Here is a 144,179-nt window from a genome sequence, read left to right on the forward strand (position 1 = left end):
TGTGCAGAAGACACTCAATTCGTAGGGCACATGCTGATAAGAACTCTGCACCACTTACTAGGTAAGCAATTGGTAAGAAACACTTCTGTGTTAATAATACATTTGTGTTTCATTTTATATTCCCTTTCTTCCCTCATTTCTACTGTTTTGAAAGTTAATTATCTTCAGAGGGCCACATTTTTTAACACTTTACCTGTGATCTGTAGTGTGCAAAGGGCAAGCACTGAACTAAAGGGCAGCTTGTTTCACAGTACTCCAAATAAGAAAACTGGCCGTAGTACAAGCAAAATTAAATAAACTGAAATATAAAAAGACAGCAGAAGTTAGATTCATCCAGAAATATAATATAATGTCTGTGAGTGGGGGAAACTTGAGATTAGCTACAAAACAGAAATAATGAAATGACCAACAAATATTGATTAGGCGAAAGAGGAAAAGTTTCATTGCATGCTGTACATTAAAATTAAATGCAAAATTCACATGTTGGAGCATCAAGACAGAATGAAGAATGTCACAAGCCATGGGAAGACAGCAAACACATGAACAAAACCAGTAACTGAGCAGCTTCAAAAGGAAAAGAAGTGACCATATCTCAAATGAGAAAAAGCAGCACCGAAGCAGCAAACAAGTGTATGGTCAAGACATCACAGGTAACACTGACTGCACAAAACACTTTGGATATTTTGAAAGAATGAGGCCTATTTGTAGATCTATGCAAAATATATACAGAAATCCATATGTATATATGTACACATAGGCACTACTGTACATATGTATATGCAATCGTTAACACAACTGCCCTTTGACAAGTTTCAGTATCTGACTCTGGGTGCAAGCAAGAATATTGGAGTTGTGCAAAAATACACTTTTGTGTTTGATTACCAAGAAGTAACAGTAGAAAGATCCAAAGGAATTCCCAAATTGCTTAGACCCAGATGCAGTTTCATCAACATCACCATGCGAGCACAACCTCTGAACATTTCCAGCTCATTTGTAGGAATTAAATATTCATGGATTGTATCAGTACAATTTATAGCTGTTTCCAACCCTGCTCATCTGAAGAGGTGGCCAGAAATCTCTCCTGACAGTGGTTTAGCATGAGGCCATCCCACCCAAAATACCAATTTGAGAACACTGGATGAACGGGAAATGGAATTCAAAGGCCAGAATGGGGCTGTCGCTCTGTAAAAGAAGGGTCAGTTGCTGTCCTTATAGTGTTCTGAAAGAAAAGGATGTGGTGCATTAAAAAAGAAAGAGATTCCCCCCACCCCTCAAACAAGGGAACACATGACAACTCTGAGAACGCATGCTCCAACCCTTTGGACACGCTTATCTTTGGGGTTTCCAGTTTTGGGATGTGGAAAGTAGCATTTTCCATAAAGCTCGCCTGCCTCACAGCTCCAAAGAGCTTCGGCCTCTCAAGTCCAAGGCTGTTTTGGTCTGACACCTCAACGCTCAAGTGGTCTTGGATGTGTGCGCATTGCCAATGCCATAGTAGAGCAGAAAGAAAGTGGTGAAAGAAAGATCTGCAGATAGATTGTTCTACGCCTCGGCAAAGCCGCCTTCCCACTCCGAAAGAGCCGCCCTCGCTGCTCCGTGTGCGGAGGACCCCGTTTAATACTCTGCATCCATAGCATCCAAGTACTTGGCCTCAATGATCCTAGGGAGCAGGTTATACCTGAAATTGAAGAGGGAGAGCATTAGTACTTGTTTTTATTCATAAAACCTTTTGTATGTCCAGAGACCCCCAGTTGAGTTTGTCCATGTGTGTAACAGATCTGTCCAGCTGAAGGGCAGATGAAATGGGGGAAAGTAAAACCAACCAATCCTGCAAGTAAATGCAGCATTTGTAGAAATAATAATAGAAATAATAATGCAGGGCTCATCCTGGAATAAGCCTCCTCGTTTCAGTTGAAGGGGAAAGAGAACATCCTCATCCTCACAGGAGAAAAGCCACTTACCTAGAGCACTGTGTCACCACAATGCCTTAAAAGCACCTGACCCACACATATGGTCCTGGTTTGTGCTGGGGAGGCAGGCAAGAGCTTCCTGCTGCCTCCGGTTTGTTAGCGGATGGGTTACTTTGCCAAGAATCACTTTAATTTCTGCCTTCTTCACCACTTTCCCAACACTTGAACCCCACCTGATACAGCCTTATGCTCATTACAACACTGTCAACACCAGGCATTGAGAGCCCACTGGAGAAACCGGGCTCTAAATTCACAGTACTCAAAGTCCTGCACTTGAGGGTTATTTGCCTTGCGCTTCAGTTCTCCAAGTACCACAGGTCACTTCTTTCAGCTCTCACCACAAAGAAGTTTTAATAGACAAGCCAGATGTTTTGGTCTTTAGAGAAGCAGCAAATATATCAGCTGTTGGTAAGACTTTATCCCCACCTGGTGTCTGAATTCTCCGCTGGATCGTGAAGACAGTGATTCCCTTATTTTAATTTCCTTTTTCTATTACTGTTTGCTTGTTTGCAAGAAAATCCTCATGAATTAACATATTTGGGCGAGAAAGGCACGGCACTGTAATATGCTATGAAGTTTCTCCTGTTAAATCCTATTGCATAGTAAGTTTGACACTTTGCTTAACAAAGGAAACTATTCTTCAGCTGTTAAAATAAGACACAAAGCACTAGAAAGCCAGTTTAAGACTTGGAAGGGCCTTTTCAATAGCTATGCAAGAGAACTGAAACAGCTCTTACTACTGAGAAGTACCAGAATCTACTTAAATAGACCTGTCATGAAATAAAATGCTTGAGAGCTGTGGGAGCACAGATAAACATCACAGAAAACTTGGAAAGAGGATCCTTCCTTTGAGCAACAAAATAAACTAGTCATCCTAAAGTTTTGAATCAAAGCCAAGAGCTGGGGATACCCAAAGAGATCACATCTGCTCCCAACAGGCTGTTCTTCAGTGCAATCATGAGAAGACATTTAAATCCATTATCTTTCACATTAACGCTACACCAGTGAAAAAAGACTGTCCCTCACGACTGACAATGCAAATCATGCATCTAATGCAGTCAGACAGATGGAAATGTGGCTGGGAGACAGACAAGTAACATGGCTGGTTTTCTGGATGGGATACTGAGCCATGACTCACTCATCTGGGTTTGATTCTTGAGTTTGACCCCTGGCTACTCTCCCATCTCCTCTTCCTCCCTTCACTTCACTTCACAAAAAAGATATTTCATTTCTTCTACTCTGTCTCATCTATTCAGAGTGCCAAACCCTGTGAAAAAGTCATTGTTAACTCCAGAGCTCATGCATCATGGTGCTGCCTCCTCAGCTGGACCCCCCGAAACGACACAAAAGCAAAAGATGTCAGAGAAAGGAAAACCAAGAGCAAACTTCTACATTGTGCCAGGTAGCACCATGTTCCCCTTCACAGCAGGGTTGGTTATCCAGCTACTAGAAAAGTCTGCTCTCAAATGAGTTAGCAGAGCTAGTATAAGATGACAACATCTTATTTACTCAAAAGAAGATATTTGCAGCGCTAAATTAGCTCTTATTACAAAATCAGGTTCTTTGACATCACTCTCTCCACGTTAATTTTGCTTATTCCACTCTGCCCGATATTTGAATGTTTGGCACAGGGTCCCACATTTTCTTTTCTGTACTGAGCTGCTCAATGTGGGGACTTGCAATTCCCACAGGAGTCGATCAGCCAGCACTGCACACAGTTGGAGTATTTACCAGCCACTTAACCAGTCACCCAAGTGACGCCCATGTGAAGGGTGGGTGAGAGACTCTCACCGTAGGAACAATAATCCCAGTGTCTTCCAAGATTTTGTTTATCTTTAAAAATCCAGTCCAAATAGCTCTAACCTGATCCTGTTGAAATCCATGGCAGTTTTGACATTTGCTTTTGTTTTAGAAAGAACTGGGCCCGCCTTTATCATCCAAGGAAAACACCACAACAGCTGCCTTGGCAAATTATCACCTTGATAGCCCTGAACTTTGAGATCAGACAGAAAATCTCTGAGACTGCAAACTCAAAGGCAACCAGATATCACTGGATACCATGCTGACCTAAAAATAATCAAATGGACTGGAAACAGATCTGTTCCTTCCACAATCTTATTATGACTTCTCATTATAACCAAAGGATGGAGAGCATGAATGATTTAACTGGAGAAAGATGGGCAGTCACTGGTAATGAACATTAAGGAATGAATTAGTTAAATTTCTCAATGGTTCTCTCTCAAGACTGCAAGATATTGTGGGGTTCTTCTGTTTTTGAAGATAAATTTTAAGACTAAATGTGGTCAGTTTGACCCAAAGGATCATTTGCAACAGGATCCCACAGTGCAGGTCTGTAAGGTAAGAGATAAAGATTCCTCTTTGGGAAAGTTTCTAGCTCTGCTCTAAGCACAGCCCTTCAGAAATCAAGTTTCATAGCAATAAGGATCATCAAATGCCTCAGGCATCTCAAACTGCAAGAGGAGACTTATTTACCTCTCTGCTAGCTGTAAGAAAAGCACCTGCCAGCCCAGAACCCTTTGTGCAATATCCAGCATCAGTGAAATGACAGATTTCCTGCGCTATTCCTCCTCCAGCCTGAGCAGCTGGTGAAGAAGAGGTTCCACCATCACCCATTTCCAAGATCTGGCTACTCAGGAAAGTACTAGATGCCCTTTTGGACCATTGAGACTTCCTGCAGCCCAAGAGTCAAGGCAAAAGGCATCGGAGACAGAGATAAAAAAGGTAGACACACTTCATACCTGATGGGGATCATTCCTATCATGATGAGCGGGAAGATCATCTTCATGTAGGGCAACGGTGACATGCCAAAACCACAGAGGATGAGGAGCTGCAGGACCTGCAGGCCTGTGAAATAGTGGATCTTCCTCTGGGGCACTCTGCGGATGTAATGTGTTGGAGGATAGGCGGTCTGGGAAGAGAAGAGTTACATGTTAGATATGCAGTGACCCGGACTTGCGACTGCAGAATGTATCCTGGGCTTTTGAACATGAGGGTTTTTAGGAAGTCAACGTGCACAAAAAGTCCATCATCATTAGAGTCCTTAGTAGGTCCAACAGCTGAACGCAGGTCTTGCAGGGTTAAAACAAGTGCCTTAAACCACAGCGTTGGCACCAACACTCAGCAGATGACTGGGCACTAGAAACATGGGGAAGAAAAGACACACCACCCAGCTGAGATCACCTTCGGGAGCATCTGGAGTGCAAGGAAAACATCTTGATAAGTACAGTAATAAGATTCCCCTGAGCAGGATTATCAGGGCTTTGCAGCAACACGTGAAGCGCCTGTGGGGGTGCGCAGGGCGGGTGAGAGTGAGCAGATGCATTTGGGGGCTCTAACTGCTGGATGGTTTTTCCACCTGCAACCCATCTCCTCATTATTTTACAGCCTCCTGTCCACTGCTGGTCCCAGTTCTTGGCTGAACCCCAATAGGGGAAGACCATGATCTGAGATTGCGGAGGTATGGAAAGAGGCTGTACTCCATTTTTGCAAAAATCATAAAATAAAGAGAGGAAAAAGGTGACATTAATAGGCTAAATATCACTCGTGGTTTCTTTTGACAGTTACTTGCTCATGTCTGTGCACAGACTTTGACTCACTGTCTATACATCAATGAAGACTATGAGCGACTGTCTGCTGGCACCAATATAGACTCACTCAATGGATTTCAAATCCTGCCATGACTCATTAAAAGGTTTCCAGAAAAGGGAGATCTCCGTATTTGAAAACACTTTCTTAATTTCCCAAACTGAAGCCTGGAAAATTCCACACATAATTGGTACTAAAACCAGTAATATTCCACATACATCAGTAACTATTCAATCCTTCTTCAAAAATTGACATGACAAATGTAATCTTTACCGAGATTTCACACTTTTAATCTCTGGGATGTAATATCAAAGATCAAGATAGATTAGCAGAGATGTAGAGCCAAATTTGAGCCTTATTAAGCCCCTGAACCTCATTTTATAAGGGGTGAGCTGGACACCTCTTATTGCTCCCAGGTACCATATACACTGCAAATCAACACCTCCTCAGCACTCGTAACAGAGATGGCTTGAAAACAGATCTTCCAGGTTCGTTTTCATCCCGCATCAGTCGGGTTTCAATAATGCAAATAACTTAGAGTTTAAAATCCCATCCCGTGATATTCCACACGAGTCAAAATGAAAGCGTAAAATACAGCAAAAAAAAGTTACCTGTTCTGAAGCTTTGTTGGTGAAATCAGGGATCACCATTTACTGACATTATGCACGTGCTTTTATTACTTTTATTTTTAATTTTAGAATGTGTCTACCCTGCAGCTCACAGACATCACAGTGGGGTTTTAAAACTTACAAACACCCTACATTCAGTGAGCAGCAGTTTCTTTGAATATATTTTTGTATTCTACACAGTTTAGGGGGTGTTTTGACTGGTAGCAGGAATCCTGGCTCCATCCACGCACTCATTTTTACCTTCTGGAAATAGGGGCTCCAGAGCAATTCTTAGATTGAAAAGAGAATGACTACATTACTCTGAGCAAGAAAACTCAAATGCTTTCGTAGCAGTGAAAAGCAGAATTTAAAGGACAGATGAGACACCGTGCAATTCTACAAATTCAGCTACCACCTCTTTTTAACCCAACAATAACCATACCACTTTCGTTGTCGCACACTGTGTTATTCTCCCACTCATTTGTCTGCTGTAATGGAAAGATTTCTCTTTTTCATGGCTCGGTGGCAGCCAGGCTCACATAGAGAACAAGTTTCCCTCCGTCTTTGCAGAGAAAGTGAAATGGATATGAAGTGCAGGTTGGAGCTGGAAATCAGCCTCTCGAGAACATGAATTTTGTGGGTAACACTGTTCCCAACACCAGCAGCTTTCCTGGCACGTTTTGCTTCCAAGGCTGTAAATCAAATTTCATTTTCTGCTCCAGCAGGCTGGCGTCCTGGTCCACGTACCTGTTCTTTGAGCAGGAGAGCCACCCTTTCAAAGAGCTGGTTCCCATCTATGGAGGTCAACGCGATGTAGAGGAAGAGGCCGTAGAGAACGGGCTTTGGGATCCACTGGAGAGGTAAAGGGAGGAGCAGGAGCGAGAGGCCAACCAAGAAATTTGCCACGAGACTCGTCAGCCGCGTCTCCTTCACACTCACAATCCTGAAAGCGAGAAAACAAGGATTAAAGGAGCAGGATGATATCCCAGCATCCACGTAAAGCTTATGGCTGGGGCTCCCTGCTCCGTGTAGCTGCAGGACACGTGCTGCGGGGGAAAGGGAAACTCGTCCCCGCGGCACTGAGATCAGCAGTTCTGGCCCGAGAAGGCAGAGCGAGCTCCGCTGGACCCGGGCCAGGCGCTTAATCCACAGCTCAAACCCAGCAGCTGGAAAAAGGCCAAATTCCCCTTCTGCAGAGCTCCACAGATCCCATCCTGAACTAAATTGCCCTCTAAACTAATTCTGTTTAGCACATCGAACGAAAAAAAGGCCAGGCAAGACTCCTCTTTCTGGGCAGTAATCCTTTCCTCAATTTACCCAGCTGGCTTTGATCCAAAAGAAAACTCATCAACTTCTACAGGAACTAATGAGCCTCTTGAACAAAATAAGTCTGCAGGCTCTCAAGTGCGAGTCAGCATTTTTGATGTATATGAGGATCTCCTTGTTTACATGGGAGGGAAAGCTGAGAGCACTACTTGGGGAGCTCAAAAATTTAATTCTGCTGTGTATAATAGCAGTTGCACTGCAAATTGCCTATTAACATGCAAAACATGTAATTAATTGATGCAAATTTTCCAGAGATGACAGACCACAGATTGATTTTTTTTCACAATGGAGGAAAAAAGCCTGACAAGAAAACATGCAGCAATTTCAGTGGGGGGTGAGGGAAGGTTGCTTTGTTTTTCCTTCATTTCATTTCAACTAAACCTGTGAGCACCTCCTAGTTTAAAACAAAATACCAGAAACAATAGGAGGAAAGAAAACTCATCTTTCAAAACTATTTATAATGGAGAAAAGTGTGATTCTTACATAACTTTGAGAAGATAAATTCAATTCAGTGGATAAGTTAGTGAGTAAATCCCACTATAATCAAGACAAATTCTTGTCCATAGGCTGTTTTGGCATCATCCAGTGGCCTCGTTCCCTGGCCGTGAGACCTCATATTCCAAATTAACCCTGTGCACAAAATATGCTGACAATTAACACAACAAACAGCCATGAGAGCCACTCAAACACATTTCCACATTTGCATGTGCTCTGTTGGGACTTCAGAATCCCTTCTGTTCTAAAAAGGACTGCTTCCCAGCAAATTCTTTCAATATTAAGTTTTTGGGAGTCTGGCTTACAAGTAACATCAGGCTAAATTTCAAATCTGTTCATACATTCAAGAGCACAATGAAGCTGTGGGGATGAAGGAGCCTTGAACTATTTATTTAGAGGGCATTAGAACTATTATTTAGAGGGCAAGGGTAACAGCCTAAGGCTTGCTCTCAAGGTTTGGATCACGAAAAGCCATCAGACCTAAGCAACAACAGAGATCACAAACAGAACCCAAAATCCTGAGGACACTTGAATTCCTTTGTGTATAATGGGGCAGATCAAACATATCTAGGATTATCAAAAAAGGATGCATAGAAGAGCCACAGGAGATGTTAACCTCTAAGTAACTCATCCCCTCAAACTCAGATAGGTTTAAAGAACAGAAACCACATCTTTCCTCCTTCCAAATATGTATTATTTTCAGATCCTCTTGCAAGTCTCCTGTATCAAGAGGTCCCTGCCAATGCCTAGAGAAGCTGAAGGAAAGCAGGATCCCAGAATCCCAGCCTCGTTGGGGTTGAAGGGACTGCTAGAGATCATCCAGTCCAACCCACCTGCTCATGCAGGGTCACCAGAGCAGATCACACAGGGTCGTGTCCAGGTGGGTTTGAATGTCTCAGAGAAGGAGACTCCACAGCCTCTCTGGGCAGCCTGGGCCAGGGCTCTGGTACCTCAAAGTGAAGAAGTTTCTCCTCATATTCAGATGGAACCTCCTGTGTTTCAGTCTGTGCCCATTGCCCCTCATCCTGTCATTGGGCACCACTGAACAGAGTCTGGTCCATCCTCTTGACACGCACTCTGAGATATTTATCACCATTGATGAGATCCTCTCTCAGCTTCTCTTCTCCAGGCTGAACAGCCCCAGCTCTCTCAGTCTCTCCTCATAAGAAAGATGCTCCAGACCCCCCAGCATCTTTGTAGCCGCTGCTGGACTCACTCCAGTAATTCCTTGTCCTTCTTAAAACTTGGAAGCCCAGAACTGGACACAGAACTCCAGATGTGGCCCCATCAGGGCAGAGCAGAGCGGGAGGAACAACCTCCCTTGACCTGCTGGCCACACTTTTCCTAATGCACTTCACTCTTCAGACTGTCCTTGCCAGATCCAGAAGAACTGGGACATCACCTGGATGGATATAGTTCAGCACCCTTTTCACCACCTTCAGGTCTGTTTCACCACAAAACAGAAGTCTTGGAGATGACAGAGCCAAGCAGCTTAAAGCACAACTGCGAGTGCTAATTCAGAGTAATTTGACAGTCCAACAAGGACTGGTCAGGTCTCTACCAAAACCACTACAAGCCTCTCAAGTGGCCCAGTAACACAGGAGCGAAATGATGCACTAATTGGTTTAGCCTCATCCAGGTACATCAAGAGCTCCCCTGGCTTCATCATCATGCAAGGTATAGAAGCAGCATTTCAGGCAAAAACCAAACCCACTGGATCAAATCAAAGCCTGCAAGCATCAGTCTGAGCTTGCAAAAGCCTGCCAGGTTCCTGGAAAGCAAAGTCAGGATCAAAATCAGATATACAGCCACCTCATTTCTACCAGATGCAAGTGTGCAAGTACAACAAAAGCCCAGAGTAGCAGCCCTTTGGTAATAGATTTTTGAAGTTCATGCAATTTTCTGCCTGTCATCTCTTGGGGATGCAGCAATCGCAGAACTAGTGTTTGATCATAGACAAGATCCACTGCAACTAACTACTGCCAGCTCCTGCTAACACCACTTATTAAAGTAGTGTGGAATTTCTTAGTAGAACATAGTTTAAATTGCTCATAATTGACCCAACTTGTGATCCTTAAAGCTGAAGTTCCCAGCCCCAGCTGGTCTCAGAAGACCAGCCTCAGTCTTCTGCCAGTTCTAGCACCTTCCTTGTTTCCAAAGTAAGGATATCAAGAGCAGTTACATGAAGCCAATAGAAGACACCTTGTAATTTGTATGTGTTCAGAAACTGGTTTGGCCCTTGAGGAAGCAGTGCCAGAAAGCATGTGCTGCAATGAAGTAGTTAATGGAGATTAAAGAGCATGATCCAGGCTCGTTTCCCCAGGATCCTTTAAATACAGCTAGCACAGGATTAGCCATTCATTCCCAGCCTCCTCCATATGAGTAATGAGGGCATGTTTGCAGATTGCCACATGAAACTCAAGTGGTTACTCTACAGGGGAGAAGAAAGTTTTACTCTCGTTGTGACAGATCTTTATTCTTGTTTACATCATCATCCTCACTTAGCGCTTTGATTCGAGTGCAGGAGAGGAGGCTGCCAAGGGAGCCAGTGCTGAAAGAGCTCCTGATTTTCTATAATAATTGAGCTTCAGGACGTTTTTCAGCAGAGCTGGCTAAGAGAAAAAAAAGACAACATCGCTCAGAGCCTCCTGTTTATAGCTCTATGTTTTGCAGAGAACACAAAGCTTCGGTCTCAGAGGGAGTTCAAATAATGAAGCAAATCCTCGTTGCCCTCTTCGCCCCAATATCAGGTTCACAGCACTCACTGACATACCCATTTGCCTCCAGCAGAGGAAGAGCTGTGCCGCAAGGGAAGACACTTAGTGAGATTGGGGCATCCCACAGCTCTTTCAGGATAATATCCAGAGCCTTATCTAGGTGAGCATCACTAAATGCTCTTTTAGGGGAGCTGGGTGAAGGAACAGAGGACAAGGGCAGAAAGTAGCCCTTAATTCAGGCAGGGAACCAGACTTTGTCAAGGAGAAGCCAGAGAGCAGAATAAAGACGGTGGCAAAACAGGAAAAAAGCCACCAGGTATTAAAATTGACAACAGAAGACACAGGGGGAGGTTTGGCACATGAGTTTCAAAGTGTAAATTATACATCTCACAAAGAAATGGAGAGCAGAGATATCCCAGAGCAGATCATGGACACCAAGAGCAAGGGCATGGATTAAAACCCTACAGAACTCAAACTACAAAGTTTCCTCTTTTGTTTTAAATAGGGTTTAGCATTGACTTAAGACAAAGATATAATTGTGGCAGCAACTAACACCAACACATACTAATGGGAATATGAGCCCAAGAGACTGATCTTCCAGGAAAGATTTGGAAAAGCATCACAGGGAACAGCAGGACTTGGCTATTTCCAGATGTAGAAGGTGAAATCTGTCCATCACAGACCCAAAAAAGCAGCTGTGCCAGCTGGCAACAAGAAATGCATGAAGGCAAGACCAAAATTAAAAGACAGATACACTTCATCCCCCAAAGTAAATGACCGCTTAGCCTCACTTTTGATAAGTGGCAACTCTGAAAATGGAAAGTAAGACAGGATAATAGGACTAATGGCATGTGAGTGGAAATTACCACTTCTGAGGTGAAAACACTCAGTTGTAACACACTGAGATCAAACAGACCAGATAATCTCTATTTTGGAGCAGGTTTCATGAGAATTTTTTTTTTAATCTTTATTTTTTAAATAGGCATCTGGTAGGAGCATGCTGGACAACTCAGAACAGAAAAACAAGTTGGTCTTAAATAGAATGCCATGACCCAAGCACAGCTCCACAGTCGCTTTTGCTTAAGAAACAAGATAATTTAATAAGCATCTCGCCTTCCTGAAATGTGGTGGCAGATGCTATGGGAGCTCTGAAATAATGCTGCATTTTTCCTGCCCTTTGTAATAACCACCAGACAGGTTTCAGGCAATGAATCAGGCTGGATTTTTTCTGGTGAAGACATCTGGAAAGATCTGGCCAAAGCATCTCCTCAGCTTTCCACAAGGTTAAACCCTAAAAAAGGCCCTGGCTGATCCCTCCAGAGGACAATCTACATCAGAGTGGGCTGAACCCCTGCAGGTTGACACCAGCCACTGATCAGAGAATCATTTTGGTTGGAAGAAACCCTCAAGATTGAATCCAAACATAACTTAACTCTAGCGCTAAACCATATTCCTGAGAACCTCATCTAAATGCCTTTTAGACCCCTCCAGGGATGGTGACTCCAGCACTGCCCGGGGCAGCCTGTTCCAATGCCCAACAGCCCTTTGGGGAAGAAATTGTTCCCAAGATCCAACCTCAACCTCCCCTGATGCAACTTGAGGCCATTTCCTCTTGTCCTATCACTTGCTACTCATGAGAGGAGACCAAACCCCTCATTTCAGGTAGTTGTAGACAGAAATCTGTGTCAATCTTAAAATAAGCGCTTTGGTGAGGGAGATGAAGCAAGGTGTTGCCACCTGAGGTGGCTTCATTTCACACATCTCCCTTCATATCTTGCAGGCCTTCAAGACGACAGCTAACTCCCCAACCACATAACCCACCGTACCCAAGGGATTAGGAAACCACAAGTCAAACCAAAGAGATCCAAGACAATTCCTACTTACGTCTCGTAGATATGTCCATTTTCTACCCTCTCCTCCACATAGGCCAGGGCGCGGACGTGCATTGGGGAGTGAGGGAAGGCAGCGTGGATCCACGGGAGGCCGAAGAGTGACAGCCCTGTGTTGATCAGCGCAACGAGCAGGAGGTCCCAGTGATAAGCTGTTCCCTTCACCAACCTGAAATGAGGTGTTTGTTGACAGCAGTTACACCCGCTGCAAACAATAGCAGGCTGCCCTTGCTGAACCTGAGCTCGAATGCTGAACACCGAAGTGCACTTCTGAGCACAGAGCAATTTCACACTCCTCCTGCTTCACAGCCTGTGTTACACGAACATGAAAGGTAATGAAACTTGATAGTTTGCTCCCAAAGCAGTCATCTCCTGGAAAGAACAAGGCTGAGCAGAAAAGGCAACCCACTAAAATAACAGTCCATTAAAATTTCACCAGCATTTTACTGCTACGTTTATTGCAGAGTCCACTCAAAATATACATGCAGACTTGCTCAGACAGTCCATAGAATCACAGAATAGTTTGGGCTGGAAAAGACCTTCCCAGCTCCCCCAGTGCCCCCCCGCCATGACAGGGACATCTTCACCAGCTCAGGTTGCTCAGAGCCCCGTCCAGCCTGGCCTGGGATGTCTCCAGGGATGGCTCATCCACCACCTCTCTGGCCAACCTGGGCCAGGCTCTCACAATCCTCACTGTAAAACTTCTCCTCATATCTATCCATTCCATGCAGGGAGTGGTTAGAAACCTGAGCACACATTGCCAAACTACTGATACTGAAGTTTCCCCCTCATCTCATTTTAACCCCAATTTCTCTCTTTCCTCACAAGCAGAACATGTGCTCAGTATGCTGCAGTAATCCCCTAATTATGTAATTGCTACTGCACGATGAGAAAATAGGACATGAATTCATTAGACTTCAGCTCCTCCTTGGTTGAGAACCAAGGAGATAAGCTCCTAACTTTGGTGCATACAGCGTAGCCTCTACATTTTCTTTCTTGGGGTACAGGGAAACTGTCAGCATTCACCAAGGAAGATGACAGTTTCACAAGGATGACACATAGTAGCTGGTAACAAACTCACATCTAGTTCAACCTTGCCATGTTTTTGCAAAGTCTGCCCCTCTCCTGAATACATTCATCTGGTGCCAGCCACTCAGATGCAATAAGTTTAGAAAAAGGCTGTGGAAGGATTCAGCACTCAGAGGTTGATACTTAAAGGTCTATAACTGTGTTTCTGCCTGGCACTTTCAAACTGGCAAGAAACACCATTTAGGTGTCTTAATGCCACCCAAGCAAACTCCATTCAGAGACTTGGAGCCAGAGATGCTGCAGGATGAGAGGTGCATGGAGCTATTAGACATGACCCTGTAGACATGTTCTACAATGAAACATCTGTGTCAAAGAACAGCAGATGTCATTGTTCAGGCAGCAGAAATCTTGGGTGGGGTTTGGTTTTGGAAGAAGACGACTCGTCTCACTTGGAAGCACTCAACTCCATTGAGTGAGGAGGTGGCCACAGGGTGACCAGGTCAGGTAGATGTCTACACTGCAAAGCTTCTGAAGCTGGAAGGTGCTGGCAGGAAGGGTGGGATTGTAAACACGCTTCCTGCATTGGCTCACACTTCGAAAGCACAGCCCCTGCTCACATGCTGCTTTCTCAGAGCAAAAGCATCTCCAGCATCCCCAGGGTTATCTTTTGATTGTCCCATCTGCCCTTTTTAGAGGGCATTCTATGTACAAAGGTCATACATGTAACAGCAGCATCATTTTAGCCCCCTTGGGACACTGTTTGGTCTCAGCAGGCTTGCAGCACTGGATGTAGTCCACACCTGCTTTGACCAGCAGACAGGCTCCATTGAGCTTGTCTAGCTCAACACACAGATATCTACGTACCTTATCCTAAATTACCTTCACACTCCCCAACCAGCACAGTATTCCTTGCACTATCCCATAAGCCTCCTCTGTTTATTCTTTACCAAGGCACATCAGTGTTCTTTCAGGCAAACATCTTTTCCCCCCCTTTCTTTTTCCTACAGGAGGATATCACTACATTTGGTAAGACACCAAACAGCACGTTCTCCATGTAGCTCATCTGGATGATGGTATTTTTATTCTGTGATGGTATCACAAACAGAAGATGTCAAGTTGTAGTTTTCCTGTCTCTAAAAGCCCATGTCCTAATACCTGATCAGCATAAGCTCAGCCCTGTAACAAGGCATTATGAAAAACACTACGAAGAGCTCCAAATAATATTTTACATTCCTTAAAGACATCCTAGTGGAAAACACCAACTTGTATTAGGAAAGAGATGACCCACTTACATTACAGATTTATGCAACGCTTCACTTAAAGGGATATAATAAAGATAAGAGGAAAAATCATGTGGTCAAAGGAAACCAAATTAGCGTAACTGGATTTGAGCTTGTCTTTTCTCCGTGTCACTCCAGCTACACCAGGGAGAATGCTAATGTATTTTATGCAAGGAGAGAAACCTCCCACGCATTACATTAGCAAAAAATCCTCTGAGACATTGTGGTTTCCCTGGAAAAAGAGTCATATGCATTCATTCTTGATATCATATCTGATTGCAGCTAGCATAAAAACAGAGGGAATATTTTAATAGTGCAACATCTCAACACAAGTTTGCACGTAAATCAGACATATGAGATATTAGACATACTGTTTTACTTCCACCTTTTCAGTTGGAGACTAACAGCTCCAAACTCTTATTTTCTGATGCTGAACTGCAGCGTATCGTGCTATGACATTCGTGCAGGTCATTGGCTTTCCATTTTCAATAACTCCTCTGTACTGTAAGCGCAGTGCAAGTGTCCACATGGGTCAGACACACCCTAAATACCTGGAGGTACACCCACAGACCTCAAATCATACAAAATATCTATATAACATTCATACATTGGTAAAGAAGAAACAGATTGAGGTGATGAGCTAATTGATGCTTTGTATTTTTGGCTCCCTGCCACAATGTTGGGTTTTTGGGATGGTCAGGAGTTAAGCAGTAGAGTTACTTTCATCTGTGACAACAGTAGTTCTCCAGAACATGTTACAAATACCCTGATATTCAAGACAAACTTTGGACAAGCAGTGCTGGGAAAGAGACTCAAGGACATCCCTCCACAAAGGATGAGGGGTACCGAAAGCATTACCTGTTCTCCGGTGCATTTGTGAGCGACGCCACGATGTTCTGCTCTATGAAGAAGAGCATGGACAGAAGGAACCCCAGCCCCATGGCGCTCATCACTGACCCGATGGACAGGGACTGGACCGGGGCCAGCATGAACAAGCTCTCAGAGGTGTTGTAGTTAAATTTTGACACTGGAAAGATGAGGAGAATGATGTTAGGAGGCACCTTCTTGTCCAGCTATCACATGGACTCTGTTTCATGCACACCACAAACTATGGGGAAGCAACATGGCAAGCCAGGCGTGATGCTCTGGCACGTGGGAGCCAGAAGGCCATAGAAGATGGGCTCATCTGGCTGGTTTAGTTTATATTGTTTTCCTCCATCCCCTTAGAACTTGGCTGCCATCCTGATTTGACAGATTACTGCTCGTTCTAGCAGGACATTACATATATTTGAGCAAAACAAAAGAGGGAAACTTGTTTTCCCACAGATGCGAGGTGTTTTTAGATTAGAAAACCTTATTTCTAACTAGCAGCATACTCCTGCTCAGTTAATCAACTGACAGTGGCATTTAAAAACTTCCTCACATCCAACAAGCTGCGCAAGGCATTTTAGTCTAAAATGCCCCTACTTTCCTGCCATTGGAAGAAATCCACGACTAGGGATAAATCACACATGGCCACACATTATACAATCCAACTGGATGGAATGGCCATCACAGAAAAAAAAGCCATTTCTTATTTGTTTCCATACATTTCCTCGCCATCATCCACTCACGTCACCACAGGACAATGCAATTCCTGTCCCCATTAACGCTTCCTGATATGGAAAAGTTGATCTATTTGGCCAATGAATGGCGCCTCATTTTTAGATTTCTTTGTGTAACTTAAACTGCCCAGACGCTCTGCACCATTTCACCTAAATGAGGAAAACGTAAGCTGGAGACAAAGAGGACAGGCTGGGATCATCATCTCTATGTCTGTATGGCTGGCAACAACCCTTCCTGCCTGCTAATTACTCTGCCCTTTGTTCTTTGCTAGAAATTGTGGCTCCCCTTATTGTAAGGGATATATACTTTAAATTACATTGAAATGAAAAGACACACTGGAATAATCTGTCTAGAAAAAAAACTTCACTCAGCCTCGTTTGATTAAGGTTTTCCATGAATTCAATCTAACATTGAGGAAATCTGAGCTCTTGGTGTGGTGGGAGGTACACATAGTATTTGTGAAATTATACAGAACTTGGCTATTTTTTTAGCAAAATTATCCTTGGATTTCATTTTTCATCCACTAAATAGTCCAGAGAATAAAAACTTAACTTACTTTCGATTTCCTTGAAGATATAGGAGCCCACAACAGAGAAAGTCAGAACTGAAATCGGTAAGGCACAGTCAGACAGAATTTCGCGTACTCTTGCATGCAAATATGGGCTGCAATTTAAAGACAGAAAATCCCCATCAGCACCACACTGCAGGGACAACAGCTCAATCCAGATTGCATTAATGCTTTAACAAGTGAAAACTCAGCCCAATCTTGCAATTCTAAACAAATACTTGGAGTGAAGAATTAGTCTTTAATTCAGCCCTGAATCCTCTGGAATCTGTAGCCTTTGAAAGTTGATAAATGCATAAGCAAAACCCATGAAGAAACAAACCAAGATGCAAGCTAGAAAAACATCCTCCAAGCACCAATTTGTGTCTTATTTCCACTTTAGTTTAATTGCTTATGAAGAGTTCTAAGGGCAATGGGAGTAAAATCCAAATCAGGGCTGGGCATTTGACTCCTAAGAGCATAGTGAAGGTCAGTTCCCCTTAGACCTTCCAGCACCCACCGGGGATTTTGCCCACTGAGATGGTTCAATGCCTGTTTGGGGAAGAATTACATGAGTTTCAACACAAAAGACGTAGTTCACCCAAAGCTTTCTAAAAAGTCACTTGCGATGCCAAAACAAATACAGAAGGGCAACGTCCAGTGACCGAACGTTTTGTTCTGCTGCTCACATTTTCCAGGTGGCCAGCCAAGTTCATCTCTGGCTTTGGTTTCCACTGCCGCTAATGGAAGAGTTACACCTGATTTTACTAGGTTACAAAACTAAGATCTGAACCGTTAGCCATTCCTCACAGGTAACATGAAATAATCAGTAGTCTGAGCTCTAAGACTGAAGTAACTCACCTTTTCTTAAACTGATAGAGCGTATGGCCAAGCCAAAGGGTACCCAACATCAACATGAGACTAAGGACGGCAGTTTCACGTCCATAATGCACATCATGCGTGCCTGTTTGATTCTCTAGGGATATGGATCTGCTCACTGATGAATTCATCAAGAAGGTGGTATTGATGCCGAGGCTTGGAATAGCATCAGTTCGTGCTTTTTCCAAGTAACTGTCTCCTGTGCGCCCATGGCAGTAATATTTCTTAAAAACTGTACAAACAACCAACAGGCAAGCATTAGGATAGGTTTGTGACAATCAAAGCAAGCAATATAAAGTACTTCTTTCTTGCTTGATCATGCAGTATTAACATTACGCTTCAGCAGGTTTATAGCTCTACCCCTCAAAGCAGTGAACAGAAACCAGGAGAGCTGCTTCTCTTATAAAGCCAGCGCTTCGCAAATTCTATTCTTTACTTATTTTAACAGGTCAAAATTAAATTCATCTAAAGCAACAACGATTGAAGGACTTCCAGTGCCAGTTATTTACATTATTTTGTTCCTAGCACTGGAATCGCTGCTCTTAAATAAATTATATATTAAAAATATGTATAACAACATAAACCTACTTTGATCAGCCTGGTAAACAAATTCCATCAGGAACTCTGATAAAATTAAGAGCAGCCAGGCTGCACAGATCCTTAAGCGGACTATAAAACGTACAGTAATTACTTTTCCTCCAAGGTTGGTCCAGATTTTAAAGGTAAGTGTTTTGATATGCAAAACCTGGCAGAAGATTTAAACGTACATTGCAAATGAAAATACAGTTACAAGAGCACGTGAGGTAAACCTGTACAAGTGAAACACCCAGTAATGCCTCTGGAACTGTCCATAAGTGTATTAGGTTCACTAAGAGGCATTTACATAAGTAATTAACAGCTGTAAATACACCCTTGATCTTGCTCATTTAGACAGCTGTGTTCCCATTTCTGTGGCACTAGCTCGCTCCAAGCTTATCAACATGTTTGGATGATTTTGGGAACAAGAGCCTGAGGTGATAGAAGGAGAAAGTAAAACCAGAAGATGGATGTTGGGCTTTGCAGCCTTGATGCGCCCACATTTCACTATCAGATAGCAGCACCGCTCACCCCATCGCCATGGGGAGATACAGGAGGATGAAACCACCTCCGAGCTTTGCAGCCTCTGCCTTTCTTTGCTTTAGTCCAAAATATCCCTTCAAACTTTGCATTGGGAAACTTGAAAAGTTTAGCGTAAGACCATCATCTTCAGGTGAAAATGCAACAAAATAATAATCAATCACCAAATAATAATCAAGTTTCTGAAAACCCCCAGCACCTCAGCTTTTCCATCTCCAACAGGGAAAGCAGGCAAACTGTGATTCTAAATATTCAAAACCAAGCAAAACTAAACATTCTTGCAAAGCAGAATTGGTATTTGCAATCACCCTGGATTTGGCCAAAGCACAGTTTGTGTTACTGCTGCTTTGGAGCTCACCCCAGTGTAAAACACCATGTTTTATCATTTTAGCAGGGGTAACAACCCTTCTTGTACCACCTTTGTGTTTTAACAGATGTCTAGGCATTGGACAAGTGGATGGGCTAAACAGGGCACGAAGGTCACAAGAGTAAAGATTATTTCACATTCAGTACTTCAGTATATAAATTTAAAGATCATAGTTTACAGCTCCAGGTTCAACCTTTCCATTTGCTCTCAGCAGCAGCCAGAAATGAGGAGAGCATCGTGCTTTTAAAGCACGAGAAAGGTTCCTGAAGCAAGGAGCAATCTCACTATGACCTCCATTAGCACGGTGTATTTCTGCGTCGCGCTCTACGGAAGAGGCTCTGCTCTCATTTCCTCCCTCCGTCCTCGCAGCTGCATCCAGCCCAGGCCGGACACCCACACCTGCTCTGCACACAGGTAAACTGAGGCACAGAGCACTGCCGTGACCTGCACAACAGTACAGAACGGGTTGTTGGAGGATTTGTGCTTTCCGGTTTTGAACGTTTAAAGGACACTTTTGTCATAACACAAATGATTATGGCTGTATTTCCTGAGGATTAGCAGCTGGCCAGGGCTAAGAGCCTGTTCACCATCTCCTCTGACCCTACGTGTTACCAAGTCCTAGAGACACGCACCATTACTGAGCATATGATAAACCAACAGCACTTACAGCTCAGCAACTATGCAGAACGCAATAGCATGCCTCTGTATTTAGATTTGAACTTAAATAAGAAACAAGTTACTTTTTGGGGTGGGTCCTGGGGATTTTCTCAATTTCCCCACACTTGGCTCCGCTGCAATAATACATTTATGGCCGAGCACATCTTTGGTGCCCTGTGTTCTATATTCTACATACACTACCTCTCAGGCTGCAATTCAGTTTGCACCCACCTCCAAACCAGATAGGATTGCTCCACTCTGTCCTGGATGTAGGAAAATAAACTTGGACTTCAGTCTTTTATTTAAATTAGAGCAATGAGAACGTGCCAAGACTACTACCAAAGGCCTTCATCCTGCACCACAGACTTGCTGTAAAGTATTAAGAATCCTACAAGTTTTGTGTTTGTTTTTATAACAGATCTAAGTGACTCCTGTTGCCCACATTCAGAGAGAGCAGCAAAGCAGGTGGTGCCCTCGCTGCAACGGAGCTTTTCTCAAACCCAGGGTGCGCTCAAGTTCCCTCCAACAACATTAACTCACTTTGTTTGCTTCGGCCGGTTCAGCACTGCTTCCTGCAGAGTGCAGATGTCAAGATCAAACAAACACAGCTTCGGTGGCTGGGCCACACGGCAAAAACAAAGTGTCACCGGGATGGTGTGAACGCACATGCCTTGATTCCTCTGTACAGGATTGCATCCTCCCCCTCCTTCTTTCCTGCACATCTATGAGTGGCTTGCAAATAAAGATCAAGGCTAGGAACAGAATGAGGAAAACATAGGCAAGAGCAGCATGTCCACTGGCACTCAGGAAGCCACAAAGTCCCTGTGAGCTGGCTCACTGTCACCAGGACACATCTAACAGCCTGTTACCAGCTTTCTTTTCCCACTTAACTACCCAACTGAAGTTCTGATGGGGAGATGGCAGCTGCAACCGTCACCTCCTGCTACCAAACAGGAGCAGGAGAAGATGAGCACGTGGCTGTGAGCTGCACTGGTGCCATGTGTTTAATTATGAGGGTTAAGGATGATTTCTGTGCCTGCCAGCATCAGTGCCCTTCTGCATCTGGGAATGTGTCTGATTTGATGTCCCACCTCCTGTTGCACTGAAGACTCCAGATGCAGCTCAAGCCAACATGAGCTGGCAAATAAGTGAAGTGTTGGTTTGATTTTATTGTTCCTGTAAGCTCAGCCCTTCCCAAGTACAAGGGAGAATTACACTAATTATACTAATTAACTTCCATGATCCTCTCCCCACCCCCACTACAATACTCTGAGGTATTACTCACGTATTCCTGGAATTCTGGCAGCTGAGACCAATGGGTGCTTTCTGCACCTTTAACCCACGCCCAACCCCTTGCTATGGGAAATCATCTACTATGGAAGCACTGAATATTTGCATTTGCTAATTTTTACAGAGCAGTTGAATATTCTGTTGAAGAACACTGGGTGCCACAGGGAGACTGTCCCACACCTCCAGAACAGGGCACGAGAAGCACACTAAGCAAAGCTCACAACTACATATTGAGCAAGGAGGAAGCAAAGCATCCCAGAATACCTTCTCTTTCACCAAGCTTTGTCTAAAGCAGGATATTTGAAAGATGCAGGTGTCATGCAAAGGAAAAAACCCTTCGATTGCACCAAAGTACACACCCAAGGAGCCAAATCAAAGATTCCCAATGAAGCAAGGAAGAATCTCGCTTCAAATTGCTTTGCAGTGTCAAACTTGCCCTTTGAAGGTGTTTTCTGTGCATGCAAAGATACCATAATGAGCCAAGCCTGAGAATCTTGAAAACACGGGACATGCTCAGTGTGCTGAGTGATGTCCTGAAGGATTTCAAAGGACAACCCAGATTTGGGGCTGTTGGACAATGGGTCATAACAAACAAGGAGTGCAGACTTGGCCAACTCCTCACCAGGATAACAGAAAGATTGCCATTCACATGGCATTTTCTGCTAACATTTTTACAAATACCTCCCGCCAACCCTGATCAGGAAGAAGAGAAGAAATTTGTTAAACCATAAGGCTGCTCATGGATACCCACCTAGAGCTTAACCCAGAAATAGGGACCAAGTGGTTGGAAAGGGCAGAATAGCTTTAGGAGCACACTGGAAGGGTCTCAAGTGCTCACATAAAAATGGGCAACCTCAACACATCTTTCACTTCCCTTCCGTGTAGCTGTAATCATGTAGCAAGGAAAGAGGTCTAGATGCACTGCATTTAAATTGAATGGTCTTGGCAAAAAATATCCAAGAAGAGATTGGTATCAGGAAAAGGCTTTCACAGCACCATTATTATGGTTTCTCCATTTGGTTAAAGTTAAGATACTAATCCTATCTCAGCTACCTGAAATTAGAACAGATAGAAATTCTACACATCCAGGCAAACTGCTGACAAAGGGCTGCTTCAGTCTCTCACAGGTTTTTCCTGAAGACCATGAATGAGCACAGAACAAGCAAACATCATGCATATTTACAGCCCTATACTTCCCTTTGACAAGGAAGCGGCACTGAAAAACACTAGCAAGACTTACCTTTAATAATGCCTTTGATAGCATCAAGCACAAAGGTGATGGATATAAAAAGTGCAATTATTTCTTCTGTCGACCTGCGGAAAAACCCCAGGAATTGAAACAGCCATTAGCAGTGTCTGCATTCAACTCCATTATTCAAAGGAAAATCAGCATATTCACGCATTCACATGAAAATATACCAATTTTAGTTAGACTTCAACTCAGGAAACAAAATCTAGTGAATCTTTAAAAGCTTCTTTCAAGCTGGAACAATAAGCTGAAATGATACTAGCCTCATCGCACAAAATACATTTAACAGCAAGTTTGCAATTAAGGAGCTTGTGGAATGTATAATTTTTCCATTTGCTGAATAATCGGATCAAAATATGACTTCTTGAAAATAGCTACCTTTTAAAGAGCTTCATCAGAAGACTGAAATTAAAGAGGGAGTACATCACAAGGAAAAAGCTGTTCCACAGGCCAGTCCAGGCATAGAAAGCATTGAAATCCAAGTTGTAGTCATCACAGATGCCTCTGATGACTGCAAAAAAATGAAGCATTCGCATGTCAGATGAAATGTTTGTTGTTAGCACCCTGTGATTTCCCTCTGCTTGGTGGCAAAATGAACCCATTTCAAGACTTCACTGCAAGGCACTTACAGCAGAGAGCGTCAAAACCCTTTTCTCATACTCCCCTATGACCACTGGTGGCCCAAATCATTCTCCCTGCCCTTTTCTCCGCTAGAAACAAAGAAGCACTTGGAAAATTTTCTCCCAACACATCTCAAAGTATCTCAAGGACACAAAAAAACAGCCCTTGGAATTTGCTCTCGCTAATGTTTTGTGATGCTGTTGAGCAAGGGATCTCATACATGGTTTTGTACCATATTTACTCAGTCAAATTGTGGGTAAAACGTCATGTCTTAAAACTTTTCAAGCTAGTCATAGCTCATCTGATTGTTCCTGTAGATACTGAGTTTGCTCCTCTACACCTCTGGCTCAGCGATATGAGCTTGCAGCCATAACTGGGAAGCCAGTGATCACACCTTCAACAGTTAAAAATACCCCAGCAACACCACCAAAAACCAGCCAAAAAGGCCACCAACAAAACAAAGGCAATAAACTTTGTCTCAGGTTCTTATCCTCAAATGGGTTAACTGTCACCACATGGGGAAACCATGAGACAAAACAGATTTCCTCCTTTGAGCAGAAATAATCATTATTCTCACCAAGTGGGTTTTTTTAATGCAAAATGATTCCTTTGTAAACCAGCTTTAACCAAACCTGAGTCAAATCCCTCCCCTTTCCCTTAGCACCATAAGCAACCCTTTAGTATTGATTTATTAAACCAATGCAACTGAAGCTGTTAACAGGGTCGCAAGGCTCTTGTATAAAGTCACATTCCACCGATTGCAATCGCATCGGTTCCCCTCGTGTGCAAGTTTAAATGACTTACCATTAATGTAGAGTGCTAAAGGAGCTGTGGTAAGGAGTACAACTAGAGGCTGCCCCGAGAAGAGTGCGTACAGCAGCCCTCCAATGCTCTGCCCGATTATTGTCTTCTTCACATCTATGGGTGATTGGGAAGAATGGAAGCAAAAGGGTTTTTAACCAACATCTCCCCAACCAAGAAGAATTCACAAGGCATATGAACCAACTGCTAATGAACAAGAGCAATACTTAAGATGGTATAGAGGTAAGACACTGAGAAATCAAGGAGCGGCCATTCGCCAGCAACGTGTCCTGGTAATTTAAGATGCTGTCACATTTCTAGATGTTCAGCTATGAAACTTGGGAGTGGGGGGGTTGTTTGGTTTGGGTTAGATTTATTTATTTGAAATAGGTATAAAAACATGACCAGTTTCTGTGGAAGCCTTTAGGACAAGATTTCAGCTGAGACCCCTGTGAACTGAACTGTAATAGCAGTACGAACTGCTTCAAAGGCTACAATGGGGACAGAGAAAAGTATCACACACTACACACCAGTGGTTTGGATACTGGTAATCAAATTCAGATTAAAAAGGAATAAATCGCAGTAGCTTGTACTAGGAAAATCATATGGATAATTACATAGTTGTAAAGTGAGCATCATTTAAAAATACAGTAGCATTTATCTGTATCAGTCCAAGTCAGATGATACTATCTAAACTAGTGCTCAATTTTTCTGGTCTTCTGAGGAAAATATCATGAATGTAAGTTACAAAATCTTTCAGTGGCGTCCTATTCATCAAATAAAAACTATCAAGATTTCCTGTGACAAGAGCTACTCAGTTCAAATACACGGAATCTTAAAACAGATGCACAAAATTAGTAAACTTACCAATAACTCCTCGGGTATTTTCATCATTGAGTGACCCAAATGCAATGGATGGAAGGAGGCAGGCAAAATACAGAAAGATCATAGTCGTGATGTATTTCCCTATAGCTTTGTTGTTTCCAATAATACCTAGTGTAAACCACAACAACAAAAAAATCACGTTATTACTGCCCATTTGCAAAGCATTTAAACCCTCCTTGCATCAGCCATATGCAGCTTTAGTTCTTTTAATGCTGAAAGGCAGAAGTAGAAATTCAGTCCACACTTCAGTCTTAAATGTATATATAGGTCTTTAACGTTTGGCTTTTGCACAATCGTGCTCTTTTGTTCATCCGGGACCAACATGCCACTGCATTTCTGCCACCATCAAAACAGGAGAGACTGGAAGCCTTTGGTTCAGCTTTGCCAGCCCCAAAAATTCAGAAGAGAATCAAAGCAGAAAATCTAAGTTTAGGGCTTATAAGCCTCCCACTCCCCGTGTTTTTAATACCAACATAATAGGTGTTCTGGACTGTGCCCCTAATGAGCTTCATGATGATCACTCATCTTCTCAACTCATGATGCCTTGGGCAGGAAAACTTGAACAATTTCATTTTTCCCTAGGCAGAAATCTGAGGTTATAAGCTTGAATCAATAATATGCAATGCTGAGCCAATTAGCGCCAGCAGACTTAGAAAAGCAAATAGCACAAGAGGTCAGGAATGCGTACATTAGGAGTTTTGCTTCAAAAAAAAGCCCTTCTGAAAGAATGGCTTCTTTCTTTTCCATCTACTCACCCCCTCTCGTCTCTGTCGGAAAAAACACAGCGGGCCAAAACAAAAGCAGCCAGAAAATAGAATTAAAGTGTCATAATATGAATTTAAGGGCCACTGAAGTAGCTTCCCTTTCCTGTTTTCAGCCTGATGTCCATCCCCAGTGAGCTCAGATCACACCAGACAAAGGATGAGAGTTGAAAACAGCTGATATTGCTCGAGGAAAGCGTAAGTTATTCCTCTTTCTGAGAGGACACACCAGAGAGGGCCTTTCCAAACACCTCAAAACAGCCTTCAACCTGTGTCACCACCTTTGATAACTCTCCTGTTGCAAGACACTTGGACAAGCATGGAATCATCCATTTCTCCCTTCTGGAAGCCTCCTGAGTAGTAAAATCCAACGCAGGCATCATCCCTTTATGTCCCAAACATCCATCTAAGCCTCTGGTGGCATCAGTGTCTTGCTGGGGGAGCTACAAACCCATGAGTTGAATCTGAGAAGGGAGGGCTTTGTATTAGGGACTACTGGGGCAACGTTGAGAAAAATCAGGACATTGCCACAATGGCTCGATGACTTTGAGACCTTATCTAACATCTGTTTTCTGCATCATTTGTAGTGCAGAGATAAGGACAGAAGGAGAATGCAAAAAACCAAACAAATCAAAGACGGTGTGTAATGAACAGGCATGAGCAAAGGACACCTTGTGATGGTTCCTATTCACAGATATGAGAGGAGCAGACAAATAGGACTTCTGATGGTCAGCATCCTCAACAGTAAAAGGGCAGGGGCTAAAAATTGACAGCAGATATCTCAAGCATGCAAAAACGAGCCCAACCTTCCAGGAGTTGGAGGACCAGCTGTTTCGAGGCAGATTCCTTTCAATTTACTGTGAACATTCAGAAACCACAGACCACATTCCCAACCGCTCTTGGCAACCAAAGGGCCTAAAATTTACTTCTCGGGCATGAAGCTTCTTCATGTGATCTGGAGTCCAAGAGCTGTGGGCTCCTACCTCACACTCCAAGTGTCCAAGACCTTTAGAGAAAAGGACAGACTTGGCAGCTCAAACAGCGGAACGAGTGGTAGTTTTATTAGTAGACAGTCACGTCCTTGTTCACAGGAATCTGCGTTGCTCCAGAATAGCATTTTTTGGACAAAGGAGTCTTTCCAATGTGAAAGGTCAGAGGCAACAATGCCTGAAAGCTTTGAAATCGTTCATAAAGCGACAAGCAACCAGAACCAGAGAAGCAAATAGTATTAAACAAAAAAGCTCATTTGCTGAGCAGACAAAACTACATAAGTGATGAAGTGCTTTCTAGAAAACTTTCAGTTCAATAAACCATCAGAAGGAAGGAAGAAGCCTTGAAGAATATCACAAAAGCTCATGGATGGCTTTTAGTTTCAGCTCCAACCCTTGTAAAGCAAGTTCTTGGTGATCGTGGAGGCCCTTGTGCCACATCACACCTGGGCCCAAGACTTTAGGTACAAAGCCACACTTTACTCAGTCCATCATCAGCCACACAAGATGCAAGGAACAAATAATCCTTTCTGGTGGGCAGCAAAATTCTCTTTGTAATTGAGACAATAACCACAGCAGATTAAACATACCTTTCCACAAACATGATTAATCATGCTTTAATTGCTCAAATTACGAGCAAATACTGCCTCCCTGTACAAGTTCACCTGAGACAAGCTCTAAAATCTCGTGCTAACCACAATTTACCTTTTGCCTTTTTAAATTCAACACCTGGTTAAATATTTTCAGGGCCTATTTGCAACCCAGGGACTGACATTATTTCATTTAAGAGGAGGTGGGCTGTGTTATGATGGCATTTCATCTGCGGAGGCTCATAAAGCCGTTGAAATATGTGTCACTCCAACCGCACAATGTAAATTTGTCACAGAAAAATCCAACCCTCAGTCCAGCTGTGAAATTTGAGTAGCTGACTATTACAGAAGCAATCCCTCAAAATTAAGGTACATCTACGCATTGAAACGGGAAGCAATTACGTTCATCAACATGACAGTTCTATTTTACTTGCTTGAATTTCTGAAATGTCATTTTTTAAAAGGCAAGTCTAGAGTTTCAGAGAAAACTGCATCATTGTTGACCTCACTTTGCTTGGTATTGTGCATCAATAAGTTTATGACCAAGAGACCTAGAGACTGGGGTAGAGCTCCTTAAGTCTAGTAATTATACATTTACTGAATCAAAACTGAGACAGATGGACATTCTATGAAATGGACGACAATTCATGTTCTTTCCCAATTCTCTGAAATACCCAATGCAAACCAAATTTAATTACAGCACAGCAGTGTCTATTAAAACCCTGATTAAAACAGAAAAATTAAAAATCATCTTTCAATGGTAAAAACACACAGTAAGGATATGTGTTCATAGGTTTTGAGCTTTAAAAACTCAAATCATTACACACTTCTGCTAATGGTCTCAAGCTGGGCTTTCACTTATGTAAGTAGCTGCTGGACTCTGCCCAATCTTCTGAAGATGAACAGAGGATGAATCTTCCCTAAAGTCCTGTGAAGAGTAAATCTCAGTGCAAGTGAGACCAAGAACGTAGCTGGAAAAGGAAATCCGCTCTGATTTTGGAGCGGAGAAGCCACACAGATGCTCAGACCAGGGGAGTATGAAGAAGGAAATCAAGGCTCAGACCAGGCGAGTATAAAGAAGGAAATCAAGGGTTCAGAGCTTTCCCGTTTCTTGCTTCTTTCAGCCCATTTCCCATGAAGTGCTCATCTCTTGGAAGGAAACACTTACAGGCAAAACAAGATGCTTTTATGCGTCTTTAATGCATTCCCATCCACCACTGACACAACGAAACTTCAAAAGCATCGTAGATGTGAACTCAGGTCATGATGCCCCAAAGGATCCAACAAATCAGTCTTCAAATTGAACTTTTACACCCGGGTGATATTTAGGAATAAAGGGCTGCAGAATGATGCAGGAGCTACTCCATCGATGAACGTGGGGCAGCAAAGGCACTAAAGAGACATGAAAAGCCTATCTGCAACTCCTTTAATTCTTCCTCCTCTCTCAAGAATGCAATTCTGCCAAACAAGGTGTCCAGCACAGCCAGGTGGTAGAGTGGATGATTTGGCACATGTCACAGCTAATCCACAGTCAACATTTTAGGTTTAATCTCTGTTCTATTTTAGACAACCAGCAACACAGAACTTCCCTTTCGAATCCCATTTTTCCAGTGCCTTCAAGCTTTCCTTCTAAGCACATCTGCATTACTGGGAGCTTTGGGGATCTTCCACCTGCAAACCATCATCACCAAACGCCAAAGATGTTGTCAGCAGATGTGCACATCTGTCAGGAGCTGGTTATGGATCCTCTGCAGGACCAAGGACAGGGAGGAAAATCCACATCTCCAGCTGAACTATCCACACACCGCGGCCACAAGCCAAGGACACAGGTCCAGGAAAACAGGGAGAAGCAGAATAAATTTCAGCCTTCTCATCTCCCCTTCACCCTTCCTCCCCAAGAGGTGAAGAGACACAGAAGAACACAGCAAAGCTCACCATAAAAGTCACAGACACCTCAAATTCCCCTCCTGAGCACTCCAGGCACAACATTCATAAGTGTTTATTCCTCCGTGTTGTACCAAAAAATACACATTAAAGAATGAGGGTAGCAAATTCAAGGGATTTCAGGATAAAACTTGCAGCTGAGCCCAGGCAGAATTCCCTCCTTCACTCCAACCAGCCTCAGCAACAAAATATTCAGGAAGCTCCTATGGTTCAAGTGAGTCTTAAATAGCAATAATACTGATACACGTATTTTGAGGCTACTCAACAAGATCAGGATGAAGTTCTGCACAAACTTGTTTTAAAAAGAAGGCAGAGCCCCATAAACAAAGTTTGTCATCATTAAGAGGAGACTACATGCCAAATTGCGTTAATCCTAACTTAAAGGGAAAATTACAGGTGCTCTTAGGCTCAGCATAATTCATTTGTTCATCTTGAGATGCTCCTGCTGGAAGACACCTATTACAAGTCATCCATATCACCAAAGTCCCTGACTAAAAGTTTAGGAAATGTTTCCTTGATCCTCCTGTGTTCAGTGAGATGCACAAGATTCCACAATTTTAAGCAGACCTAAAGCTGACAAATTCCTAATCTGGTGGAGAAGAAAAAGCAGAGAACAATGTCTTCTTTCTTTCCTCTCCAAAATCATAATGGTTAAGGTTAACTTAATTGGCAGCTTTGTGCAGCGTGAAGACAAATTCCAACGTCCAACTGACAAAATATTTGCTGGCCCTACAAAAGCCTTGTTATTTATCACTTTGCCCTTAATCAGTTTATCTGTCTAAACCAAATCCTCAGGATGCTCCTCAGATTGAGGATTTGGAGGCTCCAACCACTCAAAAAAAATAAGAAATAAAAAAAGAGAGGCATCTTTGTAACTCAGAGCTCTCTGATGATGCACGTGTGGTTGTGTGGGGTGCAGAGCCTTGGATAGCCCAAATCCCCAATGCTCTGGTACACTGCTGCTTTGAAATGGTCCAGGAATTTCACATTCCTGATCACCTCTGGTCTTGGTGGTTTATGGCAGATGCTTTATGCTCCATCTGGTTTTCATTCCATGCAGATCTTTAAACAATCCATCCTAATTTCTGGTTTCTGGGAAGAAATAGCACATACTAATATATATCTAAAAAATCCTCATTTTCCCCCATATCCTATTTGAACCAGCACAGCTGCTCCTACGGTGAGTACTTCACATCTGAGCTGCAGTCGTTCTTGAGTTTCACTTGGCTCATTTCTGCATCTTCCACTCTCCAGAAGTTCTATAACAACGCACTGACACTTTTAAACATACACTTCATACTAAAACATACATTTTCTATCAAAACCATTTTACTTGAATATTCGTAATGCTGTATTCTCACTATGACAGTGTTTCATCATTCAGGACAGATGTAACCAAGGGAATAATTATTTTAAGCTAGTCAGTCCCAGTATCTTGTTTAGGCTGAGTCTAATCTGCCATGTACATTGGTTCATGCAAAGCTTGTGGACTTGGCTGTAGCTCTGAGCCCCATAGGCAGCATACACAGGTTAATTTGGATACATGTAGAGACAGAAAATGGACCCAGAAATGGATTTCCAAATCTGCTGACAGCCAAAGTTGGCTGCAGGACCATCATATGATGCCTGTGACCCTGCTGTGCTCAGGACATGGACAGCCATAGCAGATACTGCTCTGTCTTGAGATGCACACAGGTCCTCACAAGGTGCTTCTGCAGCACTTGCCTTCTGAAGTGCTTCAATATCCCTTTATAATGAAAAGTTAGATTTTGACAGTCCTACAATGCAACAGCCATGGAGATGAAGTGTCCTGAACCCACTCCGGAGGTGTCCAGATAAGGAGCTTTAGTCCCCACCAGATCTAGTGCCAGGGATACGCATGCCAAGAAATAATTTTTGTGTTTTATTAGACTCCTTCCTGCTACTCTGAAAATAATTTCTTGTCCACCTTCCTCAGCATACCCTAAATCCCTGAAGAATATAGCATTTGCTTGTCTCCAAACAGAGTCTGCCCTGGTTTCACCCCAAGTCTCCTAAAAACAGTTGCATCCCAGCAGTTATAAAGCACCTGAAGAAAGCATCTGGAACTCAACCACTCTGCCAAGCCAGCACTTCGTATTATTCCCAACAGAGTGAACACCACAAACTTCAGAACCCATCGTGGTGGGTAAAGCAACGCCAGAAGACAAAGCTGGATCTTTGTGGTAAGGAACCACTTGGCAGCTCCCCCAGAGAGACACACGGTATCTCCTGCAGCCAACAGCCCATTGCTACGTTCAACCCTTGTGGAAATGGAGGAGAAGACACACATCTGTACCCCAGCCACACTTAATCTCAGCTTAAGCTGCTGTAGAAGGTGGTTTTGCACTAGAATACTTGTCTACAAAACAGGGCTCAGGTGCACATCTTATTTTCTTATGGCAACTCCAAGGGAAATAGCCCCCAGCACAGGTGCAGGGGGGAAGGTTGGGACACTGTGGCTTGAGCAGAGGAGGATTTAGCAGCAGGAAGGTGTCCAATAAAGTTCTAAGATCCCCCGCTTTAGATCTTAATTTCATGCAAACTTATCTGGTTTGACAGTTGAATATATTAATCAACTCTCTAATAAGCTGTAAGAACCTGAACATGTTTTGATGTCAGGCTAAGGCTGGGTAATTACGGTTTGCCCTGAAGACTTCTCACAGCCTATAAGATCCTCTGAAAGTGAAAGTTTGAAAGTGAAAAGGGAGAAAGTGACTCTTGAAACCAACAAAGGCTTTGTGGAAGCTATATAAAGCCTGACACCTGAGGCTCAATATATAAGCATTGTATTGCTGCTCCTGTGATCCGGCTTTGGCAGACAAGCTATATCCTGTTTTTAAAAGCACCGAGCTGAAGTTACTACAGCTCAGATTTGGTTTAAACCTTCTCAGCTCCTACAGCAAGACCATAATTGCAATTGACACTAGCTTGCAAAGACAGCAGAAAGGATCCATTAGGCCAGTGCTGACTAATTAGGTTGCAATGAGTTGATCTGTGCCTACACACGACTACAATCAATCCATTTAATTGCCTCATTGGTTAATAAAAATTAAAGTCCTCATTTGCATACAGCTAGCATTTTCATTAATGGAGCGCTGCAAGATTCTCATCTATGGTGTGCCACGCTGCCTCTTCACAGGCTTTTGTCAAAATATCCTTTCAAACGAGAAATAAGAGAGCTATTACACGTATCAAAGGACACATTCAATGTGCACTGTAAACAGGACATCGCATCACAAAAATTCAAAAATCAGGCCAATGTTTTCATAAACATTGGCCAACGTACCGTCAGTGAAGTCCAAAGCGTACACTGGAAGTCTTCGTGCAATGTCATCAGAAATCCCCTTGCCAACATTGAGAAACTCATGCAACTAAAGAAAGGAAGGAAGTACTGTGTCAGTTTAAAGGCTCATGCATTGTTAAAGAGATTAACCTCCTTATTCAATACTGATAGGAGCAAAACTAGTCATTTTGAATAGGGTATTCAAATCAGATTTTGTAACGATAATAAAAATAAACTCTTCCCACTTCAATTTATATCCTCAAAAGCATTGTAAAAGGCAAAAAATCCCCCAGACCACCCTGCTTTCCTCCCTTCCTTCCCTTTTCCCCCTCCCATTCATATCTGCGTCCCTGCAGGTGAGGGAGCTGATGCACAGTGTGACCTGCTGAAAACACCCAGGTCAAGAGCAGGATTAGACCCTGGGGTGCTGGGTAAAGATCAGGTCAGAGATGTCTTTCCCAGCCGATTTCTTTTCCTTTAGACGCCACTGGAAAAACCTCTTCCTCCAAGTCTATGTTGAAGCCTTCAAAAGGGGATCCCCAGCAAGAACTTGGCATTGCCACGGGACAGGGAGACCTCAAATCAGTGTAGGGGAACTAAAACTGTCAGCAAAAGGGAACAAGCTTAAATAACTCGACATAACCAAGCCATAATTTCTGCCCATTAAAGGATAGTATGGTCATTGTAAAAGGGTTCAAAAAACCCAATGCGTTCCCCTTTTATTTCTGGTTTGGGTGCCTGCAAGGTGCAGTACGATTGTTTATACAACCTGATGCACACTACAGGCAATAAGGAGCTTTTTAGAAATATGCGACAGCTGCTATTGACTTACAGCCTCCCAATTCTCACAACTACATCCTTACAGAAAGCACATGGAAAGCATCAAAGAGTAGGCAACACTTGCAAATGAGGCACCTGTCAGATTTTCTCCCCTCAGCCTCATCTCAGAGAACACATACTACTCTGAAAATCAAATGCACCTTCATATGGTGCTAATAATTACCCCAGCTGTCTCATGTAAAGTATTTAATATGTTTGCTGCAGAACAGACACACAGGACATAACCTCTGTTAGGAAGGATAGGGGGAAGAAAAAGCACAGCTCCAAAATTCACACCAACAGATCATCTCAAAACCACATGGGCATCTTCCTAACTCTTTGGCTGGTTTACATCAAAACTGATAAAATGTACTGCTTTAGAAAGAACTTGGCACTACAGTGCTCTGCTAACAGATTACACGCAGCTTTGCCTCTTTTCATGGGTCTCACCTTGCCTTGCAGTGCCTGGAAGATAAATAAATAAAGCACATAAATAAAGCACAGCAAGGAAACCTTTCCTTTAGAAGAAATACACTGGGTACAAACAACACCACAGTCTGCAAAAGATTGCTCAGAGGACCAGCTCCTTCACCAGCAATTGTCACATCTTGTATTTTACTTGCTTAAGTCAATTCTGTTGCACTTTACATTTTGCCAATACACCTGTATTACTTCAGGACAGTTTCAACTCTCCGCCCTGAACAACTAGGATGAAAAGACAAACACCAGCACAACATCTGCAATTTAAGAATTATAAAAAAGCCCAACTATGAGTTTAAACCGTATTTGGAGGCATATTTAGACATCAAAGCCATCTGAATTTGAAAAGCAATTTAAGTTTTTTGCCCTCAGAAAGACATTCCTGAAGGCACGAGTCACCCTGAGAATCACAATAGCTTTAATGACTAATATGTTTACTTGTCTCACTGCAGTGAGTATGGGGAAAAATGATGCTCAGGGTAGCTCATCTTCCGGGAAAGAGGCCACACACTCACTGCTGCCCAGGGTTGAGAGGGAAGGGGCACTCACATATTGCCATAGCCAGAAATAAGAGTCCAGAAAAGAAAGGCATTGCCTAACTTCTTGTCCCACAAGGTGCATTGAAGCAAATTTGAGAGAAGGGGAGGCCATGGGTTATGTTTGAGACCCCTCCAATTCCTTCACAGATTTATTTCTTGCATGTGTGCAAGTTTAGCCTGGGATGGGGAGTGGGGATGTCAAGCTAAACCTCACCAGGGTTGTTTCTGTAGATATCACCAACATCAAATCTGGGGCTAAATAAGGGGAAGGCAGTTTCTTTTGGATGGCTAAACATCTTCTCGCTGCTCTATTAACCTCATACTCAACTTCGGTTTCACTGAGGAGAGAAAAGACCAAGTTTACTGATCTCTGAAGTCACTGCCCTTTTGATTTTAACTTTATCTCCCAACCCAACCACCATACATTTGCCTTGTCTAACTCTACTCCAGATATGTTCCAGCCTGGTTTTTGCCTCCTGCTATCTTCTGAGCTTGCGCCTTGTGAGGTTTCCAAAAATCTGCAGAAGGACAACGCTAACACTTGATTCTTGTGTGTTTTCACTTGTTTCCTCACATACTCCAGTGCTGGGAATTTCTTGGACTGCCATTCCACTTGTGTCTCCTTCAGTGGGTCACGTTGGGCTTTCCACTCCTGCTTATGGTGTCACTTATCTCATGGTCCTGTCATCTTATTCATTTAACATCCCAGTACTAAGTGACCTTATCCTGAAAGCTTTTCTTTCCCAGAGCTGCATCCTCCACCAAGCTCAAGGCTTATTAACCTTTAAGAACCGCAGCTCAGGTACCCAGCACCAAGTCTTCTTCCTGGCTCCTTCCATCCTCCTCTTCAAGTCTAACCAGTGCTTTGCTCCACGTTGCAGCAAAAAAGAAGCACATAAAAAAAATCCCAGATGCAGGGTCATGAATTTTCTACTTTATTCTGCAAATCCCTCCAAGTCTCTTGCCATAAACAAGCGTTGTTTGGATTAGAGGCTAAATCAGCACTATGAGCTACACAGCCAAATAGGAAATATCTGCTCCAACAACATCGACCCTTTCTCGGTCCCCTAAAATACTGAGTGGCTGCACAATCATTTTACACAGACATGTTATCCCCCCATCCTGCTGATGCTGAGCCAACATTGCCCAGCCCTCTCTGCAAATCCACACAGGTATCAGAGACCAAAAACACCCCAGACATCACAGCCAAAAATCATCACAACTGCTAGGGACTCCTCTATGAACAAAATCACAATTAGATGCCTCAGTAAACAAGATTATTTCAGGCTGACTTAATTATGACTGAGTATACAGCATTGCCTAAATAACCCCCCGAGATGAGCCAAAGCAAACTCACTGTGCTGCAGGCACAGCGTGGTACGCAACTGCCGTGTCCCCTTCGGTATTTTAGCAGAGGTAAAGATTGAGCACTTGCAAAAATCACACTCACAGGGCATTCAAGGCCCATTTCTTCCCCATCGCTGCAGGATCAAGGGAAGAAGAGAAGCAGAAAGTTGGTTTTTATGCTACCAAGAGACTGTATCCTGGTCCCTCCTGAGGGTTCAGCTGCAATCACACAGTGGCTCTGGATTAGGGTATTTGTTTCACTGGGGGTGGTTCATAGTTGAAATGACACCCTGGTCTCATTAGTTCTCATGTTAAATGCTTCCTTTCTTTCTAGAAAGGGAGGAGATGCTGCTGGAGATGGTTCTCGTAGGAACTGAGGAGTGCAGGTTATGATCTAAAAATCAACCTCACTTCTCCAGGCAAACTTTGCTTGTCAGAAAAGGAAATATCCACCCCTTCTCTTAAGGTCTATGCTGGCAAGGCAAGGTCAGGAGCAGCTTCTTCCAACAGACATGAGAAGGCAGAGTTACCAATACACAAGCTGCATCTCCCGAGAGTGGAAGGATGAATTATTTTTAAAACTATTTACCAAATCCAGACCAAGGATGGTCAATGGAACAAGTGCTAAATTAAACTAGTGTCACTACTACAGTTCTGGCTCAGGGCTGTCAAAGGTTTGCCTGGCCAAGTCTACTTGCTCAGCAAGGCAGGTAGGAATCACCATATCTCAGGACCAACATCATAAGCTCAGCCTCGCACCCAGCCCTCCTGCTCACCAAACCACCTCTTCAGCTGTTTATAAAGGGCTGGTTTTAGCATAAGACAGAGCCAGACATGTCAACTTCTCCACAAAAAACAACTCTTTTGAAAAAGCAAGGGCAAAGGGGTTAAACATACTTTACCTCAATTACATTGCTGCACCTACTCTGAATAGCATCACTCTAAATCACCGAGGTTTGAAGAGGGTTTTCAGGACTTGTTCTGAAAACTTAAGAGCAGGTATGGGGTCCAGCCAAGTTCAAAGCACTACCTATATAAGCAAGGGGATTCTGCAGGAAAACAACACGAGCTTTGCTCATTTCCAGATGTGCAGCTTGAAACCTCAAGTCTATTCCAGGAAAAAAGTGATAAGTTAACCAGCTTCTGCACTGCAGGCAACCCAAAGCTTTAAGGTTATTTGTAATTCAGAGACAGGAGCAGAGAGCTAGAGATGGCAGAGTTTGTTTGTCAGGTATGCTGTCTGGTTAAAGAATGAATTTCTGAACGGAAAAGCAAAGCAATGACCAATACACAGGAAATTCCAAAAGAGAAAGCTGAGTTACAGCATTTCCCTTGGACTTTAGAGTACAAAGCAAGTAACGTTTTACAGAGCTAAAGATCAAACAGCGAGAAGTCAAGCCAAATACTGACAGGCAACTTTTAAGTGAAATTACCATGCAGGGATGGCCAAGAAGCCTTTTGGCTGCGGGAAAGACAAGCAGCAGCTTCTTCAGAGACTTCTGATTGTAAGGATTAAGTACCTTGGACTGATAACGTACAGTGATCCATTAATCCCATCATTAACTGAGCACATGGAAATCAAAGTCCTGTAACCATTTCAACCCCCTGCTGCTTTGCATCCCTTCAGCACCTGCCTCTTTGAAGTGCTTTCTTTAAGATTTACAGTGGGAGCTGAAGAAGATGGACATACACACAGCAGCTATTTGTAGAAACCTCGGTGCTGAGAGCTTGCTAGGAGATGCCAATGGATGCAAACAGCACAAATGTTTCTTCTCCCTGCCCAAAACCCCTCACATTTACACATTTGGACACCACTGGAGCAGGGGCATGGGCAGATGTTGGCCAACCTTACCTTGAGTGGTTTAGGACTGTGCGACTTGTGCCCATCGCTCATTGTTGAGGGTCTCTGATTCACCACCGTCAACAAGTGGCGTTGGTGGACTAAGGCTTCCTTGAACTCCTCCTCCGTTTTGGTTTCGAGAAGCTTCTGCCGAAAGGTTATATCCGAAAACATTGTGGCAAAGGTCCTTCCCACTTCTGTGGCCGTTTTGGTACTTTTCTGAGCAGGGAAAAGACAACAGAAGAAACCTTGTAAAACTATTTTATTTCACTTCCAAAGATACCACTGATTTTCCCTATTTGGCACCATCTAAAGACCAAGTTCTTCAGCTTCCAGGACCCCAGAGACATCCCATGGAAAAAGGCACATGTGGAAGCTATTGCAGATGAAGACACCAACCACAGCAGGGTCCTGTGAAGGCATCAACATATAGGCCCTGACCAGAAGCACTGATTAGTCTTAATCACCTTCCCAGGACTTGAGCCAAAGCTGAATCATGCTAAGCATACATTTTATCCCCAGTCTCCTTTCAAAGCTGCCAATACCGAACAAGAAAGTGTCTTTGCTGTCCTAGGGCATCTCAGCATTACTGCCACCGTGGTGGAAAGACACTGTAGCCAAGGTTCCTGCAGGCAGAAGTGTCCTGATGTCTTTTCTGGAAGACTTGAGATTATTGTGCACATCTGCTTCATCAGCTTCCTATTTTCTGGGCATTAAAACTCAATTCAGTCGGCCTCTTCGGGGCAATTCTGGCAGCACAAATGGAGATTTAGAGCTCTCAGCTAAAGCTGCTACTGGCACAGAGGAAAGCATAGGAAATAAGCAGCTGAGCATGTACACAAGCATCACTATCCTCACCAAATACTTGGAAGGGACAGGAGACTTGCAAACAGGAAAAAGGAACAAGTGCCTATTTGTAGGCTTTAACATTTCTGTGAGCCACAGGCCTGATCTTTGAGGGTCTGGCTTTAACAGTATCCAAGCCCACTTTCCTACTGCTCCAGGCAACTTGGAAATGAGATGTAAAGGGAACAGTAAAGGAGATCAAGCTCCCCATCCCTGCACAAACCCACCAAATCCACGCTCTGCAAACCCTGACCTGACCAGCTGCTCATACGCTTTGTTCAGAACAGATAAGATACTTGCCAAGGCAAAGTCATGCAGAATCACGGCTCAGTAAGAGCTCCTTTTGACGCAAAGTTTTAACCTCCCTGCCTTAGCTACACCCCACACTCATCATGCAGCAACTGCTAGAGACACTCAAACAACCACCCTCCCTTGGACAGCCTCCAGCCTCCTTGCAGTACTGTCAAATGTCGTAGTGAGCAACTGTGATTGACCTGAATTAGTTTTCATGACTCATAACAAAGCAGATGAACAATTTCTTCATGAGCACAGCCAGCGTCGCTTGTCACAGAGACATGGACATGTGGGTGGCACCAAACTAATCCCAAAATCATCACTAACCTGCTCCATCACTCACACTGCCCTGCCTCCATCTCTCTCCCTCCATCAGCAGAGATGGTTGCTGGGACACATTCAACATAAGTTTCTAGGGAAGGGTTTGGATTTAAGTGAAGATAACCTGCTTTGAAAGTTGCTTTTACAGTTTGTACGCTTGGTCCTTTTGGACTGAACCAGCTCGGATTTGCCATCACAGGGGAGGCTTCTCCTTTCACCTCTAAGAAGCAGTGGTCCTTGGGCTGGATGCTGCAAGGGGTTACTGCATGTTGCTCAATGACCTTCCCTTTCTTGGCTGTCCCAAAGAACGGGATGAAACTTTTTTGAGGAACAGCACCGACACTCACAAGAGAACTCAAGTATTTTCCACCACACAAAGCTGGGTGGTGCAGTTGGCTTGCTGGAGGGAATGGATCCCATCCAGAGGGATCTTGACAGGCTGAAGAGATGAGCTCATGTCAACCTCATGAAGTTCAGCGAGGCCAAGTACAAGGTCCTGCATCTGGGTTGGGGGGAGAATGGATTGAGAGGAGGACTTGGGGGTGTTGGTTGTTAAGAAGCTCAACATGACACAGAAACATGCACTTGCAGCCCAGAAACCAAATCATATCTTGGGCTACATCCCCAGCCCCATGGGCAGCAGATGGAGGGAGGGGATTCTGCCCCTCTGCTCTGCTCTGCTGAGACCCCCCAACAGTGCTGGTTCAGCTCTGGGACTCCCAACATGGGACCTGTTGAAAGAAGTCCAGAGGAGACCACATAGATGATCCGAGGCTGGAACAGCTCTGCCATGAGGACAGGCTGAGAGAGCTGGGGTGTTCAGCCTGGAGAAGGCTCCAAGGAGACCTTAGAGCAGCCTTCCAGTACCTAAAAGCAACCTATCAGAATGTTGGAGAGGGCCTTTTCACAAGGGCATGTGGCAACAGAACAAGGGGTGATGACTTTAAACTAAAAGAGGGGAGATTTGGGTTAGATATAAAGAAAAAAATTCTTCCCCATGAGGGCATTGAGGTGCTGGCACAGGCTGCAGAGAGAAGCTGTGGATGCTCCATCCTTGGAAGTGATCAAGGCCAGGTTGGACATGGCTTTGAATAACCTGGCCTAGCAAAAAGTGTCCCTGCCCATAGCAAGGGGGTTGGAACTAGGTGGTCTTAAAGATCCCTTCCAATCCAAACCATGATTCTATGATCTGAGAAGGCCAAGAAACTAGATTCACCACCACAGATGCCCATTTTATGGGCTTTTTCCACCCTCCCAAGCAAGGCTCATTTAATCTCTTACTGCCAGCAGGTTAATTATTTTAACTGCTGTACCAGAAATGCGTACGTAGAGCTGGCTAGATAAATTAATTTAACATAAAAAGCATATTGGCAACTGCAGCTCTGCTTGGCTTCCACTCCTTTTCCTTAATTTGATGCTGTTCATTGGAATTGCAAGCTTTCAGGACACAAGCGGATGCAGAGCTGTTCGCTGGGTGCTTTGCACGTAGCCACCCGGAGATAAGCCAACTGCCATACAATGAAAGACAGATCAATGCAATTGCATGCAGGTTCACTTGTTTGCCTGCTGCTTTTCACAAGGAACATCAATATGTTTTCATCCTGTTGGGTTCAAGATCTATGCCAAAAGCGCTGAACTGCTCAGTTGGGAAAGATCTGCCAGAAAATCCTGGGAAATAAGGAAACACCAGTATTTCCATTTAAACAAGGGTGGTGGTGGAGAGGGGAGGAGACAGACAGACCAGACTAGAAGGTCTCAAGGTCACACAGATAGCATTAGAGAGCAGGAAATTGAATCAGGATATGTCCTGTTCCAGACAAAGTCCACAACCTCTCCAGCATCTCCTAGACACACAGACCTAGTAGTCCCAAGGTATAAACAGCCAGCTGAAGTGTGAAAAGGTCTTGAGCTTTGAACCAATCCACCATTAGCTAGAAGAACACACCATCTTCATCAAGCCAGTGCTTTCTAGGAAGACAGGATGGTGATCCCCAATTGACCTTGATGCCCCTTGTGATATCTCAGTAAATGTGTTCTATTGGGTCATTTGTTGGCCTTGTCTACGCCAAAGAACTACTAAATACACTTGAGCAAGCTTTAACCTTGCAGGTTTGAGTGCCAATAGCTATGAAAACACATCCCAAAGGACCTCAGCACAGTCTGACCTTACAAGCACCCCAGCTCCCAAACAGCCTTGCCCATACTGCCATACAGGTCACAAAACTACATCTTCCTCTTGGTTCCATCAGTCCATCTACAACCACAGGAACCACAGCTCTAGTGCAACTGTCAGTCCCATCAAGAGAGTTTGCTGGGAAGCTACTGAGACTCTTGCAGTGGGGTATCAGCTGCAGACTTGCAAGAGACCTTCACAAACATGGATTTAACCAGGAACAACATTACTTACCTCTAAAAACAGCAGCTAAACTGATAAAGCTGGAGGGAGTACTCACAGTATCACAGTATGTTTGGGATTGGAAGGGACCTCAAAAGATCATCTAGTCCCATCCCCTTGCTGGAGCAGGAACGCCTGGGTGAGGTCGCACAGGAACATATCCAGGCGGGTTTTGAATGTCTCCAGAGAAGGTACTGAAGAGAAAGTACTACACACATCACAGCCATAGCTCTAACAAAAAGTGTATGGGGACTACGGACATACTTGATCTGCAGTGTTCTCCTCCCAGTCAGGCTAGAAGCCATTCTAGCCTGCCAGAAAATCCTGGGAAATAAGGAAACACCAGTATTTCCATTTAAACAAGGGTGGTGGCAGAGAGAGGAGACGACAGACAGACCAGACTAGAAGGTCCCAAGGTCCCATGAGGACACAGCTGACTAATCTAACCCTCACAAACACTTAGTATAAACCATCTTGACAATTGTGGAGAAGATCTCAGGCCTTTTCACACCCCCTTGTGTTTTGAAAATGATACGTTGTCATTAACCCTAGAAGGAGACCAAAGAAAAGCAATCTTGGGAGAACCCTCTGAAGCACCAGAAAGAAAACCAAAAGCACGATACTCACCATTTTAGGAGGAGCCAAGACTAATATCACAAATCTCACTTCGCAGGAGTTTTCACCCCAATTCTGAGGCCTCTCCAGGCGGCTGATGCAAACGTGACGTCGCTGAAGGGACCTTATAGTGCAACTGTCAAAGAAGATGGTATTGTTATACTTGGCACTATGACACATGGAATCACAGAAGGGTTTGGGTTGAAGGGACCTTCCCAGCTCCCCCAGTGCCCCCCCTGCCATGAGCAGGGACATCTTCACCAGCTCAGGTTGCTCAGAGCCCCGTCCAGCCTGGCCTGGGATGTCTCCAGGGATGGTTCATCCACCACCTCTCTGGCCAACCTGGGCCAGGCTCTCACCACCTGCACCATAAAAACTGCTCTCTTCTGGTGCGCAAGGTCTATTAACACATATTTCAACTTTGAGAAACACAAAACATTGCTTGTGAAAAGCTCACTTCAGAAGTATTAAGCAGTGACTTTAAGCTACTGTTAGCCCAATTCTGCTAGCTCTCTTGCAGAATTTGAACAGTTATTATTTTACAGGACATAACTTTGAAGATGTATTATCTCTCTTCCTCATCCGCTTTTTAATAGCCAAGAAATCAAAAGACAATATAACACATGTAGTACTTGTGGTATTATAGCAGTTTCTGAAAAAAAAAAATGCTCTTAGAAGAAAAAAAAACCAACACCTACATTACTGGAAAGCAGTTTACAATTAATTTAATTTCACCTGATCTCCAAAAGTGCTTTTAGAAACATTAAGGCAAGATGCCAAGCCAACACATTTCCACTGCTGTTGCCTTGGGCAGATCTTCCTCTCTGTTTGAATGGCTTTGAATGGCTTTCCCTATTTGCTCGCAGCTGTTATTTTTCCCCGTTCTGGTCCAGGTGTGTTACAGAAACCAAGCTGACCTGCTCGCTCAAGATCTGCAGAGGCTGTCACAGGCAGGATTAGTGCTCGGAGGGAAATCCTTGGCTGCAATCCTGCAGCGCTGGGCACACGAGGGCTGTTTGACTCCCATTACAAAGAGCAGCAACAAGTTGTTTGAAATAAACACAGAGATCATCTTTGGAGGCTGTAAAAGACCAGGTCTGTCTCCCCCCGGGATATTTAAACAGAGCTGTGATCTGAATAACCATCATATTTTCCTGCTTGGAAACTCGAAGAACAGCAAAGTGGGTCAGTGCAATTGCAGGAGGAGGTTAACGCCAGCCTGGACTGCAGATCTTCTGCTCCTATTAAAGCCACCTATTACTTCAACTCTTCTGAAAAGCACTGACAAGATACATACACAAATTTTGCCTACCTGAAAGAGGTATAGAAGTGTGTTTTCCTACCTCAGAGTGATTTCTTTCAGCTGCTTCCAAGTCACTTGGACTACTTGCTCCCTTTTATTCATTTAGCAAGCACCTATCAGTCCTTAAATCATCTCTCCTCCAACATCTCTTCCATAATCCTCACCCATCTCTTTCCTTTTAAGATGTGTTCCCGCACCCATGCACCCTGAGGGTTGTTCCACTGCAGAAGACCTTTGGCTGGAGATGTTTTAGTCAGGAGCACATCACATTTTCTATCAAGTTCTTAAAAACATGCACACAAAATCCCACCATGGTTTTCTCTCACTGAGTTTGACTTGCTGATCACAGATTGGAAGCAGCCGACTTGTGCAAATTAATCTGACAAAGGCACTTGTCTGAGAGCAACCAAACAGCTTAATTAGAACAACGTAGGTCATTAATAAGATGAGAGTATTTCATTTATTTCCTAACTTCCCTCCACCACAGCCCCTTTTCCTTTTTCAACTCTAATCATTTGTATCAGCCTTGAAGGGAGGGGAAAAAATACATATATAGGACCTGCCTTGATTATTATATATAATGTTAGGAGTGAATCTCTTCTGAAGAAACTGGAAATAGAGAGCAAGCTCTTCTCTCTTCTAGAGTTGTATTTTGGATATGCAACAATCCTTGTCCTTCTCTCCCAAGGGATCAAATGAGCACAGACTACGCTGGTTTTTACAGACAGATCAAAGCCCTTATTAGCAACCCTGCTGTGGCTGGGCAGAATCTCCTTGTGTTATAGCTCAACTAGTTAATGGGGAAAACAGGTGCACTCTGGGCTTCAGACTAACAAGAGAACTTCAAAGTGGTCCAACACCTCCAGTTCTCTCACCTCCATCCACCTGAACTGGTCAACAACAGTGAACGGTTAATGCACCATTGGCAAAAGTGGCCCTTATTTTATGGCTCAGTTCTCAGCATTTTCATACCTCAGTTGTTGAGCTCACCGATTAATCAATTTTGAAAAGGAAAGCATCATTTCTATTCCAGAGATGGCCAGCAGCAGGTATCAGATACCTACTGCTCAGAGCTGTACTAACGCTTTCCAGACATCACCCCTTTCCTGATCACACCAGCACATGCCCCGGAGCCTAAAGTTGGGCAGGATACCAAGTCACACACGTGCAATTAAATTTGTACATGCTATGGAGGTCCAAGTTCCCAGTGAGCTCTCTTGCTTGCCTGCTCCTACTCCATTTGAGCGAAATGAACTGAAACCTCACACAATCCCCCCAATTTCAGCTTAATTTTACTCAAGGGAGAAGAGCCAACAGGCAGGAGCCCTGCTCCTCTTGCTACAACATGTGAAGTCATGTAGCAATATAGCAAGTTATTTGGAAAAAATCTATTATATAGTGCAATTATTAAGCAAGTCACATGTTCTTCTGCAGTTAGTTTTCTCCCCTAAATGACAGGGTTGTGTTTCAGCTCCAGTAATTTCTATCTAAGCCCAACAGCGCCAGTCCACAGGGCTACACCACCACTTCAGCTCAAGAGTGTCTTGGGTACAAATGGGAAATCTTGACTATTTAAAAGGCTGCTCTTTGTCACTGAATCACAAAGCTCATTCTTCAGAGGTATTCTGAATTTTCCTAGCAGCCACCCCAAAAATCTTGGGTTTTTCTAAGCCAGGATCCACTGTTTCCTTACCTTGAGGGACTGGGAGAGTGTGCAACAAGAGGATCTTATGGAGCTTAGGCCATAATGAAAGATTTAGCAACACCGAGCATATTCTCAAGAAACCCAACGTCATCATTACCCATTTTTTTCTGGAATAGCTTTATGCACAGAGCTGGAATTTGAGACTTCTCACACCTATAAGAGTTTTTTCCAACTCTCCTGTTAAGAGCTCTCTTGGCAACAACACATGCACCCAAATCCCAATATCACTTACATCAGTAAAACTGAGTGAAGAATTTCCAGCCTAATTTAGGTCAATGTATGGATGTGATTTAAGTCAATAACAGCTCTACAAATCAGGCTGAGTTGGTTAGTGAGGGTAAAGCAGAGTAAAAGCAGATTTAAACAGGTCTGATGCACCTGAGCATTGCTGCATGGAGGGGAGAAACAGCACCTTTGTGCAGAACGCAGCCTCACCCGCACTGAGCCTGGTCTTGCTCTATTATACCTACTTATTTGGGTAAAAAGATCATGTACTAGTACTTCTATCACAAGGCCAAGTCACTTCTGCCTGTGTGTCATCCAGCATCTCAATCTTCTCTTCAAATTTAAGCCGTTATTTAGTTGCCTCAAATCCTATTCTCTCATGTAGCACCTACAGCTTCCACTTTTAATTCCAGAATTCAGATACGAATATAATACATAAAACTCAGCATAATTCAGGCCAATATGAAAGTCACTTTGAAAATCAAGCAATTTTTTTTTCAAGTAGCACTGAAATTCCCACTAAGAGAAAAAAAAGACCTCCAGGGTAAATAGCCAAAGCCCCAAAACACCCGAGAACTAGCAAGACATTTTCAGCTGACTCTAAATCACGTCTGGTTTGGCCAAAGTCTCCAAGTTCCCTTTTGGTTTGAGTTGAGCTAAATTTAATTCCCCTTCGGTTTGGCCAACAAGTTGAAAAATCTGTTTTCAGCCAGTATTAGTCACACAGGAAAGTGCTGTGCTATGATTTCATGAGATGCCAGGTTGTGTTCTCAGCAGTTTTATCTTGATCCTCCAATAATTGAGCTCATAAAAAGGGCATTTAAATTATAGCATTTATTTCTCCTTCGCTGCCGTCCTCTATTTCCAGGCTGGGTATCTAGCAGCGTTGAGCGTGGCACTCAGGTGGTGAGAACTGGCAACGCTCCACCAAAATTACTGATCCATCGAGTCACGCATGCCGCAGGTCTGCCCCACGCCCAAGATGTTATCAGAGTAATAACACATTTCTCAAACAAATCATAAAAAGGGTCAAACTATGGAGACCCAAGAGAAACAGAAACCCTCTTTAAACAGGGCAAGAAAGGAAGTTAATTCAGAAACAAATTATCCCCTGCAGTAAGAAAAAGTGCCCAGCAGAGGTAATCAGCTAGCCAGCCTTTTCCTGTCCCCATGCACAACAACAATGACACTTCTTGTTCTCATCCGCTGCAAATAAATCTTCCTCCGCCGAGCCGCTCCGGGCACAAGCTTTCAGAAACCAGAATGTGCAAGTGAGGAATGAAGCTGTGACCAGCAAACCAGCTCACCCGCAGCTTGGCACCGTTGTTTCAAAGTCGCTCCAAGCTGGATATTGTTTTGGATGGGTAAGTGCGCTTTGCTGAGCTCCAGAAAGACCCATCTCCTCTCACAGTTCATCTCTGCTGGAAAAAGTATTTCCTACAGGTCAATGTATAAGGAGACACCTTTCCTCCTCCCTGCACACACTGGAACTAGTCATCCTTCTCACCAAGAGGTTTATTTCAGGATCCAAATTCCTAATGAAGGGTTTGAATTTGAGAACTCCTTTTCATCTTCAAGCGCTTCAGCTCCCCAACATAATCTAAGACAGCCCAACAAGTGTGGCTACAGGCACTTAAAAGAAAATTAAGCAGTTCTTGGAACCCAAAGAACACTTGAGAGATGGTGGATGTAAGTTCTGGAGAAGAGGCTCTTGTTTACAACACTCCAAATCTTGCATTCATTCCTCTAAAGGATATTTATTTTAAACCGTTGAACTATTTAATTTCCCATAGCAACCCACTTTGATCTTTGGAAGAAGGGGAGCTACTCTGAGGAATACACAGCAACTGCAGCATCTCTGAAATCTATTCTACAGCAAAACCTGAAGCAACATGACTTTTCTACAGACCCAAGCACCTCTGGGTCTGAACCAACTCTTAAGCACATGAGAAAGCTTTTACTTTTGTTGAGAGATCCATTAGTAATGCATTTCACACAGCCATCAGGTCTGCATTAAATCTGAGAAGTTACTGCTCTTAAACTTCACTCTGTTTGAACAACAGTCTTGCTTGAGAGCCAAAATAACCTCACAATACCTGTTTGTGAAAAGCTACCTGGGTTTTTCCAAGTTAAAATCCTCCACAGGAATCCTCGCAATAACACACTATATCAGAATAAGCAATTTTATAGTGACATGGAACACACAAACCACTAAACCGCCCTGTGCTTTCAGAGAGGCTTCTTCTCCTGCTTCGCCTGTTGAAACAGCTTTAGCAAATCACTTCCATGCACTGAAAATAAGTCCTTCACCAATCCATGTGCCTTATCAATGCAGCCAAAGGAAACACCCTTCAACGTCTCAACCCAGACTACAAAGTAGCTTGCTTTCATGTTTTTCTAAGGGTTCAGCTTTGGAATAAAGTAATTATGTGTATCTCCTGGCAAGGAGAATTTAGCTTGGAAGTTGTGATGCCTTGGGAAGTCCACACAGCTCAGGCAGCATTTGCTGAATAACCCACACAGCTGGTGTTTGTGCTAGAAGGACATCAAGGACAGATCCACCAGCAGACAGTTAACAGTTAATTTAACATATTTAGCCTTAGGGATCTCTCATACCAGCCTTAATCCCAAATTACACAATCCCAGCCTGGTTGGGGTTGAAGGGACCTCTGGAGATCATCCAGTCCAACCCACCTGCTCACGCAGGGTCACCAGAGCAGATCACACAGGGTCGTGTCCAGGTGGGTTTGAATGTCTCAGAGAAGGAGACTCCACAGCCTCTCTGGGCAGCCTGGGCCAGGCTCTGGCACCTCACAGGAAAGAAGTTTCTCCTCACATTCAGATGGAACCTCCTGTGTTTCAGTCTGTGCCCACTGGCCCTCATCCTGTTGTTGCGCACCACTGAACAGAGTCTGGTCCTTCCTCATGACACCCACCCTGGAGATATTTATCAGCATTGATGACATCCCCTCTCAGCTTCTTTTCTCCAGGCTGAACAGCCCCAGCTCTCTCAGTTTCTCCTCATAAGAAAGATCTTTCAGGCTCCCAAACATATTTGTAGCCACCACTGGACTCCCTCCAGTAATTCCTTGTCCTTCTTACACTGGGGAGCCCAGAACTGGACACAGAACTCCAGATGGACCCTCACCACAGCCATTAGTTATCTAACGATAACCAACCAGCAGCTTCATAGTGAAGCGCCAAGAGATCTCCATGCTAGTTTGTGTCTTACCCTTCTGGCAAATGCTGTAAACGGGAGAAAGAAAGAGTTGTGTCCATGATTTCTAAGCTATGAGATCATGTCATTGACTGATGAAGCTGGAGATTTGCTTTCTATTTAGAAAACCATCACAGACACAAGTAACTAGTAACCTTCATTCTTCTAGAGGTGAAGATTGCTCTTAGTGGGGCACGCAGTATTGTGCTACTCTCAGCTACACAGAATTTAATGAAGGAGTCTCAGGGTTTCCATAAGATTAAGTAGCCTAGTATGGCTTCCACAAGGTCAGGTTTTAGTCTATTCTTGACTTAAAATAATCCCTAAATTCTATTGTGATTCAGAAGCCAATTATTTTCCCGAACACTTCAGGAGAATGTTCAGATCTCAAGATCTTCAATTCCCCAACAATTTGTTCTGTCATGTGGCTCCAGCCCAGATCCATATGGTACATTGGACCTTGCTGGCGGTTCAAATAGACCTGAAACTGTCAGGAAAGCACCAATTCCAACAGAAGCAGAATAGCTATTTCACCCTAGGCCTTCCCCACCATGCTTCCCACTGAGGGTAAGGCAGACAAGAAAGAATAGCCGTTTCTACAGCATAGAAAAGAGAAACAAATTGTGTCATTATGAATGTTCCTCTGCATCCAGGCTCTGCACAACCCAGCAAAAATCCTACACAAGATTTTTCTAACTGATTTCAGCTTCAATATTTCCCTTCTAAAACAATGCAGAAGCAGCACTATCAAATCTCAGAGCTACTCTTCCTCATTAATATAATCCTATCATGATACTCAAGCCTCTCTCATCCACTAGCAATAAAAACATGCACAAAAAACTTTAGTGCTAACTTAAAACTTAAAGAGTATAGACTAAAAGCAATGATAAAGAATAGCAGATATCTTAAAGGGTCTTCCCACACACATGGATAATTTTTTCATCAACAAATTCCTTTTACTTCAGAGTTTTGGAAGTTGTTTTGCAATCCGACATCAAGAAAAATGTAAGGTCTAAAAATATGGCTCACAATCTGTTGCACAATAGCTACGGCAGAAATATAGCGCAATAATTAGATAATTATACTTAATAACTCGTCACTGCTTTCTCACCACTTTCTTCTCCCTCTTCAGAGTAACAAAAGGAAGAAACAAGGGAAGTTTTGTACAAGACACCTTCAGGCTCTAAGCTTATTTTTCAAATCATGTCTTGTCCTGGAAGTTGGCATTACTCACATGGATGTGTTTAAAGCTTTGCCACACTTTCTACAGAAAGGCTAAACCTACCCTTTTCAGCTTCATATATATAATGATAGCATTTGTATTGTGACCTCAAGAAAAGCTTTGTTATTAAGTCAACACTCTCTAAAGCCTCCATAGAGTCATGTCACTGTAGAAACCCCCACCCTCTACCCTTCCTAGAGTAGAACGTGCGTATCCTTATTGCAGCTACACTACCTATGGCATCAAAACCCTCTTGGTTGAGCAGTACAGAAAGACCATTGAACTGTATAAGCTCATTTTCTTCTTCGTGCAAGCTGCTCTGTACATGCCAGATGTATGAGGAGAGCTGGCAGTAGCACATGTAGCACAGACATTACCCAGTTCACGTGTTTCGCAGAACAGGGCCCTGATATGGAATAGTTACCTTTTGATATAAAGACCATGGTTTTCTCTTTCATTAGAGATTAGAAAGAAGGGTAGGGAGGGTTTGTTGCTTTTGTTGCTTTCCCTCCTCTTTTTAAAAATAATCTATTTCCAAACGAGAATAGATTTTCTTCCAGCCATAAGCAGAGGACAGGAGAAGAACTGCTAGTAGGAGGACACCTATTGTGACAGCTGTCCTAGCAAACTGGCAGTGAAGGCCAAAACATGTGCATGCACTCCCCGAGCCTTTAGGTACCTCTCCAACATATCCCAGTAATTTCTCCACAAATTAACATATTTCTTGACAATTTGACTTAGAGACTACATAGGTACAAAGCAACAGACAGAAGCCAAATTGCATTGTTTTGGCTGGCTCAGCAACTCAGGTTCTGGCCATCCTCTGGGAAGGGACAGTTTATCTCACACAATGCGCTTGACTTCAGGACAATAACTTCAAAATCCAGTTCAGGTCAAGTAGAAGCTGGGGTGAAGCCACCACGTCTCATAAATCCCAGGTGACAGGAGTCCTTACTGTCTTAAGGGTCTGCTCCGATGTTTAACAGTGTTGACAATTAATAAGTGTCTGAATTATTTGTCAGACAAAGCAATCAGTGTCTAAATAGCGTTGGAATTTATGACTTCCATTTTCAGCTACAAAGCTGAGATGTTTTCGTCAAAGAACCTATGAGAACTTTTGGTACAAGTTCCCAGACTTTGGCAGGCAAAGCCATCCATGAACCAGTTTGATTGTCCCTTTCAGAAGTTCCTCTCATTAACATTTCTCAGTAATTAGCATTTTCGGGCTCAGACTTTTTTCAGCATTCTTAGCTTATTAACACCAGATTTTGATAACATCCAGCAGCTTAATTCCCTGAAGAGATTCCAGTCGCCTCCACTCAGGCTGCTGCTTGACCATTTGCAAAGAGAAGCAGCCCAATGCTGAGACTGAGATCCCCCAGGACAGGATGCAGAGATGGAGAGGGCATCACCATCTTGACTTCCAAGAGCACATTCAGAACCACTATTTTTCCCAGTAGCAAGAAAAGTTACAAATTTTGAGCATCCAGCAGATTCTGCTAATTTAACAGAGGTACTTACATGATACAGAGCCAGGACTGCTGATACTGCACCCCTGTGACTGTCGCTGTGACCCCTTGAATTGTGTCCGATAAGAGGTGAACTAAGAAAAGAAGAAAGGGAAATGTTACAGGCTGCCCATGTTCAGTTTGCAACTGCAAATAACATTTCCTTTCAAACGGAAGCTGAGTACTAATACGAAGCACACTTATTTATCTGCGCAGTGGATTGATGAAAGGATGAGGGGGTGACAACAGAGAAAGATGGAAACATTTGTTTTGATGCTTTTGAATTCTGTCCTTAAACTATTCACAGCTTGCAAAGGCAGCTGTGTTCCCTTCCCAACATCAACCTACTGCAATATTAGGCTATTAGATTAGTATTACTCAACATACATACACAGACAGGACTGAGGCATCAGCTTCTGAATCCCCTGCCCTCTCTCTCCCTCTTCCTAATTACTGTTCTTATATTATTTTGTGGCACTGCTTAATTTTTCTTTCCTGGCAGAAAGCCTAAATTAAAGAGATTATAAATGCAAAGCTCTAAGATAGGTAGCAAGAAGTAACCAAAGCATGAACATGCTTACTACATGCTCAGGACTTGACATATCTGTTAAACAAATTCACTCAGGCTGTGACAGTTACATTTGAGGTGCGATGTACATGTTTGTATATTCTTTCTTGTTGACTCTGAAACATCGGGGGTGCCTACAGAGAAACAACGCTTAGTTAAGCTTCTGTACATCTTGGGCTAAAAGGTAGCATTTTAGACTAGACTATGACATTCGCTGATAATTTAAGGTGATATGTGGGCCAACAACGTTGGTTAGCGCTGCCCTGGTTGAGTTTCTGAAGGAAAACCAAGTGCCTCTCATCCCTTCCAGTGGGCTGGGAGCAACATGAAGGCTCAGCCCTTCCCAATCAATTACTCCTCCAAAGCATCAAACTTCCCCAGTCTGCGTGAATTCAGATGGAGAATCACAAGACAAAGGAGCCCTTTCTGAAGGGGCACCTGCAAGTGTCTCTTGGCTGAAGAGCATCAGACACTTTCTGAGGACAAGCACATCTAATGGGTCCAAACAGACAAGATATTCCAGCACTGTAGACTTCTTCCCCCAGAGAACATCACCATGTCTTATCTTAATGAAACAGGGGTGAGACTCCACCAAAACATAAAAACCCCAGAGACACGAGACCCTTCAGCCTGGGTGACACGGAAAAATAACCCCCAAGTGCCACATGCAACATGCAAGTCTGAGGACCACACGGTAGTGAGTGTTCAACACATCACCAATGGAAATGACAACAACGTAACAGTAACCTGCAGGCAAAACCAAATCAAGAGTTGATTACCATTCCCTTCTCGTGGGGTCCCTGAATCCGTGAATAAAGTGCTCATGATTTTTTCAAAGTTGCAGCTCGGCTCCATGTTCTCAGGATCTTCGGCGAAGTGTTTCAGCATCTCCCGAAGAACATCGTCCAAGGAGGTGGCTGTTTCATCAAGGATGATGCTGGCTCTGGCCAAGAACCCATCCAGGTCTCGGTGGGCTCTGACTTCCTCCTCAAAATTCTTTAATTTCAGGTACTGCGTTAAGAAAAGAAGAGGGTTAGACAGCTGCACACAACACCCAACAGCAAAGGTGTACGTTCTGTGTAGTTCACAAGCAGTTCCATTGATTGAAGTTACTGCTACCAAACCAATGACTCTGGAATATCTTTGACTGTTCAAGTTCATGTTACAGGAAAAATCAGGTTTCTGTCATATTATTAATATACTGAAGGCTTGTGTTTTCAAGTCTTATCATAACAGAGTCACCACAGGTGAATGCCTAGGTAACATTTATACCCTGACATGGAAAGCAGAATAAAAACATTAGGGTTTTTTTGCCTAGAATAAAGCATGTAAGTTAGCTTAAGACAGCATTTAAAACTCTCTAAGTTTAAATAATTCCAGAAGCTTGCAGAGATGTGTGAAAAGCCGTTTGGAAGAAACAGACTTTGAGCTCAGTATGTACCTCAGGGCAACCTAACCCAGTTCTTCTCAAACTGGAAACCACCTCTCCCCAGTGCTCCCAGTTTGGGAGCCTGAAGTGGGAGAAGGAAACACCATCTGGGCCATCACATTTTTTGGTGCTTCCTAAATTTCTATCCTTCCTGCTCCCAGGGAAGTTTCTGCCTTTGTGCATAACATTTAAACTTTGAATTAATGTGTGACAGGAGGGAAAAAAGAAAACAAGACAGTAGACAGCAACTGATACAGACTGATACTGTCTCAACTCTGCTGGTTCCTTCTGCTGTCCCAGACTTGTTGGCCTTGAAATGGAAGAAACAATCCTGCTGTATTACAGAACCTCAACCTCTTTCTGTACTTGTCAGCTGTGAAGTTCGTTAATTGAGTGATCAGACTACAAAATGCATCATTCCCATTTCACAGCCGTCAGAAATCCACGCGCACAGTTGGCACTCTCATTGTGCTCCAGGACTGACAGTTCTGTCCTCTCCTTCAACAGCTTAAGATGGAGTGAGGAAATGGGAACCGCGCTTTGCGACGCGCGTCTTCCTTCCAACGGGAAAGGGGCCAGGCTTGAATTCATGGTGTTGAGCAGATTGTCAAGGTACATTTAAACCCCCAGCTCCCATTAAGCTCAGTAAGAATCAAGCCTTGAGCGGCTTTTACAAGTTTGACACCAGTTTGCCTCCACAACCAGGATCTTGGCGCATTCCCCCCCAAGTTACGGAACCACCCCAAAGCCTGAGTCATGGACACCCTCCTCTCACACAAACCTTTTCTACCTTTTTCATTTACAGCCTAGACGCAGGGAAAAAATGCTAACATCTCCCTAATTACTGTAATTATCACAGCAACTATCAAGTTGTCAGTATATATCCATCGCAATTAGCACTGTTTTACTCTGCATCAATCACTTCTTACACAGCATCCAGGAGAGGGAGGATTCACAGAGATTTCAGCTCCCACCCCCAAGGCTTTGTTGCCATCTGCTCTTAGGAGAGGAGACAGTGACACAGCCATGTTACAACTCCACTTAAGAGACACCATTTAACCACAAACGGCAATGTCATTCTCATATTATCACTGTATGATAGCAAATTGAAACACCTATCACCATCTGTAACGTTGGTTTTCACGGGGTCACCATATGACCAGCAGCCATCTCCCAAAGGTAACTCATTTCAGCTTGTCTTGCATGGAAAATTCAACCTAGGATGTAGGTTCAATCAGCAAAGAAGCCAAATGACCTAGAGAGGATTTGATAAGGATGGCAGAAGAGGTACCCATGGAGGTAGGAGGACGGTTAAGAGGATCAGGAGTGCCACAGTGCCGAGGAGCTTTCAAAAAAAGCAGCAGTGGCTTCGTATCACCAACTTCTCCCATGCACAAGAGAAGCCACCAGAAGCAAAACAGTAGAAGGAGAAAGCTGAGGGACAGCAGACATGGATCAAAGGCATCCAGAAGAGGGCCCACATCATCTCAATCAACACAACATCTCAATCCTCCTGTGCACAACAACAGCATCTGCTTGTTGGGGCAGGACAGCCCGGTCAACAGCAAGTCACAGAATAATTTTGGTTGGAAAAGACCCTCAAAGATCATTGAGTCAAACCATAACTTAAACCATGTCTCTAAGAGCCTCATCTATATATCATTGAAACCACTCCAGGGATGGTGATTCCACCACTGCCCTGGGGAGCCTGTTCCAACGCCCAGCCACCAGTTCCATGAAGAAACGTTTCATAAGGATTCAGCTCCAGCTCTGCCACAGGCTTCAGGCAACGCTTTGGGTAAATAACCCCACATCAACTCCTGTTTCATAGCCCTGGTCCTTTATAGGAAATAGGGGCAATAGCCACCCTTATTGTCTCTCCCGTAACTCCGGGGAAGACATGCACATTAAACACCGAGACAACTAGTCACCATGAAAAGATATGAACACATCACTCCCTGAGACAAATCAAGATAAAATGAATGGAAGCGCTGGTACAGCAATGCCTCAGAGACAGCTTGAACTGAACTATTCCAGTCAGAACACTCACCCGTTTCAGGAGAGATTAATGATTGCTCCTTCGCAGATATTTTTATCTAGATAGTCAAGTCACACCAGGATACATGATGCTGGAAACTGCTTAGCAAGAAACCCAAGACAGCTACCTAATAGCTGTTTTAATAGCATTGAATATCCTTGATTGCAAAGCTGCACGTTGCATCCTGGCAAGAAGGGAGACTGTTGTGCCAAAGAAGGGGGAACACGTTGAAACAGCTTCCCCTTGGCTTCAGGCAGATCTCTTGGCCAAAGTTGCATACTACCTGTGCAAAAAAAGAGCTCTCAACGCTCACCAAGAAGGCCCAAAATGCAGGTTCTCCGTTGGGTGACTGCTCTGGACACCACTCCACTTACTGCAAGAACCTCAGAAGGGGTGTCCAAAAAGCATTTTGTCCTGAGCACAGTTCTACCTGTGCTGTTGCCACAGTCACTTGGGCCAATCCCTCAGAAACACTGTGATGGTTATTAAAATGTGTCAAAGGAGCTCCTCCTTATTTATGGATACCAAGCACCATACCAGATAGCAACTTGCCCAAGACACAGCGTGCCCTTCCTGCACTCCAGAGGGGCACAAGAACCACAGGCTACCAGAGACAAGGAAAAGTCAACAGACAACACTTCTGATCTGACCATTTTTCTAGCAATTCCCCCTTGGCAGACACTCTGAACCATCTCCTCCACAACTCAGGTCCCGATTTCCTTCACATTTGAAGCACAAAATTTACATGAGTCCTCCTTAGAGGCAAAAACTGGCAAGGGCGTCTCTTCTCAAGCCCTGCTAAAGCTTGCTAGCTTTTTGCTATTTGTTGCTCGACAGCACACTAAAATCCTCAAGCAAGAAAAGCAGGACTACTCCAGCTCCAAAAAGGAAAAATAAAATAGAAGAGACACTTATGTGTTAGCTGTTTCCAACTATTTCTTATCAAAGGCAGACCCTGCATCTGAGCTTAGAATTCACACTTATGTGATCAAGTTCTTCGGTTACTTTCACTCAATTGTATACAACTCAGAGAACCTTGGCACTAGTATTAAACAAGACAAATTATTAACAAAAATACTTCCATTCCTGAGCATAGAATAGCTTATTTTAACTTCTATGACTTAACACCAAACAATGTTTGGTTTGTTTTGTTAGTGGTGGGTTTGTTTTGGTTTTTAACACAGAAAGTTTCTTTTGTTAATGTTATTTACACATTTTCCTCCCCCTACTAATTCAGCCCGTTGAAATACCTTTTGAACTGTCTTAGAGGCCAAAAGCAAAGCAGAGTTAGAGAGCTCTCTAAGCTTCCCTAAAAAGCCCCCAAGGCTTTGGGACACAGATTTAAGGGCACAAATTACAGCCTTCAAAGCCTGTAATATTTGATTTACCAGGATCAGTGGTGCTAGACGTTTTTCACGCAGTCCCTCCAATGCGCAGATGAAGCAAGAGTCAAGAAAACTGAAGTTACCACAAGTCATGTCTCACAGCCCCCAACACCAAGACTGAACATAGTATTAAATAAACCTATTTCCTTTCTGTGTACTTGCACAGTTGAAGGTTTGTAGCAATACAGTCTATATTAAGGGGGGGGGTCTGCATTTCCACCTCATCGCTATTGAGTTACGGTCTTGAGAGCAAGCGTAAACTAAGCGTTGTTTCCTAATCATCCTCCTAGACCGCGTGTTTCCAGGGAATTCACTCCTGCTGAAGCTCATGAAGGCAGATCTGATTAGCTGGAATAAACAGGAAACCAAATCACAACAATGTCTATCGGGTGTTTCTGCTTTCGGCTCCCGAGGAGCTCAGCAGCCTGAATCTCTGTGGCGCGGACTTGGATCCCTTCACGGGCAGCTGTGGAAGAGAAAGTGATGAATTAACATGTCAAGGAATTGTCTGGGACCAAAAGCAGCGGAACAACCAGAATTAGAGAGAAATTGTTTGGAGAACAAGCAGCACGTGGCTTTTTAAGGTTTAAATACAGCTAGAGGAATTCAAGGAGGGAGGTGTTAATATGCCTTCTGTTTGGGTCAGTAAAAACCACCTCCTCACCTCCACAGAGTGTTTCAAGATCCTTTTTGCTGCTTCTAGATTATAAAGAACAGTAACTAGATCACGCAGTGTTCTTACTTACCTTCCTCGATGTGTGCAGCAACACGCAGCCAGCGCTTTCACTTTCAGCTGGAAAGGGGAAAAAATAAGACAAAAATCAGAGCAGTATTATGATGACAGGTAGCAGGAACCAAGCAGAAGGCTCAGAACAAAGTGTTGTATTGCTCTCTTGGTGAAGGATGATCTCTAGAGAAAACCAACCATTCAATTTTGACAACATTTCCCATTTTGGGAGTGTAAAGTGTAGAAATAGCCTTTGGCTTTATCCGACCGGTCAGGGTTTGTGCCTTGCAGCTTTTTTTTTTCCTCTTCAGATTCTGTATGTATTTTTACACTTCATCCCTCCCAAAAATTTAACTCCTAATCCTTTAGGTAATCATTTAATCCCATGCATCATTGTTTGATAGATTGAGGCTAAGATTGCATGAGTCACACTTGTTTGGAAACCATTCTTGTCCTCGTTAAAGAGTCAACAATAACACCCAGGCACTTCCAAAAGAGATCACACGCAGTGACTCGAGGATGAGCACATTAATGTCCTGTCAACTCACCACGCCGCCTCCATAAATCTAAGCATAAAGCAACACAGCTCTTGGGAAAGAAAACTGCTGTTTAGGGACTATTAAATGTCACTTAATATGCAGCCGACGCACGGGGACGAGGGTCCCCGGGAAATCCCCAGTTCAAGCTTCCAAGCACCAACATTAACGTTTTCTTAGGGTATCTATGAAGCAGTTTGGGGGGTATAAACTAAAAAATGAAGCCCAGTTGTTTTTGCCACAAGTCCACTCCATACTGCTCACATCCAAGGTAACTCCCCTATAGCATCACTAGTACCAAGGTATTGTGCATCTTAAAGTCCCCATCATAACACTCTCCAAAAAAACCCGCAAGACTGAGCTGTTCCGCAAATTATACAGGGAACTCATGAATAGTTTTCATTCAGATGAGCGTAGCGACAGCATGGAAAAAACCCACTGAAGACCAAAAACCTTTCCAGAGGCCAAGCTGTGGAAAAGTACAGAGATGTAACACAGAGGTACAGCTATTCAGACAAAGATTTTGCTTCCTTTCCAGATCTGGACTTTAAATCCTAACTGATAAGAACTGCGGTGATCCCATTTCACAGGCTGACCTGATGCACAGGCACCTTCAAACCCAGCCCTGCTACTCTCAATAAGTGGAGGATGCAATTCATATAAAACCGCCAGAACTCAAAAAAAGCGATTGTTTTCTTTTTGCACACAGAAAGCTGCTTTAACCGACACCATCTCTGATCAAACAGGAACTCAAATTGTGCCCATGGTGGGGTTAAAAGGCTGCAATTCAAACTGGGAGCAGAGTTGGTGGAGGAGAGGGAAAGGATTGCCTTCATCTCCCACTAAACCAAATAAGATGGTTCAGAGGCTTTGGTTACATCACTCAACCTCTCCGCAAGTTCACTTGGACCCTGTACATGTGATTAAAGCGTCGCTTAACTAGACAAGTCTGCTGGTGCAATGGTCCCAATTATTGCTGCTTCTGACACATCTTTTGGAAAACACAAGCTGTTTCATCTTAAAAATGCTATTTATTATTAAAAAGCAAGCACCCAAATAAACCAGAAACATCAAGTGTTTTCCCCAGGCTCTTACATTTGTAGTTCTTCAACGCTCACTTACTCAACTTACAGTCTAATTACACATGCAAAAGTATGCTGGAGGATTTGGGAGCCATAAATATTCATTGAGGAGAAAACATGTTTTGGGTTTTCTGCTCTTGCAAGAAATAGTTCTAGAGAGACAAAAAAAACACGCCCACAACCCTGAACAACACCACATATACGCTAAAAAGGTATCTACATATCTGCAGTCTGTCCTTAGAGATGCGTGAAAATACAACAGAAATTCATGTTGTCCTCTTATCATGCAGCAGCTCTTGGTTCCTCTTATCAGTTTCAAGTGTGTATCAATCTTCTCCCTTGACAGCTCTCTCAGGTGCTCATCAGAGTGCTGCTTTATCAACACAAATAAAACCAATCTAATTACATCTATACGACTGGGGTCCTTCAAACTTCCCAAAAAAAGCTGTTCTGGGTACGGAATTGATGATTTGGAAAGCCCAGAGCTTCATTTGTCATTTCATCCAAGCAACATGTCACTCAGACTTGATCCAGGGAGAGGAGATGGACTCATACAGCCATCCCAGTTCAAGGCTGTTATCTTAAAGACCCACTGGAGTGCTAAAAGAAACTACTAAGGGAGAGTAGTAAATCCACTATAACATGAAAAATGGGGGGGAAAACACCCCAAACTACGGAGAATTTCCAAGCATTCTTCTGCCTGGCTTATGAACCACCTGTTTAGTTACTATGAGGGAACCTACTACATAATGAGGGATAAAACCCTGCATAGGGTTGCCCATGATGCATCCATCAGAAGACAAAAGCCCAAGACCATGCACCACCAGCCTGACACCCATTTTCTCCTCTGTGGAACCATCACCAATTCTCTCCAGCTATGGAGGAGCTGCAAAGATGCAACACCCTTGACTCTTGCACCCCTGCACGGAGGAACCCTTGATGGTGACAAAATGGATATAGAAAAAACACCATCTACTGACAACAAGGAAGAAAATACCCATCAATCATCCATTACGTCTCGCTACTAGGAATAATAACTAGATTTCACACCTAAATGTCAGGATTATGTGTACTTAAACAGAAATAAGAGGTCAAGGCCATGTAAGATTTTCATTTCTATTTTTGTGGGCCTCCTTGTTGGACAAAGCAGGCTGCAAGAGTCTATTTTCGGCAAGCTAGGTAACGGGCAGCATTGTCTCTGTCCTCATCCATAGTTGAAGGAGAGCTGCCAGGGTGACCGACCTTATCTGTTGGGCTGCGCTCCAGGTTCTGCCCAGGGGAAAAACCAAAAAGCCAGCGACACATCTCCGACATCCCCTGGCAGCCACATCAAGGCAACGCGTATATCCCGAATTTCTAGGCTGTATGCACACAAGCACGCAGCACTACTGAACGTGCCACAAGTGGCTCGCTGGGAGTTCAACTCTAGCAACAGCGATGAATCGCCAATGTTAGACTTGCACTCATAGCCACATTCAGAACCCTGCCGGGGCACAGTGGTGTTCCTCCAGTTTTTCTTTCCCACCATTTTCAGAACGACAGGACTATGAACATGGAAATTTAATATTTTGAAGCAAGAAACGCAGCAGGAAAATTGTTTGCTGTACTGCAAAGTGGTCTCATTATCTCATTACAGCTGCCCTTCGCATAACATCCCAACAGCAACTCGGAGAAATGAAATCCCCTACTCGCTTCCCTTCTGCCCTTCATTTAGATACCGACATCTATGCAAAGGCAGCCCTGAAAACAAACCCGTGGAATTAATATGCTAAAGTTTAAGGCTTTACACCTTTTGTCTTATGAGATCTCCTTTCACAGAAGATCCCCTTTCCATCCCTTCCCCTGTACAGGTCCCCACTGCCACCCCTAACATCCAAGACAACACCACAGTCTTTGGAGTGGAACAGCTCCACACTGCACGTCCACAGCATCTGAAGATCATATTTGAGTTGGAATATAGGAGTGGAAATGGGAGAGCAGGAACTTTTTGGCTGTGCAGGTGTCAGCGATCATTATTTTAGATCTACGTGCACTCCCCAGAGCATCTGCGTAATAAACAGGCTAATAAATCAGAGCAGGATACTACACTAACACTTCCATTATTTTCTCAGAAAAATATCAGGCATCTGGCATGAGGTTTAAGGTTTGAGTTGCTGGGTTTTTACTATTTAAAAAAGTCATTTTAACTGGACATGAGCAAATCTAAGCCACAACCACTTGTGTTAAAGCACATTGCAAACAGCAAAAACTGTTCTGCTTTTAGATTGTTGCCTTAAAAAATGTAAATAAAAACACACCAGCACATTACACAAGAGGAGCTTGTTAGGAGCAGTGCAGATAGCTCTAACTCATCACTGGCAATGAGGGATTGCACAAGCAGGATCTCCAGGGGATCCTTTGCTTTGCCGTCCTGCTGTGCCTGTGCTGAGTCTGGACTCATCCCCACCAGACTTGAGCAATTTTCTTTAAATATTGTTAGATAAATAATTGTGTAGGGGCAGGGCAAAAAGGTGTATTTTTTTCCACACTAAGTGGAGGGACAGGGTGCTCAAAATCCTGGAGGAAGCTGCCCTGAAGTAAACCCGAGGTAAAGCATCTTAAAGGGAGAAAAAGCCTCCTTTGCACAGAACCACCCGCGCTCCCAACCCCCCTCGCACCTCCCTTGGCTTCCTAAGCACCGCTTTGAAAACACCCTCATCAGGAAATTCGGATGGAGGCCATCTCCCCGACACAATCGGTGTATCCACTTTCCATTAGAGTATAGGAAGCTTTGGGAGCCCAACATCCCACGCTGACATCAAACTGCTAAAACAGGAGTTATCAGATGGAACGCGTGGGTCAGCATTGTGCCTCGAGACATAAAAAGGACTTTGGTATTAATGTGAGGAAATGTGACTATTGTGTACAGAATGATACCCATTCAGGCCCAGACCACTTGTCTCTGGACGCTACTCTCTCTGGAATATCCTTGGCGCCAGCATCCAGCGTTTCTCCTCATCTCCTTCAAGAACATAAAGTCATCTCGGTAGGGGCTGGGCCGTGAGTTAACGCGCCGTGTTTTGCTCGGAGCGGCGGCGGCGGGCGGGCACGTGCGTGCCCCTGGAATGGCTTACAGGAAACTGTTGATTCTCCGTATCTAGGAATGATCAATTGTCCAGAGGGTGGAAACAGGCTTTAATTTCTCCTGAAGCGTAAATCGTGTTCCGTTATTTCCCCCCCCCCCACACCCCGACAAAGCCACATCCTGCTTGCTGATTGGCTTTTTGCTGCCATCAGGATTTTTTACCTTTCCCCCCCCAAGCAAAAACCAGTTTCAAGCACCTCTCTGCAGCTAAAAACACCAGTACAAGCATCAACCGTAAGGAGCAACACACTGCAAAAGTTGAGCAGCTACAGCTACACAAATCCCTAATAAACTGTGACCAAGTTCAGGGAAAGAAAACCCTGTGCAAACCCCTCTATTGCAGTCTGGGGCAAGAAGGAGAAGGTGCATTGTTTTAAAAACCTCAAGCCACAAGAATGAGGTCCCAAGAATTGTTTTAAAGCCCCAAACTGCAAGAACGACGTCCAAGCGATGAAAATACTTGCCTGGTTGACTTCAGGGAGCTGCCAAACAGATCAGAGCACTGTGACCAAAGACAAGGCTGCGGCCCTGCAAATCATACAGACCCACTGCAAGAAATGAGGCTCCTGTTGCCTGTCTGCAAACTTTGAGGCTCAACCAACATCAAATTGCTGTATTCACTTGCAGGGATTTATTTCCAAGGGTGCTGCAAAATAAAGCAGCAAGTGGTTCAATCCCCCAGTTTGATGGTTTAGGCTGGAGGGATGTAGGTATGTCCACCTGCAGCCCAGGCTCCAGATGGGTTTACGGAAAAGACACCACAAAATTGTGATGGATGCGCACAAATCAAGCTGGATTTCCCACCTACAGCACAGGAAAGGCAACAATTCTGCTGGTTTGGTGGGCGCTCACTCTCTGACCCCAGGCAAGGCAGTCAAGGAAAAAGGGACTTCATTTGGGTCAGGAATGCAGTGTTGACTCCTACAAAAACACATGCAGCAGGGCACAGATCTAACGTTTTATTTCTATTTATTGTGACTGAAATATAAGCCTCAGCCTCTCTAAAAAACATCCTCATCTTCCCCTAGAAGTGCAGATCCCAGGTGCAAAAGCATGCAGCTTCAGGTAAAGACCCACAATCATTTTGGAGCTATTATTTGCTGAAAACAGAAGTTTTGCCAGCAAAACCTAAGCTGGAAGGACAAGAGGCAAAAGGAAAAACACACACCAGCACAAAACCAACCAACAACGATAACCACCACCCAAATAAAATAGAACCCACACATACCACCTTTTCCACCATCTACTGTAAAGGAAGCAATAAAACACCCAGAAGAAAGGACCCAAGTGTCAAGACTGAGCAGCATTTTAGCACCTGGTAATCTGCAGTGATTTGGGCTCAATATTCCATGCAACGGCAGCCAGTATTAGCTAAAAATGAGATAGGCCATACCTTAAACCCTAGATTTCTTCAGGCTATCCTGGCTTGCACACATCTGTACACACAGCCCAGCATTTTATAACAATGGTTAATTGTCAGAGTTTTATGGGCTGTGCTATGTTTTGTTGGCTCAATGTTTAATCCCACACAGCGATCTTTTTAAAAACAGAATTATAGGAAAGTGCATCCAATTATGCTCATAGCGAGCTGTACATCCATCATACGGAGATTAACAGCTCGACAGCATGATGGCAGAGCTGTCACTGTATCTGTAATTCCACTTGCATTGCCTGCCAGCAGTCGAACCCTGGGGTACCAACTCATTCCCTTCCCAGATGGGATTCTTGGATTATTTTATCCTTATACTAAGGTGGGCAGCAACCTCACAACAGTTCGACAGAAAAAGGGCTCCAGCAGGAACGATTTGGACACCACATTTAGCAAGAAACTGAACTATGACAACCAGAACACGCACGCAGAGACTCACAAATATCACAGGACAGCGATTTGTCTTGTTTCAAGTCACCTTCAAGGTTTTTCCTGCTGGGGATTGAGCAAAGGTATTTTATGCAGCAAATACTTGACACTAGGGAGCAAATCAACCTGGGCAGCACTTTTCAGAGGATGGCCCATGGTCTGGCCAGGCACCAACTGCCAAAGCCCCATAGCAAATGTTGCAATGGGTTGCAAGACACAAGAGGGCAACATCGAACCCTCTGGCACAAGGTCTTGCAGCTCAGAGGTTTCACAGAGCCTGGAGAAAGCAAGAAAAAGGGACAGGGGTGGAAGGTGTCATTCCCACACCTGCTTTTCCCCTCTGCTTAAAAAGCCACAGGGGATTTTGTAGGATCCTGGTGCACTAGCTCGAGTGGGGGTTGGAAATGAGGTGTTTGAGGGGGATTTTGCATTGCATGTGGATTTTTTTCCTCCTCTTTCCACTTCCTTTTCAGCTCATCTTGCAGGAGACAAGCGCTACAAGTGCTCAGCTCCACAAGTTTTGTACCAGGAATGCAAAGCTTAAGCACAAAACAAAACACCCAGAGGGGAGCAACAATGCAAGGGCATTTCTCAAAGTGTCCCCTTGCAGGGTGGAACAAGGAGCAGTATTCCCAGATACACCTCAGCAAGGGCACAATTAAATCTTGGCTCTGAAAAGATCATAGAAAGCTTGTGAAGATTATTTTCTTCTCCTCACAGCTGCTTTCATTAACAAAAGAGCTTAAGGGGCTCATCTCAGCCACTTTCAGCCACCTGAAAAGTCAGCTCTCCAAGAGGATCAGCTGTACTCTTTGCAGCCAGAGACTGACTTTTACATTATATATATATATACACACACAGGTATAAAATCAACTCTGGAAGATGCTTCAGCAAAACCACCTTTGAGCAAGAGCTGACAGCCCAGATGACTCAAATACCTGGAAGTCTGAGGAATCCCATGCCTGATGCTCACACAGAACCACCTGCATTTTGGCTACCTGGACCACTTTGATGCTGTCATGGAAAATAATACCAAACAGAAAAACACCACCAAAAAAACCCACTTTACACCTGCTCTTATTGAAAGTCTGGACTTTAGTTCTGTCTAAAATCCATTTTTTAAACCTCTATCCTTGCATTTGAAAGGGGACTCTCCAGCACATAGATCCATTTTTCCTTAAAAATCCTAAATATCTCAGCTGAAAGAAAAGGAATACAACTAATACCACCGTCACAAGCATCAGTGCTAGAGGGAAATAAGGAAGCCTTTTTTTGTCCTGTTTTGAATGGAAGGGCAAACACTTATAAAAAGCCCAGGAGGACACACAAGGAAAATCAGCTTCTTCAGACACAGAAGAATCCACAGCACTTGCATTCCTCATTCCCAAACAATGCACCCCAGGGCATTAATCCCAGACTTATCATAGCAAAGTACAGTTCCCCTTAAATCTTCCAATTAAGATAGCATTTGTAAAATCGCATGCTTTAAAATTGCTAGATATTATTAAAGTCACCGCTCAGGCTTCAAAAAGCGCACTTGAAAATAGTTGAGCAAAGTTCTGGGTCCTGCTTGTTCTGCATCACCATTTCCAATAATTGCTCACTGTAGATCAACCAGGATTTGCTTGTAATCTAAAAATAACTTTCAGCAAACTTAAAGGACTCTGATACCATGACACCAAGGATAATCCAGAGCCCTCGCATTTCATCTCCCATACAGTCTGTGCCCACACAAGCAGGCTCCAGGCTGCTGAGAATAAACCTAAACTGCTGCCATGTCCTAGAGGTTGCATTTTTGTAGGCACAAAGCATGAAATACAGGTTTTGCTAGCCCTCCCACACCATTTAGCATGTGCATTACAAAGGATGCTAAAATAGCATTCTAGAGGCAAAAGCAACCTCTCAAGCAATCCAGGTATTTTATCTCTCAATAGCGAGCATTTTAGATACCATCACAATATATGCTGCTTGGAAGTTGCCTCTACCTTGCTCCCCAAAGTTTCTAAAGGATGCTGACCTGGCAGGGAGTACAGAAAGAACACAAGTTTTGGGCACACGTGTCCATTTGCAACACAACTGCACAGCTTCATTCTCAGCTCTGTCCCCCCAGGAGCAGCACAGCAGCAGTTCCAGCAAACCCAGCCTGGTCCAAAGTCTCTTCACTGATCTGCAGAGCACTCTTTGCCACTTGCTTTTTGCACAGCTCTTCTCTATCTCCTCCCAAAACACTCAATATGAGCCAAACCACTGCTCAAAGCTAACACTGTGACTCCCCACCAAGGGTGGAAGCCCCGGGGGTGCATTTTGCCAGTGGGTTGGTACCCACCAACAAGCAATGCTGTGGGCACCGCCACCAAAAACCATCCTCCTCCCCAGCATGAAGCAGGCACAGATCCCACTGAATTATATTTAGGGGAGCTTAACACTCATGCCCTGACACAGGGCACATAGTTTGTATTTATAAACCCAGCATGACACACACAACAGCATTTCACTGTACTGCAGACATAGCTGTGTGCTGCAGGGGACTGACTTCCATCAGAGGTGTCTAACAGGCTGGTTTTTCTCCTCTGTTTGCCTCAACACAGCAGGTACAAGGCTTGCTTGCCTGCAGCTGGGATGATTAAACCCAAAAGGCAAGTGTCTGAACCCAAAAGTCCCACCACACTTTTCCCTTACCGACTGCTGTGGAGAGCAGCAACTGAGCTGGACAGTCCACAGCTCCAACTCATTTCCAGCATTTCAACTGAAACGTGATAAAACACCAACCAAAGAAAAAGAACAAGAAACCTAACACCCGCCCCCCCTTCCAAAAACAATCCCAAACAAGCCCCCCGAACTCAAAACAACCCCCCACAAACCCAAACCAAATAAAATCCCTCAAACCCAAACCAAAACGACAAAAAAGCAACCAAACTACAAGACTCTAAAACTCTTGGGAATCCCCAGAGCCACGTTTGAATTATCAACAGGGACCAAACACACCAAAAATCCTGATTTCTCACTAAAAATGGTTCTTACTCCAGCGACCAGGCCACACCACCGAGAGCAACACAAGGCCCAGGCCCCAAACTCGAGGCCTTTTTAATTAAAAATAATACAATAAAAAAAGCTGGCGGGGGGGGGAATAAGGAGTTCAGATGCTTCATGCAGATGGCTAAAGACCCACTCAGCAGCCCAAACTTTTAAGTTTACCAAAATTCCACAGCAAGGAATGGCCCGGGGGGGGTGTCACTCACCGGTGGCATTCGGCGTCCCCTCCACATTGACATTGATGAAGAAGCGGATGCTGTCCCCCGAGACGATGGAGGAGTTCACCGCGTCGAAGAGCTCCTCGCCCCCCGACTCCTCCCTGGCCCTGCAGCCATCATCCGTGTCGCACTTGAGATACCCTGCAACAAAATGGTGAAAGCGGTTAATGGGGACGCACCAGGGCCTGGAGGCGCTCAGTGCGGGGATACCCACTTCTTAACAAGCTGAAGGACATCTCCTATGCCTGGCGAGGGATGAAAACGACAGAAAAAATCAGTTTTGATGCTTTTTGGATCAGCCTCAGGGGTGTGTCCCAAGGGCAGCTGCAGGGCCTGGAGACACCATGGGCCCCGCACACCGGCCCACCCGCCGGGTCAACGGCAAGTGGTGGATCCCAGGGGATGCACCTCCCTCCTCTCCGATCACAAAAATAACACCACGCAAGGTGAAAACTCCAACTGGAAACCATCAAAATCGCCGAGCAGCGACCCAAGAAGCCAAAACCGGCACCACAGCCCCCCCCGTACACCCCCAAACTCGACACGTTCGGCAGTTTGAATCACCAGCGCCGTGCGGCCGTTTCACTCGCGGTTCAGCAATTTGAAACCCAGAAGGGGGGAAAGGCTGGAAAAAAAGGTTTCCAAGGAGATACCTGATATGGACAGACAGACCTACAGCTCCCCGTGGGGCAGAGGAGCAGGTCACAGGAGGCAGCAGCACCAAGAAAGCAGGACAAGTTTCTTAATTACAGCGGACAACTCCTTAGCCTTTTGCAATGCGTCTAATTAGAGTTTAACCTAGCCACATTCAACAGCAAGCTGGTTCACTGCGATGTTTTATTACGAAGCAGCTGGAGGACTCTTGTGGTGTGCTCATGTATCATATTTAATTAGGAGAATTAGGGACATTATAGAATGTCAATTTTTACATTACCAGGATTATTCAGCAGCTTCTACCCATCTTCTGACAAGTCTTTTTATGCTTAATTTGAAGCAGGAGGGATATATTTCATTAGCTTGCTTTAAGGCACTACAGCAAAATGAAAAGGATGAACTTCAAGGTGGAGGCTTGAATGGAAACAAAAAGTATTAATGGCTTCTTTTAAAAAAAACAATAAAAACAAACTCATAAGCAAACATGGAGGTGGCAGCAGCATCTTAGGAGGATCTCGAGCCAACAGTAGAAAACAAGCCCTGAGCAGGGAGGCCACAAACAGGAACCCAGTGACACAGCATAGGGGCTGCAGGGCTTCCTGCTGTGGGTGACACCCCATGGGCACTCATCCCAAACACTCGTCACCTCCCTGGTAGCACTGCAGGGGCTCCAAGACTTCAGGTGACTTCCGAGGTGCTTATCTAGGGCATGGAAAACCCAAAAAGATGCTCAGATTAATTCCCCTGCCGATCTCTGCCTCCTTTATCTATCTGTTTTACACGAATAAGTGTGAATGGGTCTCTGTCAGAACTGCTCTGAAAGCTTCAAAAAGCATCCAGGTTGCTGCTGTCTCCATCTAGCGTGTCAGCAAAATGCACCGAGGGTGCCATCCTCTGCTGCTGGTGGAGCTTAGGCAGCTGTTTCCATCTCTGCACGATGGAAACTTGCCCAAAACAGCCAAAAATAGAGTGAGGAGAGCATAGGAGACACCTGAATGCAGTACCTGAGGTATCACAGCACCAGGTATGAAACATCTGGCTGGTAGATATATCAGGATCAAGTGGCAGCCTGTGTCCTGGAAGGATGGACAAGAACCAGGCAGGTTCCCATTGGCTTTGGAAGCACATGCAAACATCTCAATTCAAAACAAAGCATCAGATTTGGGGTTTGGTTCCTCTGATATGCATGATGGACACCACAACCTCCCCCCAGCAAAGCAGAGCACCCACCAGTGCTGACAGCCTCCCTGTGCCACCTTGGGCTGCCCTGCAAAGCAGAAATCATCCTGGGCTAGGCTCAAATCTCTGATCTCGGCTTTTCCGTCTCAGCCATATCCAGGATCGCAGTCCCAGGGAAGTTGTCACAACAGGTTTGAGCTTCTCCATCCTCCCCCACTTGGTGGGTCCAATGAGAGGCATGTGGGGGCAAGATGGTTTGAGCACACAGCTCTGAGAACACAGCTGAGATTTTCCCCACTATCCTCATGCAATTACACAGATGGGTAAATGGGTAAAAGCCAAGCAGGGAAAACTTGTTTATTGACCTCCCAAAGCCCACTGAAACTGGCCCTGACAGCAGAGAGGGCTGGAGACAGGAGAGAAGCAGCACAGGAGCTGGAAGAAGGGCAAGGGTGGAGTAAGATCAGAGGGTTGGGCAGAGGTCAGCGAGGACTCTGGCAAGGGAAGCATCCTCTGTTCCTCCCTCTTTAGGGGAGGAAAGAGCAGAACAAAAGGCAGCCGAAGCCTTGTGTCCCTTGGGCAAGAGACGGACAAAACACTCAGCTTGCAAATAATCCCAAACCTGGGCTGTACAGGAACTGCGCTCCCGGGCAGGTGTCTGCTTTGTCACTAAACCACCTCAAGGCTTCAAACCCACTCCCTGTTTTGAATCCTTCAGCCTGTTAAGTCTGCCAGGCATTTTAAAATGCAAGCAACTTACTCCTGTCAAATGCAGGGTCACCTCGAGGTGAGAAGATGAGCTGTGTGTGTGGCAGATGCACCTTCTCTTCCCTCTGAGCATGGATCAGTAGCTGCCTCCAGCCCTGGCAGCTGTTTTCTCCCCATCGCCTGATGATCACCGAGTGCCATCCCTGCTGCTTGAAGGGCAGCAGATGCCACAAGCGACAGCAGAAGCTGTTCAGCTCCTCTGAAAGTTTCGCTGGTGTTTTGCAGAAGTTGAGAGCCAGATCTGCTGCAGCCGTCACATAATTTGTATAAATATCAATCAGGTTGCCATATGGAAGCACCATCATTAATGCTTTATAACCTGTGCTACGAGCAGTCGCTCAAAGGAGGCGGAGGGGGTTTAGACATCTTTGCATTCTGCCTTAAGTTGGCTGGGGAAGAGTTTAAGAGCCCCAAAATGATGCTCCCCCCAACCTCCATCACTGCAGATTGCTACTTCTGAAGAAGAGATGCCATCCAGTGATTCTGGAAGCTGGGACTTGGATTTGGCTGCGGGAATAGGCTTTGCTGTGCAAAGAGGTGCTGTAAATGAAAACACTTTTCCAGATTTGTAGCGTACCTGGAAATCTGAGGTTAAAGAGCAGTGGTTTCCAGAAAACTGCATTGAGTATTCAGAGTGTTAATGTAGCATATGTCCTTTAGAAATAAAGCCACCAATTTGTACACAGGCAGCATTTGCTGAAGCACCATAAGCTACATGACAGGGTGAGTCAGACCTCTGAGCACAGGAAGTGCCACTTCACCCTGAAATATTGTCTGAAAGCACTAGAGAAAAAGATTTTGCTTAGCAGGAGGCCAGAGCTGGGAACTGAGCTAAGTTTGCCTGAAAAGATCCCTGCACCCCTCCTGCACCTTGAAGAACACCTTGTGGTCAGGATGATCCCCCTCAGTCCATTCTGCAGGACTCATCACGAAGAGAAAAGGAAGAGCATGAAAAGTGCACAAGGCCAAGGACAGCAGGTACCACCCTTTAGTACTACAGGAATAAAATCAACTTCTCACCCTGTGCAGCCATAGGTAGCAGATGCCTTGACTCTGGGTCCTTCTGTACCTCAGCCCATCATATGCAACATGAAAATAAACCATCCGCCTTTTAGTACAGATGCTGTGAATTTTAAGAAGAGGCAATTTCCCTAGCCATTCCTCTCTAAAGCACAACCCCCTCCCCTGTAATTCATGCCTGGCCCAGACCTGCCTTTCTCCAACATCTCAATATCCACCCCCAGCCTTCTCTCCTTACTCTCATCACCTTCTCAGAGCCACTTCATCTCCCCGGTCCTGCCACTATCAGCCCTCTCACAACCCCGACAAGGTGCTTTGCCCTGCGGCTATTTGGCTTTTGAGCTGAGTTTTAAGAGCCCAGGAAGAGCAGGGAATTGAGCTGCAGCAATCAGAGGTGGCATTAACTCTCCCTCCGCTGCCTTAGTGGCACCTGGCAGCTGCACCTGGGCTAATAAAAAATATCAGAGTAGGAGTTAGCAGGAAGCACAACTTCAGCCACATCATATACGTTCCCTAGGAAAGCTTAATTGCTCTGTGGGAGCAGCACTCACAGCCCAAGGGCTGCAGACTTCTCCAGGAAAGCCAAAAAATCTTAATCACACTCAATTTCCTGGGAGAGAAGCAGTTCTATTACTAATAACATCTCATATCCTAGGTTATGAGGCTTATGCCAGACACAGCCCCAGCATAACCTCTCAGTTATGCCTCAGAGGAGACAAAGCCAATCACTGTATTTTAATCAACATCTGCAAGCATCCACACTAACCAGGAGGATACGAGTGCAAATGCATCTATCCACACATTGCTGCAGACTCAGTTTAGCACAGAAAGCCAGACAAAGCATCTAAGAAAGATTTTTGGGGGGAGATTGGGCATTTTTTCCTTTTGGCATTACCCAGATGTCATCCAGTTCTGGGCATGTGCATGCTACACATTTTTTATTTAATCAGATATATTGCTGCTACTGTTTTAACCGAAGTTACATGGATGAGATAAGGTACATATCCACATAGATATGCTAGATTAGCAGGGCAAAATAAGAAAGCTAAGATCAAAGCTTGTCAATAGTTATTGACCTCTGCCAAGTCTCTGCACAAATTGGTGGCTTTATTTCTAAAGGACATATGCTACATTAACCCTCTGAATACTCAATGCAGTCTTCTGGAAACCACTGCTCTTTAACCTCAGATTTCCAGGTATGCTACAAATCTGGAAGAGTGTTTTCATTTACAGCATCTCTTTACACAGCAAAGCCTATTCCCACAGCCAAATCCAAGTGCCAGCTTCCAGAATCACTGGATGGCATCTCTTCTTCAGAAGTGGTAGTTGCCCCATCCCAAAGTCTCTTCAGAAAGCTAAAGTCACATTAAATTGGTTCTTTTGAGCTCAATGTCTGGAAACTCAATCAGCTAGCCCATCTCAGATTTCTCAAATGAGTTTTTAGGCACAAAAGGCAGCAAATTACAGGATGGTCCCTTTTACTGCTTTTGCAAAACAGGACTTGTGGTCACCTCACCAGAACACAGGAACAACAGCAGGTGCTCTGCTCCTGGCAGCTTCAGCAGCCTCAGACATTTCACCCTGGGAAAAGGTAAAGTTTTCCTTCTAACATCACTGCTTTAGATGCTTTTGTCACTGAATAAGACCCAAAAAATCCAACCGTTGGCCCCACTCTTAGCATTTCGAGCCATAAACCTCACAGTCAGAGAACCAGCTCTGCTGGAGCCCAACAGGCAAGAGCAAGAGTTTGCAAGTTCTCATTTCAAACGAGCCCAAGAGCTATTTGCATCTACTTTCTCAGAAGAACTACAGGTCAAGTACAGAAGGACAACAGAAACAATAATAGTATATATTCAATAGCTTGTAAAGGCAAGCGGGGAGCAACTGGGACATGAGCATTACCCTAAAATCAGATCTGGTTCTTGAAGCATCCCAGTGCTCAGCTGGAATACAGTGTTAAGGAACTCAAGAGAAAATTAAGCCCTGTATCTAACTAAAAACCAGTCATGATACCGGCATTAAATTAAAAACAAAACACACAATTCAGCTTCATCTCATGGATTTTCAACTTAAACCGACAGCAGACACTAATTTTGAGGAAAGGCATGAGGTTTTGATTAACCTCAGCTAAATTGATCGGCCTGAGCTTTAAGCTATCAGAAGACTTGCTTGGTTCCCCAAGTGCTGCAGGGTTGCAGATTCACTGCATCACTCAGAAAACAGCCAAATACCCAACATTGGGTGGCAAAAAGAAACTCAATTAATAATGGAGCCTCCACCTCCATTCTGACCTTTACACTCTGCACAAAACCACAAAACTCATGTTGCCTCCAAAGGTTACATAACCTTATAATTAGTTAATAATAGCAGGGATAAAGCAATCAAAGGATTCAGGAGAGACCAAGAAGAACTTTGTACATGTGTTACCAGTTCTCCAATTCGCACAGTATTCTAGAAAAAAAGGGTTTAAATACCATCCTGCTCTCACACTAAGACAAGTTTCTGGTCACATCTCATATGCTGATTTCCACATAATCACCTATTTATCAAAATAATTCTTATTTTTCAGGCAAAAAAACCCTAATCCTATGGATAGAGCATCTTTCACACAGATATTTGCCTAAATTTTTCATGCTCCTGCTGAGGTTAAACTTCAAAGTTAGGGGGTTACTTATTGTTTTGAATCACAAAAGTCTGAAAAAACAGTTGTGAAAAATTCCTTCCTAACAAATGATTTCATTACACAGACAAGAACAATTGAAATGCTGCAGCCACCGAGCAATAGCAACGCTATCAAGTCACATTTTGCAAAGCTGTGTCTCACAAAATTAAAATTTTAAGCCACGCCGATTAAATAAAGCCGTTCTGCATACAGTTGGATGCTTGCTAGAATTTTAAGCTTTTCCTTTGGTTCGCAGCCGAGAGATTCCCTGGCAAAGCTCCCTGGTTTTGTCCTAAGGAGACTCGCCCATGGTGTGGCAGGCAGCCATGTGGCCATGGTCCGTGCCAGCCCAGGAGAAGACAACTGGGAGGGCAGAGGATGTCCACAGGCTGTGGTGTTGGACTGCTGAGAACTGTTTGGCACAATGAGTCCAAAGTTTCTCTCTCCCATGCTTTGCTTAAAATCACAGAATCATTTTGGTTGGAAAAGACCCTCAAGATCGAGTCCAAACATAACCCACCCCTGGCACTGCCCCATGTCCATGAGAACCTCATGTCCGTCTGTCCAACCCTCCAGGGATGGTGACTCCAGCACTGCCCTGGGCAGCCTGTTCCAATGCCCCACAGCCCTTTGGGGAAGAAATTGTTCCCACATCCAACCTCAACCTCCCCTGGCGCAACTTGAGGCCGTTTCCTCTGCTCCTGGCGCTTGTTCCTGGGGAGCAGAGCCCGACCCCCCCTGGCTCCAAGCTCCTTTCAGGCAGTTCAGAGATCAGAAGGTCTCCCCTCAGCTCCTGTTCTCCAGCTGAACCCCCCAGGTCCCTCAGCCGCTCCATCACACTTGTGCTCCAGCCCCTCACCAGCTCCGTTCCCTTCTCTCAACTCGCTCCAGCACCTCAAGACCTTTCTTGGCCTGAGGGGCCCAAAACTGACACAAGATTTGAGGTTTGGCCTCCCCAATGCCCAGCACAGAAGACTGACCTCCTTTATTAAGCTAAATATTCTAGGTTGGCACAGGTAGACTAATGACTTCTCCAGGTCACCTAGATGGGATTTAGAGATATGTCCTCTCCTCCCAGCCCCTCCATGAGTAGCTTAAGGGGCCGAAGAGCTGGGGAAGCATTGGATGATGCTTCTTGGCTCTTGAGCAGCCACTGGGAACCCACGTTTGCAGCCTTTTGGAGTAACAGCCACCTGCTTCAAGACCACAGAACTAAACCATAACCTCCTCCTGTGGAGAAAGAAGAGACGTAGAAGGTGTCTAGCAGGTGCAATCACCAACACCAGACCTGAATCCTTTCAGTACCAGATCCCTCCAGTGCTGGCCAGCCATGTTCCCAACCCTACTTCAAGTCAGTCTTTTGTCATGAAGAGCCAGATGGAAACCAAGCTTCCCTTGCCACTTCAGTAATAATTCATAACAGAACTGAAAGAACTGATCTGCTGTAAAAAAAACCCAAAACAAATACACAACACCCAGGCGCTTTTGAATTAATTCCAGTATTGTGTTTTGCAGCCAGATTTCTAGGAAATGTTGTGAATAGTCCAAGTAATTCAGTGGGGCTCTGTTTTTATTTGTTTGTTGTTTTGTTTTTACAAAACACAGCAACACGTGGAGGTTCAGCTCCGTACCAGAACCCACAGAAATCAGGAGTGTTCATTTTATTATAGGCCTCCCAATAGACAGTTCTCAGAAATAACAATCTGCAAGAAACCTGCAAGTGGCCCCTTGGGCTTTCCATAGGTAGCAATAGCTCATCTACTGGTAAACTGGGCATCTCATCAGGGGAAACCCATTGCAAAACGATTTGTTTCACTAAAAAAAATTTAGATTAATCTTATAGTTAGGCAAACAATTCCAAAATAGATTGAGACAAGTTTAAAAAAGAAAAAACACACACATAAAAAACCCACCACACAAAACAAACCACCCATAGCACACATACCAAACTGCAAGCTGAAAAACAAAACCAAGCAGATAAAATATATCCAAACATCCCAAGGCAGACTGGGGCCTTGGGGCCCCTCAACGCAACTGCAATTTATTGTGCCAGCAAAACCAATTAATAAGTCAGAGGAGACCAAGCAGTGAGGGATTTGCTCTGGAAGACAAATATAAAATAGTACGGTGCGATATCTGTCGAGCCAGCTTTGAAACAATGCAACAAATTCACATATCGCCAGCGCTACACTGGGACTCCTTCCTTCGGATTTTGCCAGAGGAGCTAGAAACCCTCTGGTTGTGTCTTATCAGCGAAAGTTCTGGGGTCAATTAAAAAGCTCATCATACACTGGCAAAATTTAATCACTTGCAGCTAATACTGATAGTTTTAGAGCTAATCCACTCCTTGCAGACACTGGATTTCCCCACCACCACCACGGAGGGTGCAGGAGGTTGACAGCCAACAATGCGGGGCTTGATAAGCAGTTATTCCGAGCACTGATTGCCAAGCTGCATTTCATCAGGACTCCAATTATCTTTAGGTCTGGATTAGGTCTACACAATCATCTCGTTAGTCACTTAAAGCTGCCGGGGAGAAAAACTCATTTTGGCAAAACAACTTTGCGCAAGATTCAATTGACATAAACACACGCGGATCGCTCGCGGGGAGGATGAGGGGACACCAAATGCTACTCATCTGCTTGTGCTTGTTCCACTGACTCAAAAGAATGAGTAAAAACATGGATTTTCATCAGCAAGAATGTCAAGGGGACAGCTATTGAAAATGACAACACATGGGTTGAAAACACAACATGGCCAACAACTGTCATTGTACCTGCTGGCACCACACTCCCCATCAGAAACTTCTCACTGGCAGGTACAAACCTATTTCCTTGTTTTTTCCCTTGGTTTTGCCTTTACAGAGCAAACTGCTACATGGATTTTTTTTCCCCTCCCATTCACCCCACATGCATTTACCTTCTGCAATGCACTAAAGGCCACAAAAAGTGACTTTCAGTCAAGTTCTTCTAGCAACACAGGAAGAAAAGACAGTATGATAGAAACTGGAACCTGTAGCTAAAGACATGGGCTCCTTTGATTAATTTTCCAGCTTTTTAGTCCATTATGAAGTTATCAAATAGGTCGGTACATGGTTGGGACCATAACAACCCTCTGAGCTTCCAGAATAGTCAGATATTAGCATCCCTTCACTAGAAAATCCTTCCTGGGCTTTCCTCAGCAATTAACACACAGCTACAAATTATTAAATACGGAATTAAGTTTTTATGACCAGTTAGTATCCAGGAGATTCTTACAAAGCGCTGGTTTGGGGCTACAGCAAAGATTACCATCACAACAGTTTAAACTTAATCTGGAGTCTCAACTTAAGTGTTAATATTGCCATAGCTGCTCTTGAGAATGCAACAAGGGTAAGGAAAAAGCTGGCAAAGAGATACAGTGTCTGAACAGAGCCCCAGATATTGCCAGAAACAAAACCATCCTAATTACTAAGAAAACAGAAAACCATATGTATATGCACGATCTCAGAAGGAGATAAGGAAAAAAACTCAGCCATGCAATGAGCAATAGTATTAAAAGATGTTTCTCTACTGAGAAAGAAGGAAGAAAATATAAGTGCTAAGGCAATCAAAGGAAGACATTTATCTTTTTCTTCCCCCCCTCTCACAGAATCCCAGAATGTCAGGGGCTGAAGGGCCCTGGAAAGCTCATCCAGTGCAATTCCCCCATGGAGCAGGAACACCCAGATGAGGTTACACAGGAAGGTGTCCAGGCGGGTTGGAATGTCTGCACAGAAGGAGACTCCACAACCTCCCTGGGCAGCCTGGGCCAGGCTCTGACACCCTCACCAGGAACAAGTTTCTTCTCAAATTTCAGTGGAACCTCTTGTGTTCCAGTTTGCACCCATTACCCCTTGTGCTGTCACTGGTTGTCACCAAGAAGAGCCTGGCTTCATCCTCCTGACACTCCCCCTTTCCATCTTGATCCCCAGGAATGAGTCACCTCTCGTTCTCGTCTTGTCCAGCTCCAGAGCCCCAGCTCCCTCAGCCTTTCCTCACACGGGAGATGCTCCACTCCCTGCAGCATCTTGGTGGCTGCGCTGGACTCTCTCCAGCAGTTCCCTGTCCTGCTGGAACTGAGGGGCCACAACTGGACACAATATTCCAGGTGTGGTCTCCCCAGGGCAGAGCAGAGGGGCAGGAGAACCTCTCTGACCTACTGACCACCCCCTTCTAACCCACCCCAGGTACCATTGGCTTCCTGGCCACAAGGGCCCAGTGCTGGCTCATGGTGGTTTTTAGTTTAAAGGTTGGGCAAGAGCATCTCTTGGTCTCCATAATGACCTGGCAGATCCCAGCAAGTGGTGCCAAGAAACAGCCTAATCATCACGCAGCTGCATTTCAAAACAGGCAGTTTTGAAACCATGTGAAAAGGTAACATCTTTCTCTGTGGTTTCCTCTAGCCCTGATTATGTTTTTGGGTAAGTCTTGAAGAATCTGAGCACATGAAACTTCTGTACAGAGAGAGCGGAGGGAAGTGAATATTGACACGCAACCTCCAAGATGTGCTGCCCATATATTCTGTGCAGATACACACAAGCCCACAGTTAAATCAGGCAGTCGGAGGTGACTCATCACTCAACAGCAACTGAACTTTTAAAAAAAGGTCAGTTTGTAATGAGGAATGAGAATGACAGCAGATTTGAGCGTGAAATAACCAAGAAATCCACTGTATTTTCAGTCACAGTTACTACAGCATTCAATCCTGCAGGCAGGCTGAAGAGGACAACCTTCCCTCCTACCCAAAAACCACAGGGAAGCAAAGCAGCATACACAGTTTCACGATGTCCTTAATGATACCTCTAAGGTGTCATCTCCTTAAAACAAAAGAGGAAGCTGAGTAATAACGCAAATAGAGCAGAAATAAATGCTCGCTGCCATGGCACCAAGTTGCATATCTCATGGGAGAGCTTTGCACAGGGAATGCCCCAACTACAAACATGCGCTCTAAAAACATCCAGATTTCTGCTTTTTTTGTTGTTGCTTGGACAGTTTCAGGAAGACTAAACATTGAATCCTGGAAGGGGACACATAGAACCTTTCCACAGAAGATGCTAGGACAGAAAGCTTCCCTGTGGCAGGAAGGCTTGGGATGAAGCAGGTGACACCAAAACACAGAATCCCAGAATGTCAGGGGTTGAAGGGCCCTGGAAAGCTCATCCAGTGCAATCCCCCCATGGAGCAGGAACACCCAGATGAGGTTACACAGGAAGGTGTCCAGGCGGGTTGGAATGTCTGCACAGAAGGAGACTCCACAACCCCCCTGGGCAGCCTGGGCCAGGCTCTGCCACCCTCACTGGGAAGAAGTTTCTTCTCAAATTTAAGTGGAACCTCCTGTGTTCCAGTTTGAACCCATTACCCCTTGTCCTACTGTTGGTTGTCAAAGAGAAGAGCCTGGCTCCATCCTCCTGACACTCACCCTTTCCATCTTGATCCCCAGGAATGAGTCACCTCTCGTTCTCGTCTTGTCCAGCTCCAGAGCCCCAGCTCCCTCAGCCTTTCCTCACACGGGAGATGCTCCACTCCCTGCAGCATCTTGGTGGCTGCGCTGGACTCTCTGCAGCAGTTCCCTGTCCTGCTGGAACCGAGGGACCACAACTGGACACAAGATTCCAGGTGTGGTCTCCCCAGGGCAGAGCAGAGGGGCAGGAGAACCTCTCGGACCTACTGACCACCCCCTTCTAACCCACCCCAGGTACCATTGGCTTCCTGGCCACAAGGGCCCAGTGCTGGCTCATGGTCACCCTGCTGTCCCCAGGACCCCCAGCTCCCTTTCCCCTACGCTGCTCTCTAATAGGTCATTCCCCAACTTATACTGGAACCTGGGGTTGTTCCTGCCCAGATAAAAGACTCTACACTTGCCCTTGTTATATCACACAGCAAAATTTCTCCCCAAGCCTTTACACAGCTCTCAGCCAGATGCTGGAGACTCAGTCATCTCTCCAGGTCCCAACCTGGATCATCCTCTTACATTCCCAGTCCTCAAGAAAGCACCAGCCACATCCCAAGGGACCAGAAGGAAGCCACAGAAGGCCAGAGCAAGACCCTCCAAGACCTCATGCACCACGTACTCTTGGAAAACCTGCCAAAGAAATAAAGCATCCCTGAGGTCAGGGATTAATTTCTGCCCTTCTACAATTCAATCCAGCCTTCAGAAAATACCTCCCAATAGAGCTGAGAGTACATTTCATTCTTTTACACCCAGAAACCAGCTCCATTTAACACTTTCAGAGAAGGCAAGCGAGCCAGTACCAAAGGAAGCGCTGTCAAAAGCGATGCTGGATCTACTGCAGCTGACATCTGGCAGATGTTCAGCTTCCCCCTTCCCAGATGTTAAGACTTGGCCCCCTGGAAAAAGAAAGCTAAGCCTTGTGACAGCAACAGGCCTAAATAACATTTGAGTCTTCTATTCTCCCCATTTGGAAGTCCCTAATACTCTGAGCACTGCACCTTCTCAAGGGCAAGAAGTCCCAAGACCTTCAAAACTACATCCTGAAGAGGCTGGTCTTGAGTTGAAATCTCAATATCTCTCCTTAGAAACCCCCGGTACACACTGAGCCACCTCTGTTGAGGCAGATGATACATATGTCCAAGTGCCACAACTTAATTCAAATAATAATAATAATAAAAATCTTTGAGGGCACTGCATGCTGAAAGACACGTTTACCAGCCATCCAGCATTTGCCTGATGTTGCTGGCAGGTTGTCTCCAAAGGGATCTGACACCTCCACGTGATTTCCACTCCAGAAAAAGACACACAGATACACCTGCCAGCTTGTGCTACAGGAAAACATCCTGAAAGAACTTGAAAAACAAGGAGCCACCCAGAATAGTCACTGATGACAATGCAAAGATGATTATTTACTGCTTTGCATATCTAGAACATCTACAGGATTTAAAAACGCAGAGTCTGCTTCCAGTAAAAGATTACACAACTACAATGCAGGATGCTCTTCACATGCTGCTTAAACTAAATGCATTTTGGATCTCTTGAGTTTGAAGTCCAGCTAACCCCATAGTGCATCTGTCCCTCCAGTACAGTGACACTATACACAAACAAGTCAAATAATACTTGCCGCTCTCTTCAAAGAAGTATCCATTCCTTGACATTGCTGCTGGTGGAGACTCTAAAAAGATAAGAAAAAAAGAAATCATCAAGATGCTGAGTGTCCTCACCCCACTGCTAAACTCACTGTAAGCCTGGGTTACAGCAGCAAGCCAGGCTCAAAATACTGCAGGCATCAGATTTTCCTGAGTGTGGCAACTTCAACCTTTTGTTTATTGACTTCAGTATTTACCAGAATATCCTGTACAGTCATAGTTATTGCTTGAAAAGAGTTAAGTTGGTCTCAGACATCCTAGGCTGGGACCACAAAACAGCAAGACTAAAGATCAGGACAAGCCTGGTCATCTCAGAGACCTAATAAACCTGATCAAATGCATCCAAAAATAATACAGCCTGAGCAGCTACAAAGCTTGTATGCAAAAATAAAAGCTATAACGAAGTCCAGGCTGTAGCTTATGCTTATATAACAAGAACCAGCTTAATTTAGAAAAAAACAACTCAATTTAGATGAGAACAGGATATCACATCCTATTCTGCTGCTCCTAATTGTTAGGATATCCCAAAACAGTGCTTGGCACTTGGAGATAAGCACCAGAACTCTGTAGCTTTCCTGGGTCTCCTTCCTGAGCTGGGGTCCTGCAAGCACCATCTGCACCAACGGGGTGTCCCGAGGAAACCACACGTGGGAAGTGACGCTGCCCAAGAACGAACCCCCAAACGCAGCAGGACCCAATCCTTTATTCGTTAGCAAGGCAGTTCTGCAATTAACTGCTGACAAAATTACGTATTGAGCATGCAAAGAGATGTACAAACAGCACAGGAGGCACCTGCTTTCAGGTGTGATCAAAGGCTGGTACCCAAACCCAGCCTGGCTGGTTTTAATACTAATAATATTTGACAGTTCAGACTGCGTGGGTTAGAAGCACCAGCTTTTCTGCACAGGTGCATGCCCTGTTTTACAGTGAGCTAACAAAGCTCTTTACTCAAGCAAAAGTCACCCAAGCGGTCTCTTAGAAAGTGGCCACTAGATGATGCCCATTTATATGTTTCTTCCCAGCCAAAACGCAATCAAAAAAGAGGAATATATTTGCTCTGTCTTTCCCAATTCATTAAGCTAATCAAACATTACCTACGCAAGCCTGGGATGAATTTGGGCCAACAAGGAAAGAGGTTTTCCCTGCTTTATTGTTCTACAGATTAGGCTTCCTGCTTCTCGTTTGAGGTATGAGACAGTTTCCCAAAAACCCTTTCTCTACCCTATAACTTTTGGCTTACAGGTTATATGCTCTGGCTTGTTTATTTTTTCCCCCCCTCCTTTACAGTGTGTCACATTTTCAAGCATCATAATTCATCCTGGTCCACTGGGAACCTTTGTGCACCAGACGGATACAAGTCACGCCACTGACGGCAGCACCTTCCAGCCCTAACGCTTGTCACAGACCTTCGGTGCAGACAGTTCCTGGAGGGACACCCTGATGACCATTAAAAAAATAATAATAATAATAAAATAAAATACAAAAACCTGAGGGTAATTCGACTATCTGGTCCAAGAGAGAAACACAATGTTCCAAAGTTCATCCCAGAACAATAGGCTGGAGGAACAAATGCACCCTGGCCAAGGGGCACCCATTACACGAGTCAATTGTTTCCCTCCACCTGGAAGGGAAGGAGAAGATCCATCCAGACTGATTAACATGCTAACGATCAAAGGAAAGTCGTCTTTTTTTTTTTTTTAAGAGGCTCTTATTGTGTAATGATTGCATTTACGTATTTCACAGAAACAAAATACACCTATGCGGATGGATTACCCAAGGACCTGACGTTCCCACTGGGAAGGTATATCAACTTCTTTCTGTTACAGCTTCTGAGGGAGCCTGAAGCAACATGTTCATCCTTCACCAGGCAAAAATGAGACGCACTGTTTGCTTTTTAACTGAACACACCTATTTCTATGGGTTGATAATGCCTAATGAGCAGGAATTCAGAGCTGGCTGGTTGGTTGCCTTGTTAAAACTATCTTCTAAGTGTAGCATTGCCCAAGTTGACATCGCACCTTTACAGAAGGCTCTGGTTTGGTCGTTGCTTGGACCAGGCATGAAAAGGGCAAAGCTGGGGTATTACAGCAGTCAGTGCCACTTCATTAGGTGGCACTCATTCCTCTGAGTCACTAACAAGCGATAGTCCCCTAGGCAACACGTTCAAGCATTTATGTTGGAGGTGCTGTTTTTTCAGATGAGTCATAAAACAGAGGTCTTAACCTTGTAATTAAAGATGCAATGGCACGTTTGGGAAAAAAAGAGTCAGGTGTTCATCCTACTATTGTCCTGGCTGAAATCCAGCCCTGGTAATTTGTCTTCTCCCTGTGTAATGTTGTCCCATAGCACCAAAGGGACTCAGGCTTCAAAACAGTCTTGCTGGAGCCTTTTGAAGAGCTGTTACAATCCCCCACGGAAGGGGCTACGCACATTAATATCAGGAATGGTGTGTAATGTGCCCAGGAGGTAAAAGGTGATGGGGTGTTTACGCAAGCCCAGACACACGCATGGAGCTACTGGACTAGCTTAAAGGTACTAGTAGAAGCAGAGGTGGGATGGGTAAATTGGGGGCCACATCATCTGCATCTCTGAGAAACAAGAAAAAGTAGCATTTAACTGAGCAGAACACAGACAGAGAGGGCAATTAATATATTTCTTCCTTATGCAGTCTCCTTCTCCCTATAGGCTGGACATGAGGAAGAAACTGTTGTCCCTGAGGGTGGTGAGAGCCTGGCCCAGGTTGGCCAGAGAGGTGGTGGATGAACCATCCCTGGAGACATCCCAGGCCAGGCTGGACGGGGCTCTGAGCAACCTGAGCTGGTGAAGATGTCCCTGCTCATGGCAGGGGTGGCACTGGGGTGCTTGGAACGTCACTTCCAACCCAAACTCTTTCTAAAACACTGTATTTTCCTTAATCAATTTAGCACAAGCATAGCTTATATGTTTATGGGATGCTAGCTAAGGACAAGACCAGCTAGACTGTGCTTAAGTGCATGCTCAGTAGCAGTTGGCATGGCAAACATAACAGCACATGCCTCTCCTTGCATAAGGCTTATGGGATTTTTAATATCCAAGGTCCCAGCTCCTTAATCATGTTTTGCTGGAGACAGGAGCAACGGGTTCACATTACGCAGAACCGACAGCAAGGCAGAGCCGTCTTTTCTCTAGCAATAAGGTACATACCCACTGCCTGACACTCCCCAACCTGCCTTTCCTTGCCCTATCTCTCCACTCTCAAAATTAAAAGAGCTCAATCATCGGGCAGTTATAAAACACTGTGCTAATCAATGCAATTGTTAAGTGCAGGGAAGCCTGGACAGGAATACAAGTCTCCAAAGACGTTAGAGATCAACATTACAATGCTCCAGGGTTTGCCTGAAGTTGCAGAAGTGTTTCTATGAAGTATAAATCAGCCCTTTGCAGGCTGGAGGAGAAGACTTGCAGGCTGGGGAGCACTTCATTAGCACAGGGTGGGAGTTCCCCTCTCCACACCAGCACATCATTTCCCTCACATCCACCAAACACATTTGGCTTGTTCTTTTCCCCCAGATTTTCTTGCGGAGATTTCAGCAATTAAAACAAAAATCCAAGTAAAGCAATTTCAGCAAGACATAAGGTCAGGCTTTTAGAGGCAAATCTGGAAGGCATTACCCCAAGGAGCCAAAATACACCAACACAGCAAATTCACCCTCATGCCTCTAGTATCTTGGACAGAGAGGTCCATGCCCTCACTTTCCCACCCAACACCTACAGGGACAACCAGACTCCCCCATCCAAAGGCAGAACAAGATGCCATCTTCTATTATCTGCCAAAAAGCCTGTGCTATAGGTTTTTTTGACAAATTTCAGCAGCACTCTTCATTTTTAAGAGTTAATTCACTCCAGCAAATCAGTTTTGGCTGCCACCCCACCTCATTTGCTACAGGGATGTCTCTGAGATGAGACTGAATTGGACAGGCATTACAAGTGTCACCACTCAGTTGCTTCTTCAAATAAAAGCTTCTGACTGGTTTCTCATCCCTTTATGAGCACTGAATTCAAAAGGTAAAATGGAAGAGCTGAAGCACTGCAAAACAGAAAACAAAGCCTATTTCTCTAGACTCAGGGATACAGCTTAGGATTTCAGAAATAAACCACTGCCCTTTGACTTGAAGCTATTGCAGTGACTCCAAGAGCCAACAAGAGGGAGGTACATGAAGTTTACTACTCAACTGGTATTTTGCTCTAGTTTAAGGTGCTTGGTTTTAGGACTAGGACAAATCAGATGATCTGCAGTGGGACATATCAGATAAATGGATATACTTCCTGATTTCTAACATTCTTACCATTTTTACATTTGCATTTAACAAAGAACAAGCTCTACCGTGCCATCCTCCATTATTAAATTCCTGCGGGGAAATGTGTCTCAGATCTAATAACCCATTTTAACTCTCTTGTTTTAAAGTTAGTAATAAGTTCTCTTGAGCCTTGCAATATTAGCGGATTACAAATAAAAACACATTCTCTGGATACTTCAGTAACTCAATTACAATGTTCTGCTGCTGGCATCTTCCAAATAAACAGCCCCGTGCAGCATAAGCCTTATATTGAAGCAAAACAAGCTCTATACAAACGGTACCACAAACTTCAGCTTTTATGACTTCACCCCAGTTAATCTCTCTAAATCCTGGTGTCTTGAGGTTTAATTGGAGTTTAAGGCAACACCATTTTGACAGAGTTATTAGGAAGATACTTTTTCACTTACAGACCCTTTAACATCGGCTCTGAACATAAGCAGCCTGTACATCTGAAGCATTTAGTTGCCCCATCAGTGGAAAACCGTTGGGTACCTTCATCTTCTACTCATCTTCTGCTCCGTTATCCCAGTTTCAACACATTCTTCAACACTCTGAGGACATTTCTGAAACTCATCAGCAAATACAATGTCTTGCCTTAAAGCTGATAAGGCAAAACACTTGAGCCTTTGAGCAAGTTACAATAACAACAAATTTCTTAAAAATCACCTGTTCAGTTGGAAAAAAACCTTTAGACTTTCCCAATTTCCTCCCAGAAGGAATTACCAATTCTCAATGTGACCGACTCAACTATCTAGAAACAAATCAACTTTCCAGAAGACATGTTGGGCTTTAGTATTACAACGAGGTTTTGGCCACTTCAAGATGAGCTTGTCAGTCAATGCTAAAAGATCCATCACTACCATTTAAATAGTTGGGCACCAGCTTCCCCGCATGATGGAGAACGTTGCAGTTGGCTGTACTCCCTCCAACAGATCTGGGGCCAAATCCAGCTTGAACAAGTGTTTTGTCCCATCTAAGGTTTAGATCTGGGGAAGATGATACAACTCTCCCTTATCCAAGGCTCCACCAGACATGGTATTTGATACTAAACTCTGAACTCATTTATTGTTCTCAATCATCAATCAACATCACAGGACAAAGGGGTCCACAGCGGCACAAGAGACCAGGGAGCTGCACCCAGGTTTATGCCGTTTAGGGCTGGGGGAAGAGTCATGATTTATACTAATACATCAATAACCAAGTGATGCTGCTCCCCTCCTCCACCCCAAGTCAGCAGAAAAATCAGACTTGAGGGAAAAACCACACATAGAAGGAATAATATCCCAAGGGAAACCTGCAGGAGAAGCGGTTTCATTTTTTAATTACGTGGAGCATTGACTAAAAGGAGAATCTAAAAACCTCTGTATGCAGCAAGAGCTGGAGGATGGAGAAGCCACAAACTCCTTTTGTAACACAAAACTACATCACCACAGAAAAATAGGAAAAGGGACCGGCAGGCAGCAAATCTGATCGCACTGACCAGTCCATGGGTCCACATACATCGATACTGCGGGATTCTCCTGCACATCTTTTGTGCTTATGGAACATGAGGTTTTGGCAGCTTTCGGGAATAGCCAAGCAGCGAGGTCTCCTGGTGGAGACATTTGCTGCAGATTATTTAAAACCATTCAAGTCAGCAAGAACGAGTGGACAGCAGCACGTGAAAAGCTGCTTGGTCTTAAGTTACCGCATCTCATTTCTATCCGTTCCTTAGGGTGATCCCTTCCCCACAGCCCTGCATATTTCAACTGGAAAACACTGCTGAAAGCACAGCCCACACTGGCACAGCGATGAGAAATGTGCCCGTATTGCTGGGCAATAACATCTCACATCAACAACAAAAGGCTGAGATTTTACCTGTTGTTTTTCTTTACACTTGGAGATGCGACAAAGGCGAAAGAAACAAACCACAAAAGTCAGGGTTTCAAAACCGATCACCGTAGTTCACGGAAGTGTAAGATGAGTAAAGCGTGTGTGTTAATGCTCGGGCAGGAAAGCGCCTGGTAAATATGGTGTAATGCTGCTGCCCATGGCAAGCCCAAACGCAGACCTTTCCCTGGAAAGCACCGGTTTGCTTTGACAAAAGCAATGGGAAACATAATGGAAAAGAACCAAGAGTGATAAAAAGACCTTTTGTAAGTCATTAAATGGGAAATAACGGCACTCGGCTACCTCCCAGGGAGTTTTACCTTCAAGGGATAAGAATCAAGATCTACTACAGAACTCTTCTTGACTGCAGCTTTACAGCCTCACCTCCCGCAAGCACAACACGTGTCTCAGTGAGGACACACATCCAGCCACACCGCGTCCCGAGCAGAGGCTGAGGGGATCAACCCCTTCACAGGGCACAGAGCCCTGTCCTCCTCAGTTCATCCTTCCTCGCAAGGGTACAGCTGTTGGGAAGGGCTGAGACCCACGACAACCTACCAGAAGACCAGCCATGTTCCTCCTCCCCCCAACTACATCCCCATGCCCATCACACACAGAATCACAGAACAGTTTGGGTTGAAAGGACCTTCCCAGCTCCCCCAGTGCCCCCCCTGCCATGACAGGGACATCATCACCAGCTCAGGTTGCTCAGAGCCCCGTCCAGCCTGGCCTGGGATGTCTCCAAGGATGGTTCATCCAACACCTCTCTCTGGCCAACCTGGGCCAGGCTCTCACCACCCTCAGGGACAACAATTTCTTCCTCATGTCCAGCCTGAATCTCCCTCCCTGAGTTTAAAACCATCACTCCTTGTCCTATCGCAACAGGCCCTGCAGAAAAGTCTGTCCCAGTCTTTCTTATGGGCCCCTTTTAAGTACAGAAAGGCTGCACTAGGGTCTTCCTGGAGCTTCTCTTCTCCAGCTGAACACCCCAACTCTCTCAGCCTGTCCCCAGCAGAGCTGTTCCAGCCTTGGATCATTCCTGTGGCTCCTCTGGCCCCTCTCCAGCAGGTCCATGTGTGTCCTGTGCTGAGGACCCAGAGCTAGACACAGAACTCCAGCGCTTATATTTAGAGGAGGACAGAGAACCTACATATTCACCCTACCAAGTCCTCAACAGCATGTAAAGTTTCAGGACAAGCTTTGAATAAAATAACTCAAGAAGTAAATGAAAAACTGAATTCAACAAGCAATAGAGCTGAAGGGGTAATCTATGCTATGCCAGCCCACTATTTTCTGCCTGTAAAAATAACTTTATAGACCTAGGAACTACATATCTAAACTTCCTAATACTGCTTTTCTTCATCACTGTTTGAAGAGTTCACAATGTATCAGTCATCATATTGAAAACTTAAGGGGACACTCCAGCCAGCGCTGACAAAAAGGGCAGAAAACCTTCTGTCTACATTTCTTTCTGCCCCCTACTTTTTCTCTCAGTTTATCCTCCTCACCATGAAGCTGTCAAGCCTTTGAAAAGTCACAACCAGACACCAAAGGATGAAGGACTCATCCCCACATGCTGTGCCTATAAGTTTAATGCAGGAGTGTGCTATACCAGCAAGTGTTGCCACCACTTTTGTGACAAAATAGGTGTTTTATTGGAGACCTTTACCTAGATGGGTCATTTTACACATAACCCCCATGCAAACACCTACAATAAATCAATTTTTCAGGTCTTGGAAACAGTCTAGAAGACAACCACGACCCTAGAAGATTTAAATCTACTCCAAACCCCTCCACCTTGGTAAACTTAGAAGATAAAGTGTTGCCCAAGGCAGATGCTAAGCAGGAAGGTGCTTTTAAGTAGCTCAATCCAATGGCAAATTGTTGCTTTGGCCAAGAAACTCAGGCCTGCAGGGACACAAGCTCTTCCCTCCTTGTGTGTAGACACAGGCAAGTCCTCCAGCAATCCTTACAGGAGAAGATGTTTCTGTTCATAAAAAGCACTTCTTTATAGAAGTTATGTATGTTTAAACATACTCTTCTTGCCACAGAATTCCACAGGTGAGTCGCTTGTCTTCCCTGACCCCCTTCCATAAGTATCCCCTAAAGGCTTTGCACCACCTCTTTGCTTCCCACAAGGGTTTCATATCCCCAGAATTCCCATTTTTGGGACTAAGAGGTCTGGATCACCCCAAAATAAACATTTCTAACACACCTATGTCCCATTTCTCTGATTTTTTGAAGGATGTGACACCAACCCTCTGACATCTCCCAGGTGCACCAGTCACTTTGCTCCACAGATCTACCTAAACAGTGTCCTCTATCACAGTGTCACCACCCCAGGATGCCAGTCCTGATCTAGGTGGGAAACACAACTTTTAGCTTCACGGCTCAGCAGTCACTAAAATATAAGATTCAGGGATTATACGCAAGGAGCTGCATATTCTTCTGGTGGAGGTAAATTGCATGAGGAGGTCTTAAATCACACCGGGGTCACTCTGGTACACGAAACCCCAGAACTAATTTTCACAGTCGCTGGCTGTGAAAATAAGAAAGCATCATATTGAAAGGATAAAGCAGGAGGCATCTCCTGCCTGCTCGCTGCCAGGCAAACACACACCCACACACAGGCTCAGGGATCAGACATGTCTGATTTCAAAGCATTTTCCCTGCTACATTAAACAATTCCCCTTCTCCATCCCCTCCCCAGCTTCCTCCAGAGCACCCATCGCCATAAAACCATTTAATAAAAGACTGCTGGACGCAGCGGGGACAACCAGAGACCTTCCCCCTCAAAAACCAACCCATGCATGTTAGAGGTTGGGCTTGAGGTGCTTGGATTTACCAGCAGCACCATGCTCATCACAATTTAGCCCACCCAAGCAATTAATATCCAAGGGTGCCTCCCAGAGGTGAGCTGCAAGAGGAAGCAACCCCGTCCATCATGCAGCTGCTTTGCTAATGGGATATTGTTTCCCTCCTCCAAGTTTCTTGGCCAGCATTTCGTAGGTGAGTGGGACAAGCTGAGAAGCAGGGGAACGACAACACTTTGAGATTTGGCTGCCGGACAGAATTTGAGCTCTTTGCCTTTTCTTTCCAGGGGGAAGTTTCATTTTGTTGGGCCCTCTAAACAAAGTGATTTAAGGCTTGTAAGGATCTCTTGCATAAGTGCTACATAGAAAAGAGAGAAAGCAAATACCTCCAGAGATCCCACAAGCTGGCAAAGACCCAAGAACAGACCAGTTGAAGCTTTTCAGTAGACTTCTCCTGAAACATTTCAATAATTTAGAAAGCATTCACTCTTCTTGACAGCTTTTCTGACAGCTCTTTCCCTTACAGGGCACTATCAAAAACTCCTAACTCTTAATCAAAAAAGAGAAAGACACTGCAATGGCCCCAAATCTTGGTGAGGGTTGGACATGGCTTCAAAAAGCTGCTTTGGATAGTTTTGTTTGCTGAAACGCTTCCCTTGTACAGGCAGGTCTTCCAGAGGCCACCACCTGCCACTTATCTGCAGCGGTACCATGTAAAATATGCCAAAGCGGTTAAGAGACAGTCATTCTGTCAACATTTCACTTGCTTGGGGCTATTCAGAGGAAGGGACCTGTTCCCTACAGTGGTTTGGTTGTGTTAAATATTGTAAAAATTAAGCAGCTACTTAATTAAGGTGTAAACTAGCAGCTACAGACTCATCTTTGGTGGTCCGTGGAAGAGATGCTCCAGCACCACCAGTTTCATGCTCCAGCATCCCCCCAAGGACACCAAGACCATGTTTTGGAACAAAGTGTGTTTCTACAACTTATTTTATCCCCAATCTTACTGCCAGACAACACTAAAGAGGCAGCAGTGGCTGGGCCAAGTTTGCAGTGAAGTTATTCCTGCACCCCTTCCCACCACCACCACCCAAAAGGCATCTGGATCAAGCAGGAGACCAGCTCTAATGCACCCAAAACCAGAAGTTTAATCAAAAGACAAGGTTTCTGCTGTAAACACAAAAAGACACAGCACTGAACTCAGCCACTTGATCACCAAACAGATTTCCAGTTGTGGTTCCCAGAAAGAAAAACCTCCCCTTGCCATTAAAAGCGGGTAGTTCAGAGGATGCTCAAACAGTCCGAAGGATGCTCAGCCTCAACCCTCCCCATAGAAAGAGGCATTTTTAATCACAACAGGCTTGGCAGGATAACACAAATCACCCCATAGAGTTTCTATGTCTAGGAGCCACAAAACAACTGCAGTGACAACACCACCACCACAGGCTGGGGGGAAAAGAGCCAGCAGCATCAGATCTGATTTTACTGTCCATCACCAACCCAAAATAAAAATGCCCTGGTCCGGTGGTGAAATAATTGCAGACTGACAATCCATGATAGAGCGTTATTCATTAGGACATTGTTTACTGTTCATCTACGTGGCTTCCATGGCTACAGCAACAGGGATGATGTTTGCGAGCAGTTTTAGATTACATATATGCATTTTGTTTTCACTCAGCACTGCACTTTCCCCACGTGAAGCATCAGTATGTAAAGCCTCGCAGACACACCGTTCGGATGCTTTAACATTAATTAGAGAAATAAAACAGAACAGGTAAGACCTCTTGTGCTCCTCTCCCCTTGCATACCCTGAAACTAAATTCAAAGCCTGAAAGGCAGCACTCTGGTTAATGTAAATTGAATTCAAAAGGTATCCTCCATCCTTAAACACAACAGCACAGAGACATCCGGCACAGGCAATAGATATCATCGCTAAGCAGCAAAGCCCATTGAAAATACATCAAGCACTGCCTTACTTCAGCGAATTAAATAATTAAAGAGCTGGCAGAGCTGGTTTTCTAGATTTCCTGTCCAAAAGCATCACCCAGCAACATTAGTGCTTCAGTTTCGAGTGGCTTTCTATTTTTTTAAGAGCAAAACTTACCTGCGCTGCTACTTCAATAGAGACGCTGTTCAAACAGCCCCCGCTCCCTCCGAGCCACCAGCACTTGTTCCCAAATGCCACTCGCTCAGGTGGCCGAAGAGGCAACACTTGGTGCTTTCTACACGGCTCCAATATTAATCCATCCAGAGCATCTTTCTCCCTCACTTCCGATTGGCGAGAGGCGAATGGGTGGAGTGAGAGGGCGACTCATTAGCTCCCAAAACAGACACCTCCGACCCGGCTCTTCCCAACCTGGAACTTCACGCCTGCCAAGCATCGCTCCACATGCCAAGGGTGGGCTTGGGGTTGTCTCCTCTTGCCACCCCCAGCCCCATCTCAGAGCTGTTTGCTTCTTGTACCAAGGAGGGGAAAGAATATATAGAATTAAAGCAACCCTGTGCTTCGGCGCCGGTGGTTTGTGCTGGATGCTGTATGGACAAAGCTCATGCCTCCTTAAAAGAGAAAAAAACAGAAGAAAAGCAGCTTTGTGGCAGCCAGGCTCAACTCAAGTGAAGATGCTGTACCTTACAGACAGAAGTACAGGGAGAACAAGAGGATGTGAAGACGCAGGAAGAAAAAAAGGGAGGGAAAGAACCCCACCATAAACAACACAAAAAAACCTGCTGCCTAGAGGTATATATTGCAAATTTCTTAAAGGTATAGCTGCTATGCTCTGCCCTATACTGGGCTCTGATGCTTTTTTTCTATGCTACCCAGCCTGACAGTTCAGCAGCAACTCAAGGGTTAACGTACGTGTTCAATGAGGAGCCTGCACAAGGGAATGGCAAACAGGGCGATAAGTCTGGGTTATACCGGCAAGTCGCAGAAAATAGAGCTGGAAAGACCTCACCCCACCCGAGGAGATTTAAACCCGAGCCCGTCTGCCCGGCGCTCGCCTGCGCGGTGCCCAAAACGCTTTGGAGGGGAGATACCACATCCTCCCCCCGCTCCCCTCCAGCCTATTCTAGTGCTTCACTTTCCTTACTAATTCAAGATTTTCATAACAATAAGCCAAGTCTCCCCCAGCTGGATGTTTAAAGCCCAGAGGAATGGTCTGTGCTGGCCAAAAAATAATCATAATAAAGAAAGAAACCTAACTCCCCAAAGCAGCATCAAGTCAGCTTAGAAAAAGCAGAACCCTAAAAAAAAAGGCAGAAATAAACAGCGAGTTATCCAAACACTGGCAAGACCGGGTCACACTGTCATCTCCGAGTCTCTTACAGTAATTCTGTGACTTTTAAGCCACAATTTCCCCAGTAATCGTATTTACCAGGAGGCAGCAAACGCTCCTCAGCACCAGGCGAGGCATCGCTGTTAGTGGAGAAATTCAGTCAGAGCCACATACCCCGTTTTCAGTCCCTGCTACAGACTTGTTTCCGCTGCACGAAACCACAGGCAACGCATGTTTTTAAACACCTCCTACGCATTTTCTCTGCTGAGACTGCTCATCCAGCCTCTATTATTTTTTCTGCATGCCACCTGACGAGCTTTTCCAGGTAAGGCACATCATATTCAGGCTGTTAATAAGATGCAAAGGAAGGATTATCGTGGTTCAGAAAGTATTTGAGGGTGGGAGAGACCCTTGGAGGTCTCCAGCACCTTCCTTGCTCCAGGCAGGACCACGTTCAAACTGCATCAGGCTGCTCAGAACCTCATCATCACACCTTCTCCAAAAAGAGTTTTGCAGGCAAGACTCCTGTTACTTGGGACCAGCACCTACACCAGCTCCTAAAAACAGCAGGATCCACTGAGATTCTCCTTATAGACTCTTTGCAGTAAATAAACATGTAAAATTCTGAACCGAGCTGATACTTTAATACTTCCTCATAGTGAGAGAAATCTCCACTAGAGGATCTTAATACCTTCCTCTATTCCTACACTTGATACCTTTAATAATAGTTCAAATGAGTCGACAGCATCCCAGCTCTAAAGGTGAAAGGAGCCCCCCCAGCCTCCAGCAGGTATTTCAGGTTTCAAAAGAGCGCTGGATTCGTTTCAGTGAGTGAACGAGCTTATGAAACAGAAGAATGGCTAAGATCAGTTTCTATTTGTATTATTTTCTCCTTGCTGAGGTTGTTTATCAGCTCTCCCTGGGCACCAGGGTGCAGGAGGGACCGGAGCTGCTCCTCGGTGGAGATGACAGCGGCCAAACGAGCTCCACGAGGGGCAAGTCCATCAGCACAACCACCCCAATGCATTCTACCTGCACCACCTCACCCCCAGCCTCCAAAACCCCCCGAAATCTCAATGGGCTTCTCTGCTACCCCAACACCACCCCTTCTCCAGCTGCCAACCCTTTTACCCCCAAATCACGCACCGTCCACCGACCCGCTCCACCTCTGCGCCACCAAACGTTGTGGCCACGGGGCCAAATCCTGCGAAGAGCCAGCGCTGGCCCCGAACTGGCCGTAGGGCGAGCGGAGAAAGGTGAGCCGAGGGTAGCAAAAAGAAGCCGGCTCCATGAGGACGGAGAAGAGAGGAGAGCCAGGTACGAAGCAAACCGCGTCTCCCTTCGTCTCCTTCAGTGGGTACTGTTGGGACATGCAGTCTCCAAGCCTTCTCCTCGAGAAGTCCTTTTTTTTGGAGAGGAATTAGTGCAAGAAAATATATATATATATATATATATATATATAAAGAGCTGCTCAAGCAGCCCCACTGTTGCTGTCACAGCCCGGCAGAGCACACTGGAAAGGCTGCGTCTTCCAGCCTGTATTTAAACGCCCCTCGCAGAAAGCAGAGATGCAGCACAGGAAGAGACAAATTCCAGCTCTGCGTCGCACTGATAAGCCAGGTTTATAATATTCAAGAAGTACTGGCATTACTACAATTCCTCCTCACCCACCCACCCACCCCCACCCCAAGGAATATCTTGCACGGTGGCTTGTTGTGCACAATAAGCAAAAAAATATAAGAGAAAAAAAGCTCAATCCCTAAAAAAATAACAGAAATAAATAAATCAGGCTGTTCCGGTGGGAACAGCCAACACGTTGAATAAAACAAACACACGTGTGTTAAACCCTGGGGATGCAATTAGGCTCGGAGTGGGGGGGAAGAGGCGTTTCGCTCCTGGAGAAGGAGATGGCAGCGGGTGAGAGGAAAAGAATGAAACTGATGGAATAAACCTGATGCTCAGCTCCATGTCCTATGGGGTGATTCTTCCCCAGGGGATGAGCCCAAATGCAGCTCCTATTGCTGCAGGGGGTCATCACTAACCCCAACACCCAAAGAGGAGGAAGGTCCCCTCATCCTCAACCCCCAGAATGCCCCTTTCTCCTAATTTTCTGCTCCTCTGCCTCCACGAGCATGCAGCACCCAACAATAACTCACTCCCATCACCACTGCTGTTCAAAACCCACCCACAGCATCTTGAGATGAGGGTTGGTCCAGCTTCAAGCAGTGACTGGCCAAGATCTCCTCTCCACCAGCTTCAAATGTGGGGGTTTTCCCCCCCAACCAGAGCCCACATTATCACTAATCTCCATCCATCCCTCACTGTTGGCACTTGCATCAGGTCCTTCAAACCTAGAAAGCCAAAAAGCAACCACAGAAAGTTCCTGCCCAACACAAGTATAAATTCAGCGTTACCCACTCCAATGGTGCGGATGGGGTTTTCATGCGTTCCTGCCCATCTTCTCATGGTTTCTCAGCAGGACGTTTATGAGGAGTGAAACTGGACTCTATTCTCCCTGTGCCCAACCTAAATCAGAGCTTCCACTGGTCCATCAGAGCTTGCAAATACTCCTTCAATAACGGAGTTACACTGGAGCCCTTGGTGTATACATATTTTTTAATTGCAAGTCAGAGCCAGGGATGAATTTAGAAACAGGGAACAGAAAAACCCAGGGAATTATGAGTGACAGCTCAGCACTTTGATGTCGAAGCCAGCACTGACAGATGCAGAAGCCTACAGTGTTCTGCTCCGAGCCAGCATGTCACCCTGCTCTGCAGAAAGGCTTTACGGGGACCTTAGATTAGATTATATTCAGGAAATTATATTGCATTAGAAAATAAGTAAGTATTTTCCAGTTTTACCAAGTCCACAGCACAAACTCCTACAGGAGCCGCTTCGCAGACTTCACCATCACAAACCACTGCGCAAATTAAGATGAACTTCTAAAAACTGGGAATGTCGAGGCAATTCCTTAACGTTTCTGCACCGCATCCTTCCCAGCAGGATCCATAGGATCCATGTCCCACTCTGGCAGGGACATAGTGCCACATCTCAGCAGAAAAGGGAGCTTGGATTTAATGTATGGTGTGTATCTGGTGTGCCAGGCAGTCGTTTGCATGTTTAGAGTCTAGGTGACAATTTCATGAAGATGAGTCATTAAAGCATCCCAAAGAGTTGTTTACTTCCAAACAAATCCTACATGAAAGAAATGGGGCTCTTCTAGAAGCGGTTTTGCATTGGAAAGATGAATTTTGGTGGGTCTATATTAGGAAGGAGCAACTCAAGTGCCACGCAAGCTGAAGAACTAGAAAGCTTTTGGATAGCGATCATTGGGCTTCCCAGAGACACCTAAATCACAGCACAGTTTTCAGAATTACTCACTGAAAACAAACACACCCCCCAAAAAAACCCAAACACCACCACACGGCTGTTTTTTCCCACCTAGGTAATATGATTTATCACCTTTCTTAAGGCATAAAGTACATACGCAGAACATCACCACCATTCTGCAAGGACAAGGTTTGAGCTTTCAGCCTTATACAGGCAAATATAACAGCACCATGCTAAATCAAATCACTCCCGATTAAAATCCAGCTTTGCGCCTAACATATTTGTCTTCATATTGGCTCGTCATAAAAATAAAGCTCATTTTAACAATTGTTTACAGCCTTAAAATGATTTACTACAAGCTTTACTAGAAGTCAAGGTGCTATGAGTTTACATACAGATATCTTATGCCAGTCAAGCCAGTGCTCCATGTAAAAGCACAACTTGTATTTCTAGTTGCGTTCATTTAAACAAGCTGAAGTGTTCAAATTGCCAAGGAACGACACGAGAGCCGGAGAGGGACTTCCTCTGCGGTATGTAATTCTCACAGAGCAGCAACCATGTAAAAGCCACATACATTTCAAAACTAGAAGGACGCTGGTTGTGATGGATTAGCCAACGCATCTTGATTATAGCGGGGAAATGGCTCACGGGGTGGTAGCAACAACTGAGGTGGTGGTGTGGACAGGACTGAAGAGTCGCATCACTGTTCTCTTCCAACCTTATAAAAAAAAGACAGCCAGAAAACCAATTTCAACAGCAACCCAGGTGAGAAGGGTGAAGTACCGCTGGATTCATCCAGCTCCAGGTCAAGCTGTTTGTCCCGTGGTTCAGCTACAGCATTTGATGGACAGAAAATTCCGCAAAGGAGGGAACAAAGCTACGTTCACACCTACAGAAAACCCACTTAAGAAGTCCTGCAAACATTGCATGTCGCAACAACTCAATAAGAAAAAGTTCTATGTTTCAAACAGATTATTCACATGCATATTGCCGCTGCACAGCCCGTCTGCTACACCAGGTCTCAACAGCGACAATGGAAAACAGCAGAGCAGAAGAAAGCCGCGCTTCATATCTCATGTTCTTCCTCAAACTTCTTATTAAATGGGGAAAGGGGGGGGGAAAGGAAATAAACCGAGGGCACAATCCTCCTGGAGATCCTCAAGAGGATCTGAGGACCAGGCTCCCGATTGCTGCTTCGCAGGCAGCAAAGCTGTTGTGCCACCTACAGTTGCTTTTACTCCAGAACAAAAAAAACCACCCACACCAAAACACCAAACTTTTCCTCCACGAACCCAAGTCCCTGTCATTTAATGCAGTGTCAAACCAGCGCTAACGCAGCCATGCTGATGAAGGAAGCGCTTCCTTTGCTAAGGCGGGGGGGAGGCACTTCAGAAAATAACTTTGCAAGTTTAGAGTCAAGCACAAAGTGCATTTCAAAGCGCATTTAAACACACCCTTTCCAAAAAAAAAAAAACCCCACAACACATCGGTGGAGTTTTTGTTAATGCACACAACTGCCCAAACTCTTTACATTAGTTCAGCTTGAGATATATAGTTTCACTTTTTACTTTTTCCCCCTCCTTTTTTCCTCTTTATTGCGGCTTTTACACCATTACCAACCCGAAGTCGGGCAACCGCATCCGCAAGTGCCGGAGCGGAGCTAAACACCCTCCCCTTAGTTAGGTACAAATAAGTACCAAAAGAGGGGAGCAAACACCCCTAAAACAACAAGCCCCGCAGTTTTCATCGCTCCTTTACCCCCCGGTACTTTTCTCACTCCGCATCCGCGCTCCCGGAGTTGAACATCTCGCTCCGACCCACGGAGCGCAAAATTTGGGGGGGTGTCACCACCTCCCCCCAACCAACAACCAGCTCCTGAACAAAACGCCTTGAGGAATGATGCAAACAGAAGAATTTCACAGATTTCTCCCCCCACCCAGCACCCAAAAGGGGGAGGGAGAAGGATACAACCCCATCCCCTGCATCCCAGCCCTCCCCGCTGCTGCAATAAAGCAAAGCCGGGGGGAAAGAAAAGAGGGGAAAACTATGCAAACTGCCGGCAAACACTCATCACACTTATGGTGTGTGTCCTCCCTGCAAAGGCTCCTGCTCCTCACCGCATGGTTGGAGGTGAAACACCCGTCGCGCTGCCATGGCCGCTCGGGGTTTTCCTCTCATCCCGTCTTCATCTCCAACACTTTTATTGCGGGCTTTGTTGTGGTTTCGGAAGGCTATTTGTTTATTTATTCGCCCGGCCGAAATAAGAAGGAAAAAAAGCCGGCTCGGCTTAAAAAAAAAGAAATAATAGTTATAATAAATAAAGAACTAAAGTGGCGGTGCGGGCTGGAAGGGGAAGGAGGGAGCGGCGGCACACCCCCGCCTGGGTCCTAGTGCCCGCCCGCCGCGGCCCTCGGGGCACCCCGGCACGGCCCCGGCTCCACTCAAACAACAAAAAAGAAGATTGAAAGCCCCTTTCTCACAAATCTCGCTTCTCCCGTAATATGTGTTGATGTGCAGCACGCCGCCCCATCATTCGGAGCGGTTTTCTCTGCGCTTTCAAAATTTCCTCTTAAGTAACCTGGCACAGGCAGGTTGGAGTCAAAAGCAGCCAGTTGGGTTACAAAATAAATCCCCAGGGGCAGCGACGGACCTCGAGTTTCCTTACAAAACCAAGCAGCGACAACAGCAACAAAGTCTTTAAAAGCAGGTGCAGAGTGATGCTCCCCAACCTGCACTATTTGCCTTAAGAAAAAACAGGCAAATTTCTTAAGTTCTTACAGATTTTGTTGCCCCCCTTTTTTTCCCCCCTGGTGAATTTTCCCCAGCTGCCACTACCTTGTTTGCTCACAACCCAAACAAGTCTTTATTATTATTATTATTATTATTATTATTAATTTTCCTCCCTGCTAAATCACTCTCCCCAGAAGGCGCCAACACCAGGAACATTGAACACGAAGCATTTTGGGGAAGCAGCAAATAAGGCTTAACACCCCTCTGCTGAAATAAAAACAAGATAGCAATTAGACTGTCAACAGGATGTTTGCATCACTCCCAGTGTGTACACAGTATATCAGGATAAATAGCTATATGACCATAAAGGCTGGACTCTTTTGTTCCTCCATTTCCCAATCCTTTCTTCCTCCAAAAGGTTCTGAGCTGGTGGAGCTGCAGCAAGCAATTGGGGAAATTTGGAAATTAGGGCTGAAGGAGGCTTAAAGGAGACTTAAAAGGTATGTTGGCTTTTGATTGCTACAGATCTTCGTCTCAATGCAACGTATCCAGAGTGAACCTTCCCCATCCTCTAAATCAGCAAACCACAACCATTAAAAAAAGCACCTAGAAAACCATTTAACAGCGTTTTAACTGGAGGTGGGAAATCCCCTGCAAAGATTTGAAGGCTTAAGATACTGTGCAGATCCAGTAAACACTGGATAAAAGAGCATTCATGCTTAGTTTTCACCTAATTTCAAAGAATCAGCATCTGAAAATGGAACATTTAGTTAAGTGCCCCCTCTTTCAGCTCACAAAAGAAACCCATTCCCACCCAAAAATCATCATAGAAGAGTAAGGAGATCTGGTTTTAATGCAATTATGCTGTTTTACAAGATGTATGTATTTTTAAAAGTAACCATTTGTGGTTTTGCTGAAGTTCTGCTTACATTGCAGAAGCTAATAGTTGTTTTAATGGTTTAAGCTGTACAAATTTAATACCTTTAGCTCCCCACACAAGTCAAATACATAGTAGTCCAGTTACATCAGGTGACTGGGAGCCATGTCTCCCAAGTGGGGACCTTGTCTGCACCTCCTGGAAGAGGCAACCAAGACATGCCTATGGGAACACATACAAAAGCCTATAGCGACAACTTTGCAGGGTTGTATTTCATACAAGTCTCCTACACAGGTTTGTAGACCTGTTTCAAGACCTACATCCCGTGGGCACACAGCTAGTGGGAGAAAACTGGGCCCCATATTAATTTCCTTTTATACAAACCCAACCAGATTTCCTTACAATGATGACAAATTATTATAGCAATAGGTGTCCCTTGCTAGAAATATTAGCCCCATCACCAGTATAGCTTTTGGGAAGGTATCAATTTGTCCGATATGATGCCAGGCACCAAAGAAGGTATCAGATGCCTTTTGTCTGGCGCTATCTGGTCTACCCCAGTGTCTCCAGACCCACTTTTTGCCAGCAATCTCCATTAACCCAGCTCAGCATGGTCACCCAGAGGGAGCTGGATCCAAGGAGCAGCAGTTCCACCCTACCCTGAGCCCTTCAGCATCTGAGGAGCTTCATCTGAGCATTCCCCTCCAGCAGGTTTTAACTTTATGCACAAAGACAACCTCCCTTCAAGGCAGATGCTCATTACCCTCTCTTAGCAAGTTATTTCTTCTTGACTGTCTGATTGGCATGGGGTAGTTCTTTGTATCTAGGGGCTGGTTTGGGAATCCGGTGGGATTTCTCCTTGACTTCACAACCAGGTCACACAGGACCTGCTTGCCTGGTCCAGCAGGATCAGCCGTGTATCCCAGCAGAAGATACTTGGGTTTCCTCCAAGCTGTGGACAGATACCAGGTACATTTGCTTTTTAGTAGGACACTTTTGCCAAGACTGTGATTTTTCTGGTGGGCTAGCGCTGCAGACTGCAAGAATTTGGAAGGCAGAAAGCAACACTAGGTGGACCCAAGCATTGCAGAGAAACTCTTACCCAACGCTCACGCATGAAGTACTGCTGGGATTCCCTGTGACACAGCCAAGGCTTTAAACAAGAGCCAAGGAGCTGCTCATGGAATCAACAAAAAAACAAAGCACTACCATACCTGCAGTCATAGATCATTTATTCTGTTTTAATCATGCTCTGGACTTGTTAAATCCCCTCCTGCCTCCTGATGCTTTAACTGCGAGTCAAGTGAAGTGGAACTTTTGCTTCTCAACCGCATCTGCTGGTGCACAAGCTGCTCTGTGCAGCTGCAGGAGCCCAGCCCTGCAGGACACTGCAATAAATGCTGCAGCACGGCAGAGGGAGCACAGTGTCCTGCTGGGACCCCCCCCCCCCCGAGGGGAACCACCAGTTAACAGCTACTTTTCTTGGAGTTTTTGTCATTTGGAAGGGTTTTTAAGTGTTTATCCCACCACTAGTTGCTCTTGGGTCTCAGCCGTGGAGCTGAATCCTCCAGGTGTCAACCACAGCACTGAGGATCCCAGTTCATGGTAGACTTCTGAATTGGTCCTGCAGAGACCCAGGCTGGTTTGGAGCACTAAATGCGCTTTCAACAGTCACAGAAATTCAGTATTATAGGCCAAGGTAATAGTGACCTTGCAATTTGAGCGGTTGCAACCTGAAGATTGAGACACTGGGGTGAGTTTAGCAACTGTCCCCTCGCTTTTTTTTAGTGCCTGTCCTCCAGCCCACTGAAAAAGCCTAAATACATATCAGACAGAACAGTTTCAGACCCTCCAGATGCAGCCTCAAGTTACCCTTTAAGAGTCAAATCTTTGAGGGTTGCCCCCCACCTGAGAAACTGAAAAATAGGAGAGAATACTGCAGAAAAATAGTCACAACATTTCAAGAAAAGGCACAACAACAGTCCCTTTAGCACAGGGGGGTCCAAGGAATTTAAGAGGCAGCAGCACAAGGAGCTGATGCAGAATCCTGATGCTTTAAGGCAAAAAGACACAACGCTGCTGCTTCTCCTTGCTCATGTTCACAACTAAGGGGATGGCCAGTAGGAGAAATTAGTTATATCTGATTAAGAGGTACATAAATACTCATTAATTTGTCTCCCTCCTGTAGACTTCTTTTTTCCTATGGCTTACTACAGCTCTTAAAGCACCACTGGCTCTCTCCTCCAGCTGCTTGGAGCTCCACAGGGCCAGCAATGACCAAAGCTGGTGCTGCTAGGAAGGTCCTTTAGATGTAGATTGCACCCAGATGGTGATTTCCCCCTGGCACTGGTAGGAGTGGGGGAAAGCAGCCAGTTCCTCCAGTGTGCTCTGCCAAACCTACAGGCAGAAACTCCCTGGCAAAAGTCACAGCAGCATGCAGGTTTTATTAGGCCAGGACTAGTCAGCCAACTTACGTTACCACCAACTAGGACAGGGAGATGCAAGCAGGACTGAGTGCTCAAACACTGTAACTGTTCTTACCCTAAACACAGCCCTCTCCCCATGTTTTTACCTCATCTCCCAGAGGTATTTGAAGGTTTCTTCAAGCATATAAGGGGAGCAGTTCTCACCCAACCATTGCCTTCTTGGAAAGGAGCTGAATGCCGCAGGAGGGGACTGCAGCTTGGAGAGGATCACAGAACAGTTGGGTTGGAGAGACCTTCCCAGCTCCCCCAGTGCCACCCCTGCCATGAGCAGGGACATCTTCACCAGCTCAGGTTGCTCAGAGCCCCGTCCAGCCTGGCCTGGGATGTCTCCAGGGATGGTTCATCCACCATCTCTCTGGCCAACCTGGGCCAGGCTCTCACCACCCTCAGGGCAACAATTTCCTGAATCTCCCTCCTTTAGCTTAAAACCATCATCTCTTGTCTTATCACAACAGATCCTGCTAAAAAGTCTGATCCCACCTTTTTTACAGACCCCGCTAGGATCTGACTGCAAAGTCCCTGCTCTAGCACTCCTAAGGAGCACACATCCAGGGCAGGGAATAGCATCAAGAATAAACCTTTTCCTCTTTGGAGGAGTTTTCCATGTATGCCACACCTTTACAGAAACAGCAGGAATAAGGATCCCCTAACAAAACCTGGGCATCCTGGCTGGAAGGTCTTGTGAAGTGTGAAGATCCCACTTGCCAGCAGAGCAGGAACCAGCAGAGCTGGACATCCACAATACTAAGCTGTGGTTCACAGAATCCCAGACTGGTTGGGGTTAAAGAGACCTCTGGAGATCATCCAATCCAACCCACCTGCTAACGCAGGTTCAACAGAGCAGATCACATCATCTGGTTCATGTGACAGACACCAATGCTGCCAGAGCTTTTGTCTCCTGACTGTGTTGGTTAGCAGGAACTGAATTCACCTTGTTCACCTTCTCTGAGGGCCAAAATATTAACTGTGGACTACCTGGAAGCTGCCTAGACCACAAGGCAAGAAAACCATTCCCTTCCCATGTGTCCAAGAACAAAGGATGCTCAGGCCTTCCCCTCAGTAAGGGTTAAAGAGTTGTTCCTCATCCAGCCATCTCTTTTTCACAAAGTATTTCACAAGCAACACTTGAGATCAGGCAGTCAGACTGGTCTAGCTCACACTTTACTGGAGAGACAGGGTCACAACACACTAAGACAAGACTTGGTCAGACCTAAGTGCCCAGTAGCTGGGCTTATCTTAGAATCATAGAACGTCCTGAGTTGGAAGGGATGCACAAGGCTCATCGAGTCCAACTCCTGTCCCTGCACAGGACACCCCACAGTTCCCACTGTGTGTCTGAGGATGATGTCCAGTCTCTTCTTGAACACTGTCAGGTTGGGGCTGTGACACCTCCCTGGGGAACCTGTTCCAGCATCCAGCACCCTCTGGGTGAAGAACCTTTTCCTAATGATCTTGGAAACAAAGGGAGCAAGAAGAACATTTGGTGGCCTGCTAAGAAGTTTAGTTAGCAGAAGATTTGTCTTGAGACCCCTCCAGGCTGCAACCAGTGAGCTGTAAGTCTGACATGGACCTGTGGCCACTGAAAGCTTCCACCAGACAGTGCATCCCCATGCACTCATCTTGGCTGACTGATTGAAACACCTTGTACAGCACAGAACATCTCAGGGACTCTGAGGCTCCCTGCAAGATCCACATGGAAAGCAGAAGCGAAAGATTTTCCCAGGCAAGTGACAACACAAAGCCTAATCTAACCCAGACCTTGGAGTCCTACAGCACACCAAATGCCATCTCAGTTCTTCCCATCTCTTGTAGGAAAGCAGAGGTGCGGCACAGCTTAGTAGGGGAGGTGAACTAAAGAGCAAGGGGAGGTAAAGTAGATAGAGCAGCTCAGGAGAGGAACAATAGTATGTGGACTTCACTGGTCTTACAGCTCTGGTCTGTCTCCAGGCTCCTGAGCACAGGATTTGAACCATAATTTGAAGGGATGTTATTCATTGTTACCTTGGTATAAGGGAAAAAGCTACTTTTAAGTGAGTGTGGCATTGAAATCCATCTCCTGAGAAGGAACTTAGGCTCTAGCCTGCCACTAACACCTGAATATCAGTTTACCTTCCCGAAATAATTAAACAGGATGTCTCCATGGAGCTCATCAGAGCACATCTCTATTTCATGTCTCATTAACAGGATACAGTATCTCCATGTGTATCATTGCTCCCTAGACCCTATAGCAACAGTCAACCAAGGACCAGAGAGCCGAGGCTCCATCTCTCCCTGCCAGCACGTTCCTCAGAATCAACACAAAATCATAGAATAGTTTAGGTTGAAGGCACCTTTGAAAATCATCCATGAGCAGGGACATCTTCAGCAGCTCAGGTTGCTCAGAGCCCCGTCCAGCCTGGCCTGGGATGTCTCCAGGGATGGTTCATCCACCACCTCTCTGGCCAGCCTGGGCCAGGCTCTCACCACAAACATTTCTCCCTCATGTCTGGCCTCAGTCTCCCCTCCTTTACTTTAAAACCAACACCCCTTCTATCACAACAGGCTTTACTCAAAAGTCTGTCCCATCTTTCTTATCGGCCCCTTTTAAGTCCAGAAAGGCCACACTAAGGTCTCCCCGGAGCTTCTCTTCTCCAGCTGAACACCCCAACTCTCTCAGCCTGTCCCCCAGCAGAGCTGTTCCAGCCTCACATCATTTCTGTGGCTCCTCTGGCCCCACTCAGCAGGTCCATGTGTGTCCTGTGCTGAGGGCTCACACCTTATTGTCGTGGGACACAACACATACTGGTGCAGCAGGATTGCCAAGACCCAGCCATGCCACTGATGTCACCTAAGAAGTGACATTCACCAAGAGATGGTTTTCCTTTGCTTTGGTTTCTGCATAGCTAAGACCACAGAATCACACAGAACATTGGAAAAGCCTACCCTTAAATGATGTTCCAGCCCTACAACATCCTCCTAGCCTAATGAGTAGGTCTCAGGCAGAGATAAACAAACAATAGATTTGCATGGAGCCCCAGTTGAATAGCTGACCTCAGCCTCAGTTTAGCCTCGGAGCATTAAGAAACTGTTGATTCCAGTAGAGAACACACTTGCCAGCCTGTTTTTGTGCAAGAGTACAATTTAAAGAAAAAAGAAAACCCTCAGTAAATAGTCCAGCCACTGGCAACCCAGCCTCTCTTCTGTAGTTAGCAGTGACCAAACAATGTGAATATTTTCACTGCTGCTGGAGGCAACATACTGGCGATAAGGAGTTTAGCATGGCAGTTATTTAGTTATTTTCAGAACACCAGTGGATTTAGAAATAAATGATGATCCTTACTCAAGACTCAGCTGAACGTGTTATGAAGCTCAGAGAACAGACTAGAGCGGCAGATCCAGATGATGTCATGTAATAGAGCAATAAAGAATTACACAACTGAGGGCAACAGATAAAAAACAGGAACGCTCAGCAACATCTAAAGATGTAATAAGAAATAGCCTTCAATCTTAGCTACACACACTTGCAAAGCCCCTTGCCTAACACATCAGTTAGATCACGCCACATCCACGGGATGTAAATATTTACCCGAAACCTTTGTGACCAAGAAGAGGAGGGCACCAGGCGCCAGTGCAGTTTCACGCCACGCAAAAACACACAGAAGAATGAGCCTGAAAACCAACATTTTCCACCCAAAGGGTAGTTTTTAATCCAACTCAGCAGCAGGTTCATGAGGACTCGCAGTACAACGAGACTGGTAGTCAGGAGCGACTGTAACAGCTTCCAGATGAGCTAAAAACCCCAATTTTGACACCAAAAGTGATCATACGCAGGGATGCAGTTGTGAAGATTCTTCACACTTTGGGATGACAACTTTCATCTCACTGAGTAGATACAATTGCTGGCAGCAAACACACAAGAACAACAACAACAAAAGCCTCAAGTTCCACAACAAGCTTCAAAGCCCTATAACATTTTACTTGCTGCTAAAACATTCACAGATTGTTATGCTTGTTTAACATTGAGTTGCATGAAAAGCCTCTTGCTTTTCTCCCCTTGAAGTGCCATCCTCCCCCAGTGATGGGACAGTTGGGTACAAGTAGCAGGGATGCGCTGGTTTTCCAAGTGAAGTTATCATAACTTGACACCTCTAGTTTTGACACTGAATAGGCTGGGATCAAAACTGGATATTGGGTGAAAGGATGCGGTAGTGGAGGTGTTTTAAGAAACAAGTCAAGTCCAAATAGCCAGCAAAGAGTTTGAGCTGAGTGTGGGAACCACAGCATCCCTGTTCAGGTCCTCCTGGAGTAGGGACATCACTGTCCTCTGTGGAGGATTCACTGGGACCAAGGGCAGAAAGTGTCCATGTACCCATGGGTTAGCACATCTGCTCAGCTTTGAGACCATCGCTTCAAAGGAACATCAGTTCTGTGGCCAGCCAGCCACAGAAGTTTATGGTGAGCTGAAGGCCCCACCAACAATAAAGCTACGTTAGAACTAAGTTTAGAAGGAGATGCTCAGAAGAAGCCAAGCTAATTGATGAGTTTAGTCTCATCTCTGGACAGACCAATTCACAGCTTCACCTCCCTACCATCAGCACAAACACAACTTGCAGGTTGCAATAAGGAAGCAACAAGGAGATTTGTTTTCCCACTATTAAGTAAAAGCCCTTAGTAGTTATCAACACACCTCAAACAGCACAGACAGGACAAAACCCTCTTAACAGCTGTTTCAGGTTGGTTGGGGACACTAAGGGACAGGTATAGAGGTGTCTAGTTTGCAGTTCCCTACCCCTACAAGGGAACTGTGGCACAAAATTTGGTCATTTACGGATCTAAGGTGGTGTTCACCACCTTCCTTGGTAAGAAATGTGCTAGCACAGGGCAGCCAGGCAGCTTTTACCTCCTTAAAACTAACAAAAGACCTTGACAAAACAACCACACAAAAAAACCACAAAAAAAACCTCAACTACAATACAACTCCCCCACCCCCAAACACCGTACACAAAAAAACCCCAAAAAACAAAAGCGCACACACACACAAAAAAAAAAAATCACTCAAGTTATAATTATTAAAGTTTTCCATCCTATTCCAGCCCTACAGATACAGGATAGAATTGTCCCATTTACAAGTGAGCCCTTCCAAGCTAATTAGAGCATGAAAGCAGTAACTGGGAATGCACATACTGAAACAGACCATTAAAATAGCATTCTCATTAATCAAAAACTTAATTGACTGCTTGCTGATCAGTAGCATAATAGACTCCAGGAGCCACCGCCTGAAGGAACAGCCCCGGTTCTGCTTCATTTCTCCGCACAGGTAGGTGATGTGGTTGCTGAGGGACCATCGCTCACCATGGTTCAGGATGCTGGTGCACAGACCTCAGTCACACCAGCAAAAACACCAGCAGCACCTCCCAACAGCAAAGTCAAGATTAGGTAATCCACCTCCCAGACAAGGAGAAAGAGCTACAGTCACTACTGTCAAATTAAACAAAACCAAGCTCTTTTGATGTTAAAAGCCCAGCTGACTCAAGTGTACAAGCTATTAGATAGCACTTGTTCCTTAGAACTAGTTTGGAGCAGTAGCATTCCCGCTCCCTGGGAAACGGGGTAAATAAAACCCTTGATGACATTATGAAGCAACTCAGCACCCATATAATTATATTTTTACATTAAACACCATAGAAAATCAATGCCACAAAGGGCTTATCTGCCTTATCTCCCTCTGTCAATAATGAGAAAGTACAAGGCCAAGCAGGAAAGAGTCTGAAAGTATCACAAATAGCTCTCTTTCTTGTTCAAGCACACACTTGCATTTTTATTTCTGTTGGTTAATGCAGATAGTCATGCTGTGAAGTTCTATCTTAGGTGTAGGTGAGTTAATTCAAAGCTCAAAGTCTTCCATTCTTAGGTCCACCATGAGCTACCCATGGCATGTCTTGGACCAGCCAGTCTTCATTCAACCCAGGGCTTTCCCAAATATTAAACAAGGCTAAGCTCACTCTCAGAAGAGACTTTCCGCAGGAGCTTAGCAGACCTGCAGACAAACAGATCTACATAACTATGTTGGGCCAAATCCATCTGGACCTTCCCCACCAACCACCACCACCTCACCAGTTATTCCCTTTCCCCTTTAAATCCAGCCACACGCCTCCAATTTTCCATGGGAGGGAAGAAAGAATAAAGAGTTGGACAAGCCATTCTTGAGACAGAGTATTCCCAGTTGGAAGGGACCTGCCACAGTCGTCCAAGTCCAACTTTGGTATCATTAAGCCTGCTTTCTGCAGCCCTTTGCAATAGGGAGAAACTGTTTCAGCATGATCTGGAGGCTTTGAGTTTTCTTTTCAGTCTTTGCATGGCAGAAGGGGAAAATTTAAATAATTTGGTACCGCAGTAACAAGCTTAAAAATCACCTGCCGGTCTACAAAGGGTTCAAGGAGAAACCTTTCCATGAACACTTCCAGATGGACTGTGAGCTTCCCACATTTCACAGCTCCCATTTTGCGGCTTACATTTGTCTCATCCATACCTCTAATCAAGCATGTTAGCATTAATAATCAGTGTTTTAATAATTCAGCTCCATTCTTGGCACGAAGCATTGGGCAGGTAGGTTTAAAGCCTGTGGTTGGAATCGCTATCGCTCGCTCCAGCGTTGTTGACAGAGCTGAACAGGATCCTGAGAGCAAACAAGAGAATGATCGTGGTTTCTCAGAAACCCAACCTGTGAGGAAAGCAGTTGTAGATGGGCTTCGAGACAGGGGAGCTGAAACAGAACACAACCAAGCAAGGTAATCTTGGCTGGCTAGCAGGGAAGTCTTCAACAATTAAACCAGTTAGACTGCAGCCTAGTCATCTTCTCCCAGGAGAGTATTATTCCTGCACAAACTGGAAAAACCCAAAGCTTGCAGTACAGCAAACAAGTTTTATTTATATACGCATATATAGAGAGAGTTGAAGAAAAGCAAGTGGTTCTTATCTCCAAATTCAGTCTTACCATCAGTTCTGCACCAGAAGAATAAACAATTCCTTCACCAGAAATATACCTACATGCAAAGGGACATAATGTATTCATGTAGGAGTTTTGTCATGTAGGATTCATTTCTGAAACATCGCAACCTCACACAACTACCCTGTTTCCCCAGAAATAAGACACAGTTTATATTAAATTTTGCTCCCACACTTATTACTTTTTTACATATATAGCTGCCTGGACACAAATTGACTTTTAAAATTAACTGTAACTAGGGCTTATTTTTGGGGTAGGGCTTATTTCAAGCATCCTCAAAAATCATGATAGGGCTTATTTTCAGGGTAGGTCTTATTCTCAGGGAAACAAGTTGTAACTGTGCACAGACAACCATAAGCTCTTTGGTAAGAGGTTTTCTTCCCTAGGCAAGAGTTTGCAACCCATCCAGATAGTTTCAACTCCTACAGATGGGAATGGACGCACTTGGCCTCAGTTCACGACACCAAACCTGCAAAATGTCAACAACTACAACATGTTTCTGAGACTCCACCACTTGAATTTATTTTTTAGGTAGCCCATCCTTTTTTCTCATGCTCCGCTTGAGGTTGCAGAATTATACAAAACGCCTCAAAGTACTGTTGTTAGCAGGGCTCTTACCCCAGGAACAACCAGGAACAAGTCTTATGCATCAAACTGGCAAACCCCAAGCTTGACTTGCCAGTTTGAGAGCTGCATTGAGAATTGTTCACCATGACAGCCTTGTATACACCAGGCTGCAGATCCTGTTCTGCAAGCAGCTGGGATTACAACATCAATCCCCTTGTCCTTCAGTCCTAGACTTTTGGGTGTCCTAGGTGAAGATAAGGACTTCAAAAAGCCACCTACAGAAAGGCTGGCATGCTGTCATCCATTCGGATGGTTTCCTCATGCAGACAGACTGGCTCCTGGCTAGGAATCTTGAGGAAGTAGGTAGAAAGAGACTGAAATTAAAGCAGAGAGTGACTTGACAGTGATTTCCTCCTCTGGGCAGCTCCCACATGCCCTGCCCTTTCACCAGCCTTCCAGTGAACCAAGTCATGAAGTCCTAGCATGTGGCAAGAAATTACACCCAAAAAACCAAGTAAAACACATCAGGAGCACAACTTCAACATAACTTTACATCCTTTTTATTTTCAACCCCTCTTTTGGATGGTTGAAGTCCCCTCACGAGAGTTCAACTTGTTTGAACTATCCACAAGGATGGGTTTGTAGAACTCATTTCAACTCTCTCAGCACCAGAGCAGCCCAAACAAGAGTTTCACTGGTTTAACGCCCACTACAGAACAACTGTTTGGCCTCCACATGAAATAAAATGTTCTTGATAGTCTAAAGGTTTCACTCATTACTCCAATGAAAAAAACACTGAGAAAAATCACATCTCTTTAATCTTCTGAAAACCTCCAGTGTCTGAGAAACTCCAGGCTGACATGAAGGCAGCTGGATTCAGCTCAGACTGTCCTGCAATTGCTATTCCCGCAAGAGAATATTTTTACACCCTGGTAAACTAGACAGCAGTTTGATATTGGGAACATTTCAGTTGAGAGCTAGAAACAACTCCTCTATTCACAGCATTTTCTTTCCCCAAGACAGTGCCAGCCTCGGATAATTTTGCCTGTAAACATTGAGATCTTGAACTTGAGACCTGCTGGGAGCCAGAGAAGTAGCGAGAATTGGGGTCACAGAGTTGACATTATTAAACCAACTAATGCACAATGCTGCTGAGCAGAGGATGCCCTTAAATAATCGAGTTTGCTGTAACTCCATACTGTCCAAGGCTTAGGAAAGGTCCAATGACACCTTCTTGGAGCAACCCTCCTGCAGAGCAGCCAGAGGTTGACCTTCGATCCCCTTCCAGATACCAAACACCCCAATTACAAAAGATACCTTGCCAAAAATGAACAAAACCAACAGTAAATTCCTACAAGGATATTTGCTTTTATACACAAACATACCAAGCTAGCACTACTCTTCCCTAAACAATGCAAAAATGTTTGGGTAAGAAGCTGCATTGCATATACTTAATCTCCTTGGTCACACTTTTTTTCCAAGATGTTTGTCCATCTCTCCTCACCCAGGTTATGGTTGATGTGAACTTTATTCCTTTAAGTCTTTCTTTTGCTGTCAGATGAAGCTACCAACAGGCTGCACTGCTGCCAGCTGGCAGGGACAGAAGGGAGCAAATCAAGGCAGCATTTGAAGGAAGCAACTCTGTTTTCAGCCTGAAGATACAAAGCAGATACCCACAGTGCATTTGAATAGAGGGCTTGCGTGCTGTTGCAAGTATTTTATTGAATATATACTGCAAACGCCACAGCAGTTTACTGCCAGCCATCTTCTGTTGACATGTGCTACAAGACTCCCTGCTAGTCTAGTTGGGCTATTTTGATGATTACCTGAACTATCACAGTCAAAATATTTCGCTGTACTCTGCAGCAATGCTATGGGCATTACTAAGTATTGAGAGCCAGTTGTGGTCGTGTTGGTTGAGCAATGTAACCTCCCCAGGACTTTTGTCACCTCCTCAGGATACAGACATTCCGTGCTCAGACTGGCATGAAGATATCTATCATGGTCCACACTGATAAATTAAGTTCTCTTGTTAGTTTTAGCAAGAAATCGTCAGTGAAGAATTGACCCAAGCTTGCTCCCCAGCTTTGTGTATCTTCACCACAAGCAATTCTCCACGGGCAGCCTGGTTAGACATCATGTCTCTGGTTTCGGTCCCCCAGCAACAGGCTGGAGAAGCAATTTGTGTCTTCACCAGAGAAAAGGCTGGTTCTGTCTCAACATCAAAGCCAACTCAGCTTTCAAGCTCAATCCTAAAGTAAGGTAAATGAGATCTGACAGCCCTAGAGATGCTCAAAGCCTTGTCAAAGTCTTATCCATATTGCTCAAGGTACGTGGTCCAGCTCAGAACAGTTTAGCACAATTTGCAGGTGATTTCAGTCTATATTGAACTTATCGCTGCCTAGATCTGGTGTGGGTCAAGTCACCAGACTGTTTTCAACCTCACTCATGAAAAAGGTTGAAATCACTAACTAGCAGTGTCCCAATCCCACAAAGCATACTCCAGCGCTGAGAGCACCATCCTGGCCACATTCAAGGTTATTATCTGACTTTCTGAAAGACTAAGAGGTTCACCTGGTGCATTTCCTCTGTAATGAGGGTTGTGAGCATCATCAAGCAATAGAAACTATGAGGAAAGCTTTAGCAATTCCTCTGAAAAACATAAGGAACAGCTTAGTAAGAACTGGGGAAGAGAGCAGGATGCAGACAGCTGAAAACACAACCCACCTGCTTACAACATCAACACAGAGCAAGTGTTTCTGGCCACGCTTCCCACACAAAAATCCCATTAAGGTTTTGGTTCTGCAGAGAAAGCTAAAGCCTGGAGCACTGTTGCTATCGGTACATTACCTTTAAACAGGATGGGAATTGCTGATGATGGGTGGGGTGGAAAAGAAGAGCATCTCAAGAGCTTAAGAACAGCTCCTTCCGCTGATCTACAAGACCTCCATCTAGTCTAGTGTCCTGGATTGGATAACAGCTACCAACAAATACCTAGAAGAGAGCGCTCTCACCAGCCCAGCCTATGGGGAGGTCTCCTAAGGTGTTCTCCAACAAGCCTGGATTCCAAGGACTTTGAGAGTTAGAGATGGGTCTCTACATTTTACAGCCTGAAACACATGTCCGTACTCACTCATTCTCGCTCATTCTTTGAAGTCATCTGCATTTCACCATCTCCAAACTCCTGCAGCAGGGAGCTCCACAGCTTCACATGCTGTCGTAAGAACAGTTTCCTTCTGCTAGGCTTTTCAGCAAAAAAAGCCCTGGAAAACATACCTTGATTTCCCACCTTTGTCAACACTCTCCACCATTTCCTTGTGACCTTTTCCAGGTTGGAGATATTCTCATTTTTGTTATATTTTCTACAGAAGCTATTATATTTTGACCTTGGTCCTCACTATTGCCTTTCCAACTCCCCAGTGTAAGGCAGAAACATCTCCCTGAACTCCCAGTAACCAATAATCCCTAAATCAAAGAATGATCAAATCATAGAGAGTCATTCAGATCTTCAGCAGCACAAACAGAATTAGTGGAAGCCTGGAGGAATACAACTTTGACAGACTATTTTAGGTAGGTTAAGCAAATTTGGCTCAGTAACACAAGCTTATGTTCTACTTCCCTCCGTGAATTATGCCCCAGTAATGACACTAGGATCCAGTTTAATGACGATAGAGTTGATTAACATGGCAAGAGAGAGCATCACAGAACCAGTCAGGAAAAACACTGGACGATTATTTAACCTCTAACAGAACACTTGCTGCCAACATCAAAGATTTCCAAAAGCTTGGTGCTTGATGAAGCAGCAGCACCTCCGCTCCAAAGTGATTTCAGCCATCTGGAAGAGTTTTGTTGTTGTTTTTGTTTTGTGGGGATTTTTTCAGTGTTTCCTGGTTGTTTGGGGTGTTTTTGTTTGTTTGTTTGTTTTAATTCAGCAGGAACTTTCATGTGCTCTGAGCAAACACTGTGCCCTCAGGGTTATATTCCTACTGCCAGCCCACTGTGCTGGTGTGAGATGGGTGCTGGAGTCCTGCTAAGCAGCTGGGGACACCCCATCTAAGATGATCAAAGTAACCACCAGTATCCAGGAGACCCCAAGGCTGCCAAAAGCTCCTCTTCACACCATTACGACCTTGGAACATGGTTTGTTGGCACAGGAAGAAACAAAAGCAACTCTTTTCTACCTGCATCCTTTGGAGCCAGCTCCTCAGAGCTGCCAGCTCTCTGGAAGTTTAAGACCTGCAATTTTTGGGTGGGTTCCAAGTGCTTCTCATGAGCAGCTCCTGGCCAACCCAAACTCCCAAGAGTTGGTGAGGGCTGGGAATCTCAGTCATGACCAACTCGGGCTGCTGCCTGCATACCTGTGCTAGGAGCGGGACTGAAGCTGCAGGACCAGCTGCTGGAGCTATCCAGACCATTCCCAAACACTCCTCCTCCTCTCCATCCATCCTGCAGCTGGATGGGAGAGACCTCATCCCCAACCATGTGCCCCACCACATAGCAACCTGTATGTGAGTAATAGTATCTGAGCACTCATCACTCAGATACTCTTAGCCTGACAAAGAAAATAGGAAATGAGGTGTGAGTTTAAAAGCAACAAAAGCCAGCTTGCATGGAATCCCACCCTGGCTGGGGTTGGAGGGACCTCTGGGGATCATCCAGTCCAACCCACCTGCTAACGCAGGGTCACCAGAGCAGATCACACAGGGTCATGTCCAAGTGGGTTTGAATGTCTCAGAGAAGGAGACGCCACAACCTTACCCTAAGATGAGCTCTCACCATCTGCTCAGGATCTCAGATCCCAAGGGAGAGACAGAAAGCCACAAGCTGAGCACACTTCCTAGGGCCAGCCTTGTCTCCATTTTGACCATCAGTGCTAGTTACCAGCCCTGCCATCACCACCTCTACCAACAGGAGGCAAACTGTGGCCATGGGCCATCCCACCACCTTCCCTCCTGCAGATCTGCTGCTTCATCCTAACTCAGAAGGGTGGGTGTTGGTTTTTTTGGGGGGGAAGGTGTTGTTTTGATTTGTTGGGTTTTTTTTTTCCCCTCTCCACCACAGCATCCCAAGGTTGGACATTAACTAGATAAAGATGTCCCTGCTCATGGGAGGGCCATTGCACTAGATAAGCTTTGAAAAATCCTTCCAAACCCAAACTGTTCTACATTTCTGTTCTGTGGACCGATGCTGCAAGAGTTACACAGGATTGTGCTGCGCAGATCATCCAAATATAGCCAGGAAAGGGCCGGCATCCCCACGCAGGAAGGTCCCCTGTCTCCGGAAGGAGCTCCAAGGGGAAACGCTTACTTTGTGGCTTCCTGGCTTGGACGGCCGGGGAAGCTGTTTGTGCTGGCAGCCCTGACCAAGGGACGCCCCTTCATTTTGTCTCATCTTATAACCATTAGTCATACCCAGGGACAGCCCTAAGGACTGCACCGGGGCATTGGGATGCAAATAATAGCATGCAGAAGCAGCTTGTCCTTTCAGCACCTCCTGAAAAGGCACTTTTTCCTCTTGCATTGGCTTCTCCCTCCCCTCAAGCTTCAAAGAAAAAAAGGTTTGGAGGAGACCAAGGCAGAAATAAAGCTGCTCGCCGAAGTTCAAGAGGGAAATAGAGCAATAGGAGGAGTCCCAGTCATGCATCTGGGTGATCCTTCGTCCTGCTCTCAATGCCCCGTGGCTCATTCCATGCTTGGGATAAGCCAAACACCCCCATCCCTGTTACTTTATTGCCCACAGAGGGGCTGTTGCTTGGACAGAGGTTTTCCCTACCAGGAGCAGCAGGGAAGAAAACTACAGCTGGGAACAACACGTTCACTTTAAGCTTCCAGGCTCAGAGGGATGAGGGGTAAATAAATAAAGAAGTTAGGAATTGTGTGCAAGAAATTATGTGTTTTATTATCGAGGAAGTTTGTCTATAAGGCAGATCCCAATTAAGGGTGTCAGTTCTGAGTGTCACAACACTCCCAGCACAAACACAGTCTGTTTACAACGTTCATTTCTTAGAAATATTAAGGCAGAAGGCATGGAAGCAGGCAGCAGGCCTTCAGAGCCTGCTTTCTAGGTTTTCAGCCATCCAGAAGAAGCCAGAGGCACACAAAATGAATATATCTGCTGCTTTAAGCACATACATTTGCAACAGACTTTCTCAGTGTGCTCAAAAACAGCTATCTGGGCAACCTCCAAATGTTTCCTGGATCCAATGAGGTCTAACCAGGTGTGGACAGGAGCAAGTCCTCTGCAGAAAGGCATCTACAGCTAATTAATCTTCATTTTAAATTGCTCTCCAGGTTTCCCCCAGTTTGTGTAGCCAACATCGCAGCACTGGCTCACCTTGGAGAAGTCATGTGGGCTTTTCCCTCATCTTCTCCAGAACAAGGGACTCCAGGGCTGCCAGCACCTCTCTTGACTCCTGGTTATTGCCTCTGGATGGGTCTCATCCACCACCACTATTGTTTCACATCTTCTCTAGTGGGAGTCAGATAGGCTCTCAGGTTATTTACCTCTTGGTAAGGCTTCCAAGGGAAACTAGAAGCCTCTTGGACCACTTGAGAGTGTTTTTTCTAGAGGTAGGAACCTATATGCAGTGTGTTTTGCTCACTCTGTTGCTGACAAGTGTTTCACATCCATCTCCCTGTGCTCACTCCATTCTGGCACACACACCCTTGCTTCTGAAATGGCCAAAACCAACCTGATGACCAAGGTCATTTCAGCAGGCAGCTGTACTTTAACACAGTCTATAGCTGGGTCAGGTGCTAGAAACATCTTGAATTTGTCAAATGAACTTTTCCACATCTAAAAGACCCCCACAATAAGCATAAGAGTTTCTCTTTAGAGAGAGGCACTCTGCAGAACTACCGAGAAACCCACCATTTAGCAAATGGGTTTCTACGTTGCTTAACGAGGTCATTCTGCTGTGCAGGATTGTTTTTGTGCTGCAAAGTTAACTCTTCCAGACAAAAGAGAGAACACTGAGTGGGTTATGACTTCCTTCTGTTAAGTCATTTAATACGAAAGGAAACCCCAGCAGAATACACAGCACAGCATGTCCTGCTTTGTCCTGCACCATAGGATTCCTGTTCTGCACATCTTGAATTTGACTGAATTGTAGAGTTCTGCTCTTTTTTCCCCCAAAAAAAGAACATTTTAGAGAACTGACATCTCCCAGCATGGGTGCCTTTGAGCGTCAGAGGCTTTTCTGGGGGACATCATGTTTGTACACCAGAAGAGCCAAGGACAGCGTGAGGAGGAACCCCAACCACCATGTAACAACCATGCTTTTGAAAGCCAACAAAATGTGGTCTACAATAGGTACATATGGCCTGCTCCACTCGGTTCTGGCTAGCATCCCTCTTGGCCTTGCTGTGACATCTGTTGTTCCATAGCAAAGTCTCCTGTGAGATTACACACACGATTTAGCCCTTGCAACCTTGCCAACCTCACACATCATTATCACAGCCACTTCTCATGCCGCCTCTCCACCACCACCTTAGCCTACAGGCTTGCAGTGTGATTTGGCCGTCCAACCCATAATCAGGATTGCTTGACAAAAAAAAGCCCTCTGAAGTGGGTCTGAACTCCTGCCCTTTTGGATTGCGGAGGGATAAGTTCTGAATTTGTTTTTGCACACTCCAAGTTAAAAGTTTGTCAGATGTGAAACTGGGTAAAAAGAGTTTCTGGAGCCCCAGTTCAGAAAACTCTCAGATCCGCTATAAATTGCCAGGCTGTGTCTCAGGGGACAGAGTCTGTAGGGATTAAACACTCAGTGCCTCAGAAAAACATGGGGTGTTTATCTCAGGGGTTCATTTTAGACTTTAAATGGGCAGAAATTACTCACATGGGAGACTTCTTAGTGGAGGGGGGGTTGTAGACATAGACCCATCTTGCAATCCGGCATGACTTTTGCAGCACTTTGAGCTCAAGAAGCTTTAATTTCAAAGAGTTGTTTTGCATTTCATCTCATTTGGATTGAAAGAAAAACCACCGCCAGAGAAGATGGAAGGAATGCTTTAGAGTGCATTAGTTAACTGAAGGCAAGATGTGCAACCACAGACAGCTCATCTCTCTTCTACCCTACAAAGGAGATACCCTGTTACAAAAAATGTTCCTTAACATGTCCATCCACGCTCATTTTGAGGGCAAGGAGTGCTCACAGACAGAACAGAGCATCCCAAAGCCACCCCAGCACTGCTGGAGATGTTCAAGTGGAGAGGAGAACAGGGAACACCTCTAGTCCACACAACAAAACCTATACCACATAAGCCACAACACTAATCCTCTGTCCCCCAGCTTCCCCAGAGATGAAGGACCAGAAGGTAATGTGTGTTATTCAAGAGAAGAGCCCCAAATGGCCGATGACATTGAGGGAAGAGCTGATTTCAGTGGATCAGGCTGGGTTTTGTTAGCAGATTCTTGCTGCAGCAACCCATGGGATGAGCCAAAGACTCATCTGCCCACAGGGTATTTCAGATACCTACAGAAGGCTATTTTGAACACTACGTAATAGATATAGGGCCTTACGCTGGTGGGACCCTTCAGTAAAATTTAATTTTAAGTGCTCAGATGATACCAGTATTTCCATATTAAGATAACGCCCAGTAATACAAGCAGGTATTAGAATGTCATTTTAAACACCAACTGCCTCATACTTTTTCACTGGCAAACACACTCATTAAGGTCATCATGAGTGGTTATTTAACACAAAACATAATAACATCACAGTACCCCTGTAAGTCACCTCATCAGATTTATTTCCTAATCGTGGAAGCATTTTTACTTCTGCTACAAGTGATCAGAGCAACAAGAACGGTTTTACCTTCAGACTTCCAAACCCACCCTTATGGAGGGTGTGACAGAGTCAGTTTTGGGCAGACAAACTACCTGGTGGACATTATTGACCTTTTCATGTTAAGAGCATCCACGGACCTACAGATGGGTGCTCTGGATTGTCCAGTTTGGGCAGAAATCAAAAAGATTATAAAAGTATTAAAGATGGTTTTTATTCACATCCACTGTCAACCACAGTGAAAGGAGACTGAACTGTTTACAACTCTATCAGGCAGCTCTATTTATCTTGTAAGAGCAAAATAGCATGGATGTTGACTTTTTAGCTCCTGCTCTGCTTTTGCTAACACTTGGATAGAGAAGACCAGTTGTATTTATTCATGATAAGACAGCATACAAAAAAACCCCACTACTATAGATTCATTTTTAAGCTGCCAGTGCTAAACTGCTTCTTAATTAGACTACACATACAGCACATTTTATCTGAAGCTCCATTACAGATGTATTTCATGCTGCTCTTCCATGTGATCATCCAGCCCCATGTCAGGTAGGGAAGATTCCATCACCCCATATCAGAGGTCCCTGAAGAGCTGCTGGGTGGCTTGTCACCCTGGGGACAAAGTCTCTCCTCACTCCATGAAGGTAAAAAGCCAGACTCTGTGCTTTTATACACCCAAGCAACACCTAAGGCTTCAAAAGCCTCCAAAGCTGGACTTTCCATTCCTGATCAAACTTGCCGTGCTGTTCCCTAGGACTTCCTAGGACCACATTTTTGAGGTTCCCTCTCAACACCTTCACACAAACCTCCTCAGTAAAAATTAAAGTTGCAATTCAATAAGGATCCAGCAAAGGCTGTGCAAGGGTTACAGCAGACATGCATGCATGGTTGTGTTTCTACATCCAACTTTTAAACCCAAGCTCATTAAATACGCATTGTAGACAGCACGCCCCACCCCACATCTGCCTTCTGTCACTGGAGCCATTCTGTTAGTCACTCTCCAAATTCACATTTCACGCTACAAGTGGTGGTCAAGCAATCATCCAAGCAAGCAAATAAATTTGCATTCTTCTCCAAGACACACAACTACCTGCCTCCCCGGGTGCATATTTAAATATCAAAACAGTCTATCCTTTAAGACTCCTCCAAAACCACGTAATTCTCACATTCTCTCATCTGCAAAGCTGGAGAGACCTACTGACCATGATGCATTTGTGACATTTGAATACTCTCCACTTGATTTGTGTCTGCATGTGACTTTTGAGCCAAGGCCAGAGCTGCACACACAGACCTTCTCTCCTCCAAGAGTCCCTGCACTTCTTCACACAGGACCTACATCACACCTTCCACCATTTTTGGCAGAAGACAACAATCCAGCATCAACACATCAGGATCCACATGGCATAAGATGTCAACTATATTCCACCAGAGCTCCCACAGCTTGTCAGGAGGCAGAACTCAACTGGAATTTGACCAGGGACAAAGCCACCCGTGTCTCCTAGACCAAGCCTTAGGACCTCTAGCAGAAGTTTTACAAACACATTTTGCCAAGGGACACCACTTCATCTGCTTCATAGGGAAATACTTATGTTGCACAGTTCCCAATCCTCTAACAAGGTGCTATTCAACTTTAAATACACAGCACCAATAACATGGATGATACCAAATGCATAGTTAAGAGCAGCCAGGCATCGCAGGATCAAGGCATTGAGTTTCTTGGCATTCTATGCACAGACTGATTAATTTGCAGCAGGACCTGTCACCTACTGCCTTTTGAAGATGAAAGCAAAGTTACTCCAATTTCTGAGCTTTCCTAAGGGGCTCAGCTTCCAACTGCTTTGTTTTCAGAGTCAAGTATCATGCCTGACCAACACTATCCCAGCTCTTAAAGGAGCTGCCTTACATTGGGGACATCGTAATTAACCAGCTTACCAGGTGAGGTACATGAATAGCAAGCAAGGAACACCATAAACGGATACCTCCAAATTTAAAAATGAAGAAAAATTAGATAAGTAAGCAATCCATCTTCTTAAGAGCTGGAAACTGGAGTGGACAAAAGCTATATCTCATACAATGAGCAATGTATGGGAGCACCACAGCACAAAAGAAACCCTGGAGCTTTTGAACAGGAGGGTTGGGGCTTTTGGTGATGAAAAGTGTGCCACAGATGAAGATTAAGTTCCTCCGAGCTCAGCTTCACACACAGACAGATTTTTAGTTCTGCAGAGAAGTGACAACTTACTGATGTCTCTGTCAGCATGAAAAGAGCTGAATCCCTCCTTTCAACTAATAGCAGGTAGCGAAAAAAGCAGAGAGCAGCTCACGGTGCTATAGTTACCTCCACAGAAACCAGGAATGAAGTACACTCGAGATGGGCATATATCAACACAGAAATACAGCGAGAATTAATGATGAATCCATTTGTCAGCTTGCTGGAAGAGCTGAAAGAGGTTAAAGTCATGGAGATGAAGAAATAAATATGTAATCACTACCTATATTATCCCTCCTTCAGGAGAAAGGAGTTGTCACCCACAAACATACAGTGCTGATGAACTGATGAAGATGCCAGTTAAGCTAAAAACCTTATTATTTAGAGAAATCCAGTCTTCTCCTCTGCCAAAGGATGTTTGCTTAAGAAAACGCTTTTTGCTAGACTCAGTATTTTGGCAATTTGGGTTATAAACCCATATCTGCTGAGGTTAGAATCCACATCCCAGTGTGGATATGTCCCTTCCCTGCAGTACATTTCTCACAGTCTGGTACACCATGTACAATTAAATATATCCACACAGAAGGGTCTGAGACAAGAGCTACAGCTGAAAATTACTCAAGAAATAGTCATGTTAATAGAAACCTGCCTCAGAGAATTAGTGCTCATCATTTCAAGCTTCCTTTGCCTGTCTCTATTGGTCTCCTTACTAGATATCTGTGTCACACTTGGGCTACATAACTGCTGGCCAGACCCCCATCTTTTACTATTTTAGGTACTAAATGACTCAAATACAGAAGCATCACATTCATTTTTCTGCCAATAGCCAGAAGTTTTATTTCCTAATAGTTACAGCAGAATTTAGTGCACACTCAGAACTTTTGAGATATAAAGTGTTATTTAAGTGCCACTATGAAGTACTAGAAAAGATAATTTAGTGAATATCATTTCAGTTTCTCACAAAGAAAGAGTCTCTCTTCCAAGTGCCTTTCCAAAGGTAAGTTATCAAGATGAGGGTCATACATCCAAACAAAACGCAGCGAGGAGCAGTACTATGGCTTGTCATAGCTCTTCAGTCAGCCCAGGAGATGTTCATTACCAGAGATAAAGTCTTAACTTGTCATAAACAAGTATTTAATGCTTTATCAGCAGATTTCTCACCATTCAGATTAACTGTTTCTCTACTCTGTGTGAATGAGATTATTAAATTAAAAAAAAAAAAAACTTAAAAAAACCCCACAGCAGCAACCAAATTCTATTGTTGCCAATAGAAATTCAACTTGTAAAATGATTCCCCTCATCCGTGTGAAGAATACTTAAACAGTCCTTTCTTTGCCCACACTTATTCCTGACCTCCTTCTCCCCATACTACCACACAACAGGGAGATGGGGCCAGATGTTCCTCACTGACTCCCCACATGTCAGGCCCAAAGGGATGATGGATTTTTGGCATTTCCCTGACCACCAGCACCCAAGTGCTTGTGTCTGGGACATGCTCTGAAGTTAGAGTGGAACAGTGCTCATCAGCTGTGTAGTTACAGGAGCTGCCTCTTCCAGAGGGGTGCAGGTTCCCAAGTTCAACACCTGACAAGGGTGGAAAATGATGCCCAGATCCCTCTCAGGCTGATCCTGCACTGTTTACTCCAAACCTAAGCTCAAATTTTAGTACCTAAACTCATTAGTTGCTGTGTCTTGTGGCCTCATATGATAGAATCACAGAACAGTTTGGGTTGGAAAGACCTTCCCAGCTCCCCCAGTGCCCCCCCTGCCATGAGCAGGGACATCTTCACCAGCTCAGGTTGCTCAGAGCCCCGTCCAGCCTGGCCTGGGATGTCTCCAGGGATGGTTCATCCACCACTTCTCTGGGCAACCTGGGCCAGGCTCTCACCACCCTCAGGGACAACAATTTCCTCCCCTCCTTCAGTTTAAAACCATTTTTTCCCCATTAGTTTTTATTCTCACAAGTCTGATATGCAATAGGTGAAATGAGCATGGGGATCTCTTCAGGAGGGTTAAAGGCTGAAGCAAAGTGACATTTCAAATGCACTGTTAGCAGAAAACCTCAAGGCTGTGACCTGAAGGCAGATCTTGTACCATTCTGGTCAGCTGAAGCCCTGGCCAGGTTCTACATACTGAACAGCATCTTCAGTAGACAAGAACTGGTCTCCTCCAACCTGGAGGTGTTTGCTTTCAGTTAAAGATCTGCCTGTATGCGAAGGAAATACTCAATTTGAGTACACAAGTCAAAGTCTGCTGATGTATGCAGCCCATTGGCACTAACAAACACCAACTTGGGCTACTGAGAAACCAATTAGCTTCAGAGCACAAGATATACTGTTAGTAACATTTGAAAGCTAGAGGAGATGTAAGTAATAAGAAAAAAGTCACCAATACTTGTTAGCTATTTCTACCCTCTAATTAGAAATTAAAATACTGTGGCTTTGAGAAAATACAATTTCCTTATCCTTTGTCCTTCTTGCTCCCTATCCCACACTAATAGCAAGCCCCCTAAGATGTTCATGCTGAATCCAAATCAAAGAGCACATTTCTCTATGTACTCTAGGGCCAAATGTGTCAGCAACACATGGAAGGGACATAGAAGGGATGCTTATCACCGTGCTCACATCCTGCTCTTAGTCCCTTTCTGAATTTAGTCCAGTTCCAGAGCAGACCTCAGCCTGAGAGCACATTGGAAGAACAAGAGTTGGATTGTAGGTCCACACAGCAGTGGTAGTGGCTACTTCAGTGTAAACCCAGGTCACACCTGATCCAGGCATGTGCTCCTCCAGCTGCAAGGCTATTTTCCAAGAGTTAGGGAGCAGAACTGGCTGTTTTTCTTGCTAATTCCATTGCTTGGTACCATGGAGCTCAATGCTATTCAGCCACATCAAGCATCAAGGAACATTATTACAAGCAAGACCCTTCAAAGACTTATCAGGGACATAAGTCAGCCCATCTAAGATGCCAAAAACAACTTAAGCTTCCATCAGCTTGAATTTGAAATGAACATGTAGTGGGGTGGAAGGGTGGAAACCAATGGTCAGCTTTGTTCATCTCAAAGTTTGGCACCTGTGTTCATCTCAGCTTGTATATTAAACACCCCACCAGACTTATGGGTCAGAGCATGAGAAGCTTGGGAAGTACTATGGAAGGCAAAAAAAATACACGAATAAACTTGGAGAAGACATAGGGCTTCAGTTTTAAAGATAATAATTGTACATAACAGCCTGACTACAGTACCTGAGTAGCCAAAGCTTCAGGGACCATTGAGGGACAGTTCTTCTGATGGGGATGGAAGCAGTTGAATTGACAGAAAACTCAAGATCGTTTTAACAGACACAGATCACCCACTGTGGTTTATCTTCTGTTCCAAAACCCAATGCCCAGTCCTGCTCGCAGCACCATACCCGGCTTTCCAGCATCCACCAGCACAATGCAGGCCCGGATAAAGGAGTCTAGAGGTGTTGCACAGTAAGTATTACAGGTCAGCACCTCTTTGTAAGAAAACAGAAGGGAAAAAATTCTGAGCATAGAATAGGGTTTGGGCAAAGGTCCCTCATGCTCCAGTACTATAGATTTGGCATTAAAAAGGCAGCAAGGGCAGAAGAGGAGCCCCTAGTGTGGTGGACATCAGTTGAACATCACAACTGCTGTTTGTTTCTTCATTCTTTCCCATTTCTCATCCAGGATGAGGGCTAGCAGGGATTCTCCAGTGCCCTTGAGGAGTTTGAACTGCAGAAATTACCAACATGCTGCAGCCCTTACACAAATGATGGTCGAACAAACAGAAAAACATTACTTCAAAAGCCCACTGTGAAGCACCAATACACCATCAACTACTACTTAGCAGCAAAAGCCCCAGACCTATCTGCATCTCTCCTCCTCCCCAGCCTCTAAATTGGGGGGAATATAATAAAAACCATTGCAGCAGGGTTATCCAACACACACATTCATGCTGGTTATTGCAGAGCTCACATGCCAATGTCAGACTAGAGAAATGCCACTAACCTCTCACAGGAAACATCACCGCAGCAAGGCACCCGCTTGGACAGGTCAGACGAACACACTGCGAGACTGACAGTAATTAGAGAGGCCAAGGAGCAAGCCTGGAGAACCCAGACACTGCTATGACACTGATAAAAATACATTCAAAACAGTGAAGCCAGCCAACTCCAGCCTTCCATTTAAAGAACCACTAGATCAACACCAGGCTTATTCCTTTAGATACAGACAGTAGGAGATGAAGTTTTTAAAAAGTCGTTGAATCACACCCATTCTTAAAAATAAATCAACTATTAAAAGACACGCTGCTTTAGAGATACGTATTCCTCATTGTCCCAATTACAAAGTTGGCTGGACGCAGCCCTTTGAAAAATGAAACACGGCTGTTGTCATGCTGTTTCAGCAGGGTGGTGTGTCAGAGGAAGTTCTCCAGCAGACAATGTTCTTTCAGGGTCTGATTGTATATCTAAGGGAGGGCCACATGGCCCATGACCCCTGAAATGCATCCATTAAAGAAAATAGACTTGCAAGCACACAATCGCTTCCATTTGTCTTTTGTGCTATTGTGGTGGATTCAAGAATACTGGGCTATTTAAACAGGAATGATGTGGGGTCTGTGGAGGTCTGCGCAAGAGTGTGGCAAGTCTGAATTAAACCCTTCATGTTCTTATGGGAATTTTTTTTTTAGGAGACTGTTTAAAGAGATAATCTTCCTTCCAAGACTGCATCTTCAGACAATATTATTAAGGCTGCCTAACTCTTCCCAGTACTGTTTTCAGTTGCTTATAAATTCACCAAGTCCTGGCTGTTCAAGATAGAAGTTTGCATGCTAGCTGGGTCTGCCTCGGGCAGAGTTATTTTGGAACATGTGAATTCAACTGCTTCTCAGAAAGCAGCATGGGAATAAACACATTGTTTTGTTCAATTTCTGGTGACTTTTTTTTTTAAAAAAAAAGCCTTGGACCCATGATTTAGAATTGGGACTTTAATGAGCAGGGGATAGCTTTTTGTGTCAAATTTAATTTTTGTCATCACTGAAAATCTAGGTGAATTATAAGCCTTTTGAGGGGAGGAGAAAAAGCAACTAAATTACATATGCTCAACAACCCTTAGACTTCAGAATTTAAGACTAAAGGGTTTTGGCTTCACTGAATGAAATTGGAAGCAGGTATGGGGCAAGCAGGAGGTAATGAATAGGAGCCAGTAAAAAAGAAGAGAAAATATGCAACAGCAGGAGATATATCAAGATAATTGGTGACTGAAGGAGATTCAAAACCTGGGTTTAATGCCAGTAGGCGAGAGTAGCAGCTTGGGAAGGTCAAGGAGTTGTAATAAGGGATGGTGTCCAAACAGATGCGGCAAGACCACCACAGAACATGCCTTTCTACATCATGGGCAGGTCCTCGTTTCACCCATTCTCCTTGTCAGGAGTGCTCAGGTGGCCAAAGTATGTTTTGTATAACTAGTGCAGCTCAACTGGAGAAGCCCTTTGCTGTTGGTTATTCTTGTTTTAAGGAGCAGAGGCTGCCCAGCAGCTCTGGAAACACAAACCTGCTGATGGACACCAGCACCAGAAGCACCAACACTTTCACAGTAGCAGGCAGGAATCAGTTCCTGCAAGTTTTTCTTATTTTTATGAGTGACAGAGTGTAAGTCAGTCTTTAATTATTCAGCCATAAAACATACAGTATTAGTTCCATTATTCTGTGCTTTTGTGGCCTGCCCGTTTTTAAACCATTTGGCATGAATTTGAGCGTTAGGCATTGTGCTCAAGGGAAACAGATTCGAAACAGTAGTGTTTGCTGAGCCTCATTCAACATTTGTATAACCTTATATCTGATTATTATTCAGTTTGCCTTTATGTTTTGGAACAGAGATGGAAATCATGAGATACGGTCGCATCTTTTCCATGAAGTCAATGACAGACAATTCTATCACCGTAGATGCAGGCTGCTCCAAAGATTTCCAACTCCAGCAAGAGGGGTTCTACACTGTACCAAAAGACAGAAATCAGTTGAGCACTAGCCATGCAGGGTGCAAAGATTACAAATACAAGTACCCAGTTAAGTGGCAGGCCATCTGATGTCTAGAACATTCCAATGAAGGGTGCATCTCCACTCAGAAGCTTATATCAATAACGCATGCACAAGTTCCAGGCAGTCTACTATTACTTATGTGGTAGAGGCTGTATGAAAAGTCATAACTCTGATTTCATCTTCTTCCTTCATTGTAGCTTCAAGCAAAGCCTGGTAACACTAACTATGATGCTCCATGCTTAAATGAAACTCTGTTCATGCAACTGCAGAGGCTTAATTGCAGTATTTGAGAACTTCACCATTTGCTGGTGAAAGTCAAGTATACCTTCTTCAGATCAATGGCATACAAGATCTTTAAAGCAGTAAAACTACTGGTGACAAAGTAAAATCCCACTTCTTTCTGTAGAGACCGAGTTTCCTCAGTTTATTCAATCACACCTTTGAGCTGAAGAGGAAAAATTTTGACAAGTCTCTTATGGTTTGTTAGAAGTGTAATCAACTAGAGGCAACCATTATGCAAACCTTGCCTTAACTTATGACCTTGGTAGCTCTTTCTTCCCCTTTTGTCAGCCCATACTCTTCAGAAGGTCAATTTTCTATGCTTTTATCTTGTTTATCTAGACCTTGCCAACTTGCCATCCATACAGAAGTTTTTCATACCTTTTTCAGGGTACAATAAAAGTATATGATAGCATCTGAAAATGAGGCAGAAATGGATCAGTTACTCCACTTTACTGAATTAATGGCTTGCAGAAAGGTAACGAATCCTGTCCAGAACAGAAGTCTACCCCTAGATGTTACCCCTTACAGTTCAGTTTCACCATTTGCAAAGTCCACAGCACTTGGCATCTATTTACTGAGACTAAAAAAGCTTATTTACAATGGGATTGCTTTCATAAATGAGGTTTTTCGGATGCCTGACCTAGGCAGTGTCCTCATTAGGAATTCTATAATCCTACTGTGCTTTAAACAACCACACTTTTAGCATAAAATAGGTTGAACAGTCATTCTCCCAATCTCTGCCAAGCCAACTGCTCATTAATTGTCTCAGCTCAGACCCAAATATGTCAAACAACTTCAGCTCTTTCTGCAAGATCATCCTTATAACTGCTGGGCACAGCAAAGCCCTTTTAAAAACCTGCCTTGTAAATTTAGAGGTAATAACAAGACTAGCAGAAAGGTAAAAAGGACACCCTCTGAACCTGAGGATATCAAGCTAGAGGGTATGTTGCATCCAGTTAAGATGATCTCTTGCCTTTCCAACCATTGGGAGCCGTTTAGAATACTACTCTTCACAGGCTTTTTCCACAAGGTGTTTCTTCAGGAGACTCCAAAACCTTATCTCAGCTGTGTTTTGTTTTAGCATAGCCTCATTAACCAGGTTTGAGCTGCAGAGGTTTATAAATAGATGCTGTAAACTACGATATCACTACCTCTGTACTTGTGCAGTAAACTCTTAAAGGCATGTTGTCTTGTGGGACAGACAGAGCTCCTCTTCTTTGCTTTGTTTCTCAGAAGTGCACCGCTACCCATCTTAGCAAGCAAGCCACAGGAAGTTCTCCATCTTAAGAATAACCTCACCCACTTCCACTTTTTCTTACATAAACCAATGCCATCCTAACAAGTTGAGAAACTAGTCAACAACAACACTGATGGAGGTTCAGCTTCCAGCTCAGCCACATGCCCTTTCTGGTTTTAGAGAAAGGAGACTTCAGCCTGCCCTTTCAAACCTGGAGAGATTCTTGGGCTCATCCATCTGATCTCAGGTCTTAAATAACCTGAATGTATCCCATTTTGATGAAGCAACAGGAACATGAATGTGTCTCCACCAAAATACCTTTCTTCCAAACAGCTTGTTTCTCCTGCAAGCCAGTATCTTTAAACCCAACTGCACAACTGCTTTTTTCACTTAGATCTTGGAGCACATGGACAAGCTTTCACAAGGGGATTGCACCCACTCCCTGCATAACTTGCTCCCCATATCATGTCAACTGTGCTACTTGTGAGCCAGTTTTGCTGTCCTACCATGCCCTACCATTCATTGTGAGTTATGCTAGCCAAGGGGAAAAAGTTTCAACTACACAGAATTAACAAGTTTGTCATAGTCAAAGTTTAATATAACCATTTTCCCCTCTAGCAAGAATTATCTAATGAGATTGCAGAGCTCTGAACACTCAAGGCATGCCCCATAACCCTTCCCTATGTCAAGGAACTAGGGAAATGGGGGACTAGTTAGAAATGGCTACATAATCCAAGCTGGAAAGGACTCCAGTATTTGAGACTAGTGCTGGACAAACAAGTGTTTCATAGAACCATTTTGGTTGGAAAAGACCTTTACGATCATTAAGTCCAACCATTAAACTAGCCCTGCCAAGTCCACCACTAACCCGTGTCCCTGAAAACCTCATGTCCGTCTGTCCAGCCCTCCAGGGATGGTGACTCCAGCACTGCCCTGGGCAGCCTGTTCCAATGCCCCACAGCCCTTTGGGGAAGAAATTGTTCCCCACATCCAACCTCAACCTCCTCTGGCACAACTTGAGGCCGTTTCCTCTCCTCCTGGCGCTTGTTCCTGGGGAGCAGAGCCCGACCCCTCTGGCTCCAAGCTCCTTTCAGGCAGTTCAGAGATCAGAAGGTCTCCCCTCAGCTCCTGTTCTCCAGCTGAACCCCCCAGGTCCCTCAGCCGCTCCCATCACACTTGTGCTCCAGGCCCTCACCAGCTCCGTTCCCTTCTCTCAGCTCCCTCCAGCACCTCAAAGGTTTTCTTATAGCAACAGAATGAGTGACTTCCAGATTTACTCCTGGATTCAACATCATGAGCAGATTCTTCAGCAACCACTGTAGCACAAGGAAACTCCTTTGGCAGAGATGCTAGTTCGCTATTTCCCTTTGTGTGTCCCTTCCTTTATAATCTAGTAAAAGGCTTTGAGATCACCTCTCAAGCTTGGCTGTAGCTGGTTGTTAAAGAAAAGACACACGTGGTACCATTATATAAAACCTTACTTCCTTTAGGGGGAAAAGCAGCTAAGAGCACCTCCTCCCACATAGTTATTAGCATACTTCAAATACCCAGGGCAGAGACTACAATAGATCTCGGAGTGACAAGATCTGGATGCACACAGAGCTGGAGGCTCAATCAACTTTGATTCTTCCAGGACTGTGACAGCTCACAGCTCACACAAGTCCAGGGGAACATTTCTGGGGATGAAGTACCTCATTCAGTCACAACAACAGCTTGCACAGACTTTGACATTTATTTTTATTTTGGTTTGAAATAAAAGGCATCCCCAGGCTGAGCAAGCTGTCAGCTACAAGCCTCCGGCACACAAAGCAGCTATTTCATCTGCACTGCACAGGGTATCGCTCTGCTGTTTTGTTATTACAAACTCACTTCTTAATTCCCTTATCTTGTGGCAGGTGGAGAAATGCCAGTGGGCTGGTGGGGGTCTGAGCAGCCTACCTCTCCTATTCAGAGGTGATATGTTCCTGCTTTTCAAGGGAAGAATGGCTAATTAGCAGGGAAGCTATAACTGCAAGAACAGAGGAATCCAGAGATTAATAAACCAACAGCCACTAGGATTAGTCCAAGGATCCTTTTGCACAAACAGATACAGAAAAATATCCATGTAAAAGGATGTTTGTGTAGATTCGTAGCAGCTCTGGCAACTCAAATATCAGACTCCAGTCTAAGACTTTAGTACAAATAGATATTGTCATCAATACCAGCAGACCTAGAAGCATTCATGGGAGGGAGCTGGTATCTCCCACCACTTCTGCCCCATGGACCAGCTACAATGCTCTGCACCATTCGCAGGAGCAAACTGCAGCTCAAACCATCAATGACAAATGGGGAAAAGGAAGTTTGGGGTCTGGAGCAACACTCTGGACAAACATTAGTTGAAAATCCATATGCCACAAGGAAAACCACAGCGCTCCCTTATTTTACCTTTGTCTGGTGATTTAGCAAGATGACATAGCTATCTAGCTTGTAAAACTACCCTGAGGACAGCTTCAGCAGACATACAGCCGTCCAGCTGTCCCACCTAGGGCATGTTCCACAGCGAGCAATAAACCAGTAGTCTCAGCCAGACCCCTTTTGAACCACCACTGAATACAGGCAAATATATCAACGCCTGAACCGCTCCCAACAAAGCGGAGCTGGACCTGGAGCAAGTAGTAAACTGGTCTGACTTCCCGACAAAAATAAGCACAGGCAAACTAATAGACATGGGTTCAGACATCATGTTAGGGTAATAACAAACATTTACATAACACTGCTGAAATCCTAATGAGATGCTCAATACAAACACTTGTACTTGAAAGAAATCTGGCATGCCAGAGTTACCACGAGATTAGGAAACAAGGCAGGGCCGAGGCAGAGTTGCCACACTAATGAGCCTGGCCACATACAAAGGAATCCAGGAAATCACCCGAGGAGTCATCTGGCCTCACTGTCTGTGCAGGTGAAAGCCTTCAAGCTCAAGAGTCAACAGGCTAATTGCCTGGAGAAACCAATTGTTTCAGTGCTAAAGCAACAGCTGGTGCATAAAGTTTTACGCCTTTCAATTATGAGTAATCTCAGAGCTGACACCAAGATACAGCCTGTTTGTTGCAGACTTAAACCTTTTGTTTATCACCTTAATGCAAGACAAGAATGAGCCTGAGCATCAGTTCACCTCCCTCCCAAGCAACTGCATCATCTCTCCTAGAGGAACACAGGAGGGTGAGTGTTATTTGAAGAAATGCCAATATTTAAAACTACTGAAAGAATGTATTGATAGCAGAGACGTGGGATGGTGGTTTTTGTTCTTGAAATATCTTTGAGGATGCCATCACCCTCTTTCTTGATCTAACACGATCCAGAGAAACAGGTAAAGCGGTGGGTTTGCTCATCATGGATGAGGGATATCTGAATGGGATGTTCTGCTCTTGACACAGACAACTGAACCCACACTTTCCTTTCAGACAACCAAGAGCCCATGGTGTTTATCTCTAGGTCAAGGCAAGTAGTGTCAACTACCGTTCCTTTGTAGATTCATAGAAAGATTTAAGCTCTTACTCATCTAACATTTGGCTATTTTGTGTTCTGCGTTATCCAGAGCAGGAAGAATTTTTGAAGATATAGCAGGCCAGCAAAGCCACCTATGCCTATGGAAATTCTTCTATAACTTTCTGGTAATTCCTTCTCCCTGTTCAGCACTGGTGAGACCACATCAGGAGTGCTTTACCTAGTCCTGGGCTCTCCAGCACAAGAGGCAAATTGAAGCAAAACCAACAGAGCAAGACCAGAACAAACAAGGAGCCTACAGAGTATGAGAAGAATGGGATGAGTGGGTCTGTTCAGCTTGGAGAAATATCAGAGGAGGTATCTCACTGCTGCAAACAGCTGTCTAACATAAGCCAACATAAAAGATAGACTTCAGAGGTGCACAGTTACAAATACTACCTGTAAAAATCAAAATTCCAACTCAGTCCTATTGTGTTTTCCCCCACATACACTTTCTTACTTAATGACAGTGGTTATGCACTGGATTTAGATCTCAGGGAGGTGGAAATGTCTCCCATCCCTGGAATTACTCACAGCTGGAGTGGACATGGCTCTTAGAAACCTGACGGAGCCTTAAAAGCCATAGAAACCTGACCTAGCTTGAAAAGCTGCTGGTCCTGAGGCAAGGGGCAGGACCAGAGACCTCCAGACTTCTCTTCCAACCTGATTTATTCTACAATTCAAATTTTAAAGGTTTTTACCAATGCAAGACTCACAATCCTTTTGCTTAAGAAATTAGAGGCACTTTCCCTTCAGGACAGCAGCCACACAAGTAGAGTACAATTCCACTCCAGACTTCTCCATCCTGCACAAATTAAGAATAATCACATTGCAAGAAGTGCTGGCTATTTCAGCCATTGCTGCTGCTGAAAGCACCAGTGAGTCATGTCACAGAATGAGACCAAACAACAACCCCTTTCCCTGAAATAAACTCAAAAACAACCCTGGAAGTTCACCTGGAGTGACCTCAAGACAGGTACTTCCATACAGAACAAAGCTACAGGGATGCTGTTGTTGGGATTTTGTCTTTCAGTTAGAGGGTGGCCAAGGCCAAAGATCTCACACACTTACTCCCTTGGTGTGGGCACTACAGGAAAGCTGTCCTGAAGCAGGTAGCTCTTGGCCATGAACACCATGTTGCTTGCACATCCTGGGTGCTCTCTGGACACTCTTAGCTATGGAGATGCACAGCACACCACAAGTCAGAGGGTTTAGATCCCACCAGGACCACTACTGACTCACCATCATCCAACTCAAAACCCTAGTAACACATTGCAGGAGGGACCTGGTGACAGCATGCACAGAAAGGGGGAATTCAAGAGACCTACAGCAGAGCACTATGTTATATTTGTCAGCCTCCATCAGCATGAGCTGCCCTCTGCAGTTCACAAGCACCTCGAGCCAAGGTGGACTGCAAAGACAGGCTGGTTACACAGCAGTGGCTTCCTAAAAAGGACCAAAAAGCACATGAACAGCTTCCCTTGCCATATTGTATGCCTTTCCCCAGCCACGCTAGCAAAACATTTACTTGTCTACTGCCATCATTACCGTACTTTTTCCACCAAAAGTCCTCTGACTCACCTCAGGGCTTTTAACAAGCAAGAGATTATAACAGAGCCCCCAAACACTAATGAAAAACAGACAGGTCTTTCTTTGAAAGAGCTACACTCAAGTTAGTGCTTTCCTTTGAACTGTCTTTTTATGACCTGCATTTCACAGAGCCTGCAGCCATCAAGTTCAGCAGCGGTGACAAGGTGACGGTATCCCCCCCAAACTGAAAATATTTCAATTGATATTTCAACAAGGGGGGGGATCTGGCCTCTGAAGATGTGTATGGTCACGCTGGGAGCATCACAGCTTCAGATCAAAGATCACAAACAGCAGCCCGATTGTGGGCTGCTGCAAACACAGACATGAAACAGAAAAGTGTTAACCAAGGCTAGACTGTGGCTCGGTTTTTTGTCCTGGGGCCACACTCAGCTGGTCTCTTGGGCATTATTATTATTATTACAGCACCACAGTTTGCAAACTGGATGCCAGCAAGAGCAGCTAGCTAGGACTAGCTAGAGGGTTTCTAGAGCTTACCTACCAGATCTAACAATCTAGAGGCATCAGGGGACACAGGCTTCTCGGCCAGGTGGAGCTTTAAGCACATCAGCTTAGTCCCTCCTCCAGGTGGGAAAGGGACCAACATATTTCTCCACTGTCACATAAGCCATTTAAAAAAGCAACTGCAGATCGTATCTGCACCGAGACCAAGAGCTGTTCAAAAGCAAATCCTCTTCAGGCTCCAGCTATCACACATCCTTCAGACTGGGAGATGATGCGATGGGGGTTGTGAAACACTGTGTCTCTGTTGTCAACGTGACCTCACCACATCCAAATGGGTATCAGATTCTATCTTTTCAGACTCACCATAGCTGCACAAAACTATCTTGGCAAGGAATGGGATACTGTCAGCACCTCCTGTCCCCAGCCTTCCCTCATCTGCCCTTCAGAGATAGGAAGCCATCTCCAACTGATTTGAGAGGCTATTGAGCAGATATATTCTCTGAACCAAGAGAGCCCAGCCCAATTCAAGTCCAGATTTGCATAAGCTAACGAACACTCAAGCATGCATAGCAATTGTTAGATTCATCTCGACTCGATCGCTCCTACACAGGGCAAAACACAGAAGGTTGTTACCTGTAAAGTCCCTTCAGAACAATTATTGTGACTGAGCATCAGGGGCTTTTCTGCCAGAGAACAGGCACATTCAATGCAGTTGTCTATCAGAGGAGAAGCCAGAAAAGAAATCAGAGGATGGGAGAACTAGGTTGTACCCTTTTCAAGCAAAATTTCATCAGTCTGGGCTGGAATAAGAGGACAGGAGATTCAGTTGCAGTTTCAAAGCTTTAGGTGAATGTCTTGGTTTCAACTGGGATAGAGAGAAATTTCTTCCTATTAGCTGGTATAATGCTGCTTTTAGGATTTAGTATGAGAAAAATGTTCACAGCACACTGATGTTTCAGTTGTTCCTAAAGAAAAAGAAGCCTCATGATCTCAAGGGAAAATAAACTAGACTTTTAAAAGTCACTAAATTAACTGGTAGTATCTGGGCTCCAGGCAGCTGTAGAGTTGGAGACCTTTTTAACCTTATGTGAAGATACAAGTTAGAATTTTTAAGCAGAGACAGCCTGTGATGCAGCAGTCCTGGAAACCAAAAACTGAGCAGCTTCATCAGGCACCGGTAGGCAGAGAGTCCATCTCCCAGCTCACTTCCATTGGACACCATTCAGCATAACGGGTGCCTTTCAGTTCAGATGGTCAGCGGATGCGCATCTCAAAGTGCCGCCTATATGAGGGCTCCCAAAACTGAGGGGATCAACAACAAGTCCCTGATAACAAAAAGTAACTTCTATTTATTCTACTAAACCAATTCAGATTTTAGCCCTTCCATCCAAGAGCATGTGGCAGATCCCATTATTTGCAATCACAGCCAAACTACTTTTCAGAAAGAGGGGAAAAAGAGCAGAAGGTCTCTAGAAACTTACTGGTACCTCCTTGAACCTCATGCTGGGCAGATGCACTTAACTACAGATAATCTGGTCTCTTCATCTTGGTGAAGGTTGAGGAGGTGGCCATCAGCAGAAAGCCACCTGCTGCACTACTATTGTCGGGAAACTTCTTCCAGAGGATCAGACAGTTTGAAAATAATCACTGTTGGCTTAAGATAGGAAACAGAAGGACACAGAACCATTAAGAAAAAAGAATAACTGTGTTTTCCTTCACCAAGTCCCTGGAGTGGTTTAAAAGGCATTTAGATGAGGTTCTCCAGGACATGGTTTAGTGCTGGAGTCAGGTTATGGTTGGACTCAATGGTCCTGAGGGTCTCTTCCAACTGCAATGATTCTAAATCATCTTCCTTGCATGTTACCTGCACTCTTTAGGTGACATTTCGCCTGTTGGAGCAGAGCAAGAGTCTAAACACCTCCCACAGGGGCCATTCCCTCATCTAAAGGGAGGAAAGTGCTCTAGAGATATGAAAACAAGGAAAAAAAAACCATCTGTGTATATATACATATTTTCCTTCCCCAATCCAAGGAGAGCAAGCTTGAAGCTTGCTGCAAGATGTACTTGCCAACAGCTCACACATAGAGAAGAGCAAAGAAGAAGGTGGGAGCTGCATCCCATCAGGGATTTATATTTGCACGCCCTTTTGGCCTAGGACTGCCTTGGCCAAGTGCACACAGATGCTGACAGCACGAAGTTCTTGCCAACAGACCATTGCAAACTGGGAGCCTGTGCCCGGTTTGACCATTCCAACTGCAACTTTGCAAAGTCACGCAAAACAGGAACCTGCCTCCCTTTTATTTTATAACAGGAATGCTTGCCGTAATTGCACAGTATTAAGATTCCAACCACGATCAACGTGAATTGACATCAACAATAGAACTGAAAAGCACGTATTTTTCAGCCTTCTCAGATTCAACAATTGCTCTCAGTTTACACAGCAGTTATTCAAATCTCATTTGTCATGCTGAAAAGCAGCAAGAAAGAACCAAGCTGGGTGCTCACCCTCCACACAAGGTGCAGACCAGCTTCCCCCATCAGGATCTGAAACCCAGCTGGCTCCGACATCCAATTTCAGAGCAATTTCAATATGCTGTGATACTGCCTAATCTGGGCAGCACCATTAAGAGGAAGACACAAGTTTATTTTCTCTTAAAGTTGGAATATTTATTTTATTCTATTGGATGAGTTTTGATATTCTTAGCAGGGAACCAGAGATAAACCACGTGCTGGGTGAGAGACCTGATGTTTCTATAAAGCATCTTTCATAAGGCAGTGAGGCAGACGTTAAACAGGAAGCGTTTATTGACTTTATACTCACTTCATAAAACATTTACATGTTCAGAGGAGAAACAGGAGCTCTCAACAACCCAGCCTGGGTTTCAGTTAAAACAAAGATGAGTTCATGCATTGTTCTGGCATCCAAGTGACCTCAAACACTGAGCGGTCTGAGCTTTAAAGTTGCAACATGCTGCTAGAAAAAGCGAGATAAACTGAGCTATCCCAGTCAGGGCTTCTTACTGCTCAGCCACTGAAGTGCTGTTATCTGCCATTATCCTTTCAATAACTTAAATCAGCATGGAAAAAGCCCGCTCTGTTCTCGCAGTACTAAAGTGATAAGTAAATATTGCAAAATGAGGTGAACTGAGAAGCAGAAAGGCAGCACATCTGCCCATTTGCAGCTCCCATCACACCAGTTATCCTGCAACTTCAGGCTTTGTGCTGGGCAATAAAGACCAGAATTCATTGCAGGGATTTGCTCCACCATCCTGAGATGACCAGCATCCTCCAGCCCCACATCAGTTGCCATCAAGCTCATGAACACCAAGGAAGCAATAGTTGAAATTGTTTTATAAAGAAGACACATTAAGCACTTGTATGTGTCACTGGAGCAACTTCTTAGTTCAGAGCAGCTTCATGCAAGCTCAATTTTGGCTCATGACTCCAGAAAATCAGCGCACATTGCAGCTCACACAAGGTCAGGCTGGTGGGACAGATAAACCAGATCCAGCACCACATTCACCAGCTGCAAGAGCTGCAGGTCGCTCAGCTCTCAACCCCCTCATCCATCCATCCATCAGCAAGAAGTTACTCAGATACAGGAGCTGCGTTTCTCCGGCTGTGACAGATCTACCCATTTACTTGAGGCTTTTCAAAGACTTTTGAGGGAAGATAAAGCTTCTGTTTTCCTTCTGCCCTACAAGCAAGCCAGGAAGGCAATTAAAGCCAGCCTCCATGTATTTTGGTATTGGATCAGCACTGTGTTTAACTGCCAGAACCTGAATCCTCAGCTGATATTAACCATTAAGTTGTCACAGCCTTCAGCCTCCTTTTATATTACTGACTCCAATTTAAACCTACACTCTGGGTAGGAAAACCACCCTTCATCCTGCCCTCCTCAAAATTATGGATGCAGCAGCCTCATGCTGCAAACTACAGGGATCTTTTTCTTTTCATTTCCAATTATGAATGTATTCTCGCATTTTAAAGAAGATACCTTGGAATGAACCAGGAATACAGAAGGCCTTGCCAGGTAAGTGGTTTTTGTTTGTTTTTAATTAATTGGACAAAGGAGATATTCCTTACTGGCATCAAGCTGAGCAACCCACTCCCAGTCTGGTGAGGAAGCGTGGAAATACCCAAACCTAATTAAAAGCATTTCCCATGAAACATGACATTCTAGGAAATACTTCAAATGCTCTTTCCTACCGCACAAATCGCATCCCTACCTCCTTCTGAGGTTGCTGACAGATGCCACATATCAGATGCCTCTTTGTTTCAATTAAATTAGGCAAAGAGCTTGATTCGATTAGTGTGAGGAAGCGAGCAATCAAGATGTTCTCGCAGCAGGAGCGGTGGGTCCTGACCAGTCCTTCTGCTGATGGGCTTGGACACACATCGCATCGTCATTGTAGGAGCAAAGAGCAGGACAGCACGAGTCCTGCCTGCAGAGTTACCATCGGCAAAGATGCTCCGCACACGCTGAGAAAGGGTGTTGGAGACAGAATACCTATAGGCTATTTTAGATTGGTCTTACAGGCACCACTCATAGCCACCATGTGTTATTAATATACCCCTCGCCTAGATGGATACAGCCACAAGCCCTAACACACCCATGTCAACATGCATTACGTTTTTAAAGATACATTCATTTCTTTATAACCCAGTGCAGATTTCTGCATTTTGTTCTATTCATTAGCCGCGAATTGTTAAGGAAGAGTTCCTATAGTCAAACAGAGATAAAAAAACCCCAATGCGTGACATCTGGAGGCTCTGGCCTTAATTCTGTTTATGGGAACGGCTGATGTCATTTTTTTTTGTTCTGGGAACATACATCCATTAGTTCCAACTGCACAGAACTTTTAGAAAGAGCCACACAGAGACCAGAAAACCCCAGAAGCAAGAATGACTCAGCCCCTTGCCAGGGCTTGGGGGAGATGTGAAGGGCTCTCTCCGAGCTCCAGCAGACCTTTCAAGCTGCTCTACCATAGAATTTACGCGACAGACTCAATTCCCAAAAGCACTACATCATCTTGTCTACACACCAGGCATGTGGCTGGAGGCTCCCACACCCACATCACTTCCTCACCAAGGACCAACCAACACAGCACTGGTGCTGCTGGGACATAATGCAAAGTCCCCCTGTCCCTGCTTGGGAGGTTGGTGGGGGACAGCAGGTGCTGGTTGCAACAACCTAAGACACAGCAACCTTCCTTCCACAAAAAAATAACTCCCTCCTTGGGAATAACCCACTTCAAAAAATTAAGAGACATATATGAACTCAGTTCCCAGTGATAAACAGAAGGATGTGGCTTGTTTTTCCCCCAAGAACCATCTATTTGAGGTCTCATGAGAACATCATCTGCCATTTTTACCCATACAGGCCACCGATACCCCTGACCAGAGCCTATCAAAGGTTTCTCACTGTATCCTGCAAGGCAAAACATCTGCCCCAGTTTCCCCCAAGCTGATGTCAAGACACCATGCATCAGTCCAAGGAATAACACCAAAGATGTTAAGTGGACGTGAGATAAATCAGAGTAGCCCCAGGTACTGTTTCCACATGATGGTAGCCTCTCTTGTCCTCTGTATTATGCAGTTCTGTCCCCTACCCAGACTAGGAAAAGCCTCTGGCTAAGCTGGAGTTTATCCCATCCTGTTCCTCAGTTTCCTGTGTTAGCATATGTATTGTATGGATGAGGATATCAGCATGTCCCTTACCTCAATTCCTGCCATGAGCATGCAGCTGGGATAATTACATTATACTCCACCTAATTCTGACCACGCACTGTACCAGGACAGCAAGACTTGGACAGTCAGCTCTATGTCAATACCAGCAAATTATGGAACTCCAGAAGGCTTGGCAAAGCAGCTCACTCCAGCTCTTTCTGGGCAAGGCTTTAGCCAAGTTGTATGTGGATGAAGCCTCCAAGGCACTGTCTGACTAGGAATTATGTTTTGGATTGGTCACTGGGATGAAGGGTCAGAAGCCCAATTGCATGGTAATGCAGGAAGGAAGGGTCATAGCACCCACTCTTGGTTCTGCCAAGGGAAGGCTCCTTCCCTGGGTTTGCAATCAAGAAAGAAACAGAGAAGCCAGCTCCACTTCCCTCCCCTTCGCTGACAGGTCTTGGGGATTAAAGATCCCCACTTCAGTAGAAATAATAATTACAGAAATATTGGAATAAGTCGTCACTGAACATGGTGGAACCCAAATGCCTTTGAGCTGTCTACTTCCATCAAATACAGTTAAGATTGACTAGTGGGTTAAATAACAGAGGATTTGTGATTTGGCTTTTTGGGGATGAGTGACAATCATGAAAGCAGGAGTGGAACCTGCAGGCAAATGATGCAGAGGCCTTATCCCATCGAGGAGGCAAAGATTATTTTAAGGTCTGAGTTTCAGTCTGTTTTTTAAAAGAAAACTCTTGCAGTAGGCTAGAGTTTAGCTAAGGTCACCCTCGAATACCATACAACTGTGAAGTTTAGAGTTGAAAGCCACCCTTTGAACCGAGGCTTGTACAGGAAGGGGAACCCAGCTGGGCACTTAATTAAAAGGTTCCCAACCACTAAATCCCCAAAGGGAGCTCCTCTGTCACAGCCAATTGACTCATGAAAGGGAAATGTCTCCTCTGCTGCCCAGAGCCTCCCTTGGGGGTCCCCTGTGACTCCCACCCCCCAGCTTGATCTGCTGGGACAGCACACAGCACCAGAGGAGACACACGTTGGGATGGATCATCCATCGCAGGAGATAACAGGGACCTTCAGATTTTGAACTGTAGCACCTCTTCAGGGCAGGGACACAATTTAGCACTCTGGGTTAGTTCCATATATCATAGCTCTTCAGCAAATTAAATTATTGCTTTGAAGATTAAACTGCAGGGAAGTTCAGTTTCATATTTTCTGCTATGGCCATGCAGAGAGTTTATCAGCTCCTGGGAGGAAAAAGACAGTTTTCTCCTCTATAGCCTCTCCCCAGCAAGAGTAGAAGACACAGACAGAATGAGGTCCCCCAGGAAGGAGGGAAAGTGCCTCTTTTCACAGCAGTTATCCTTTAATCAAGTCCTAAGGAGCTGGTTTGCAGAATGTAACTGAACCCCAGAGCAAGAGTGACAGGCAGGTGGGTGCAGCAGATAACTGAATTACACACTATTTGATAACACACACCTGAGTCTCTTCCCAAAGATCAGTCCACCAGCTACAACACACTCTTTTAGAGAGGAGAGCACCCCACATCGCCAGTGGCTTCAGGGGTTGGGGACATTTTCCCAGACGTCCAATTGCATGCCTGGGAACACTTTCCATTGAGCTCATCTCAGCTGTCTGTACTCCAGACCTAATTCCTTAATTGAAAAAGGGACCAAACTTTCAATCCCCTTAATGTCTCCTACACACCAGTTCCCACCTGGTGGTAACCCACATCCCTCATTCTTTCCTTTCAGGAACAACCTAGTCCATTAAGATCAGTCAGAAGAAATATTGAGTAAACTAAGAGAAATCACCTCTGGAACAACAAACCTCCCCACTGCCCCATTACCAACATTTAAAGTTGGCATTGTAGCCAGAAGTAACAGGCAGAACTTAAAGCTGCTCTCATAAATGGATGGAGGAATAACCACTGTACAGGATCCATCCCTGCAGCTCCTTTGTCTCTCACACCATCTCCCAAGGCAGCTGTGCCAGCTTGCTCAGTGCAGCACTACAGATGTTGTGGCCTCGTCCCTGCTGACAAAGGGACTTGCAGCTCCTTCCACGCTCAGCTTATTTCATCCCCTTCCAGCCCAGGCTCTCATTAGGAATTAAGTGAAATCCCTAGACACTGTAATTGCCTAGTTTCATACCCATATGCTTCGCTTCTCCTGGGGAGGAGAAAAATCTTCCTGCATAGCTCATACATCACCCTGTCCACAAGCCTACACTGCCACAGGAGGCAAAAGAGCTTTCTTGGCTGTTTCTCTGGACAACAGCATGGAAATTTCTTCCCAGGAACTATTGGTAGTAGCTGTCTTTCCTCCTGCCTCTTCTCCTGAAGAGCAGAGTTAAGGATGCCACCACTTAAAGGAAAAGAAACACAGCCTTTCATCACCTTGGCTTCCCTACTACCCAGGCAGTGGTGGTGTTTCTCTGCCAATAGCTTTTGATTAGCTAAAAGTACAGCTTAGTTATGGGATGCATAATAAGTTGATTTTTTTTAATAGCATCTTAATGTTGGAAGACTTTTCAAGCAACATCCCCCCCCCCCCCACATCAGCCATTGTATTCAATGGCAAAAGTTTATTCCTCAGCTCTGTCCTTTTCATTGTTTCACATCATCCCACAGCTTTGCTCATTCACCCTCTTCTCTTTACAGCAAGACCTCTACAGTCATCACCCCTGAGAATTGCTTTTCTCAGGACAGGTACAAGAGACAAACAGGACTCCTCAAGAACAGATTAAAAAACCAAAAAACAAATCCATTAAAAAAAATAAAAACCAAACTCATTTAAAAAAAATGTTAAAAATCCACCAAAGACTAAAACCAGATGCCTTTTAACCAAGCCCTTCAACAGCTTTCCACTTCACTTGCTTTACCAGCCCCACACAAAGCTCAACCACTCACTGCATCACTTGCATTCTCTCCCTTCACTACACATAACCTCAAGAAGACCAAAAAAAATTAACAAAAGACAAAATTCACAACTTACCTTGCTGGACAGAGAGCCCATTCTTATTATTCAGGACCTCCTTTGACTCAGAATTCATCTTCCCAGGGCTCAGGGAATAGAGGGCACAGTCCCCTCCTTCTCCTCCCTTTCTGCTGGCTCCTGGAGGGGTTACCCCATTCATCACCCCCACCACAAACCCTAGAGAAACAGCTTCTCTCTACCACTAGAGAAGAAAACAGGGCACACAATAAGAAGGTCAGGTCTTCTAATGAGGGTGGGGAGGAAGACGACCTCCCCGCCCACCCTAGCCTTTACCCTCAGCTATTTCCTATAAACTCATTTACACTTTGTGGTGGGGGATGCTCCTCTGCTCACTGAGTTAAAGCCCAATGGTCCAACAACCCAGGCTTGACCCACCTGGGGAGCTAAATATTTAGGATACCAGGGAGTGTGTTGCCTCCAGGCAGGGAGACAGGTCAATGAGGAGCAGCTGGAGATGTCCAACTTGGTGATCCATTGGTACAACAGTGGTGATCATTTAGCTGCTGCTTCCAGGAATCTTCCTGCTGTTTGAAAACACAGCTGGTGCTGGGGTGGGGTGGGATAGAGGTGTTGCACAGGTGATGCTGGGCAGCCTGATGAGGAAACTTGGTTCACTTCACAAAATCCCAGAATGTCAGGGGTTGAAGGGCCCTGGAAAGCTCATCCAGTGCAATCCCCCGATGGAGCAGGAACACCCAGATGAGGTTACACAGGAAGGTGTCCAGGCGGGTTGGAATGTCTGCACAGAAGGAGACTCCACAACCCCCTGGGCAGCCTGGGCCAGGCTCTGCCACCCTCACCGGGAACAAGTGTCTTCTCAAATTTAAGTGGAACCTTTTGTGTTCCAGTTTGAACCCATTGCCCCTTGTTCTGTCATTGGTTGTCACCGAGAAGAGCCTGGCTCCATCCTCCTGACACTCACCCTTTATATATCTGTAAACATGAATGAGTCCCCCCTCAGTGTCCTCTTGTCCAGCTCCAGAGCCCCAGCTCCCTCAGCCTTTCCTCACACGGGAGATGCTCCACTCCCTGCAGCATCTTGGTGCCTGCGCTGGACTCTCTCCAGCAGTTCCCTGTCCTGCTGGAACTGAGGGGCCACAACTGGACACAGGATTCCAGATGTGGTCTCCCCAGGGCAGAGCAGAGGGGCAGGAGAACCTCTCTGACCTACTGACCACCCCCTTCTAACCCACCCCAGGTCCCATTGGCTTCCTGGCCACAAGGGCCCAGTGCTGGCTCATGGTCACCCTGCTGTCCCCAGCACCCCCAGGTCCCTTTCCCCTACACTGCTCTCTAATAGGTCATTCCCCAACTTATACTGGAACCTGGGGTTGTTCCTGCGCTTCCCCAAAAACTCCTCCCAGTAGCATTCCATAGGAATTGGAAAGGCTTATAGAAACTGCAGTGAGTGATAAGTAATGTGAAAGATCTCCAAAAGAATTGGGGTTTGTGTTTGTGAGATGTTTTGGGGATGGCCTGATAGTAGAGCTTAGATCAT

General features: G+C 44.8%; 1 protein-coding gene across 1 annotated transcript; it reads right to left on the reverse strand.

Moving 5' to 3' along the window:
* Nucleotides 1–1,614: 1,614 nt before the first annotated feature.
* On the reverse strand, nucleotides 1,615–94,266 carry SLC4A11 (solute carrier family 4 member 11; the record flags this gene model as incomplete). Its single annotated transcript, XM_080343768.1, has 21 exons — nucleotides 1,615–1,678; nucleotides 4,730–4,899; nucleotides 6,932–7,127; nucleotides 12,607–12,780; nucleotides 15,779–15,947; nucleotides 17,082–17,188; nucleotides 17,931–18,180; nucleotides 22,619–22,692; nucleotides 23,006–23,138; nucleotides 24,053–24,166; nucleotides 24,917–25,042; nucleotides 32,526–32,610; nucleotides 37,560–37,766; nucleotides 42,031–42,154; nucleotides 51,212–51,293; nucleotides 51,838–51,900; nucleotides 52,546–52,777; nucleotides 57,365–57,411; nucleotides 67,185–67,337; nucleotides 80,576–80,626; nucleotides 94,041–94,266. The coding sequence occupies 21 exons, from the start codon at nucleotides 94,264–94,266 to the stop codon at nucleotides 1,615–1,617; spliced, it is 2,847 nt and encodes a 948-aa protein (XP_080199894.1).
* Between the last annotated feature and the right edge of the window lie 49,913 nt (nucleotides 94,267–144,179).

The sequence above is a fragment of the Nesoenas mayeri genome (assembly GCF_963082525.1).
Source record: "Nesoenas mayeri genome assembly, chromosome: 4".
Lineage (NCBI taxonomy): Eukaryota > Metazoa > Chordata > Aves > Columbiformes > Columbidae > Nesoenas > Nesoenas mayeri.